At 39.4% G+C, this 144,179-nt stretch overlaps 4 protein-coding genes and 2 long non-coding RNA genes across 10 annotated transcripts; 1 reads left to right on the forward strand and 5 right to left on the reverse strand.

Moving 5' to 3' along the window:
• Positions 1-4,526: 4,526 nt before the first annotated feature.
• On the reverse strand, positions 4,527-16,885 carry LOC108437000. Its single transcript, XR_001858580.2, has 3 exons — positions 16,801-16,885; positions 5,776-5,862; positions 4,527-5,702 (listed from the first exon to the last, which is right to left on the reverse strand). It is a non-coding gene; the product is annotated as an uncharacterized LOC108437000 (long non-coding RNA).
• A 609-nt stretch (positions 16,886-17,494) lies between these two features.
• Positions 17,495-84,329, forward strand: fancm (FA complementation group M). 3 transcript variants are annotated; one of them, XM_037542092.1, is made up of 22 exons: positions 17,495-18,776; positions 19,057-19,229; positions 19,311-19,388; positions 19,619-19,777; positions 45,692-45,823; positions 45,989-46,121; positions 46,402-46,494; positions 46,611-46,703; positions 49,552-49,748; positions 53,907-54,113; positions 54,524-54,764; positions 57,224-57,378; positions 57,672-57,830; positions 65,861-67,505; positions 68,194-68,279; positions 69,184-69,291; positions 69,456-69,615; positions 75,834-75,940; positions 77,659-78,204; positions 78,718-79,063; positions 79,257-79,439; positions 83,955-84,329. In XM_037542092.1, exons 1-22 carry the CDS (start codon positions 18,125-18,127, stop codon positions 83,987-83,989), a joined length of 5,688 nt encoding a protein of 1,895 aa, XP_037397989.1. In that variant the 5' UTR covers positions 17,495-18,124; the 3' UTR covers positions 83,990-84,329. The 3 variants fall into 3 exon arrangements, with proteins under 3 accessions (XP_037397989.1, XP_017569294.1, XP_017569293.1); XM_017713805.2 differs by having other exon boundaries at positions 69,184-69,246; positions 79,257-79,548; XM_017713804.2 differs by having other exon boundaries at positions 17,496-18,776; positions 79,257-79,548.
• On the reverse strand, positions 26,035-40,414 carry soul3 (heme-binding protein soul3). Its single transcript, XM_017713807.2, has 7 exons — positions 40,325-40,414; positions 40,098-40,142; positions 38,807-39,055; positions 33,248-33,342; positions 28,044-28,185; positions 27,731-27,914; positions 26,035-27,407 (listed from the first exon to the last, which is right to left on the reverse strand). Exons 2-7 carry the CDS (start codon positions 40,108-40,110, stop codon positions 27,236-27,238), a joined length of 855 nt encoding a protein of 284 aa, XP_017569296.1. The 5' UTR covers positions 40,111-40,142; positions 40,325-40,414; the 3' UTR covers positions 26,035-27,235.
• Positions 84,330-93,216: 8,887 nt separating the features above from the next.
• LOC108436984 lies at positions 93,217-99,949 on the reverse strand. The gene is made up of 7 exons (XM_017713777.2): positions 97,986-99,949; positions 97,766-97,859; positions 97,387-97,671; positions 97,123-97,302; positions 96,803-96,909; positions 96,477-96,606; positions 93,217-93,779 (listed from the first exon to the last, which is right to left on the reverse strand). The coding sequence occupies exons 3-7, from the start codon at positions 97,421-97,423 to the stop codon at positions 93,631-93,633; spliced, it is 603 nt and encodes a 200-aa protein (XP_017569266.1). The 5' UTR covers positions 97,424-97,671; positions 97,766-97,859; positions 97,986-99,949; the 3' UTR covers positions 93,217-93,630.
• An 11,194-nt stretch (positions 99,950-111,143) lies between these two features.
• On the reverse strand, positions 111,144-115,280 carry LOC108436989. The gene is made up of 5 exons (XR_001858576.2): positions 115,155-115,280; positions 114,205-114,454; positions 113,894-113,983; positions 112,279-112,431; positions 111,144-111,945 (listed from the first exon to the last, which is right to left on the reverse strand). It is a non-coding gene; the product is annotated as an uncharacterized LOC108436989 (long non-coding RNA).
• Positions 115,281-121,507: 6,227 nt separating this feature from the next.
• Positions 121,508-130,393, reverse strand: LOC108436981 (HEAT repeat-containing protein 5A-like). 3 transcript variants are annotated; one of them, XR_005130843.1, is made up of 6 exons: positions 130,250-130,393; positions 127,445-127,644; positions 126,942-127,050; positions 125,980-126,129; positions 124,107-124,156; positions 121,508-121,849 (listed from the first exon to the last, which is right to left on the reverse strand). XR_005130843.1 is itself a non-coding variant. In XM_037542224.1 (5 exons), the coding sequence occupies exons 3-5, from the start codon at positions 126,975-126,977 to the stop codon at positions 121,808-121,810; spliced, it is 228 nt and encodes a 75-aa protein (XP_037398121.1). In that variant the 5' UTR covers positions 126,978-127,050; positions 127,445-127,640; positions 130,250-130,393; the 3' UTR covers positions 121,508-121,807. The 3 variants fall into 3 exon arrangements, 2 of the variants coding, with proteins under 2 accessions (XP_037398121.1, XP_037398120.1); XM_037542224.1 differs by lacking the exon at positions 124,107-124,156 and having other exon boundaries at positions 127,445-127,640; XM_037542223.1 differs by lacking the exon at positions 124,107-124,156.
• Between the last annotated feature and the right edge of the window lie 13,786 nt (positions 130,394-144,179).

Here is a 144,179-nt window from a genome sequence, read left to right on the forward strand (position 1 = left end):
GGGCTGTGGAGCAGTGGGAATGTGAAGGAGATTCATCTAGTACCATTGTGATGAGTTGGAGTGCCATTTGTGACCAGGAATTAATTATCTGACATCAGTACCTGACCTCACTAATGCTCTTATGGCTGAATGCAATCAGATTCTCTCACTAATGTCAAGTGTAAAGCCTTACCATAACAGTAGAAACACTCACTGCAATAGAGGGGGGACAAACTTGTTCATACTTTTGGACAAAACGTTGGATATGCAGGTGTCTACAAACTTTTGACCAAATAGTGTAGTTTAACATTTGGCACTGCACTGCTGTAACTGTTGATACACTTAGTAGTGCTGTTAGGGTCTTTCCGTTTTTCAACTGAATGTAAATAAATGTTTCATACCATAAACTATATTGTCAATACAGGGCTTTAAGTTTTTGTGACACTGACTGTTTTCTTGACTTGCAAATATTGTAGTCCTGTAAATAAATATCAGGTTAATTTCATTTCTTTGGCTAATTATGCAACATTTTTCAATAGGCGTTACATAGGCAATTGTCCAGTGGTGCAAAGAAGTCAGCACGAATGTTCCTTTGGAGCCATCATAACAAGTGTATGAAGCTCCGGACCACACTTAGGCCTAGACTGCACAAATTTAGTACTGAACGGGTGCGTCTTTGATAACTTGACTGCTGCAGTTCACCATAAGTACATTTTCCTTTTTCACTCCTGTATATTTAATTGAACGTTTTCATATATTTTTGGTTACTTTTTAGATTGATGAGCTGTATGAAAAAATTCAGACAGCTTTGTGCTTGAACAAAAAAGACCTCAGAAGTGTTGACTTTATTCTAGATGTTATGCTGCCAGAGGTAGGAAGTTCAATAATTACAGTATGTCTCATTTACACAATCTAATTTTACACTGCTAAATATAATGTTAAACTGCTAATAATTTTATTTCTAATACCACTGCAGGTGACTCTAGAAATACTGTGCAAACATGAAGGCTTTCACCGATACCAAGGAGAGATGTCTCTTGCTACTTCAGGTGTCATTATTTGAAGAAGAAAGGGTAGCTTTATATATACAGGTTGAATCAAAAGACACAGGACACCATTTTATTTTATTTTTTATGCTGTATCAAGCCTCCACGGTGCAGTGCTGAAGGTAGTGTTTGTTGCAGATTTTCTCAGCATACACAATTTGTTTGAGATTACCCCAGAGATAAAAGTTGATAATAAAATAAATAAAAAAATAAATAAATAAAACTTGTCCTGTGACTTTTGACTCATCCTGTACAGTGTGCACATATGACTGTAATTATTCTTTGAGGCATTTTATTTTATTAAGCTGTAATGTGAAATAGTATTCACCTTTTGTTTGTTATATTTTAATATTTTTATTTATTGACTTTTTAAAAGTTGGCTTGTAAAATGTGTAATACATGCAATTGAACAATTTAATGTTAAATAAATAGCTCATAGTCCAAAGGTTGTTTGATACTTTAATGCTTAGCACACAACACTAATACTAAAAAGTCAATTTTACCTTTTAGAAGGCAAAATAAATGTCACTGTTTACCCAGCTCCAATCATGGGGAATAATAGGATTTCTCATTCAGCCAGATAATTTATGGTCAAAGTTCAACTGTACAAAAGGAATAGTTCTCAGCTCTTCTCAAATTATCAGGGTTAACACTGTGTACCGGCACAGAGACCGCTGTTCCGCTGTGTGTACCGGCACAGTAGCCGCTGTCCCGCTGTGTGTACCGGCACAGTTGCCGCTGTCCCGTACTTCCGGCATTGCTGTGACGGAACAAAGTGGGACGGCACAGCAACATCTCGGCTACAACCGGCTCTCTCAACCATAGCGATGGCTATAGTTTTTCCATTCGAGCTAACAGGCTAAAGCTAGCGGAGGCTACAGTTTCTCCTTTCGAGTTAACAGGTTAAAGCTAGTGGTTGTTAAAGCTAGCAGAGACTACAGTATGTCCATTTGAGCTAACATGTTAAAGCTAGCAGTGGTTAAAGCTTGCGGGGGATATAGTTCGTCTATTTGAGCTAACAAGCTAAAGCTAGCAGAGGATATAGTTTGTCTATTTGAGCTAACAGGCTAAAGCTAGTGGTAGGTAAAGCTAGCAGAGACTATAGTTTGTCCATTCAAGCTAACAAGCTAAAGCTAACGGAGGCTATAGTTTGTCCATTCGAGCTAACAGGCCAAAGCTAATGGTAGGTAAAGCTAGCAGATACTATAATTTGTCCATTCAAGCTAAAGCTAGCGGAGGCTATAGCTCATGACCAGCTCATTCACTGTGCTTTGATTAACCACACTCATTTTTAGGACAAATGTATTTTAACAGTTCATGTACATTTTCATTTTGTCAATTTATTTACACTGGCTAACAATTATAAACAGGTTCTTTTCATATGTTTCAGCTGAGCTTTTAATACAATGAATATCACCAAGCTCAAAAGTTAGTGTTTATCCCTTAGTACAGGTGTGCCTTAGGGTTCATTACTGTCTCTGTGGCTATTTTCTCTACACGAATCAGACTTTTCACAGTGAATGTTAAAACTGAAATATGCAAATGATATGATATATCATTTGCATATTGCATATACATATACATATGTAACCTAGCTATGTTTACTACAGATCACAGCATGTTAAATAATCTTTGGACCTTATTCCACACCCCAGCCTCATGCTCAGAAATGAGTACTGTGTCAGAGCTGTACTGTCTTGTTTATTGTGCCTAATGTCTGTTTTATTTATTGTATTCATTGTGTTTTGCACACTTATGTCTGCACTTGTTCTGTGTTGCACCGTGTTGTTCTTGGAGGAATGTAATTTCACTCCACTGTGTTCTTGTACATATATAGAACGACAATGAAAGCCTCTTGACTTGACTTGATCAAATGGTGCTGAACAGCTCTTATGATTTAGTTACCACTCATATTCAGTAGTAACATCTCTAGGACTTTCCAGACAGCCTACAGCGATGCTTTCTCCCCTAAAATTGGTGCATTAATTGTAAACAGTCTTAAGCATTCTGTCCAGCTCCTGATGTTCTTACCAATGGGAGAGGTTGTCTGTGTCTATCTAGATACTCCAGAGAAAACTATGCTGACAGAATAATTTTCTATTGAGCCTTTTGTTTCCACTCAAACCTCAACAATGAAATCTGGAGAAATCTCTGTATGTAAGGGACAAGGCCCAAAAACAGTTGCTGGCCATGATATTTCTTAAGATTATGATGTAAATTAAAGATTCTCAAAATTAAAATGCCATGTATTATGCAGGATAAACCATAAATAAAGGCCTAGCACATTGGAGTAAGTGCCCTAAAACAAGCTTCCTCAGTAGGGCGTAAGAGAGAAGACAAACACTTTATAGGGAGTGAGTGAACTTGTGAACCTTTCAAGGCCAAAAACCGAGATGGAGAAATGCCAGCAATTATGCTAGAATGTGTTAGAATGTGCTTGGCACAATGTTTTTTAAAAAAAGGATTCAAACTAGACTTGGAGATAATGGTTCACACAAGACCCCATTTGATAGACATGTGAAGGTCAATTTGGATATCATGGTGGTTTTGTGAAATCAGGAGATGACAAAAAAGAGGTGGGGTGATGTCACCCCCACCTTCACCTAGGGTATAAAACATGAATACAAACTCTGTATATTTGGGAGTGTCATCCAATGGGCTTTGGAATACATTCTCCATGCTCAAGAAATAAAGGACCTGCACTTCTGAATTCTGAAGAGTCTTCTCGTATTTTTTAGTTTTTCGATTCTTTTTATTTTCTTTCAACAAACAATTGAATTTGTTTTATTTCACAAACCATAGATAGTACTTAGGCTTGGTGGTCAAACAAGTGTTGAGCCACGACAATTTGAATGTTTTAAACAATCTGAATGTTTTAATGCTATTGTAAGGGGGAGTGAGGAGGCGGACACACACGCTGAGATGAGCAAGATTTATTACAGGCAAATCCAGGGTCATAGTCAAAACGGTCCAGGGTCAAAGAGCCAACACGGAGAAAACGAGGTTCAGACACGACAGACCAGAATACAATGAACAACACAGAGATTCAAGCGAAGCCAACAAACAGAACAATACATCGAACAAAGACTGGCAAACACAGGGCTTAAATACACAGGGATAATGAGGGTCAGGTGAAAACAATCAGGGGTGGAGTAACCAAACAGGGGGGAGGACTTAAACCAAAACAAATGCACGTGGACAAACCAAAAAGGCACATGGAGTGGGAGGAGCCAATCGTGACAGCTATGTGCTAAAGATGATGAGCAAAACTTTTCACAGTCTAGTGAACCCCTCCTCATCTTTACTTCTAAAAGACTCAGACCCTCTGAGATGCTCTTATTTAGAATCATTTTACTGACCTGTTGCCAATCAACCACCAGTGTGTTTTTTTTTTGCATTACACAACTTTACCAGCATTTCGTCCCTCCATACCAATTTTTTTGGAACGTGTTGTTGGCATCAAATTCAAAATAGGCAAATATTTTAAAAAACAAAATCTCTGTTTCAACATTCATATGTTGTCTTTGTAATATTTTCAATGAAATATTGGTGTGACAGAACAAACAAACTAGTTTCCCTAGTTAAATCTATTTCCCTTCATATTTACCTCTTCTTTCAGTCTCAATCCGTCCCTGCTCTAGTCTTGCAATAGTTCATACACTATCTCTCTCACCATTTTATGAGCTAATGCTGCTGTTTACTTCTCACTGCAATCCCAGCCCTTGCTGGCATGGTACATACTATCACCATTTACAGTTAAAGAATACTACTGGATTTCATATCATATTAGCAGCAGGTTTAGAACATACATAACTTACATGATTTGCAGTACTTCCAGGTCTGGGAAAAGACCCAAGCTCTTTTTGGGCTGTCCTTAAATGATGCCTGGGGAAAATACATTCTCAGTAAAAACCCTGTTGGAGTGATCCATTTGGAGGGGGGAGGGGGGTGTTCATCGGGTTCATATAGTTTGAAATGTTTTTTTTTCTCAATTGATCTTGTTCATTTTGTATGTTTTTGTGCTTATGGTTCAAGGATCCATTGTGAAGAAGCTTTTCTTTGATTTTGTATTTATTTTATAAGTTATTATTGCTGGTTATTATTGTTTCTCCTGCAGAGGTGAAGGAATGGTATGTGCTGGCTTGGGTAGACCAGTGAATGTCTATTTAAGGATTAAATTTTTATCAACTTTAATTTTTCTTAAAATTTTGGTATTTTCTTGACACTTTTCACTAGATAAGCACCCTTGCACTGAATGAATGTTGAATGTGCTATTGTGGTTTGCCATTGCTTTTTCTTACAACTCACAACCTTGTCCGAGCATATCTACCCTCACCTGCAAGCAAGAAAGTGAAGGTGTCAAAGAGAACTGGGCTACGATCACAATAGTTGTGTTCTGTACAGTCAAAGTCTTCAAATGTCAAACTTGTATCCAGACCTGAGGGCGGCACTGCTTGCAAAGTTGAACATATCCTCTGAAACCTATTGCCAGCGATTCAGGGGGAGGTTCATACCAGCAGGAGAGACACCAAAAGAGACTTATCGCCTGAAAGGCCTTTATCGATGCTAGGTGAAACCTGAATCGCATAGCAAGGACGAAATTGTGGAGCTAATCATCTTGGAGCAGTTGATGTAGGTGCTACCAACAAGGGTCAGTGACCTATGAAGTGCTTCATCCTGAAAAGAGAAAAAAAATCAGACATGCCATGTGAACCTCATGAGAGAATGAAAGGAGCAAAAAGAGCCAAACCTTGTTCTGTTGTTTCTGCAGCTGGAAGAGGATGGTGGAGATGTGATGGGCCAAATACCCTCTTGGAAGTCTTCATTTGATCCTAAACTGAACCAGCAACAAATCCATTTAACTCAGATTTAACTGTTATCCCTGTTTTTCAAACTAGACCTGGGTGCACAAACATGATATGGCATACCATACATCTTAAAGATGACACTCCTATCAGGCAAAGGCCTATTTTTTTTTTCAAGCAAGGTGTGACAATTGGGTTTCAATGATTTGCACATCATTGTATTTTGTTTTTATTTACATTTTTCACAACATCCCGACTTTTTTGGAAATGGGGTTGTATTATGTAGTCCGTGCTAATGCTTGTGACTCGGCAACTCTTGTTATTACACACGTTCTACACACAATTGAAGTCCTAACAGATTATAAAAAGACTGGACATTTTACTTTTTACCACTGCTATTTGACTAGTTTTTGGGTGCTAGACTGAATCCATTCAGATTCTTTGACCCAGAGCCATTTGTCAGTTTACACTGGATTATATTCTGTCAGTGTGAAAAAAGAGTTTTGATAAACTCTGATTGGTTTGAAACTTAATTATGAAGCAAAACATGTCCCTGCAGTGTGTCTAATGTTCAGAAGTCCATTGTGAGTGTGTCCAAACTGAGCATGAGAACAGCAAGGACACAAAGATGATAAAGCTGTAGTAGTCCTGATCCTGGACATCTACAGAAAGAGGTATCATAAAAATCCATCCAAATCACCAAAAACAGTAACCAGCTAGGTCCCCCCAAACATTTGTGCCCAGGGGCAGAAAACTTGATGTTTACATTTACAGTGTGGACAGTGCAGCATGTTCTCATTAGAGGTTTTTTAGATGTTTTATTTTCTGTTTCCACTGAAAATCACTGCTGAAGATTCTTTAATTTATGCACTATTATCTTCTAACCCTGTAAGGCCATGTTTGGGACACTGAATTTAGCAGCAGCTACAGCAGTTTTCTTTACTGGGTGCTTGTTGTAACTGTTGTAGCATCTAATCTGTACATTTACATATAGCTGACAATTTAAAAGTAGTGTTATGTGAGAGAATGCTCGTCATTGTTGATACAGGAAAATACATACACAATCTGGGTATTTAAACCACAAGTTTATAACACTTTGCAGAAATATTTAATTTAATGTTTCTAGAACAAGAGTTACCAGAGTATCCTACCTAAATGAGGGATGTCGCATGCAGGATCTAGTGCTACAGGATTGCTAACTGTCTCTGACAGTACAGTATAGTTTATAATCTAGAGCAGACAGTATGTCACAACATCTACAGATGTTTCATTTCACTGTCAGAACCAAAGCTGTTATCTCCAAAACGATGCCATGCCGGAGGATTTTTCTTTACTTTCAATGCAAGTTGTCTTAACAACTCGCCGCTGTCCAAAGAAATAGAATTTTTATGCATCATTTGAACATGATGGCGGTCCTTTACACTGTGTAAAAAGAAGGGTTTTTACCTTATAATGTCAAATTACTGTTTCGGAGATACCTGTTTTTCTTTTTGTTACAAGATGTTGATAACGAGTTATACTTTAGTACTCTGTATAAATGAGACCCCAAACTGTTTTCCATTTTCAATTTGCTGATGTTTTAATTATGAAGTTACTGTGCAGTTTTTACATGTTAGTTACATGTTTACAAGTTTTCCCTGCTTTAATACACTCTATGTCATGGAGGGTTTCTTAATGAGCTGATTTGATTAATGCCAGCAGTGTTTCTGAGGTAACGAGATGGTGCGCTGATCTGGAGCAAGGTTTCTTAACCACAAGTTGGCCTTGAAACACCCTCAGGTTCATACTGAGGGGGTGCCAGTGGTCCATACTGGGTCTGCAATGGCAGGTTGCTATAAAATAACTGACTTTACAATAAAGTATAAAATGTTTCCAAACAGAAAACTCTGAAAGGAGGTCTGTGAAAACAGCAGAAAATATTTGCCTCTTTACTTGAAACCAGATATTCTTTCCCTGCTGTTTCAGCAGCCCACCTGCGACATTATGGACAAACAGTTTTAGTAATGTTCCACATAATTTGCCACCGCTTTGTTGATATTTTAATGTCCACTGAGGCAGGATTGGACACACTGTGCTTAAAAAAAAAATTCCTAAAAATCAAGTACAAAGGTGAGTTTTACTTGTGGGCCTTCATGCTTACTAGAGACAATCAAGTGGGCCTGGAGGTGGAAAAGGTTGAGACCCACTGATCTGGAGTTTTCCTGCTGTAAGAACTTATGTTGATGTTCTGATGGAATTAAAGTGTTTTAGATGTTTGTTTTTATAACTGTAGAGCATTGTGGGTATAAAATGAACTGCTGTGCTGAGTTGAATGCTTCTGTTAATGTGTGATTTACTGGAGCCTATCCCAGCGGTCATCGGGCGGAAGGCAGGATACACCCTGGACAGGCCGCCAGTCCATCTCAGGGCAGACAGACAGACACAGACAGTCCATTTCATATAAATAATACTACTAATACTGCTTAATTTATGTTAATTGTTTTTATTGGATTTACGCAAAAAATGAAGATTAATCAAAGTACGCACAGTAAATCAGACAAGTTTTTTTTAACTTCTGGACAGATTGAAAGTTGGTAAACAAAGACAGAGTGAAGCTGCGACTACCACTGTTCCCCCATTTTAACCTCAATATGCTTTTAAGGGAAGATCAGACATGGTAATCCACCTTCACTCAGCAGTCAATAAGATAATAAATCTTATTACGAGTACCAACTGCTATTTTCCTGGAGTTTCCACGAGGGGTCATTTTTCAAGTAGCATGATCTGAACTGTAGCTTTGTGTCTTATTAGCTACACTGCATCTCTTTCGTTTCATTACATTACTGCAGAAAATGGCTTTGGCATCCCTCTTAAGCTGGACTGAGAGAAAAGCACCTTTTTTTTGCTCTTTATAGTGTAAAAATCAGGATTAAAATTAGACTTTTTCAGGCATAACGAGTTTGGTTTCTCATGGTTTTATGAACAGTAGAACAAGTGATTCCAGTAAACGTCAATTAACCTCAACTGAAGTGACCCACTGAGTCTTTCTGTGTGTCCTGATGTAGCTGCATAACTTTTTTTTTGAAGTAATGGCAGACAGAATTAAGACTGCATATGAAATGTGGTTGTGATCAAAGTCTGCAGGTCAGGCAGATGGCCTTTGGTGGAAGAAGGAAATTTGGAGTACTGGAGATTTGGACTGAATTTCTACAGCTCAATCTATGTTAAGACAGGTACTGTGACAAATTTCAAAATGCTGGAAAAAAATAATGTTGAAATTAAATTGATTAAATGGCAGTTTGTGTGTCGGGTTCAGTCAGAATTCAGACGCCTGCAGACAAAACTGAAGTAAAATAGGTTTATTGGCAAAAGGAGATTCAAAAATCAAGGCAGACCAGTCAAAAGCAAAACCAAGAAAACAGTAACCATAAGGGAAATCCAAAAAACAGTCCAAAAATCTTGTCTTTTGCCCTTTTTGTATGTTGGCATTTCTGTTCTGATCTTCACATGTTCTCTGACTTTGGTTGCTTTTTTGTTTGCACACTGTAGTGCAACGAACGAAATAAACAAGGCATCATTAATGAGAAACTTTACATTGTGCCTAAAGAAGACATTTGTTAGAACATTTTAAAAATAGTGAACACTGCTATTTAAATAAAGGTGCCAGAAAGGGTTACTTTTCTGCAATGCTATAGAACCATGTTCGAAAAGAGATAATGATTTTTAAAGGATTAAAAAAGACTCAATTTAAGGGTTCTTCCCACACATTTAAAAAAGATGGTTCTCCAAAGGGTTCAAAGGAACTGAACTATCAAGCTCTGCATCACTGTTATTTGTCTATCGCATAGCATTGTGTTGAATTTGCTGGATAACTTAGAAATGCTTAGTGAGCCCAGTATATTTACAACATTACAAACACCATCCTCTATAGCGTCATAACAGAGTGGCGGGATACTTTTAATGGCCGATACTGGAAGCCAGCCTCAACCAGTGGCTTTATGGTGTTGGGAGCCCTTGGGCTTGGTTGACCTGTGAGGCTAAACTAGGCTGGTCCAGGTCAGTGACTGGATAGCAGACCATGCTGTCTTGCCAGTATATTACATATTACACTAAACAGTGTCATGTTCTCTTGAGCAGAGGCATATTTTACACTAAAAAGTGGGGTATTCCATTCAGCAATAGCATATTACAGTAAACTGTGGCGTATTCTATTCAGCAGACGCATATTACACTAAACACGGGTGTATTCTATTCAGCAGTGGCATATTACACTAAACTGTGGCGTATTCTATTGAGCTGATGCATATTACATTAAACTTTGGCATATTCTATTCAGCAGAGGCATCTTATACTAAGCAGTAGCATATTTTACTCAGCACTGGCATAATACACTAAACAGTGGTGCATTCTATTCAGCAGAGGCATATTAAACTAAACTGCAATGTATTCTATTCAGCAGAGGCATTTTACACTAAACAGTGGTGTGCTCCATTCAGCAGAGGCATATTGCACTGAACAATGGCATATTCTATTCAGCAGAGGCATATTACACTAAACAATGGCATATTCTACTCAGCAGACGCAAATTACACTCAACATTGGCGTATTCAACTCAGGAGAGGAATATTAAACTAAAAAGTGACGTATTCAACTCAGGAGAAGAATATTACACTAAACAGTGGTGTATTCTATTCAACAGAGGCATATTACACTAAACAGTGGCGTATTCTACTCAGCAGAGGCATATTATACTAAATAGTGGCATATTCTACTCAGCAGAGTGATTTTACACTAAATCAAATCAAATCAAATTTAATTTATTTGTATAGCGCTTTTTACAATGGATGTTGTCACAAAGCAGCTTCACAGAATTCCAGAAAAGACAGAGTTTTAACAAGAATGTAAAAACCCCCTGGTGAGCAAGCCAGGGGCGACAGTGGCAAGGAAAAACTCCCTCAGAACTGAGGAAGAAACCTTGGGAGGAACCAGGCTCACCAGGGGGGGACCCATCCTCCTCTGGTCAAACTACCTACAAGTGATTATACTACTAATATTAATAGCAGTAGTATTAGTAGTAGTAATAGCTAGGAGTCTATGAAAACATTAGTGTAGGGTAGGCAGCTAGTCCAAGGTAGGTGACGGTAGCTGGGGCGTGGGCAGCTGGTCTGAGAGGGTAGCAGGAGGGCTCGACAGTCAGTCGTCCTTCAGTGTCCGGCCGGATTGTATACTCGGATGTATACTCGGCAGGGAGAGGGAATTAGTTTTATTCTGTCTGTTTGTACATAAAACAGGGAATGTGAACATTTCCAGAGTGTGGTTAATGACTCCGGCAGATCTGACTATGACAGCTTAACTAAAAGGAGAGAGCCAGTAGCGTATTCTACTTAGCACTGGCATATTACACTAAACAGTGGCATATTCTACTCAGCACTGGCATATTACACTAAACAGTAGCGTATTCTATTCAGATGAGTAATATTACGCTAAACAGCAGCATATTCTATTCTGCAAACGCATATAAAATTAAACTTTGGCATATTCTACTGAGCAGAGGCATATTACACTAAACATCGGTAAATTGTATTCAGCATAATGCACTAAAAAGTGGTGTATTCTACTGAGCAGTGGCATATTACACTAAGCTACCGCCACCTACCTTGGAGTAAACTTTTCAACAGAGGCATATTACACTAAAAAGTGGCATATTCTGTTCAGCAGAGGCATATTACACTAACTACTGGCATATTATAATCAGCACTGGCATATTACAGTAAACTGTGGCGTTTTCAATTCATCAGTGGCATATTACACTAAACAGTGGCGTATTCTATTCCGAAGAGGCATATTACAATAAACAGTGGAGTAATCTATTCAGCTGAGGCATATTACACTAAACACTGGCGTATTCTATTCAGCAGTGGCATAGTGCACTAAATATTAGAGTATTCTATTCAGCAGAGGCATAGTGCACTAAACAGTGGCGTATTCTATTGAGCAGACGTATATTACATTAAACTTCGGCATATTCTATTGTTGATTCAATTCAGGAGAGGAATATTACACTAAATAGTTGCGTATTCTATTCAGCAGTGGCATATTACTCTAAACAGTGGCGAATTCTATTCATCAGAGGCATATTACACGAAACAGCAATGTATTCTATTCAGCAGAGGCATAGCACACTAAATAATGGTGTATTCTATTCAGCAGAGGCATATTACACTTAAGATTGCTGTATTCTAATCAGCACTTGCACAGTACACTAAATAGTGGCATATAGAGGCAGTTGTGGGCTGGGGGTTATGGAACTGACCATGTAACCGGAAGGTTCGATCCCCAGTGCCGACAGTCCATGACTGAGGTGTCCTCAAGCAAGACACCTAACCCACAAATTGCTCCCCGTGTTCTATTCAGCAGCTGTATATTAGACTAAGCAGTGGCATATTCTACTCAACAGTGGCATATTACACTAAACAGTGGCATATTCTGTTCAGCAGTGGTATATTACACTAAGCAGTGATGTATTCTATTCAGCAGTTGTATATTACACTAAGCAATGGTGTATTCTATTCAGCAGTGGCATATTACTCTAAACAGTGGTGTATTCTATTTAGCAGTAGTATATTACACTAAACAGTGGCGTATTAAATTAAGAAGAGGCATAGCACACTAAACAGTGGCGTATTCAATTCAGCATTGGTATATTACACTAAAAATTGGCGTGACCTATTCAGCTGTGGTACATTACATTAAGCAGTGGCGTATTCCATTCAGCAGTGGCATATTACTCTAAACAGTGGCATATTTTATTCAGCAGTGGCATATTCCTCTAAACTGTGGCATATTCTATGCAGCAGTGGTATATTACACTAAAAAGTGGTGTATTCTATTCAGCTGCAGTATATTACACTAAGCAGTGGTGTATTAAATTCAGAAGAGGCATTTTACACTAAACAGTGGCATATTGTATTTAGCAGTGGTATATTACACTAAACAGTGGCATATTCTATTCAGCAGTGGTATATTACACTAAACAGTGGCGTATTTTATTCAGGAGAGGTATATTACACTAAATAGTGGCGTATTCTATTCAGCACTGGCATATTACAATAAACAGTGGCGCATTCTACTCAACAGTGGCACATTACTCTTAACAGCGGCGTATTCTATTCAGAAGAGGCATATTACACTAAACAGTGGCATATTCTATTCAGCAGTTGTATATTACACTAAGCAATGGCGTATTCTACTCAACAGTTGTATATTACACTAAGCAATGGCGTATTCTATTCAGCAGTGGCATATTACACTAAGCAATGGCGTATTCTATTCTGCAGTGGCATATTACTCTATACAGTGGCATATTCTATTCAGCAGTAGTATATTACACTAAACAGTGGCGTATTAAATTCAAAAGAGGCATAGCACACTAAACAGTGGCGTATTCTATTCAGCAGTGGTATATTACACTAAAAATTGGCGTGACCTATTCAGCTGTGGTACATTACATTAAGCAGTGGCGTATTCTATTCAGCAGTGGCATATTACTCTAAACAGTGGCGTATTCCATTCACCAGTGGCATATTACGCTAAACAGTGGCATATTCTATTCAGCTGCAGTATACTACTCTAAACAGTGGCGTATTCTATTCAGCAGTGGTATATTACACTAAAAATTGGCGTGACCTATTCAGCTGTGGTACATTACATTAAGCAGTGGCATATTCTATTCAGCAGTGGTATATTACACTAAACAGTGGCGTATTCTATTCAGCAGTGGTATATTACACTAAACAGTGGCATATTCTATTCAGCAGATGCATATTACACTAAACAGTGGCGTATTTTATTCAGGAGAGGCATATTACACTAAATAGTGGCGTATTCTATTCAGCACTGGCATATTACAATAAACAGTGGCGCATTCTTCTCAACAGTGGCACATTACTCTTAACAGCGGCGTATTCTATTCAGAAGAGGCATATTACACTAAACAGTGGCGTATGTTATTCAACAGTGACATATTACACTAAGCAGTGGTGTATTCTATTCAGCAGTTGTATATTACACTAAGCAATGGCGTATTCTATTCAGCAGTGGCGTATTACACTAAGCAATGGCGTATTCTATTCAACAGTGACATATTACTCTATACAGTGGCATATTCTATTCAGCAGTAGTATATTACACTAAACAGTGGCATATTAAATTCAGAAGAGGCATAGCACACTAAACAGTGGCGTATTCTATTCAGCAGCGGTATAGTACACTAAAAATTGGCGCAACCTATTCAGCTGTGGTACATTACATTAAGCAGTGGCGTATTCTATTCAGCAGTGGCATATTACTCTAAACAGTGGTGTATTCCATTCACCAGTGGCATATTACACTAAACAGTGGTGTATTCTATTCAGCAGAGGCATATTACTCTAAAGAGGCAGATTCTCTTCAGCAGTGGTATATTACACTAAACAGTGGTGTATTCTATTCAGCAATGGTATATTACACTAAGAAGTGGCATATTCTGTTCAGCAGAGGCATGTTACACTAAAAAGTGGCGTATTCTTTTCAGGAGTGGCATATTACACTAAAAAGTGGCGTGTTCTGTTCAGCAGTGGTATATTGCCCTAAACAATGGTATATTCTATTCAGAAGAGGCATATTACACTAAACAGTGATGCATTCTAATCAGCAGTGGTATATTACAATATGTAGTGGGGTATTGTATTCAGCAGAGGCATATTAAACTAAATTGTGGCATATTCTATTCAGCAGAGACATGTTACATTACACAGTGGCGCATGTTACTCAGCACAGGCATATTACACTAAGCAATGGCGTTCTATTTGGCAGAGCCATATTGCGTTACACAGTCGCGTATTCTATTCAGCAGAGAAATATTACACTAAACAGTGGCGTATTCTGTTCAGCAGTGGCATATTCCTCTAAGCAGTGGCGCATTCTATTCAACAGTGGTATATTACACTAAGCAGTGGCAAATTGTATTCAGCAGTGGTATATTACCCTAAGCAGTGGGGTCTTCTATTCAGCAGTGGCATATTACACTAAACAGTGGCGTATTCTACTCAGCAGAGGCATATTACACTAATCAGTCACATATTCTATTCAGCAGAGGCATATTACACTAAACAGACACAGAAAGAAACTACGTTTTTAGTTATAATGCTAGCTAACTCTTTTAGCCCAATTATCGTGCAGTTACGTTTCACATCCTAGTATACAGCTAATTAAATGCATTAGGAATTTAAACTATATATGGTACAATCTGCTAAAAATGGAATACGTTCCCACAGGACAGTATACCACTCGGGCCACTTGCATGGCATATACTATAAGACACCGGAAAGTGCGTGTGGTATGTAAATCCGCAGTCACGCCCACACCATCTATACTTTGGAGAAGTTCGGTCACCTGTCAACGCTTATAGTGTGTGTGTGCATAGCGCTTCATGGGAAGGCATTGTAAAAAAAAAGCTGCAAGGATTTTTGGTACAGATAGCTCTGTGACTAAAAGAATTGAATTCAAAATTTAAGTTCAGCAGAACCTACTGAGATGTAATGCGCCAAAGCAAACTTGAAAAATCAAAATTAAGCTTTGCTACAATTAAGCATTACTCCAAATTCGCACAGTAAAACCAAATTATATTCATACCTTGACTATGTGAGAAGGTGTTTTTCAAGACTGCAGTGGAGTATTATGGTGACAATTTGACAGAACTCTTTAATGGCATTTTAAAAAGTGGCATGCACGGATGTGAATGGCCATTTGTTAGGATCTTGAAATGAAATGATTCCAAATTCATACAGTACAATCTGACATATCATAGGAGGAGTACCTGAGAAGGTGTTGCTTCTAAGTGCAGTGAAACGTTGTGAAAACGATTTGACAAAACTTTTTAATGGCAGTTTTAATAGAGGCATTTGTCATGATTTTGCTCTGGCATTATTGCAAACCAGTCCATGAGAACACGAGAACGTGTTATTCAAGGCTGTAGTTGGATGTGTTGTTGACAACCTGTTTTACTCTGTTCGCATTATACATTTTTCTGGAATATTGTGGACTTTTCTGTCCTGTATAAAAGTTGCAACGCTTACTTTTGATTTTGCAGGTTTGCTTTGGCGCTTTACACCTGAATAAGAAATACTTACTGAATTTAGGATTCCCTCCTGGAAACGTTCTACCGTGAAGTGGGACACACACGCAAACACAAATATAAGTGTAGATGTAAAAGCATCAATTCTTTCTATACCAGAGGCAGAAAAACGTAACATGCTAGTCCGTTCAATGCCGCTACCGCAACTGCATTTTGGCGCTTTAATGATTCTCTGCCTAGTTAAAGGTTCTACAGATTACTAGAAACCTTTTCTATATGGTTCTAAAATAAGTTTTATATAGCACCAAAAATGGTTCCACTATCGATTCAAGCACTGTGGACAGTTTAATATTCGACATTCGTGAAAGATGCGTATTTCTGCTCTTCTTCACAAGCTATAATATAGATTAATCTGTGCAGTTGTCATTTAGTAGTGAAATGAAAAAAGACATGAAATTACCAGCACAACGCCAACTAAACTACAGTTTCTTTTGATAATATGTGACAAAGATTAAGTCAATTTTCCAGAAAACTGCAACTGTGCCGATGAATCTGCGTCGAATATTAAAGCCAGTAGTAGTTGCTGTCACATCATTTTATAAGTTTATCATACTAGGTTACGTACATATGAAGTGATTCTAACTTTACAGACTGCAGATATAACGGCTAAGATATAAGCTCGTCTTATCCCTTTCAGCTACCATTCACTTTCTGCGTAAAACTTACGCACATTGCCGCTCCTGAATACATGGTATTGTATGCACACTTTGACCTTCTTGAGCGCCACAGTGACTTTTTTTTGAAGGCGACTAGCGACAAATCTAGCGACTTTTTCTGGTTTTACTGGAGACTTTTGGAGAATCTGAGGTGAACACACATGTTCTTCAGTTACTGTCTTCAGCGAGCAGCGGGTCCCACAGCGCTCACAGTATTCAGTCTCAGTCAGAGCAGACCCACACCGCTTCACGTCCACACCGGAAATGAACTGCGCATGCCCAAAGCCGCCGCTGACCCCGCCCCCTATTTACAGAGCGGGATGTAAATATAAATAAAAAATATATTTAAAAAAATAAAGAATGAAAACAGAAAACTAAGTAACTCTGTCAAGGTGCCTCTATTAAGGTCACTTTGCCGGTTGGTCCCAAGGAGGAGGGTTGAACGTAGAGTAGCAGTTCCGCCCCACATAAGTCTTTTGATTAAATTTGATATGCTAACATTTAACAACACAGGACAAAATTTGATTTATGTAATTTATGTAAAAATGATTTATGTAATGTGGGTCTAGACAAAGCATTAAAGCCATGAAGTTAATTTGGGAATTGACGGCCTATTTCAAAGGCAAAAAATGAGAAAAGTATCAACAGAAGAGGTTCATTTAATCAAGAGGTTCATTTTAGAGTTCATTTGTAGTTCTAACATATTTAGGGTGTTTTTACTCACTGTTTTCTCTCCCACAACGCTATTCCTTTATTCTACAGCTTCAAATACACGCACATAGACTATTATGCAAGTTAAATGATGACGTCATTTAGCGAGTTCTAGCGACTTTTATGACAGCCAATAGCTACATTTCTTACTGAGGAGTTGGTAACACTGGCGCCACATTTCACAAAACAAAAACTGGCACAACTGAGATTCAAGCGGGGCTTTATATTGGAATGTACCCGTACGTTTAAATGTTGTTTCATTACTGCAGCAGCATGTTTTTTCCCCACGGAAACTTACTAACCTTAACTAGGCGACGAAGCGAACATTAACGTTAGAAGAGTCGAGCCAATCGATTATGTGTGGAGTCTGGAATTGAAAAACAACTCCGAAACGAGAGCCTTTAGTTACAGTGGTCGCTTCATTTACTCGAAAAGCAAGATCGATGTCAAATACGTAGCAGCGTTACTGAAGTTGCCTCATGTCGGTCTGTAGCTATAGCTCAATTACTGAGTATGTAGAAGCCGATAGCTTCAGAGAGCTGTCTAACTTGGTTCTCTCTATCTGCTGCAGCGCGCTATCTGGTTCGCTAACCTGGCTAGCTACCACTGTGCCTTTTGCGTTTTGTAATGTTGGCTAGCTAACTAGCTGGCTAAATACTGTGCCTCGTTCTAGACTTCTTTTCACTTAACTCGCAGGATAGAAATTATATGCCGAATTCAATACTGTATTGAACGGAATTACTCAGGACGACTTTCCAGGTTTCTCTAAACAAAATGAGCAGCGCCAATCAGAGAACTTTGTTTCAAACGTGGGGCGCAAGTGTTTGTGCAAGTGGGGCAAGTGAAATGACACACTCTTTTAAAAAAGCGCCACAACGACAAAAAGCCGGCACAAACGAAAATCAGGACAAAAGTCGGAAGAGGGAAAAGGAGAATGCCTATCCCAGTTGCTCTCTCTGGGCTGAGGTTGGTCGGGCTGTCGCTGAGAAACAATCAAAAGACCAGTCTCCGGAAGAGGTGAGGGAGCTGGACGATGACCTGATGCTCATAGCTGCGGATGAGGCCGAAAAGGCTCTGGAGAACAGCGTTGAGTCAGTGGCTGACGCCTTAAAAAGAGACATTCTGGCAGACCTTCCAGGCTACGACAGGTCCTCAGGAAAAGTGTGGATCTATCCGACCAATTTCCCAGTCAGGGACTACCAGCTGAAAAGTTCAGAAGCTGCCTTGTTCCAAAACACGCTAGTGTGCCTGCCCACCGGCCTTGGGAAGACCTTTATAGCCGCTGTGGTGATGTATAATTTCTACCGTTGGTATCCTTCAGGAAGGATAGTGTTTATGGCCCCCACTAAACCCCTTGTGGCTCAGCAAATTGAAGCATGTTACAAAGTGATGGGGATACCACAGCAGCATATGGCAGAGTTGACAGGTGTGCATTAGGATTGCCTTTCATTCCATTGCAGTAAAAAAGGTGTCCACTGCTTTGAACACATACTGCTTAAATGCGTGAAAGCTGTTTCTACTACCATGAGCCTTGTTTGAGGAACTGGTGGTAGCGAAGTAGTGTTGGCCAGGAATGCTGACAGGCAAATTAATGTAGTTGTTATTCTGTCAGCTTTGTCTGTATTTTTTTCTTTCTCAATTATCTGTTTGTAAGTGTAAACAGGCTTACCCACAAATTTGTTGTGTTTTAATCTTTTGTCCTTTAGGGAGCATTCCAGCGCTTCAGAGGAGGGAGCTGTGGAGATCAAGACGTGTTTTTTTCCTTACCCCACAGGTGATGATGAATGACTTGTCACGAAACACATGCCCTGGATCTCAAGTTAAGTGTGTGGTTATTGATGAAGCTCACAAGGCACTAGGAAATCATGCATATTGTCAGGTATCTATAACACTTTCTTTCTTCTATTAAATCTTTCGAAGTCCGTTTTTAAATTATCATGCATGCCTCTCTGTCTTTTAGGTGGTCCGGGAATTATGGAACCAGACAAAGCAGTTTCGTGTTCTGGCCCTCAGCGCTACACCTGGTGGAGACATTAAGGTATGTCTCATACACACTTACTAAAATTCTACTTTTACCTGGTCTAGTTGTCATTAAGTTTATCAGACATTACACAATGCATGAAATGCTCAGGCCTTACCTTTTTTACAATTTGCCAATGTGACACGTCTTGCAGGCAAAGTAGCAAGACAGTCATGCAGATTTCTAAGAGCAGGATTTGTGAAATACTCTGCAAATAAAAATGCTAAGTCGTCTGTTTTTCATTTCAGGCTGTGCAGCAGATCATCTCCAATCTGCTGATCTCTCATATAGAGCTGTGGTCAGAAGAGAGCCCGGACATTCAGGCCTACTCTCACCAACGCAGTTTGGAAAAGATTGTTGTCCCTTTAGGAGAGTCACTCACTGAGTACCAGACTCGCTACTTACAGGTAAGACATGTGACCATGGGTTTCTCAATGTGATGTTTGATAACAGTTGGTGAAAGTAGCTGTCTGGGCATGGCTGTGTTGAAGCTGCATACAATTCAAGGCTGCTTAAAGGATTTTAATGAGCTTTATATTTATGTACATGTATCTTAATTATTCAGCGTTGATTTTACTGATTTGGAATAGAGCATTAAGAATATGTAACATGCTAAAGGTAAAATCTTTTTGACTTTCAACAAAAAAAGCAGGGTTGAGGATGTTTCATTATGAATGAGTAATTTTATTATGAATTTATTGTATTTCTGAACTTCACATTAAAGATAAACATCTGTTCAGTCTTTAAAGCTTTTTTTGAAAGTTAATGTAAAGTGTCTGAATTCTGGAAAAGGAAAGAAAATTGAATTTCTTTAAACCAAGTGGTGTATCAGTTCATTTGTGTTCTCAGTGCATTGTTAAAAATTTCCCCTGATGCATTGTTTATAAAAATTCTGAATTGTTTTTGCTGGTCAAAATCTTTTTTAAATCTAATGTCTCGGGCATCAAGCAGCATATTCATAACTGATACTGAAGTCATAGTACAGATTTTAATAATGCCATCTCTGCTGTGTTTCATCCTGTTCAACCATATCTGTGATGGTTGGAAGAATCTGGAATGTTCCTGTCCGTTTATTCTGTTTCCTTTTTCTTAGGGTTAATATATTTGTGCAGAAATCTGGTCGTTTGCACACAAAGATTAGTGAATAACACCCAATGTGTGTTTCTGGCACACCTTTACCAACCTGCCTGTTTTTGTTTGAAATCTTCTGGAATTTAGTAGAATTCATGATCATAGTTCTTGTTTTGAAATGATGTTTACAGAAAATGGCCATGACCTTGTACTTTCATGTGTTCGCCAGGTCAGCAACCCAGATTCTATACTGAAATCCATGTTATATCTTACAGTGAAGTAAGAGGACCACACTGGTGCCTCTAACTTTGTGCTTAGTCTTTTTGTGACTTGATTTTTTTTCCGTGCTGTGGGCTTGTTCCTGCCAGTGAACAAGCTCATTCTGTGTGATCCGTCTATCACAGCACTGGAGCTCAGACCAGTTTCTCTTGTCTCACTGGAAGGCTGTAATGCTCTGGCTTTACCATGGACCCTTTTCACAAAGGCAATGACAAATAGTGAGAATAAGAAGTGGATTAATTGTAAACCGAACAAAAATGCTGTATGCGTGGTGTTGTACTGTTTACTGCTGCTGCAGCTGCCTCACATCAAGCAAGTCTCTCTGTCTTTGTACAGCATGCCAGCGATTTTTGTAATATTTTTGTTTTCAAAAGAAATTACTTTTATATGTAATATGAATTTGGTAGAAGTTGTTTAGATGTAGCTATCTAGCTATGCTAGAAGCAATTGCTAACTGTAGCTGTATTCCCAAACAAGGAAGCTAGTTTCATTAGCAGTTAGCACCATGCTGACGATTTCTGTAAGATTCACGCAACCCAAAAAGTCTACTTGACAGACCTCTTTTAAACTCTTTTTGGTTATGGTAGACTAGCAGACTAAAGGCACTGATTAGCTAGCCTACAATTAGCAGTTTAAGGAACACCAGCTTCATAGGAATAGAACTTTAAAGCTAGCTGGCTGGCTATGTTAGCAATCTGCCAAACTGCATCGCTTTTTTAGATTCATGGTCATTTTTGACTTTAGCTGACATCCACCTTTCACTGCTCAATCAAAAACACTGCTCCTAGCTAACTTGTATAATAGAATTACGGTTATACTGTGACATTTTGATTTCAATTTTCTGACATAGCTAGCTAGTTGTTTGTGATCTGAGAAGAGCCGTGTAAGGTCTCTGACATAATGTGCCAGCTAACGTTACCTGTGTGTACCAAGCTGACAGTGTAAGAATTATTTCGTTGACCGTTTATTGCCTGCATTAGCTTTTTAAAGACAAGTACAAAATCTGGTGGTGATGCAGAAAGCATTTTTGTTGGCTGGATAATCCAGTTTGGGATAATGGCTACTGTTGGCAATGGCTTCTAGCTAGTGCAGCTAGCTTAATATAAACTATCAATTTTATGCTGCATATATATATTTTTTTTATTTCTAAAACAGAAATATTACAGAGTTTGCTGACACGTTGTAGTCGTTAGCATTTTAGTTCTGTTAACAATGATTTAACTGTATCCATCCATTTCTTTTTCTCGCTGTTTGTCACGACAGTGCATGAAAACTAAAATATTTGTTGTAGCTCAATGTTGGAACTTTATAGTACACTACTATAACATTTTTTCATCACTTGTACAGTAGTTATATAGAACGGAAGTTAGTTTTACCCTGCTAAGACTAAAACCGGAAGTAATCGCAACTGTTTGTGAAAAGGGTCCATTGCAGACAGTATCCATTACCTTGTTCAAAGACAAAACAGGAACACGTCCTACATATTTAGAAAAATGAGGCCAAACAACAATGGATTTTCACAGGACCTCAAAGTGCAGGGAAACCACATGCTGTGAAAGTTGGGACTAAGTCAGAATTTGCTGCAGCTAGCAAAAAAAAATGAGTTCTAATGTAATGTCACACATACATCAGAGAATGCAACCAGTGTAAAACACACTAACAGGAGTCCTTAACATGAATAGCTGAGTCAGGCTTCTTTTAGTAATAACTCACTCTGCCACTAGGCAGATACAATCAGAGTTCATATTAGTCTAGGTTGTTATTGAGGATGCAAACTCTGGTGTGACATATGGAAGGAACCACCAGTTTCTTGTGGTAATCTTTATCAGTGGTTTAGCCTTTAGCATATCACTGTTTTGGGGGGGGGGGGGGGGAACTCATATCTCCAAAATGATAACATTACAGGAGAAAGAAAAAAAACGTACTTTACTTTTAGTGTAAAACAATGGAACTAGACTTTTTTTACAAAAGTCTTTTTCTTTTTTTTTCATTTAGGGCTGTTTCTTCTTGTCCACTCCAATGTAAAGGGCACCATTATGCCATATTAGCAATTATGTCAAAAACTAAAAAACACTGTGTGTCCACTAGCCCGCCTCCGGCTCTCTGTCAGCTGCATCACGCAGTGGCGTGGTCTCCTGGCCTTCTGCATAAACGAAGCCCAGAAAGCTGTTGCTCAGCTGCTGCTACTGACGGTGTGAGCGACTGTAATATTTCTTCCAGTACAGTCTCTGATATGTAAGCACAAGTGTACAGGACAAGTTGTTAAATTACTAATTTGCCAAGAATATATGTGAGGGATAGATCTGGATTTAATATTAATATAGACTTTGGATGTTAAGATTAAAATAAAGTTAAAAGAATGCAGTTTAATGAATTACTGATTAGCCAGGAATTGGATGGTAACTGTAAATCATGGGCTTCCTCAAGGAGAGATCTGGAAATAGTCAACACAGTAACAGACATAGAATCACAACGGGTTTTTAGGGTTCAAGCACGTAGTGCACTGAATCCTGTTGGAGTTGTCAACACGGAACGTGCAACACATTTGAAAGAAGTTGGGACAGGGGCATGTTTACCACTGTGTTACATAACGTTTCCTTTTAACAACACTCAATAAGCATTGTGGTGGAATTCTTTCCCATTCTTGCTTGATTTACAACTTCAGTTGCTCAACAGTCCGGGGTCTCCATTGTCGTGTTTTGCACTTCATAATGCACCACACATTTTCAATGGGAGACAGGTCTGGACTGCAGGCAGACCAGTCTAGTACCACACTCTTTTACTACAAAGCCACGCTGTTGTAACACGTGCAGAATGTGGCTTGGCATTGTCTTGCTGAAATAAGTAGGGACATCCCTGAATAAGACGTTGCTTGGATGGGAGTATATGTTGCTCCAAAACCTGTATGTACCTTTCAGCATTAATGGTGCCTTCATAGATGTGCAAGTTACCCATGCCATGGGCACTAACACACCCCCATAGCATCAGAGATGCTGGCTTTTGAACTTTGTGCTGATAACAATCCGGACAGTCCTTTTCCTCTTTGGCCCGGTGGACACGACGTCCATGATTTCCAAAAACAATGTGAAATGTGGACTCGTCAGATTACAGGACACTTTTCCACTTTGCGTCAGTCCATCTCAGATGAGCTCAGGGCCAGAGAAGCCGGCAGCGTTTCTGGGTGTTGTTGATATATGGCTTTCACTTTGCATGGCAGAGTTTTAACTTGCACTTGTAGATGGAGCGATGAACTGTGTTCACTGACAATGGTTTTCTGAAGTGTTCCTGAGCCCATGTGGTAATATCCATTACAGAATGATGTCTGTTTTTAATGCAGTGCCGCCTGAGGGATTCACGGGCATTCAATGTTGGTTTTCTGCCTTGCCGCTCACTTGCAGAGATTTCTCCAGGTTTTCTGAATCTTTTGATGATAATATGGACTGTAGATGATGAAATCCCTAAATTCCTTGCAATTGCACATTGAGAAACGTTGTTCTGAAACTGTTGGACTATTTGCTCACGCAGTTGTTCACAAATTGGTGAACCTTGCCCCATCCTTGCTTGTGAATGACTGAGCCTTTCACTGATGCTCCCTTTATACCCAATCATGACACTCACCTGTTTCCAATTAACCTTTTCACCTGTGGAATGTTCCAAACAGGTGTTTTTTGAGCATTCCTCAACTTTCCCAGTCTTTTGTTGCCCCTGTCCCAACTTCTTTGGAATGTGTTGCAGGCATCAAATTCAAAATGAATGAATATTTGCAAAAAACAAAGTTTATCAGTTTGAACATTAAATATCTTGTCTTTGTAGTGTATTCAGTTGAATATAGGTTGAAAAGGATTTGCAAATCATCGTTTTCTGTTATGTTTTACACAACGTCCCAACTTCATTGGAATTGGGGTTGTAGTAGTCCCTCCCGCTACTCGGGTGCATGACATCAGCCCAGTCAGCCTGAAGGGGGCACTGTAGTGCAGAAAAATGTTTTGCCTTATAACTTCTAAATCAAAATGTTTACAGACAAAATTAATTTTGTCTGTAATTCCTTGGGTCCAAACAAACCATTTTGCAATTTAGACCACTTAGCTCCGCCCCCAAATATTTTTTACTAATTTGCATAAGATGCGAAACCTATTTTTGCGAACTAGTTTTACAGTTTTTGCCTGATCCTCATGTATCTGGTGTCAGAAAATTCAGAAGAGCCAGAACCTCAAGAATTATCAAAAATATGTTGAATTTTCTAAACAGCATGGCTGCCATATATAATGAACCCTTCTAGATAAATTTCAAAATAATTCAGAATTAATTTAAAATTCTGTAACTCGACAATTCTTCAGCCAACAAATTTCAAACTTGGCGGACATATTTGGCAGGATATTCTGAAGTGGCCATTTGATTTTTATGCGCATATGTAATTAGGGGGCAAAGCTAATGCTACATGGCTGTTTCTCTGCATCCGTACATCCGATCAAGCTGAAACTTTGCATGCAGCATCTATTGCCTAGTATTTAATTGTTTTTGACTAAATTAATAGCCAGAAAGATATCTAGATTTTTTTCTTGGATGACTCACACTTGTATGCATTGTATGCATTGTGTACCTTTTATTAGGTACACCTGTGCACCTACACATTCATGCAGTTATCTAATAAGCCAGTAGTGTGCAGAATGTGATTTCAATGGAGAATGGCCAGACAAAATGACAGAAAGGCTATGATAACTCAGTGGTGAGCAGAAAAGCATCTTCAAATAAACATCACATCGAACCTTGGGGTTGGAAGGGCTACAACAGCTGAAGACCACATTGGGTCCCACTTATTTGCCAAGAACAAAAAGCTGAGGCTGCTGAGGGAACATTAATGCCAAAACTGGACAGTTGAAGAGCCGAAAAATTGATAATCTCCCATAGAATTGCCTCTTGTTTCAGCCATTGTGGTCGTCCTGTTGAGCAGTAGAATTAGTGCTACGCTTTCACACTGCAATCACACCCCAACTGCTAGTTCACATTAACCACAATTAAGAGACTGCTTTGGATTAGTGATGCAGTCATGCATATGACCTTATTATGACTTGGCAGAGGTGCAAGGGTGGGACTAACAAACAGCAATGGATCAAATAAGGATGAAAGATTAAATATTTCTAAATAAGTTCGATCCTTGGTGATCCGAGTCCAGGAGAGAAGAATTTACTTCACTCGTTGTGGGTGGCACTCCCTCTCCCCTCCTCACTCAGTGTAATGTTAGCTGATATACTGCTGTCATTTAGCATTATCCTTAGATTTTGTGGTAGCGGCAGTTTAAAATGATACACATATGGTGCTTCACATGATTTAATAGGAAGACTGTGCTCATTTAATTGGTGGAGACCTAGCAAGTGGGTGAAATTAGGCAGGACTAATTGGCAAAAAATTGTGGGAACAGTGCAGTCTAATGTAATAAGTTGAAAGTAACATTAACATGCAGATGTACTCAAGTAACAATATGAAGTACACTCAATGATTTGTATGAGTACTCAAGCAAGCAAATGTTGCACAATAAATGGTAATGCATCACTATGCACCTCTGGTTATAACTCTTGGTGTTATTTATACATTTCTCACTTCTAGAATCATTTACAGTTCAGTTTATCATTCTACAAACAGTTATGTTTTTTTATTATTAAAAACAGTGTATGTGTTTGTCTTTTCTGTAGAGTATACATTTAACATTTATTTTTTTCCCCACTTTCACAATGGCAGCAGTAGTGTTCCGTGGCTTGTATGTATACACTCAGTAATGCTGGCATAATGCAATGTAAGAGAAAGAACTGGAGAATTGGGAGGCATATAAGACTCTTGTGTGATCATGGCTTTAACAATAAGGAATGCTGACCTTCACAATGGAGATCGTACAGAATACACATAGCATGATTGTCATACAGCAGAAGGCTTTCAGTTTGTTTTTCTATTATGTTTTCATTTCTATTTTTCTCACAGACTGAATGTATCAGTGAGAGAGAGCGAGAGATGCGCACCCTGTACGATCTAGCTGTTCTTGTAGCATCTCTTGTAATGGTATATATTTTTTCTTTTTTTTTCTAGCTTTATATATGTAAAAGCAGCAATGCTCATAAACTACATAGGTATGCCCTTTAGCATGAATGGGTGTTATTTCCAAAGACGAGTGCTTGCTTGGTTTGAGTTCCAGTCCTGGGAAACTAACACAATTTTTGTGCACCTCAGAAAATCATTGGAAAAGTAAGGAACTTCTTTTTTTTGTGTGAGGAAAGATACTATTAGTTTGTTTGGGTGCACAAAGCCACAACTAACACATCGTTTGACAAAATTGTGTTCATTGACCCTTGAGAATTAGAAAGACCCTTCAAGTACTTTTAACTCTTTCTCTTCGTTCTCTCTTTCTGTCCTTCATTTAGTTGTCTGAGAGAAATGAAGTGACTGTTGAACTTTGTTGTGAAAATGGGATGGGAAGAGAAAGGGATGAAGAACAAGGTGCAGGGATAGAAATGGTAAGGGAAACTTCAGGGCCTTTCAAGGAACCAGATCTCATTCTGACGGTTGGCAGCTGCAGGGTTGGTATAGCCAGCCACAATGAATGAGTCACTGACGCAGACTACTGGAGAATCCAACATCTCTGCCATCGTGTTAATCTCACTGATGATAGTAACTTCATTTGTGGCACCAGTGAAGGGCCTGAAATTTGGAAAATTAGCAAGTGATTAAATCGCTGTAATTCCACTTTCATTTTTCAAAATGTCTGCACAGTTAAATCATTAAAATATTGAAAAGTGATTTAACATTAAATGTACCTTTGCAGAAAACTTAAATTATAACTGGTCACAGTGATTGGAACCAGATGTCCAAAATGTTAAATGCATCTAAAAGCTACCTTGCAGAAAATTATTACAAGAACTGGTAACGAATACATTGCATGGTTTTACGATTTACAAAATGTACCATTTCACATTAAACTACACTGAATGACAAGACAAAAATGTCTAAAACATGTAACTTACCTAGTGTAGACTATGGTGGCTGGCCACTGCTCAATGACTATCTCTGTGTCATAGGGTTGTGGTGGCTGATCTTGGTGGTTTATGGGCAAGTAGTATGCTACTGTGACTGTTCTTGACAGAGTTGTGTGCATCTCGTCTGTATTAACCACAGTCACAATAGGTATAGTCATGCCCAGATACCTGCCTAGAACATACAAGGTGGGGGGAGAAGAACCCGTTTGGTCATGTTACATGAATGTGCTGATATGAACAGTATTTTCCATTGCAAATCTATTAGACATTGCTGTCCAGGTTGCTATGAGAAGTCAGTCACCTAATGAATTCTGCTGGCAGATATATCTCATTATTTTCATGAAGCCATAACAGATGCTCTGTTCATATGTATCCTCCTTGACAGTGATGCAAGCCCAGTGTCCTTTCTCATATTGTCTCTTCTCATAAAGCACATCTCCAGACTATGAGACAAAAACAAAACAGGACAAATTATTTTGTGCATTTTAAAATATTAGAAGTATCCTAAAGTGGGAAATCAATACAATGGGGGCAAGGGGGGGGGGGGGGGGGTATTTAAGTCATTGTGCTTTGTTGGTATGTCTGCTGGGATGTTAATGTTCAGGACTACTAACTATTGACCAAGTTCCATGTCTCAACAAATAGTGGTCACACCAAATACCAATAAGAATTATGTTTCACAGACTGCCCTATTCTGTGGGGCTACCCTAAAATCATTTCAGGAATTTTCAGTAAAAAGTGTTCTGTTTACATATTTGTTCAGTATACTACAGTCATGGCCAAAAGTTTTGAGAATGACACAAATATTATATTTTCACATGATCTACTGCCGTCTGGTTTTTATGTGTGTTTGTCAGATGTTTTTATCACATACAGAAATATAATTGCAATCATATTATGAGTAACAAAAGCTTTTATTGACAGTTAGAATGAGTTAATGCAGCAAGTCAATATTTGCAGTGTTGACCCTTCTTATTCAGGACCTCTGAAATTCTCCCTGGCATGCTCTCAGTCAACTTCTGGACCAAATCCTGACTGATAGCAGTCCATTCTTGCACAATCAATGCTTGCATTTTGTCAGAATTTGTAGGTTTTTGTTTGTCCACCCGTCTCTTGATTGACCACAAGTTCTCAATGGGACTAAGATCTGGGGATTTTCCAGGCCATGGACCCAAAATCTCTATGTTTTGTTCCCTGAGCCATTTAGTTATCACCTTTGCTTTATGGTAAGGTGCTCCATCATGCTGGAAAAGGCATTGTTGATCACCAAACTGCTCTTGGACGGTTGGGAGAAGTTGCTCTCGGAGGACATTCTGGTACCATTCTTTAGTCATGGCTGTGTTTTTAGGCAAGACTGCGAGAGAGCCGATTCCCTTGGCTGAGAAGCAACCCCACACATGAATGGTTTCAGGATGCTTTACAGTTGGCATGAGACAAGACTGGTGGTAGCGCTCACCTCGTCTTCTCCGAACAAGCTGTTTTCCAGATGTCCCAAACAATCGGAAAGGGGATTCATCAGAGAAAATGACTTTACCCCAGTCCTCAGCAGTCCACTCCCTGTACCTTTTGCAGAATATCAGTCTGTCCCTGATGTTTTTTCTGGAGAGAAGTGGCTTCTTTTCTGCCCTCCTTGAGACCAGGCCTTGCTCCAAGAGTCTCCGCCTCACAGTGCGTGCAGATGCACTCACACCTGCCTGCTGCCATTCCTGAGCAAGCTCTGCACTGTTGGTAGCCCGATCCTGTAGCTGAAACACTTTTAAGAGACGGTCCTGGTGCTTGCTGGTCTTTCTTGGGCGCCCTGGAGCCTTTTTGGCAACAATGGAACCTCTCTCCTTGAAGTTCTTGATGATGCGATAGATTGTTGACTGAGGTGCAATCTTTCTAGCTGCGATACTCTTCCCTGTTAGGCCATTTTTGTGCAGTGCAATGATGACTGCACGTGTTTCTTTAGAGATAACCATGGATAACAGAAGAGAAACAATGATGCCAAGCACCAGCCTCCTTTTAAAGTGTCCAGTGGTGTCATTCTTACTTAATCATGACAGATTGATCTCCAGCCCTGTCCTCATCAACACCCACACCTGTGTTAATGGAGCAATCACTGAAACGATGTTAGCTGGTCCTTTTAAGGCAGGGCTGCAATGAAGTTGAAATGTGTTTTGGGGGATAAAGTTCATTTTCTAGGCAAATATTGACTTTGCAATTAATTGCTGTTAAGCTGATCACTATTTATAACATTCTGGAGTATATGCAAATTGCCATTATAAAAACTGAAGCAGTAGACTTTGTAAAAATTCATATTTGTATCATTCTCAAAACTTTTGGCCATGACTGTACATTTAAAGGCTTGAGGTCTGATTTCATTAAAATCAACTCTGGTGCTCTGTTAGTGTGAATTTCTGAGACTGTTTTTGACACGTGGATATTGGAATCTGAAATTATTTAGTATTTCTATTTAGGAGTGCTAGGATTGTTCAAGTTGGTTGACTAAAATCGACCAACCAAATTAGTTGGCAGCTAATCCAATAATTGATTATTTGGTGACATCATGCGTGTTTCTTGTGCTCACTAGGAATGTTTTGACCTTACCGCTTGCTAGAGACAGTTTCAGGGAAAAAAACGTCAAAAATCATTCAAATTTAACTGTTCATAGAGAGTTTTGCCACAACAATTCGCCCCTTTCCCATCTACTCCATGATGGTGCTTCTCTGCAGCAGGGAATATCTGCTAGAGATGCCGTCAAGCTGAAGAAGTCCTACCGGGCATGGTTGGCCTGTAGGACACCAGAGGCAGCTGGCAGGTATCGACAGGCCAAGCGATCTGCGGCTTCAGTCGTTGCCAAGGCAAAAACCCGGGTGTGGGAAGAGTTTGAGGACCTTCTCAATCCCACCAACACGTTCTCCAGTGAGGAGGCAGAGTCTGGGGACACGGCAATAGGCTTGTCCATTACTGAGGGCGAAGTTGCTAAGGTAGTTAAAAAGCTCCTTGGCGGCAGTGCTCCAGGGGTGGATGAGATCCGTCCCGAGTTCCTCAAGGCTCTGGATGTTGTGGGGCTGTCTTGGCTGACACGTCTTTTCAACATTGCGTGGACATCGGGGGTGGTGCCACTGGGGTAGCGGTGACTCTTTTTAAAAAGGGGGACCGGAGGGTGTGTTCCAACTACAGGGGAATCACACTCCTCAGCCTCCCTGGTAAGGTCTATGCAGGGGTACTGGAGAAGATAATCCGGCTTATAGTCGAACCTCGGATTCAGGAGGAGCAGTGCGGGTTCCGCCCTGGTCGTGGAGCACTGGACTAACTCTTTACCCTCTCCAGGATTCTGGAGGGTTAATGGGAGTTTATGCCCAACCAGTCCACATGTGCTTTGTGGATTTAGAGAAGGCATTTGACTGTGTTCCCAGGGGTATTCTGTGGGAGGTGCTTCGGGGTACCGGCTACATGGCTCTTTGTATAGGGCCTGAATGGCTCGTAGCAAACAAAGCAGGAGTTTGGTTCGCATGGCCGGCAGAAAGTCACACTCGTTCCCAGTGAGACTTGGACTCCGTCGGGGCTGCCCTTTGTCACCGATTCTATTCATAATTTTTATGGATAGAATTTCTAGGCGCAGCCAGGGGATGAAGGGTGTCCTGTTTGGTGACCTCAGGGTCACATCGCTGCTGTTTGCAGATGATGTGGTCCTATTGGGGACATCAGGACGTGAACTTCAGCTTTCACTGGATCGATTTGCAGCCGAGTGTGAAGCGGCCGGGATGAGGATCAGTACCTCCAAATCCGAGGCCATGGTTCACATGTGGGAAAGGGTGGAGAGCCCTCTCTGGGTCAGGGATGAGCTCTTGCCTCAAGTGGAGGAGTTTAAGTATCTCGGGGTCTTGTTCACGAGTGATGGTACAAGGGAGCGGGAGATTGACAGGCGGATTGGTGCTGGGTCAGCAGTGATGCGGGCTCTTTACCGGTCTGTTGTGGTAAAGAAAGAGCTGAGCCATAAGGCAAGGCTCTCGATTTACTGGTCGATCTACATTCCCACCCTCACCTATGGTCATGAGCTTTGGGTAATGACCGAAAGAACGAGATCGCGAATACAAGCGGCCGAAATGAGTTTCCTCCGCAGGGTGTCTGGACTCTCCCTGGGAGCTAGTGGAAGTGGCTGGGGAAAGGGAGGTCTGGGCCTCATTGCTCAGGATGCTGCCCCTGCGACCCGAACCCCGGGGAAGCGGAAGATGATGGATGGATGGAAGTCATGTCAAAGTTTATTTATATAGAGCATTTTACAGCAGGCATTGTGGCAAAGCAGCTTTACAGAAAAAATCCAGGTCTGAGCCCCCATGAGCGTTGCCAATGGTAACAAGGAGAAACTCCTTAAAAGCAAGAGGAAGCAACCTTGAGAGGAACCAAGACTCAAAAGGAGAATCCATCCACCTTTGGTCAACACCAGATAGCAAACAAAAACAAAAGAGCAGTATGAACAGAAAATAAAGTTTTAATGTTGGTACAAATTATTAGATTAGATGCTGTCTGTCTACATAGGACACAAAGCACAGAATGCATTGTGTAAATTTAAAAATTTTAATTCAGAACCTCAAATTAAATTTAAAAACCAATAGCTACATGAGTTGTTTGTTAATTGATTCATAATCTTAATAACTGATTACTTGTTTCAATAATCGATGGATTATTCTACTTTCAAATTAGTCAGCCTTATTTCTATTGAATATTTGTTGTAACGATAAAGTATATACATAAACAGATGCAATTAGTCAACTGTCAGATTCTTTACTAATCAAGAATTCTGACTACACACAGTTATACTAACAGTATATATAATATCAGTGTGATTTAGAGGAAATAACCCTAGCCTGAATGCATGAAATGTTGCCACCTTCACCATGACAAACTTTTCCTGAGGTAAGCTTATTATTCTTTTATTTTATTCTTTTATGTATAGCTCATCAGCTTTGTAAGACAAACTGTGTTGTTCTCCCAGAAGGGCAGGTGCACACTTGTATGCTCATGAATGCAAGTAGGGTAATTACTGTTATTTTAAATGATTGCAAATGAGAACTGTGATTTTATAATCCTATACAAGGTGAGTTATTAGTCCAACTGCAGTTGTTACCGTAGAGCAGTTTTAAAAGTTACTCAAGATTACAGTCCTAAAATAAAATAAGATAATCCTTTATTAGTCCCACAGCGGGGAAATTCACAATGTTATGCATTCAAACCATACTGGGCTTAATTAAAAGAAAGTGCTGATTGCTGAATAAAATGTTTGCTTTTCTAGTGAAACTGAACTTGAAAACACTGTTTGCGCATCTTCTGTGTGCTCTTGTATTTTTCATACTGACCAGTACACCAGAAAATAAGCTTACCTTAGAACCATAAATTGTCTGTCTGTGACCAGTTATCTGTTTTTTTCCTTCTTGTTATTCACTTGTCAAGGTGCCTTTGTAGACGCTCATTCTACAGTAATTGTTGCGGCCCTAGTCAGATGTGCATGTGCAGACATACCTTCTCCTTTCGGGACATTAATATGTAGGGAACTGCCTCTCTGGGATGTGTGCCATTATTATTGGTTGTTATCTGCTGAATAGGTTCTGCCATGTCTGTGAAGGCAAGACGAGCAAATGTTAAGCCATGTGACAACCTGAAATCAAAATGGTTTTAACCATTTAACTTTGTTAATGTTCTTGGTTACATTTTAAGCACAATCTAACTAAAGAAGTTGAGGGACATTGGGAGTCTTCTTGTTGGATGAAAAATGAAACGGAGGCTACTTCCTGTGGGCTAAATGCTTAACACACTGGCTGCTGATGTGGACATCACAAGATATTTCTCCTTAGAGGATGATATGTGAAGGATGTGTTATTTTTATAGATGTTCAGTATTTCTGCACCTAGTTTCCTAGTTTACATCAGCTAAAGTAGCTAGCCTAGTTAGCATTAAAGCTGTGTTATCTATCTATCTATCTATCTATCTATAATATGTATGTATATTATACATACACACATACGTATTTTTATATATATATATATATATATATATATATATATATATATATATATATATATATATATACACACACACATACACACACACACATATATATATATATATATATATATATATATATATATAATATAGACACACACACACACACATGCTATAAAACACACACACACACACATATATATACATAGACACACACACACATACACACACACACACACACACACACACCAACTTCCGGCTGCTCCCTTTAAGGGTCGGCACAGTGGATCCACTATTCCTCCTCAACACATGTCCAAACCATCTCAACCTGGCCTCTCTGGCTTTATCTCCAAACGTCTCCACCTTCACTGTCCCTCTGATCTGCTCATTTCTAATCTTGTCCATTCTTGTCACTCCCAACGAAAATCTCAGCATCTTCATCTTTGCCACCTCCAGCTCAGCCTCCTGTCTTTTAGACAGAGCCACAGTCTCCAAACCATACATCATAGCAGGATTTCCCTTTCACTCTTGCTGCTATCCTTCTGTCACACATCAGCCCTGACACCCGTCTCCACCCACTCAATCCTGCCTGCACCCTCTTCTTCACCTCTTTTCTACACTGTCCATTGCTCTGGATGGTTGACCCAAGATATTTGAAGTCATCCACCTTTACGACCTCTACTCCTTGCATCTTCACTTTTCCACCTGCCTCGCTCTCATTCACACACATGTATTCTGTCTTGTCTCTACTGACCTTCATTCCTCTCCTGTTCCAGTGCAAACCTCCACCTCTCCAGATTCTCTTCCACCTGCTCTCTACTCTCACCACAGATTACAATGTCATCTGCAAACATCACGGTCCATGGAGCCTCCTGCCTGACCTCATCTGTCAACCTTTCCATCACCATTGCAAACAAGAAGGGGCTCACAGCTGATTCCTGATGTAACCCTACCTTCACCTTGAAACCATTAGTCACTCCAACTGCACACCTCACCACTGTCTTACTATCCTCATACATGTCCTGCACCACCCTAAAATACTTTTCAGCTACACCTGAGTTCCAACTGCCTTTCCATTCTTCGTCCTTTTTAAAGCTGCCCTCACTTCCACCTTACTAATTCTCTGCACTTCCTGATCCACTATCTCTCCCCCCGTTGTCCTCCTCTCTCTCGTTTTCCTCATTCATTAGTTCTTCACAAGTACTCCTTCCATCTACTCAACACTCTCTGTTCACTCACTAGTACATTTCCCTCTCTATCCTTTATCAGCCTAACCTGCTGTACATCCTTTCCAGCTCTATCTCTCTGTTTAGCCAAACGATACAAGTCTTTTACTCCTTCTTTACTGTCCAGCCTCTCATACAGCTCATCATAGACCTGAGCCTTTGCCACCATTCTTTTCGCTATGCGACTAGCCTCACAGTACTTCTACCTACTTCCTTCATCTCTCTGGTTATCCCACTTTTTCCTAGCTGCCGCCTTCTTCTGAATACTCTCTTGGACTTCCTCCTTCCACCCCCAACTTTCCTTGTCTTCTTTCCTCTGACCAGACGAAACACCCAACACATTCTTGCCAGTTTCTCTCACCACCTTAGCTGTAGTTTCCCAGTCCTCAGGTAACACACACACACACACACACACACACACTTTTATATATATATATATATATATATATATATATATATATATAAAAGTGTGTGTGTGTGTGTGTATGTGTATGTATACCGTGCTGCATCAACACAGAAACCAAGCTCAGTCAACCTTGTGTAGTTTTAGGGTTAGTGTAGTGGGATAGAATTGCTTTGCATGTGGAGAGATAAATTAAATCACCTTATTACAGTACGCCTCAGTGCCTTTTCAAGGAACCCAAAGGTGATCATTAACTAAACATTAAAAGGGATGGGGAACTAAGGGCCAGGGTCCAGAACACTTTGGTGATTTCCCTGGTCATGCACACCAACTCAACCTGTCATTTAGTTTGATGAGTTGAATCAGGTGTGCTTAAGCAGGAAAATCACCAAATTGTGCAGGAATCTGGGTCCCAGGCGCAGAGCTCCCCATCATGGGTATAAAGTATTTCAGAAAGTCATTCATGTTTGTAATTCTTTTACCTCATTTATGAAATCATAAGTCTGACACTCAAATTTCACCAACCTTTTACTTTAGAACTGAACTGCCTGTCAAAATTAAGATTCATGTGTCACTGTGACTACTAGCACATCTTTCAATGGAAGATTGATTTCAGTTTTAATTTAGCCCAATCCGGATTTGATGACGATGTGTTCACTGTGAAGCACAATGTTCTGGATGCTGATTTCTCATTAATTATATAATTTATTGTACAGATCATCAGTGGTCTTTGCTGACAACTGTACAGGTGAACCAGAATGTTAGGGTTTTTTTCCCCCACAAAAAAAGTCAACTTGTACTCCACTAGAGAACTAGAGTCTCTGAGATGTTTGTAGTGGAATGACTTGTGGGTTAGGAAATCCACACAGGAACACAGAGTTCTCATAACTCTGGAACATAGACACAAGTACTCTTGATGTTACTTGCAGACACACTGCAAGAGCGGTGTATTTACTGTCACCCATAATTTTCAGTATGGGATTCAAAGCTTCTCCAGTTCAAGCAGGATTGCCAGCTAATCCCTGTGGGCCACAAAGCATTCTGTCCCTAAGCCCATGATTAACTACCAGGCCTTGACAAATGTACTGATCTAAATGTAAAACCTTCTAATAATTGCCATCTATGTCCCTAGCTTTGAATAATGAAGTTTTACTATTATAGCTCAAAAGGAACAATGACCAGTCCTGTGCTTGACATTTTTTCTTTTGCTTTTCCTTCAGAAATGTTAATTCTGTGAAAGCTTTCTAAAGCACTTTGGTGCTCAGAACCTGACAGGTCAAACAGACCCAGAAAAAAGTACATTGTATGGCAGTCACTACCTGGTACTTGTGTAAAGTTTCAAGTTATAGCTTAATTCAAAGACAAAACCTGATAAATAGCAAAATAAATTCTTTAAAGCTTCCTCCACACAGGCAAAAATAAAAAAACAGGTTTGCATTTAAACCATGGCAACATCTGTGCATTGAGCTCTGATTTAAACTTAATGCCACCTTACATTGAACAGCAGGCATTTAATGAGATTGTCTTGAACTGTCTTATTTTCTAGATTTAAGCTGTTTGCTTTCTGACTGCTCAAAAAATAGAACTAATTGAAAACTAGATTATCTACCTTGATCCAAGGGGCTGTGCTCTCATTAAATGAGGGGCATGATCTTAAACCTTCTGTGAAAAGCTGGGCAGGGTATTCTGGTGTTCCTTTTCCACACTGTGATGGGTTCTACCTCTAGAGTACATTCCACAGGCTCTAGAAGTAGGTCAGCACAACATGCCTTCACCCTAGTGGCTGGAGCAGGGGTTTAGGGTAAGTGCTATTATTAGGTTAAATTAAGGCTGAGGCAACTAATCGACGTAATCAATTATGGAAATATGGCAATTTGCATAGCATGCTTTGCTATAAAGTGCGATGGCTGCATCTGGGTCAAAGCATAGATTACCCCCAGAGAACAAGCTGCAGCTGAAAAAACCTCATAACATGAGCTGAGCTATCTTACCATTGGCATTTGTCTATTTACCTCTAAGACTGACTGGCTTTCTGTGGCCTCAATATGGCTTTAATTTAATGTAATGACCAATGCTGAGAAGAGCGCTGTGATGCTCTGAGTAACTGAAAAGTTCTCACAGTCGTGCCATATTACTTTAGTGATGAAATAAATTTTTAAAACATTTCAAGTCATAACCATTTTAAACTTTCTTAAATAACACTCAGAAAGTGTTCTTATGACATACAGTGATTAATTACAGCAATACTTTTAAATTTAAGGTCCAGTATTTTTTTTTGATCAGACATCTGACAAATAATTGACAGGTTAGTTGCTGGATTAGTCAATTTATAGAAAGAAAAATTATTAGATTAATTCATAATACATAATTATCAATAATAATTGATTATTTAAAATAATTAAGTGCAGCCCTAGTGTAAATCTGGATCCAGATCTCAGGCCTGTTGGAGTTTGAAAAGTCTCCCATGTTTAACCAATCTAGACTACAGCTAAACTTATTTGCTTTATTTATTTGCCTTTTATTGATTTTTTTTTTTAAAATAATGTTTACTTCTGTCTAAAATGAATACATCTATGTATAAAATATTTGCCAAGTTACACAAAATATAAAGATGTATGACAATAGTCTGATAGTACTGAAGTGCGCTGCAACTAGCAATATCAGTAGGAGTGCTCTTCATTACTTACCAATTTTTTTTTTTTTTGCCAAATCACCCTTAAAGCTGATATCAACAATAAGCTGCGTTGATGTTGTTATGACTACAGCTTGCCTTTTTTCTTTCACAAAAATCTGTCTAGCTTTAAGTAAAGTTCTGGATTGATTTGAATGACAGTATGTGGGACCTTATTAACATAATCTGTAATTTCAGTTAAACCCTGGGCAGATACATTAGTGCTAGTTGACTGGACATCATACAGACCAAACCACAACTTGTACATCACAAAAAGCTCCCTACTACTGACCAGACAGACCATTTACAACTCTCCCAGCTCTTCTTAAGCTACCTCAAATAAAATACAGTCTCAGCACTGCCTCTGAATTGATGAGATATGATAAGTTTATAAACACACACTTTGTGACCGTATAATGAGGAATAAGGTGAGGTATATGTGTACAGGCTACGCACAACTCCCACACATCCAAGTCAATTGCTGCCCCACATTTGATTTTTTTTTTTAAACTTGCATCACAAATTATTTTAAAATAAGCTGATTACAAAATAAGAATCTGGCCTGGCCTTACAGCAAAAGTAAACAATGCTAGAGGTTTTAATGTAACATGCTGTTAACTAGGTAGCTCATGAAGATGATACACAAACTCTATAGCAGGTGCTATGTTTTGTTAACCTTCGTTAATGTCTGCATCGTTTTCTGTGGAAATGGTTGCTAGATGTTAAAAAAAATTACATTAATTTTTAAAAAATGCTTGCTAGCTATATAACACTTTTACCTCTCGGCACTTCCACTCGATGTCCTCTCCCGACGTCTTGCCAATAGTGGAGGAGTCGGTCTTGCTGTTCCTCTTCAATCGTCTCTCCCTCTTCCAAACTGCCGTTGCCGGAGTCTGAGAGCTGGTCCTCGGAGAAGGCCTCCAGGTCCTCCAGCGTGATCATCCCGTAGTTAGTCCCTACAGACCCCTGGCTTTCTGCGGCCTGGCCCTCGTCTCCACCAACCCCATTTAAACGACACCCTCCGCGATCCATAAGAATAATATCAAGACAGCTTTGTTAAGTCAAAATTAATGAAACTAAAAACTTAAGTTAAACCGGCGACTTGTTTCTGAACGTTTGAACGGTCGACGCGCGGTGCCTTTGCTTATAGCTCCACAGGCTAAAACAGGAACTTCAGGTTTACTCTGACGACATGGCGCTTGGTGCTAACCGCTCGGCCATGTCAACACCCAGAATCATTTTTTTCCGACACAGAGAAACGAGAAGACGCACAAAATACGCCAAATCTTGACGCCTCTTTTAGCTGTATTTGGTAGCTTCGTATCTTCGTGCACAGCTTTTCGTACGTGCCGTATCATGTGGAAGCTCAATGTTTATAGGAGCACAGCAGCGAGTTGACGTAATAGACGAAAACTCCGCCTCTCCCACTGCCAGTGGAGAGAGCTATGTTCGTAAACTCGCTTTCAGAAAAACGTGCAGTGCGTTCGCCTAGTGGGACGGTTTGGGATTAGTTCCCTTGAAAATAATGCTAGATTTGAATACTTGTTTAAAAAAGAACAGTGCGAAAAATCACTGGGTTAAAAGCAAAAATGGCATATGCTAGGGTCTTAAAGCTTCTTGTCAGGAAGGTTTTAAACTGGTTTTGAACTGTGCGGTCGTCATGAGTTGTGTGGTTTTAGGACAAATGCTCAGTATCAACCAGTCTGATCAGTTTTCACAAACTTTACATTTTTGTTGAACACACAGCACTCTACTAGATGTAAATACTAGGGGTTGGAATTATTTAAGGCACACTAATGATCCAGGGCAGTAGATAAACTGTAGTTTTAGTTTAAAATATAGTTTAAGTGGCTAGGAGTAATTAAAATATTTTTGTCCTAAATCTACCACAAGTCAGCATGATTAACTTTTGTAGTTTGATTGGCTATTTATGTATTTATTTATTGATCGATAGCTCCTGATTATTATTTGGGCATTCATATTAAGAATGTTTCAGATGTCAATGATTCACATAAAAAGCTTATAACTCACAATGGATATATAAAGAAACTAGGCTTTCCTGTTGCTTACCATTGTAATGCATGTTAAAGCAGAACCACTGGTTAACAGCAGCAGCTGCAGATGTGCAAAAGACAAGTATTATAACAGTATATGTATTATGTTTGAATCTGAATTAATTGTAACCATGTCAACTGTATGATCTACATTTTGCTTTGAATTTTGTCATAAAATGAGAGATGATAAAAGAGAAATTAAATGGATGCAAGCAGAGAGGAAAGATGATCATATACACTTACCCACTCTTAGGGATTTGTCTTTAAGAGATAATACATATTAGATGGATAAGTGTAAGCTGTGAGCAGCCTGCCACCATACTGTGATCCCCTGTTGGACACGTAGCGGGGAGGCTGTTATGTAACCTGTTCTCCATGTGGCCTGACAGACTACTCCTTCTGACACACAGCCTAGCACGAGGCTGTGTTTCACAAAACCTTACAGGAGTGCTCTCTCTCTCTCTCTCTCTCTCTCTCTCTCTCTCTCTCTCTCTCTCTCTCTCTCTCTCTCTCTCTCTCTCTCTCTCTCTCTTTCTCTTTCTCTTTCTCTTTCTCTTTCTCTCTCTTTCTCTTTCTCTTTCTCTCTCTTTCTCTTTCTCTTTCTCTCTTTCTTTCTCTTTCTCTCTTTCTTTCTCTCTTTCTCTTTCTCTTTCTCTCTTTCTTTCTCTCTTTCTTTCTCTCTTTCTCTCTTTTCTCTCTTCCTCTCTCTTCCTCTCTCTTCCTCTCTCTCTCTCTCTCTCTCTCTCTCTCTCTCTCTCTCTCTCTCTCTCTCTCTCTCTCTCTCTCTCTCTCCTAGCAAATTCACCCTGAAGTGAACTGAAGTCCCAGTTACTGACTTTGGGAACCAAAGAATGTAATCATTGAAAAACTTTTAGATGATTCCATATTTATTTGTAGAATTAGATGAAAGTTATGCTGTTGCAGAAATAGAATAGAAATCTAATTCCTATCATCTAATTTCCTAAAGTACCATGTAATTAATACTGTTATTATTGTATTAATTATGTCATTCTTTTGAAAAAAGGAGCAAAATTAAAATAATAACTTTAAAATTCCAAGGATTAAACTCTGTAATGCAGACACTGCCAGGCATGGGTTGCTCCTCAAAGAAAGTTAATGTAGCTGCTCATTTTCAGTTTAGGCTTTTATCAGGAAAAATGCTCTCCTGTTGCTAGCCTTGGTTTTCAGGTGAGTGTTTTGTCTTAATATGCCAATCAAAGCCATTTCATTTAATTAGTGGAGGTGTACTGGATGCACAGCTCACTGTTGAAGCCTGTTGATGACTGTGCTAGAAAAACATGTTAATATAATTAAATCTGTTGCTTTTATTTGTACATTTCACACTACTGTTCAAAGGTGTGGAAGTTTCCAACAATATAAAACTAGTTTGGTTTCAGGTTTTCATATAAAATGAACTGTTTACTAATTGTTGGGTAAAACAAGCCTGCATGCTGTTCATCACAGATGTGAACCACTGATGTGGCTGTAGTGTTGTTAATAGAAGCTGTGCAGACAGGAACTCATGGCTTGGCCTTCACATCATCTCATCAGTCTATTGATTCAGTCCCTCTCAGCCTTTTGTGTGAGCTGTGAGTGTATAGGTGGCTGCATATCTCCTGGTTCACCCAGACCCTTTTCTGAAATGCAAATAAGCTGTCTGTGAGTCGCTAATAGGTTATGGTTTTTGTAATTCTAAATGGGGAAAAACAAAACACTTAAACTTTTGGTGAGTGTTTCTGCATGTGTGAGAATGAGAGCAATGGAGCCATACTTGAAAAATCATCTCAGGCTTCTGTGTGATGTGTTTTTCAGGTCATTTAATTAACCTCATTCATGAAGGAGCTGTGTTACTTGCTGTGTTACTTGCTGTGTTACTTGCTGTGTTACTTGCTGTGTTACTTGCTGTGTTACTTGCTGTGTTACTTGTGGTGTTATGGTATTTTCAGCTTTTTAGAAATTGCAATTGTTTGTCAGCATATAAGCTATGAGGTGAATATCTAAAACATAAAACATCTAAAACATCTTTGTCTGAATTTTTATACAAAGGCTTTAATTGCTAAATCTAGGATAAGTCTTAGCCTCAGTAGTCACTACCTTAGTAACCTCTAAATTGTTTTGGTGGGTTTTGTTTTTTCTGAACTCTCTAACCTTTTAAATGACTGTAATAATGATTTGTTTTTCTAGGTCAAGTGATTTGGTTGAAGAAAAAAGCCATCCAGACTGACCATGTCACCTGATCCTTAGTGACCTTTTTGTTCTCAATATAATCATAAAATTAGTAGTCTAGGGTTATGGCTTATTGAATAGACCTCACCCATCCCCCTTCTAGAAGACTAGACAAGGTTTTGTGCAGGCGACCGCACTTATGGCTCCATTTCTATAGAACTAGATAAATGGATACGGCACCTCCAAGAACAGTTTGATGAAGAATGATATCCAAGATTTCCTCTAATGTTATCTAGTTAGCTAGATTAGCAAGAAAGCTTGCAAGCTAACAGTTGAAGATTGGGCTCAAAATTATGCTTAGTGTTTAGACTGACAAGAGTAGTAAAATTTTGTAATCGAGACTGGAACATGAACCATCATGGCTCAGTGCTTAGTATACTGCAGAAATGCTTTTGTAAATCCCTCGCTAGCCCTCCAAATCCCAAAATGTCACATGGGATTATGATTAACAAAAACACTCTTATTTTTCTATTCTTTTATTTTCTTTCTCTTCTCATATAAATTAGTTATGAGTGGGTGGACATGCTACAGTCCAAAAGAGTGTGTTGATGAGTCACACTAGACAGAATTAAATCTTCTCCTTAGTGATGTTTCTGAGTATGGTCAAAGTGGTGCAGAGGGGGATGTTTAATCTGCTTGTATAATGGTTTAATTTTTTTTTCTCAGCTGTGTCACGCTGACTTTTGTTCGCTTACACTTGACAGCACTTTTTCATGCCTCATTCATCTCTTTAGCACAGTTTTACATCAATCAAGGGGAGGCAAAAACCATGGTTCTTAACATTTTGTCAACTGGGAAACCATTTTGCAGAGTGTTGCGAAAAAGACACTTGCCTTTGAAGTCAGGCGGATTTGTTGTGCATTTGACAGCGAGTGGGAGTGTTTTTTCAGTAGGTGTTTGAGGTTGATTTGTACCAAGAACAAACCGTAAGGACAAATAGTTCATAGTACATTTTTAAAATGTATGTATGTTTTTGATATACAACCCCAATTCCAATGAAGTTGGGACGTTGTGTAAAACATAAATTAAAACAAAATACGATGATTTGCAAATCCTTTTCAACCTATATTCAGTTGAAAACACTACAAAGACAAGATATTTAAACAGATAAACTGTTGTTTTTTGCAAATATTCACTCATTTTGAATTTGATGCCTGCAACACGTTCGAAAGAAGTTGGGACAGGAGCATGTTTACCACTGTATTACATCACGTTTCCTTTTAACAACACTCAATAAGCATTGTGGTGGAATTCTTTCCAATTCTTGCTTGATGTACAACTTCAGTTGCTCAACAGTCTGGGTTCTCCATTGTCATATTTTGCGCTTCATAATGCGCCACACATTTTTAAAGAGAGACAGGTCTGGACTGCAGGCAGGCCAGTCTAGTACCCGCACTCTTTTACTACGAAGCCACGCTGTTGTAACACATGCAGAATGTGGCTTGGCATTGTCTTGCTGAAATAAGCAGGGACGTCCCTGAGAAAGACGTTGCTTGGATGGCAGCATATGTTGCTCCAAAACCTGTATGTACCTTTCAGCATTAATGGTGTCTTCACAGATGTGCAAGTTACCCATGCCATGGGCACTAACACATCCCAATACCATCAGAGATGCCGGCTTTTGAACTTTACGCTTATAACAATCCAGACAGTCCTTTTCCTCTTTGGCCCGGAGGACATGATGTCCATGATTTCCAGACCACAGGACACTTTTCCACTTTGCGTCAGTCCATCTCTGATGAGCTCGGGCCCAGAGAAGCCGGTGGCGTTTCTGGGTGTTGTTGATATATGGCTTTCACTTTGCATGGCAGAGATTTAACTTGAACTTGTAGATGGAGCGACAAACTGTGTTCACTGACAATGGCTTTCTGAAGTGTTACTGAGCCCATGTGGTAATATCTGTTACAGAATGATGTCAGGTTTTAAATGCAGTGCCGCCTGAGGGATCGAAGGTCACGGGCATTCAGTGTTGGTTTTCTGCCTTGCCGCTTACTTGCAAAGATTTCTCCAGATTCTCTGAATCTTTTGATGATATTATGGACTGTAGATAATGAAATCCCTAAATTCCTTGCAATTGCACATTGAGAAACGTTGTTCTGAAACTGTTGGACTATTTGCTCATGCAATTGTTCACAAAGTTGTTAACCTCGCCCCATCCTTGCTTGTGAACGACTGAGCCTTTCAGGGATGCTCCCTTTATCCCCAGTCATGACACTCACCTGTTTCCAGTTAACCTGTTCACCTGTGAAATGTTCCAAACAGGTGTTTTTTGAGCATTCCTCAACTTTCCAAGTCTTTTGTTGCCCCTTTCCCAACTTCTTTGGAACGTGTTGCAGGCATCAAATTCAAAATCAGTGAATATTTGCAAAAAACAGTGAGGTTTATCTCTTTGAACATTAAATATCTCATCTTTGTGGTGTATTCAATTGAATATAGGTTTAAAAAGATTTGCAAATCATCGTATTCTGTTTTTATTTATGTTTTACACAACGTCCCAACTTCATTGGAATTGGGGTTGTAGGTATGTAGGCATTTATGCTTCTTTATGTTCTATGGACAAAATCATTCTGTAAGTCTTATTTCTGTTCATTTTCTGATCATAAGCCAATTGGGTTAATGAGGACTGTTTTACTCGGAACATTTCCTCTGAGTAATGTTCTTGGTATGTTGGCCTTGATTACCCTTGTCACTGTGATTTTAAAACTGACTTTTAAATAAACTTTTCCTGAGATCAGTTTCTCTCAGTAAAGGATGTTAATCCACACCTGCTAAAAGTTACAAAAATAAACAGCTGTCATTCAGCCTGTATTCAGTCTTTACTGCATTTAGCATTCAGGCTTAACATAATGTCCATAGCTTTTTTGAATTTTAATCTGTAACAGTGCAGCATTGTTTTTCTTGAAACTCTCATTTGCACATTGCTGCATTATTTATCTGAGGATTTTGACAACTATTTCTTGATCTTGGTAATATGTGTACTCTTTTAAATGTTGTGGCTGGTCCTGAAACTTGTCATGAATGGAATGTCATTTTATTTTTACTGTAAAGTATCAACAAAACAGTAACTAATTATTTTAATGATGCCTTTATCCTTTTGTTTATAGAAAGATTTTATTTTTCAAAAATATTCAGTAACTGCAGTATAAAAATCCATGACTAAGTAGTGAAAAGGAAAACAAATACCTGAATGAATAAGAAAATGACTATTAAACTTTGATTTTTATTTTGACTATTGACTATTAAATGACTATTTAAACTTTATCTTCTTTACATCCTTTCTGTCTGAACCTGGGACATGGCAAAAATAGTACTCTCTGTTTTGTATTGTGTTGTTACAGTTCTGGCAAATTGTGTTATAACATCCCAATTTTTGCTTCTGAAAAGGTTCTAGAGAAGTTCACATCTCATCTGACCCAGATGAGGTTGCTTAATCATCATGACCTTCACACTCTCACCAAGTACCAGCTCATTCTGGCACGGGAGCAGTTCAGACGCAACCCACCACCTCACATCATGGTACAGCATGCTACTGCTAGTAACAGAGTTCAAATGGGCTAATTTGTTAGTCAAGTTGAAATGTTCAAAACTAGGAGACTGTTTGCACAAGTCTGTAAAATATGACTATGGTGGTGGTGATAAATAAGCTTGCATTGAAATGATGTTTGTCTCTTTGATGAACAGGGTGCACAGCATGGTGTGCTAGAGGGAGATTTTGCTATGTGCATTAGCCTCTACCATGGCTATGAACTTCTGCAGCAGATGGGCCTTAGATCTCTCTTTCTATTCACACAAAACATCATATTGGGCTTCAAAGGTACTGGTTACATTTGACTATTTAAAAAAATAATAATAAAAAAATGGGATTTTCATGACTCTGTGCCTGGAGTCTAGTCTGAGCCACAGATGTGCTGCCCACAAAGGAATGGAAATACTCTGATAGATGTGTTGCATGCTGAGATAGCCACTAGTATCAGATGTCCTATTCCTGCCAAAGTATGTGTTTTTGGCCACCTGAGTGTTAAATTAATTTTTTTTGTTTTGAGTTCTAGTTGTGAAAATTCATACAGTGACTGACATTTTGAATGTATTTTCAGAGTCCTCTCGAGCCAGAAATGAACTGCAGCGCAGCCCTGTCTTCATGGCACTTTACAAAGAAATGGAAGCCATGTTTCTGACACTGACCAAAGGTAGGTGCTGCCACCCATGATATTGTTTTATGTGAGAACCTTTCTTTTAACATTATTTAACATTACTTGCATTAACAAATGCAAGGGACTGATCAGACTTGTTTTTCCATTTGTAGGCCCTAATGAGCAATATTTTTACAGTCACCCAAAACTTCAGAAATTGGATGATGTTGTACTACAGCACTTCAAAACATGGTCTGAGAACTCAGGTGAACTGTATCACTTGTCATTGTGTTATAATCTTTCCATTTCTCATGGTCATAAATTCCATCATTTTATGTCACTTTTTTAATACTTGTTCTATTGTTGTATATTTCTTTGTGGACATTGCACTTTGTATGCATACTAGCACAGCTGATTTCTAATCTGATGTTGTTCCTTGTAATACATCACCTTCGGCACTCAAAGCACTTAAAAATATAGTGTTTTTGCTCTTTTTAACTTTCACAGAAGTTTCAAAAAAGGGACAGTATGTGAAATACTATGAAAGACAAAGTAGCATTCCCTTTGACCTGTATAAAACTAAACACAATACAAAAACCTGATATTTAAAATTTTATATGTTTTTATGCTCATTCTAAATTAGATGCCTGCATTTTAGTCATACTTAATTTTTGGGGAAAAATAATGTTTGGGGACACTTAATGTTTGGAGACCGAAGACTCCTGTTGATAATGTTCCGTAAGTAGAATTTTTGGCACTCTTCTATTACACAAGTCTTGATAAAGCAGCCATGCTAAGTTCCTGAAAAAGACCTTGTCTAGATGGCATTATATTTTGCTCTTAAATGTGTATATGTCTTTCACTGTTAAGTGTCTCTACAGATGCTCATGTCTTGAGTATTAATATACCTCTATACCATGACAGCTCCTTGCTTTTGAACTTTATGCTGGTAGCAATCTGGAGGGTCTCTTTCTTCATAATGTCTGTTCATTTTCACAGACAATCTGAAAGGTTGACTTGTCAGATCACAATACACATTCACTGTGCACCAGTCCATTTCTAATATGAACACCATAGTCTTAACTTGCATTTGGGGATGCATAGACTTCCAGAGAGTATTCCAGAACCCATGTGGTCACAGGCATTCAGTTAAGATTTTCAGCTTTGCTCTTTCTCCTTATACCGTGATACTTCTGATGAGGGTGAAATACCTTAAAGTCCTTGCAAACTTGTTGAGGAACATTGTTTTTGAACTGTTGGATTATTCACTGGTGCATTTTTTTTTTTTTTTTTGCAATATGGCGATCCTTACATTGCATGTTTAAAGATGTGTGTTTTTTTTTTTTTTTTTTTTTTATATAAATGTTCCTACAATGCTCCTAGTCTTAAATAGTGCATCAGTTCTATTCAAAAAGCAGTAACGTTTATATGGTTATATATCACTGACAAAAATCAATGCATGACATTGAATAATTATAAATCAGAGTTGGTATCTTGCTATCTTCAATTTTGGGTCCAGTCTTATTTAATATCTACATAAATGATATTGCTACCTCTGCTTCAACCTCAGACTGCAAAATTCACCTTTATGCAGATGATACGATTTTATATTGCTCAGCTGATTCTATTCATGCTGCAACAAGAAAATTACAGAGCTCATTTAATGCTCTGCAGGTGGCGTTATATAAGCACAAACTAGTTTTAAATGCCACGAAAACTTTTTGTTCATGCTGTTTTCCAGGTCTTTTAATACTGATTTTAGTACTGTAAATATTACTACCCCGGCAGGATCCACTATTGAGGGAGTCAAAGAATATAAATACCTTGGCATATGGCTGGATGATAAACTCAGTTTTAAACCACACATAAATAAACTAGTCAGTAAATGCCGACAGAAGCTGGGTTATTTTTATAGACATAAGACCTGTTTCCCCATGCACGCCAGAAAAAGACTAGTTGAAGCAACTTTACTATCAGTGCTGGACTATGGTGACGTTATCTATAAATATGCTCCCTCCAGCTCTCTCAAATTACTGGACCCAGTGTATCACTCTGCCCTGAGGTTAATGACTGGAGATCGGTACAGAACTCACCACTGTGAGCTGTATGCGAAAGTTGGGTGGCCCTCTTTAACGGTACGAAGGGAAACACATTGGTTGATTTTTATTTATAAGACACTCTCCGGTCATTTGCCAGAATATATCACTTCATTGATGAATACAAATAACAGTAATTATCAGACTCGCTCTAGTAATTGGATCAGCTGCCAGGTACCAAGAGTTTTTACTGAACTGGGAAAATCTGCTTTTAGTCACAGTGCACCAGTGAGCTGGAATTCACTACAGGAAACACTAAAGTACTCAGCTCACTGGTGTCACTCAGTCATTTTAACTTTTAATATTTTAACTTTTAATATCAAACCACCTACAGACAGCCTGTACCTGTTTTACTTAATCATATTTATTCGTAACTTTTATTTTTGTGTTAGTTCTCCTTAGTTCTTTATCTCTTTTTATTTATTTATTTATTTCCTCTCATTTTATTTTAAGTTTTTTTTATCATTACTTTTTAAATTTGTGATATTGTACTATTACCTTACTAATTTCTTATCTGCTTTTGATCTTAATTTCTTACCATTTAAATCTCAAGTTCTATTTTTTATCTACTTTTATTCATTATTATTTAAAATTTTCTTTTAATTTAAAATGATTAAATGTAGTTATTATTTTCTTTGTCATGTCAATCCCTGTTTTTGTAAATGCTCGGCTACATTGAAAATGAGGGTTGCCCTCAATGTACTTCCGAGTCAAAATAAAGGTTGGTTGATTGATTGATTGATTGATTGATGGTTAAACACAAAATATCTTGTTTTTGTGATGTTTTCATATAAGTACAGACCAAAGAGGATTTACAAATGACACCTTTTCTTTAATTTATGTTTCACATAAGTGTTAAAACTTCTCTGGAACTTACTGTTCTTTGGGGCTACAACGTAGTGTTTGGCTTCACACTGTCTTTAATAATAAATGTTTTGTAGGCATGCCCTATCTGAATGAACTCAGAAGTGAAATTAAATAATAGGTTTTATTAATTTATTTGTTTGTTTTGGCTTAGGCAGTTGTCCAGACTCTGGGAACATCTCAGGAGGAATTAACACAAGAGTGATTATTTTCTCTTCGTTCCGTGAGAGTGTTCAGGAGATCGCAGAGATGCTTAACCGCCACCAGCCTCTTATCAGAGTTATGACCTTTATGGGCCAAGCGTCGGCAGGGAAGGGGATCAGAGGGTTCACTCAGAAGGAACAACTTGAGGTAATTATTAGAGGCAGACACCTATATGCATTTCAAAATTCATAATAAAAGCATTAGGCAAATCATGTTATCCTAATTATGCTTTGAATATAATTAGCACAACATGACATGAAAAAAGCATACAACATGAAACGCATACATAACTTCAAAAATTAATTACTAACTGGTTATTCAAAAAATAAAAAACAATAACAATAATTATACGGTCATCCACATTTGCATTGAATGTAAGACATGTCCTAAAGATGAATTAGCCAAGTTTGATAGGTCAAATGACAATGATGGGTCAGGCTGGTGGGAGACAAAGAGAAAACGGGACATTACTAGTTAGTAGGTTTAGAGGTGGGCAAAAATCACTACACTTTAAACCTTCAATATTTTAAACATTAAGATAACAGCAAACAACCAATTTCTATATAAAGATGTTGTGGAGTAATGGCATCCTCAGCAGTGAGTAACTGCCCAGATAAAATTCATTAGTAAAAAAACATTTATTTTTTTACCTGGAAGGGAGGTCAGAGATTGTGTTTAATACTTATATTAGGTTTTAGTAAAATGATAATGATATAAGATGATATTGATATAATCCTAAAATTTCTCTATAATATTGTTACTGATTAATTTTCTACCTCTGTTAGTCAACATATTATAAATCAATCTAGCCTTAATGAATGCCACATATTCTTAAAACATCCACTTTTCCACGTAATACACACAGGTTTTCATACAGCAAAAGGTAGATACATGTTTTAAAATATATTTATTCAATTCAAGTTTATTTGCATAGCACTTTTTACAGCAATGTTGTCACAAAGCAGCTTTACAGAAGTTTGAAAACATACAGTTATAACATATCCCCCAGTGAGCAAGCCAGAGGCGACGGTGGCAAGGAAAAACTCAGTCTGGAGGATGAAGGTTTGGTGATGGTGAGGAGGCCCTGATGGTCAGTCTTCAGCAGGATCTGAGGGTAGTCATTATCTCAGGAAGAGTAAAGAGACAAAATTATTCTGCTCAGGAGTATGATTGTAATAAATATGATTTCCCCCAGAGTGTGGCTGGTGACTGGCAGATCTAACTATAACACCATAAACTAAAAGGAGAAAACCAGAAGGTAACATAGATATGAGAGTACCATGAGACACTGGGATCCCCCCTACTCCACAGTCAACAAACCTGTGTGATCACGTGAAGTGGTGGGTCAAAAGCATCAACATCTCAGTTTACCATAAGCCTCTATGCCCATGAACCCCTGAATCTCCTGCCTTTATCTAAAGGGGAAGGCTAATTATCAAAAGCTAAACTAAACAAATATATTTTCAATCTAGATTTAAAGGTTGAGACTGTGTCAGAATCCCGAACATTAACTGGGAGATTATTCCACAATTGTGGGATCTGAGTAAGTGAGGCGGTTCATAATGGGAAATAAGATCTTGCAGGTACTCCGGTGAGAGACCATGCAGGGCTTTATATGTCAATAAGAGAATTTTATAGTCAATACGGAATTTGATAGGAAGCCAGTGTAATGCTGATAAAACTGGGCTGATGTAATCAAATTTTCTGGTTTTAGTTAGTACTCTAGCTGCAGCATTCTGAACTTATTGAAGTTTATTTAGGTTCCTATTGGAGCATCCTGACAACAATGCATTACAGTAGTCTAGCCTTGAAGTTACAAAGGCATGTACCAAGTTTTCAGCGTCATGTAGGGATAACACATTTTTTTAACTTTAAAATTTTTCGGAGGTTAAGAAACGCTGTCCTTGTAATATTACCTAAGTGTTGATTTACGTTAGAAGATTTTTAGCTACTGAACCAGGTGTTACAGAGAAGTCAGCAAGATTTAACATTAAATCTGAGCATTTATTCCAAGCAGCCTTTGGATCAAGAAAGAGAACTTCTGTTTTATCTGGGTTTAAAAGAAGGAAATTCTGCAGCATGCAGTTTCTTATCTTTTACACAATCTTCTATTTTTATTTAATCTGAATTTATCATCTGGTTTGGCTGATATATGCAGATATGTATCATCAGCATAGCAGTGGAAACTAATTCCATATACAGCCCCAATTCCAATGAAGTTGGCAGGGGCAGGTTTACTACTGTGTTACATCACCTTTCCTTTCAACAACACTCAATAAGTATTTGGGAACTAATTGTTGAAGCTTTGTAGGTGGGTTTCCCATTCTTGCTTCATGTACAACTTCAGTTTCTCAGCAGTGTGGGTCTCCGTTGTCGTATTTTGCGGTTCATAATGCGCCGCACATTTTCAATGGGAGACAGGTCTGGACTGCAGGCAGGCCAGTCTAGTACCCGCACTCTTTAACTGTGAAGCCACGCTGTTGTAACACGTGCAGGATGTGGCTTGGCATTGTCTTGCTGAAATAAGCAGGGATGTCCCTGAAAAATACGTTGCTTGGATGGCAGCATATGTTGCTCCAAAACCTGTATGTACCTTTCAGCATTAATGCTGTCTTTACAAATGTGCAAGGTATCCATGCCATGGGTACTAACATACCCCCATTGTACACTAACATACCCTCGCTTTGCATGGCAGAGTTTTAACTTGCACTTGTAGATGGAGAGACAAACTGTGTTCACTGACGATGGTTTTCTGAAGTGTTCCTGAGCCCATGTGGTAATATCCATTTACAGAATGATGTCAGGTTTTAATGCAGTGGCACCTGAGGGATCAAAGGTCACAGGCATTCAATGTTGGTTTTCTGCCTTGCTGCTTACTTGCAGAGATTTCTCCAGATACTCTGAATCTTTTGATAATATTATGCACTGTAGATGATGAAATCCCTAAATTCCTTGCAATTGTACATTGAGAAATGTTGTTCTTAAACTGTTGGACTATTTGCTCACGTAGTTGTTCACAAAGTGGTGAACCTCGCCCCATCCTTGCTTGTGAACGACTGAGCCTTTCAGGGATGCTCCCTTTATACCCAATCATGACACTCACCTGTTTCCAATTAATCTGTTCACCTGTGAAATGTTCCAAACAGGTGTTTTTTGAGCATTCCTCAACTTTCCAAGCCTTTTGTTGCCCCTGTCCCAACTTCTTTGGAACGTGTTGCAGGCATCAAATTCAAAATCAGTGAATATTTGCAAAAAACAATAAAGTTTATCCATTTGAACATTAAATATCTTGTCTTTGTAGTGTATTCAATTGAATATAGGTTGAAAAAGATTTGCAAATCATTGTATTCAGTTTTTATTTGCATGTTGCTACATACACAAACTAGTCTTGTTCCTTCATAGAATTTTTATGGGAATTGTAAGCTAAATTAGAATACATTTATGCTGACTCCAAAAACTGGACAAATTGAAGCACCTCAGCAGGCATCATTATTTGCCAAGATTTGATTTGGGCATGACTAGGTTGTCTTGCATAAAAATGGTGCCTGAGTAGAGTACTCTATAATGGTCTTTTTGACTAGTGTAGGACAGGTACATTATTCAAAGCCCATTAAAATTTTGTTGCACATGCTCCTTTATCTGGCTATAGATGAAATTCAGTCATTGAAAATCAAAGGTATTTTGGTTTTAATTTGTATATCATCTAGGCAGAAAGATAGAAGGAAAGTGTAGAGCATGTCCTTATCATGCATTGTGGCAGACACTTGACTATGTTTTAATGCTCCTTAAATTTCAAGTTAAACTGGTGGAGAAAACCACTGAAACACAATGTTTACACAGAGATCAAAATTTGTCTTTCATTTTAGAACATAAGGATAAAACTATATGTTGCATGCAAAATAAAATAAGAGCAAAAAATGGCTTTGAGGGTCTTATTGCTTTGGGGCTCATGAAATTGTCATGTGAAATGAACAGCTTTATTTGATCACATGACATGTCTGCAGCAGATATATTTCATAGAATAAGTCTACAGTAGATCTTTTCAAGAAATGAAAGAAGAAATGTCTGCTGCACATGATGATATATAACAACCACATACTGTTTCTGAACTTTAGGATGAGCTATACTTTTTTTTTTCTTTCTCCAAGTGCATTATTCTAATTCTTAACATGAATTGTACTGCGAATTTACATATGTAGGTAATCTAGTTATCTAGTCTAAGATATAACATGTCCTAAGATTTAACATGTACAACAGCAAATTCCTTTGGTTTCTATTTACACTAGCATGCACATCTACCCATAGGTGGTCCATCGGTTCCGAAATGGTGGCTTTAATGTACTGGTGTCAACCTGTGTGGGTGAGGAGGGTCTTGACATTGGTGAAGTAGACCTCATTGTCTGCTTTGATGCACAGAAGAGTCCTATCCGTCTCATCCAGCGCATGGGCCGTACTGGGCGTCATAGGCAGGGACGTATAGTGATGATACTGGCCGAGGGGCGAGAAGAGAGAGTGAGTAGTACTTATTTTGGCACAGTATTGATCCTCATCATTTTATATTGATTTTATTGGATTTGTAATACCATAGTGACAATCATGCTTTGTTGTGACTTATTGAATTACAGTTGTGTGCTAGGCTAGTGCCTGTACCTATGCTGTATGTTATCCATGGGCTAACGTATAACGACAGTTATGAGAACAATCTAACATTTAGCATTTTAGATGTAGTTTAGGAGTTCCTGTCTTTTGGCTCATCCTGTATAATTTTTAATAGAAATATACAGGCCTATTTCTCCTCAGCTGCTATGTTCATAGGTTTGACCATTGTTTTGTTTTTAGGTGTTTAGGAGAATGTTAGAGCTTTTGCATCTTTTTGTGAACATTTTGTTTTTTTCTTTACAATCACTGTATCTGCTCTACAGACCTATAACCAAAGCCAAAGTAACCGGCGTAAAGTGAATAAATGCATCATAGGAAACAAGCACAGCTTCCAAATGTTTCCCAACAGCCCCAGGATGGTACCAGTTGGTTTCACCCCCACCTTGCACAAAATGCACATTACCTGTGGCAATTTTGAATCTAAACACACTAACCATGGCTCCATCAAGGGTAGGCAATCACTCCCCAGGGACACATTATCACTGCTCAACTCTCCTGCCCAAGGTAAGAGTCTCAGAGTCACCAAACGGTCTCAGGGGACATTTTTTGTAAGCACACATTTATGACATATTTTTATGAAGGTAGTTTTTAATTTGCTTTTGGCTTTTGTTTCTTTTTTGTTTGGTGTCTGTGTGTGCTTGTGTGTGCATATGTGTGTAATTATGTGTGAGATTTATATATAAACCATAGTTACTTTCAGTCAAATGACAGTGTAATTTGCTGGTTTACTCACTGTACTGACTCAATTAAGTTGATGCTCTCACAGCATACATTAGACTCAATTTGAAAGTGGTCATCATGGATGAGATGCATTATGATTAATAGATGGCAGGGCTGTCCATGTAAAAGTGATGGAAGCTAACTTGTTTGTTATATTGTTAAGAAATTGCTCCCCTACGCTTGGGTTGCAATAAGCTTTTAATGTTCAGTTAGCATATTGGCCTAGAAATTTAATTGTGGTGCATTCCTAATGCTTTTGTTTTGTTAAATTGTTGTTGAACTGTTGAACATTCTTAAAAGGAGATTGATTGAAGGTAACTACATCTGTTTTAAAACATAAAGCCAAGCAAAATAAAATGGGTCAAGTGGACATTAACAAAGCTATTTAGCTTGCCAACTTCAGGTAACAGAAGTTAGCTAACATTACTTTTGTTGGACAGAATTCCTCAGAAATGGTGAACACTGAATACAGTAACCAATTTTATGTTATGTGATGCTATATTGGTAGAGACTGTAGTGATTAATTCACTAACAAGTGCCTTCTCAGTCACATCCTTAGCAACATGCTTACACTTAGCAAAACATCTTTGGCAACGTGTTCATGTTGAGCCACATGTCTTTCAGCATAGACACATTTATTTCAGCAGAGACTCTATATATATATATATATATATATATATATATATATATATATATATATATATATATATATATATATATATATATATAATTTGTATTTTTTTTTTTTTAAGGAAAATTGTACCTGTTTAGTGTTCAGCCCTCCCTGGCCCTATGAGAAAAAGTAATTGCCCCCTAGCTACTAAATCAACCAGTTAACCACAACCAGTTGACTATTGGATTCATTTTTCTTCTCGGGTGTATTCTTGGCAGTGTGCAGTACATCTTTTGGCTATGCGCTCATGTTGAGCTGCTTGTGTTCCAGGCATGATTACTGCCACACCTGTTGTATCTAAACAGCTCTTAAATAGAACCTGTCTAGCAATGTGAAGCAGGCTAGACATTCTAGTAGCACATGATGCCATGTTCTAAAGAGATTCAAATACAGATGTGAAACAAAGCGATTGAAATCTACTATTCCAAAAAAAAACGTTCACAAAGCAATTGCTAAGGCTCTGGGGCTCCAGCAAACTACAGCAAGAACCATTATCCACAAATACAGAAAATTTGGTACAATGGTGAACCTTCCAAGGGGTGGCTGGCCTACCAAAATTTCACCAAGAGCGCATCAGTGACTCATCCAGGAGGTCACAAAAGAACCTAGATATCTAAAGAACTGCTGGCCTCACTTGCCTCAATTAAGGCTAATTTACACAATTCCACAATAAGAAAGACACTGGTCAAAAGTGGCATCCATGGGAGAGGTGTGAGGTGCAAACCACTTCTATATGACCCCCATACTTTTGGGAAGATACTCTGTGGCCTGATGAATCAAACGTGGAACTTTTTGGAAGACGTGGCTCCCATTACATCTGGCATAAAGCTAACACTGCAACAGAATGAAGGTTTTGGAGTGGCCAGGTCTAAGTCCTGACTTGAACCTGTGGTAAGACGTTAAACGGACAGTTCATGCTTGAAAACCCTCCAATATAGCTGAATTAAAACAAATTTGCAAAGAAGAGTGGGTGGAAATTCCTCCACAGCAAATCTTGACAAGTTCTGGCAAGTTATGACATTTTATTGTGTTATTGCCAAGTGTGGCAAAATCAGATATTTGGTTTTGGGGGGTAATTACTTTTTCACATGGGTGATGTGATTTTGAGTAAATCCTTACCTTAAATAAAAGGAATTATCTATATTTGTATTCATACATACACACACACACAGACATATATATATATATATATATATATATATATATATATATATATATATATATATATATATATATATATATATATATATATATGTGTATATAATATTTTTTTTTTCCCCACATTTTACAGTATTGTTAAAGCATGAAAATGCCGTTTCACAGACCTATATATATTGTTTCTGTCTTCCTGTGAATAGAGATTCAGAATGGACATTTCAGTTTATAATTACTGGCATTAACTAAGCCAGTTAATCAAGTGCTCAAGTACTCATGACATCTTGTGTAGTTACTGGCTATTTTTTTCTTGTATATTGCAATCCAGTAAGTTAACTTTAGTATTATATTTTTTTTCAGAAAGGCACTGAGACAAATATTTGTACTGTGTATTTTTTTTGTCCTCTTTCTACAGAAAGTGGTGAACAGAAGTGTGTGAAAGAGGACAGTTTTCTCAACCTTGCTGAACAAGCTTTGTGGACCTCCACTATGAAGTTGCAAGAGAATGAACCCCAGCCCATCCTCAGGCAGTCGTCTTTCCTGTCCCTCCATGCAGACTCCCAACATCATGTATGTTTGCATTTATTTATAAATATATACTGACTTTGGAGCAGAATTTTCTGCGACTAAAATTACTAAATCACTGAAAATGTGTAACAAATGTACCTTTTCATAGTCCAATTTATTGATGGTTAAAGGAAAAAATGCATGTCTGCATCCGCATGTCTCCAAGTCTAAGAGTACAGACTTGTAGCTCTTCTTTTATTGAGCATTACAGAAATGATAAATGATCAATGGTTTGTTATGCAAAGCATCCTTTATGCATTTATGTTAATTTTTGTGTTGTGTCATTGTTTTTACAGGAAGTATGTGTACAGAGCCTAGTGAGAGATTTGTCTCTTTGGGAATGGAGACATTGGCAGAATCGGCCACTTCCCACACACAGAGTGGAGCACTCCAGCCGTTGCCTCCATTTCACTAACATCATGGACCTCATTGACAGGATGAAACTCAGGGAAGAGGTGAGACATAAAAGGTGCAAGAAAATAAAAACAAACTGATATGAGGGGAACATGGTTTTGCCATTGTAGGCCAAACCCAATTATCCAAAAAATTGACTTAACCAGTTCAGTTTTAAAGCAATGGTAGTAGCAGTAAATTGCCTTCTCGCAGTAGAAGGCAATTTACACTGTTTTTTTCTTTAACCCAGTTTTTTTTTTAGCCCAAGCACATGTGGTGTTTGAAATTTGTTTATTCATTTCTCTTGCCCAGGAGCTAATGTAGCTTAGTAAAGGATTCCAGCTTGGATGGATGGCTTGATGGATGGATGGGTGGCTGGATGGGTGGCTGGATGGGTGGCTGGATGGGTGAGTGGATGGATGGGTGGATGGGTGGATAGATTTGTTTTTTTTTTAAAGCGGTATCTCCTTTATCATATGACAGCCTCTTCTGTGAAGCCAACCGCTGCCTATCTTACAGCAGTTTCTCAGCAAGCAGTGCAGTACAGCGCAGTGCACTATGATTATAAATCTGTAATCTTCTATTAATGTTATTTCAGTGACATATGTTTCAAGTAAGAAATTATGCAGTCATTTTAAATGCACTCACAAAATAGTTTGAAATCTTTCGCTTTCATTGGTCCCATGATGTGTTGGGGAAACCGCACATATACTTGACCAGGGTACTGTTAGGATTCACAACAATACTGTGATGCTCTCTGGTGTAAATATGCTGTTAAGATTGTCATGTGTCATGTGGGTAAAGCTCAAGTGTTTATGTCGGTCTCCATATCCTAGCAGTAGAGGTGCAACAATATGCATATTCCACATATGGTAAGTGTCATGAATTGTTACTGTTTTTGTGTCCCAATGCATTACGTTTTCCAAATTAAAATTAGAATAGAAATGCTAACATAACATTCACATTCATTTTTCTTTCTTCTCTGGTTTATTTACACAAATTTAAAATGCCATAGCTTGATTTTTAACTGGTACAATAGAAAAGAAATCACAACAATACAATATAAGGTGGTTTTAATTGCTTTTAAGGCATTTTGTGGCTATGCACCTGTATATAAATGTTGGACATGCTCTGTCTAAAGGCTTCTTCAGGATCTCTAAGGTTAATTGCTCAATAATATTTGACTGTTCCATGGCCTTGGCTTTGGAGAAAATTTGGAAAATCCCAGTTACACAAAGACACACTGATAACACCACTTGTTAGTCAGCATACACCAACATGCACAGAATTTTATTTTAGAAAGAAAAAAATGAGCACATATTTTAGAATCAGTTATAGCTGATTATAACATTTCAAGATACAGCTAAACTTTAGATCAACACTGCATCATGCATTAGCAAATTTTTAGACCCCTACACACTTACTGTTGTAATTTCAATGCAATTGATTAAGCCTTGATTAAGTAGGGCTTTGCATAACTACTGTTGGGATGAAATCCTAACTAGTGCAGTACTATCTGTTCTCAGAGCAGGTGATGCCATGGAGAATTAAGTGGTGTGCAAATAATTTTTTTCCCCAGTAATTTTAAATTAAATCCAACTGTAAAACATAAGGTTATCCATATCGGTGCTGAAAAAAAAATATTTGGGGCTATAATGATCTTTAAACTAAGTAATAAGTCATTTTAAATTAAGTAATATAGATTGTATAATACATGGCAGGGATTATATACTGAGCACATGCTGTGCTAGCATTGGTGGACTGGATTTAGTCTTTTTAGTTTAGCATAGTTTGATTTGTCTGTATTTTATACTCATCATGTTGTTAAGCTGTAAAAAAATGCATCATCATTACCATAAGTTATGGTAATTACCATACCTCCTTTCATTTATGTAATATGTCAATTTTATTCAGATATTTCATTTATTGTAAAAGGAATTCGGATTATTTAACTTCATTTATACTGCATTTTTGCCTCTGGGATAATGTTGCATTTTGTTAGAAACATGTTCGTAATGATCAAAATAAAAATCGAATTTAATAAATAAAATACAAACCTCAATTCTAAGAAAGTTGGCTTAGTATGTCAAATGCATATAAAATAGAACAGTGATTTGTAAGATGTTTTATCTCATCTTCATTGTTTTTCGAAAAATTCTGAAATTGATACCTGCAGTACATTCCAAAAAAGTTGAGTCCAGGCAATTGAAGACTAGGAATGTTGTGAAAATATCTATGATAAAATCATGCTTGGGTTTAAGTGGAGCATCTAAAAAGAGCTTAGTCCTTTATAAGGATGGGTAGACCTCAATCCCTCAGATAACACTGCATTAAAAGTCAGCATGCTTCTGTCATGGGTATCACCACACAAGCTTTAAAATACTTTGACAAACTGGTCAGTAAACAGTTAGTTGCTTTATTGCACAAATTTTAAGACTAGACAATATCCAGAAACACAGCTGACTTCTCTGGGATAAAACTCATCTGAAATGGACTGATGTGCAAAATATGTCAACAAAGACCATGTGTAGTTGAAAGATGTAATTAACAAAATAATTCTTCTTTCAAAATGGGATCAGTTGTTGTCTTCAGCTCCCAAGACAAAGTGTCTTATGTGTTGTTAAAAAGAAATGTGATGTAACACAATAGTAAACATTGCTATTGTCGTAAGAAAACCTATCCAGTTTGTAAGGGAGTGGGAAGAGCCACCAACCACAGCAACAAGAAGAGCCAGTCTGCTACAAATGGCCCAATCATGGGAAATGAAGGTCGACCTGGGAGGAAGGCTGCAGTTCCCTCAGACTGTCCAGACAACCTTGAGGCTGGATGTGGTACTGTGGTCTGAAGAGGCAAAAAAGATCATCCTCATAGAGCTTACAGTCCCATGGGAAGAGGCGTGTGAACAGGCCTTTGAAAGGAAGAGCGCCAAATACCAAAACCTTCTGCATGACTGTAGGGGAAAAGGATGGCAGACATGGCTGTTCCCGGTTGTGGTCAGCTGTAGAGGATTTCCAGCCCAGTCAGTTTGGAGAATGCTCACAGCCACTGGAATGATGGGAAGGAGGGAAAGGCAGCAGCTTGCAGGATGGGGGAAGCAGCAGAAAGAGCCTCTTGTTGGTTATGGAGCAGGAGAGAGGAATTAAGCTGGAAGCCAGGAGGAGGTGATGGGCAGCGACTTGGCCACCACTGCTGACCCACCCATTGAACTGGAAAATGGAGGTTTTCTTCTGACAACAGTGACATGCTCCCACCCCAGCTTTTTTTGGAAAGTGAAAATTTATCAATTTATCATTTAAAAAGTATCATATATTAATATTGTATACATATTATGTTTATCACAAATCACTGTGCCTCTTTATGCTGTAAATGGGGAATGTTAGAATAATAGAAATTATCATCAAAAATGAAAGATCGTTCTCAGTAAAATGCATTGTCCCAAACAAGCAGTGTCTATCAATAAAAACATCAGAGAAGGCAAAGTCAACTGTATGGTGCTAAAGTGACAGAAAGCCAAAATCTGCTATGTAGGGTCTTAAGCTGTTATCTTGCCTGCTGGAGTTGCTCATGTAAACGAGTGGTGCCTCCCACCTCAGTACAGGCTCAGTTCCAGCAAACTGATGGATAAAAAACTTGTTTAGAGAATAAAGATTCATTTTTGAGAAAGGTATAAAAAGAAATAATAGGTGCCACCCACCACAGTACAGGCTCTTGACATTGCAATGACAGCCGGAATCAAGCTTGTTTTGTCAGACGTGTGTGTGCGCACATTTCCTGGGTTTGAAAAAACAGTCTCATGAGCCCGCTACTTTGCAGAACAGCATACTATGGCCCTGGGAACCATTTGAGGTTACGGTGACTTAATTTACAACAACCAAGTGTCTAATTATTGGTTTTCAGGCTGAAATAAATATATTAGCTAGCATTGGCAGCGTTAGTGATAAGGCTAGGGAAGCAAGACAGCCCTGTGCATCTTACTATGCTCTGGCATTAAACAAAATGAATATGTAATGCACTGATCTCAAAATGATGAGCACAAAACAGCTGCTTGAAGTACCTATAATGAGGAAAAAGAAAACATGAATTACATTGAGTTGACTAAAGATGCAGCTTACCGATAATGAACACTAGATGATTGATATTATGCAACAGTTAGTTCCGGCCATGCAAGCTGAATGGTTGAGAAGTGTTTTAACCATACTGTTATTTTGGCATAACATCATCTTTTTTCACAAACCCTGGATCACTCTGCTAAGATGGCATTACTAAGCAATGACTGCTGTAGGAGACGCTCAAGTCATTTGAACATTTTTTACTTCTTACGTTATGCAAAAACAGAAAATTGATACTTTTTTAAGATTACATTTAACCGACAGCTGTTTTGGTCAGACTGTGAAGATGAGACTACACTAAATTCCCAAACTGTCATAACCACTGAACAAGCTTTTCAGTCGGCAGCTGTGACAGAAGAACACCTAAACAACCTGGAATTAGCCAGAAATTAATTAAATACCATTCACCAAATGTGTGTTCTCGTTTTGAGTCTGACCGAATTGGACAGAGCCATAAAATTACCACAATATAAGAAAACAAACAAAAAAAAAACACTTGCACAGTGGTGAGGACCATTTCAGAATTTGGTGTTTAGGAGCTGGAGAGCGAACTGCTGGCTGTGCATCAAGTGAGCGGAGTTTGTTACTCTTTATTTATTTATTTATTTATTTAACTGATCACTTGAGGTCATGTATTATCGCAAATATCAGTGATGTTATTTCACGATAACAGCCTCCTTCTCGTGTTCAGTTTCTTTAATAAATAAAATTCTAAAGAAATCTTCCCAGGGGAATTCAGGCAGAGATGGGGGAGTAGTTAAGTAGCGTGTTACTTTTTGTAGTTAACAAAAAAAATTGTAGCTAATAGCTGTAGCATCTACAAATGTTTGTGTAGCTTTAAATATATCTTTGCTACAATTTCGCTACATGTTTCAGGCAATCTGCTCAGAGTCTGAACCACAGAACATGGTTGTTAACTGGGCTAATGCCAATTATGCAATCCTGACTAAGTCATGGACAGTTTGAGTGAACAGGCATGCGTGGGTCACCCCTTAACAGCAGGTTTAAGCGCCGTTTAAGGTTGAATGGGGAAAATTCAAACAATAAGCTGAAGAATGAGAAGTGACTTTAGCTCACGAGTTGTTGCAGATTAAATGTATGAGGAAACTAGCAGAATGCTTATAAATGCAAATAAGTCATTTTATCTCCAATTGATCGATGTTCATCTTAAATCTGTCTCTTTGCCTTTTTGTTATCATCATTGCTGTGTGTACAGCAGTCTGCATGCTGATCTTCAGCGTTAAAGTTTGGTGAATTAGCAGTTATGCATTAACTCCAGCGTTTAAGACCATTAGTTGTGAAAAACATGTTAGAACTGCTTGTTATGACGATTTACAGCAAAGGAATTTTGCCTAAAAATCTAGTTCTGGAGCCACAACAGCTCTGCAGCAGTGGAGAGACTATTTAGGCCTGATTCTCACCCAAAAGAGGTCACTGATGAGAATTTTGAGGCTAAAGTGTTACTGAAGTTTAAAAAAGGACTCTGAATGTAATGTCTGTACAGATCTTGCTGAAATGTTTGAATTGGAGCAGTTTTATTTCAACAGTTGACGATGCTTTGCACAAAGTTATTTGGTTTGTATTTGGTTGTTTTTGTTCGAATAACCTGGAAATATTGACTTTCTTTACTTAGTTTTTGTTGGATAAGTTCATCTGTTGGTTACACTTAAAAACTAACTTTTTGGTGAACTTTTTGTATATTTGCAGCTTTTTAATTAATTGATTTAATTGCAGTGTCTTGTTCACACTGTTAGTCAGGCTTGTATTAGGCAGCACATGTTTGAAAGTATGTCGCTGCTGTCTAAAATCTTTTTACAGAATTTGAAAATGCCTGGAGCCCTTTACCACTTACTAAAATTGTGATAATCCTCTGCAATTACTTTTTTAGAAACGAAATTTAGAATTCAAGGTTAAGAATGTTTGTTTTTCCTCCTGTAAATTTACGATTTTGAAGGCACAAGGTTTTGTTCCAGCAAGAGCAGTATGCACTTATTTATTGAGTTTTTTTTCTTTGTCACTTGTCTATACATGGCAAACTAGTTCAACTTGCAGTGAAAATTATTCCTAGCAGGGGTGGTGCCAACACCTCAAAGTGATCAGCATCAGTTCGTAGGCCATGTAGGTTACACTTTTTGGGCACCGCCAAGTTGAAATGAAGATTTAATTTAGTGCCGCCATTGACTGTGACTACATCAGTAGTCCGTGTGGATAGAGAGTGATAGTGTGAGAGTGAGGTGCATAGTGCACAGAGGTCGCCAACTTTCTGCAGAGTTTACTGCTACAGACCTCCAAACTTCATGTGGCCTTCAGATTAGCTAAAGAACAGTGCATAGAGAGCTTCATGAAATGGGTTTCCATGGCTGAGCAGCTACATCCAAGCCTTACATCACCGACCTCAATGCAAAGCATAGAATGCAGTAGTTTAAAGCACACTGCCACTGGACTCTAGAGATGTGGAGACGTAGTCTGTGGAGTGACGAATCACGCTTCTCCATCTGGCAATCTGATGGACACATCTGGGTTTGGTGGTTGCCAGGAGAACAGTAATTGTCTGACTACATTGTGCCAAGTGTAAAGTTTGGTGGAGGGGGGATTATGGTGTGTGGGGCTGTTTTTCAGGAGATAGGCTTGGCCCCTTAGTTTCAGTGAAAGGAACTTTTAATGCTTCAGCAGACCAAGAGATTTTGGACAATTTCATGCATTTGGGCATGGGGCCCCTTCCTGTTCCAACATGACTGCACCAGTGCACAAAGCAAGGTCCATAATTAAAGTCCTGACCATAACCCGATAGAACGCCTTTGGGATGAATTAGAGCGGAGACTGCGAGCCAGGCTTTCTTATCCAACATCAGTGTCTGACCTCACAAATGCGCTTCTTTTTGAATGGTCAAAAATTCCCATAAACGCAGTCCTAACCCTTGTGGAAAGCCTTCCCAGAAGAGTTGAAGCTGTTATAGCTGCAAAGAAAAAAAATTAAACTTTATGGATTAAGATGGGTTGTCAAGTTCATATGTATGTGAAGGCAGACAAGCAAATACTTTTGGAAATATAGTGTATGTGCTATAGAAGAGTATGGGACATTTATGCTCAGTGCTAATCTCCTTTTTTATATGGAGTTACTTGTATCTAGTAATCTCTAAAGAGCTCTAAGTCCCTATTTATTGTTTTTGTTTTATCAGCCCTCATTCGTGGTTGCTTCAGATGGATTAATCTTATCTTATAATTTCATAAGCTGTTGCCTCAGGGAAAAGAGGAAAGATTCAAGCTTAGAATAATATTGTTATTTTTATTTAATCTAAAACTTTGTTTTGTCTGTGCATCTAGCTTTATTTAGTTTACTGTACTTCTCACTGCTTCCCCTCCCCCTTTAGAAAAGAAGCAAAGGGCAAACTGGCTCTTCTCAATCTTACATAACTCTTCTTAGAACAATTATATAAGTGTAGGAAGCTGTAAGTAGGCCAGGCCTAAGTGGCCTATTTGTCCATGAATGGGCAATGAAGAGGTTAGTTGGAGATTCTCTCAAACAAACTGCCTTTTTTTCCCCCCAAAACAAAGACTGATTTATTTGCTATGCATACTTTTTGAACAATTAAGTGCTGTTGATGCATCATAATAATAATTCATAAGGGTTTTCAGTCCCTGTTTGTCTGCATTTACCCTCAGTTCCCTGCTTATTTGCAAAGCAACAAGGAGACATTGCCACAAAAGTCCAATGTATGTGAACTATGTCTGATTTCTAATGGTGCATTTATACAAGTCAGTGCTTTAAATATTTGTCCCTTTAAACTTTTACCCTTTAAATATTGCATTTTTGACCTCTCTCTCTCTCTCTCTCTCTCTCTCTCTCTCTCTCTCTCTCTCTCTCTCTCTCTCTCTCATACATACATAAATGTGTGTGTATACATTGTGTGGTGGATGTGTGTATGTATGTGTGTGTAATCCCCACCATTTTATCACATTCATCAAAGTTTGCTTATCCAACAGGCCGGCGACAAACATGACATAGAGTTCATAGCACATCTACAAAAGGCAGACAATGACGACAGAGGAGTACAAAAAAAAACAAGAGAAAAAGCTCCTCAGCAAAGATCTAAACCCAACATTGTTGGTCAAGACTTTAGGGCTAATATTTCAACAGCTAAGATGGAAACAAAAGAAGTAACAGATGAAGAGAAGAGTAAAACGGCCACTACATTGTCTGCTTTATTGGCTTCAATAAAACACAAAGTCTCTTCTGGCAATGGCTTTGACATCATTCAAGGCAAAGAAGGTCTCAATGCTTTCCAGTGCTCCTACGACAGCTCTGTGGCTGAAATGAATGTTGCAAATGGTATATGTAATCATTCAAAGGTTAAACTGCCAGCACAAGGAGAGCAGCTAAAGAATTGCTCTGGAGATTCACAGGATAAAAGTATTGAAACAAACCCTGATCCGCCCTGTAATGTGCATTCAGAATGCACAACTCTTGAAGACATGTTCTATCTACCAAAGTGGAATGTCTACCCAGCACTGCACCATCTGAAACAATATTCAGCAGCCTTAAGAATAATTCTATCCAGTGTCAAACATTTCCTCTCTAGACCTCCACCAGGGATCTTTGGCCTAACTTGTTCATTGAACAATCAACCTGCTGGCCTTGGTGAACCAAAGGGGATTTGCTATGGTCCACCAGAAGGGAGTGATCAATTCCAGGACTTCAGTATTGAAGGAGATCAGAATCATGTGCATAGTGACTTCTTGAAGTCTAACATGGCAGCTGACCTACCTGAATCACGTGATGCTCCAGAAATTAATCTAAAACTGGCACTGTTGCCTGGTAACAGGCTTTCTTCCTTTTCCAACAGCCCTAGCTGGGAGGTGCTTTTTGATGATGGTCTGGATGGCAAAGAGGCAGATAAGGAGACTGATCTGCTTTTAGAATCTAAAAAGCTTACTGAATCTAAAGAGTTTACTGACTTAGATGTGAGTGTCAGCCTGTTTGGGGATGATGAGGCTTTCCTACAAGTGCCATTACCTGAAATTGATACGCCAAAAAAAACATTAATAATCTCTAACAGACAGGATGTTCCACAGTGTGGACAGACCACACCTGGTATACAGCATAGTTTTAATGCATCTGACTCTTCTGATAGTTTAGTGTTGTCCCAACCTATAGAGAAACTGCAGCAGAATTCTGAGGCTTTTGATTTGTCTCAGGACATTTTTTCAGTGAACTTTGACCTTGGATTTTATTTGGACTCGGACGAGGAAGAAACCACAGAACAAGGTCTTGGCATGGCCGCAAGACCAATGGCTGACAGAGAATTTCCCTCATTGCCCCTGATCCAAACCAATGAACCTACCAACTTTAATCTTGGAATTGCTTCAACTCCCAAGGTGTGCTCAAAGGCAGGTTCATCCCTTATGGCCAAAACTAACCTGTCGCCCATAGTAACTGAGAGGAAGAATTTGGTGAAGTCAAGTGCTTCCACCCCAACTCCTGCATTTGCCTCATCAAATTGCACAAGTCTAAAAATTTTCCCCAAAGAATGGAGTTCTCAAGCACAGCCCTGTGGAACCAACAATACATCATTCCGACAGTCTCTGCTTCAGACCAAGAAGACTCTTAATCAAGATCCTGCTTGTTCAGGTAATTTCTGACACAATTGTCTGGTAAAACAAAATGCTATAGCATTTTCTTTGTAAAATAGTCTGTCCCTCTCTCAAGAAGTATGAGTTATTTAAGTCAGCACACATTCAGCTTTATATTGTCTGCCCATTAGTTCACATCACCGGTTATATTAAGTATTGTATCATTTAAAAGACAAAATTTGTGTTTTCCTGTAATTTTTCATCAAAATGTAATAACCCACTTCTAAAACATCATCTGATTTTTGATGATGTCACTGTACAGCGGCAGACAGGGAAAAATAATTTTAATGTTATGTTTCACTCTCCCCTCCCACATTCGCCACTTATCATCAAGCAAATGATCCACCCAAATATAGTGTCTCACTCAGAAATACATCATGGTATGAAAGGAAAATATGTTATGTTTCTCAGACTGAGGAACATAACATATTTTCCTTTCATACCATGATGTATTTCTGAGTGAGACACTATATTTGGGTGGATCATTTGCTTGATGATAAGTGGCAAATGTCTCAGTCTGAGAAACATAACATAAAAAAAACATAACATAAAAAAAAAAGAAATACAGCTTCTTGACTTTATTCACATATGATCTACTTGATACCTGAATAACATTTCCATGTAGTCATTTGTGTGCGGCAGTTTGTGTTTATTTTTTGTATAGTTCTTTTTCCTTCTTCTTTAAGGAACACCAAGCAGCGATAGTGAGGACGAAGTGGTTATAAGGAAACGAAGGTTTCAAGGAAAGGTCAATCCTCTGGCCTCTCCAGAGGTGAGAAGCACAGTCCTCACTATATGTTTAAAGCATAAGCTATGAATTAGATCAGTTCCATTATAAAGAAACTTTGTCAACATAAAGGTTTATATCTCATTCCATTCTGTTTTACATGAATGAGAGTCAAAAAATTTACAAGCCATATCAGGTATATAGTATTAGTGGCTAGTCACTTTTTTTTTGTTGTTGTTGCATAGTAATATAAACTGAATTATTTGGCTTTTTTGAGTTATGTGAACTTGTATTTATTTGGAACATGTATGCAATGCATGTCTTGAAAACATTAGGCAAGCCAAAATTGTTTTATGATATTTGGGTAAAATAGCTAATGTATAAGCAGCCTATGCACCAGTCTGATAACAGTTTCTTTCTCAGTGCAGTATATTCTTTAAGCAGAATTTAAATTTTGTTGGCTTACTAACAGCACTTGATTCCAAATAGCCTGCATCAAAGTAAGATCATAAACCAAATATTAATTCAGTGTAATTGTTTAGTTTGCTTTTATTTCCAATCAATGTGTCTTCTCAGAGATATCATATGAGCCCACTCTGTAGACTCTGTTTACGCCCATAAAAAATTATCGTGAAGAAAAGAGCCCACCAAAGCATTGGCATGAATCAGTTCTTTTAGTTGTGGTGATGTATATGGATAATTCTATAAAAAATTGGTTCAAAGTCAGAGTTGAAAACCCATTTCAGACTGGTAACTGACTTCAGACTAAAATCATTTTGCTTTGAGTAACCATACAACTTATTTTTGTTTAATAAAGCACTAACAAATGGATGTGCATCACTCTGCTAAATACGCTACTTCAGTTTTCTACATAGATTAATCTAGTCTTGCTTGTAGTACTTACTGCTTTGTGTTATCATATTTAATTAAAGTTGGCTTTACTTTCCAGACAGAGGAGAGTGAAGCAGAGTCAGATTACGACTTTAAGCAGACCTCCGTTGCTCAGCACAAGGTATCCAGGCCTTGTAAACGCTCACATGCTATGAGGAAATCTATGGTAAAGACAACAACCATACAGATGCAGTGGCACACACTATCTGCATGTGAACAGTACTCCATTATTAATTCCATGGTCATAATTTAAATAAAAAAAAACATGTTAATCTTGCATTCACATTTTGATCTTTTGTCTTTTTGTATTTGACCTCTTACTTCTCCCAGAAGGCAATTCACAGAGAGGGGAGGCAGTTCCTGGATGAAGAGGCAGAGCTCTCTGAAGAAGGAGGCTCTGCCTCATCGGATGAGTACGATGGCGAAGAACTGGACCAGTCTTTACAAGGCTTTGTAGTAGACACCACCCAATTCTCCCAAAGCCTTAATGGTAAGGAAAAGACCTAGAATAGCCATTGTAGTGTCATTATCAGCTATCAATTTGAATAGATCATTCAGTTGATACACAGGTAGTTTAAAATGGTCTGGATCTTCATAAAAGCCTGATTTTGTATATCCTTGCAGACTGAGAGGGGCTTGAATAATTTTGGGTGCAATTATAATTGAGATGCGAACAAGACCTTCTATGTCAAGAATCACAATCACGGAAATCACAGACACTCAGATACATCCTATCACTATTAGTGATCACGCACCTGTATCTATGTCTCTGACACAGAAACGAGTTACAACACCAACTAGGAACTGGAGATTTAATACATCATTACTTAAAGAACAAGATTTCATTAATTATTTTAAACGAGAGTGGGCTATATACTTAGAACAAAATAATCTGCCGGAAATATCGCCATGTGTTCTATGGGAAGCAGGAAAGGCAGTAATGCGGGGTAAAATAATTTCTTACTGCGCACATAAGAAAAATAAAGAAAAAACACTTATATTAGAATTGGAACAAAAAATTAAATCTTTAGAAAATGCCTATGCTGCATCACCACAAGAAAATATAATTAACAGCCTGAGGAAACTTAAATTGGAATTAAATGAAATACTTGATAAGAAGACACAATTTATGTTGCAGAGGTTGCGTCTGGAAAACTTTGAACATGGAAATAAATCTGGAAAATTCCTGGCCAATCAGTTAAAACTGAATAAAGAAAAAACAGCTATTCACTCTATTAAAGACTCGGTCGGTAATATTACTCATGACCCACAACAAATAAATAACTCCTTTAAAGACTTTTATGAAGCCTTATACTCATCACAGATTAATCCATCTGATGCTGAAATTGAAGAATTTCTTAATGACATAAATCTTCCTAAATTAAATGAGGATCAGATTACAACTCTTGATTCACCATTTTCATCATCTGAATTCTATAAAGCAATACAGCACCTTCCAAATAATAAAGCCCCAGGCCCAGACGGTTTCCCAGCAGAATTCTATAAAGAATTTTGGCCTGTGTTAGAACCTACTTTTTTCAGGATGGTGACTCAAATCAAGAATAACCACACAATCTCTCCAAACATGAACTCGGCCAACATTAGCCTGCTTCTTAAACCAGGCAAAGACCCAACACTTCCATCTAGCTATCGCCCAATCTCTCTTATTAATATAGACCTTAAAATTATTTGCAAAGTTCTCGCAAGAAGATTAGAAAAAATCACTCCATATATTATACATTCGGACCAAACAGGTTTTATCAAGGGCCGGCACTCGGCCAATAACACACGCCGACTAATAAATATAATAGATTACTGTTCCATTAACAAATTAGAAAAAATAGTAGTCTCTTTAGATGCAGAGAAAGCATTCGACAGGGTAAATTGGAAATTTTTGTTAGCAGTTCTACATAAATTTGGATTTGGCCCATCCTTTATAAACTGGATCGAAACATTATACAGCTCTCCAAATGCACAGGTTAGGACAAATGATCTTATTTCACAAAGCTTCAGTCTGCAGAGGGGAACTAGACAAGGTTGCCCACTCTCTCCCTCAATGTTTATCATCTTCATTGAGCCACTAGCAGCAAAAATCCGACAGAATGTAAACATCAAAGGAATCCAAACAGAAAATACAGACCGTAAAATAAGCCTTTATGCTGATGATGTATTACTTTTCCTCGGGAACTCACAAACCGCTAAAGACAATCACACTTATAGATAAGTTCTCATCTGTATCAGATTACTCCATTAATTGGAGTAAATCAACAGTTTTGCCTCTGAATTGTAAATTTCAGAACATCATAACTACATCACTACAGTCGGGCAACATTAGATATCTAGGTATAAATTTTTCTCCCAGGCTGTTAGATCTGGTACGACTGAACCATATTCCTCTACTAAAAAAAATAGAGGACGATCTCACACATTGGAACTCTCTACCTATATCTCTCATGGGGAGAGTTGCCACAATAAAAATGATGATTCTGCCTAAAGTAAATTATCTGTTCTTAATGATCCCTAATAAACCTTCTATTGCTTGGTTTAAGTCGCTAGACTCAAATATATCTAAATTTTTATGGAAAAGTAAAACATCTAGAATAAGCTTGAAGACTTTACAAAAGCTAAAATGCAGTGGTGGTCTAGAACTACCAAATTTGTATCACTATTTTTTAGCCAATAGACTACAGTATGTTTCAAGGTGGATGAAATCAAACCTCTCAGACAGTCCATGGCTGGATCTGGAACAAACACTCTGTGGGAAATTGAAAATATCTGACTTACCTCTCATTAGCTCCAGCATTAAACATTACAATTGCTTTAAAAGCCTTACAATAAGCACCACCCTGATAGCCTGGTGGGAATTCTTAAAGATGGCTAAGTCTTCACTAATCCCTTGTAAATTAACACCCATTTGGAACAATCCCGATATATGTCGGAAAAAGACAGTACTGAATTTTTCAGAATGGCAAGAAAAAGGAATAAATAATTTAGAACATGTTATTCATGATGGGACCTTTATTTCATTTGAAGATCTTATTTTAAAATATGAAATTAGCAGTAGCAAATTTCTGGAATATCACCAATTGAGGTCCATCATACAGGCAAGATTTAATCTAAGTAATCTAAATCTAGAAATCCCTGTGTGGATAACAGACTTTCTAAACCTCTATACCCCTAAACTGTTATCAAAAATATACAAATTATTATTAAAAATTAATGATTCAATATCCCTTCCAATTACAAAATGGGAGAGAGATCTTTCCATCATCCCGGATGAAAACTTCTGGACACAGATATGTCTAAATACTTTTAAAATGACTAAAAATCCAAATTTACAACTTATACAATACAAAACTCTCCATAGAATACATTATACAGGGCACAGAATGTTCCAAATGGGCCTCAGAGAAACAAATATATGCACTAACTGTACAGGTAATTATATTGAAAATTATATGCATGCTATATGGTCTTGCATGCCTGTTCAGAGATTTTGGCAGACAATATGTGAAGACTTATCCACATGGTTCCATTGTGATATCCAAGTCTCACCAAAACTGTGCATTTTAGGTGATATAAGTGAATTAAACATAGAAACGAATATATCACATATAGTTCTTACTGCCTTATGCATCGCCAAGAAAACTATCCTCATGAAGTGGAAATCAAAAAATGATTTATGTATCACTCACTACAGAAACCTACTTCTAGACCACATTAGTCTGGAAAGAATGTCTGCTACCACTAAAAATCAATTGACTACATTTGAATCCCTCTGGTCCCCACTGATCAGCTCCATCACGTGATGGGGGTAACCGGCTGTAGTATATATAAATATACAAGTTATTATTAAAAATTAATGATTCAATATCCCTTCCAATTACAAAATTTGGGTGTCTGATGGCTCTTGGACTGGAGATGGGGGCTGCCGCTCTCCGGTTTCTGTGTGCGGGCCCTGTTGTTGATGGTGGGGGGCCTGGATGTGTGCGCTCACGGTCTTGGGGTGGGGACCTGGGGACCCGTGGGGGTGGGTGCTGGCCCCGTCCGGGGGGCTGGCCTCCTCTGTGTGGGCCGGGGTGCGGGGTCTGGGGCCTTGGCGCCTGGGGTCGCCCGTCCCCCGTTTGGGCTCCTCCCTGCGCTGGAGGGGTCTGTGCCCCCCTGGGCGCATCGCCGGGTGGTGGGGGGTCTGGGGCGTGCCGGGGTGTCTGTCTGGCATTCCAGGATTCTGGATGCCTCCCGGGAGGAGGGGTGGGGCACTCAAGTAGGGGGACAACCACATAGGGCCGGTTCGTTCTGGACCCAGGACCACTGTGTTTGCGTGTATATGGGTGTGTGTGAAGTTTGTGCGGGTGAGTGTGTTTGTGTTGGTATGTGTTTGTATTGTAATTGTGAGTATGTGTATTGTAATTGTGAGTATGTGTATGTGTGATAATTGTTGTCTTTTGTGTGCGTGTGGGTGTGTATGTTTTGTGCTGTGTCAGCTGTGTGGGCGGGCGCCGGCCTGGAGCACGGTGGTGTCCTGGGGTCGTGGCCGCTTCAGGCCCAGGGCCGGCCTTCCCTGCGCCGCGGCCGGGTGTAGGAAACCGGGGTGCCTAGTGAGCTAGCGCCAGCTGGCTCTCTTCCTCCGAGGGGTAGTTCTCTGCCTCTCGGTCTTTCTTATCCTGACCCTTCCCCTCCTCCCACTCAGTCAAACATCACACTACACATGGGGGTTCTGGTGGAGGGGGGCCCATGCTACAGTGAGTAGGGCCACCTACCTGGCTCTGCTCGCTGTGATGCGTGATGTCCCACTCCTCCCCTTTTTTCCCCCCTTACAATGACACATTTCATGACACAGTACAGTACACACAGGGCTTTGGGGGGCAGGTGTCACTCAGTGGATGGTGGGTGGCGCTGCTGATGTGACCTCACTTATCTGCTCACTGCTACCTGCCCCTCAATTTTATTTACACATTAGACATCGAGGGCCTTGGGGGGCAGTGTGGCAGTGTGCTGTTATTCAGTACTACATTGCCTCTGTCCCTCCAATTTTAATTGCACTGTAGCTCACACACATTCTTTTCATTTCACACACATATTGAGTGTGTGGGGGGGGTGGGCGGGTCCTCTCACACCCCGGTTTGGTGCACCCTGCCTGGTGGGGGGACCGGCCGGTCATTCGGGGCCGGGGTGGCTGCCTCCCTGGGTTACCGCTGACCCGTGCTGGTGTCCGCCCGCCGATACTGTGAGTCCATGTATGTTCCGTGTGTATGCATGAGTGGGTGACTGGTGTGTGTGAGTGTGGGTGTGGGTGTGTGTGGGTGCATGTGAACATGTGTGTGTGGACAGCTGGGCCTGGGTCTATGACTTGCTGAGCCTGGACATCTGTGGTACATGGTGGTGGGCAGGAGTTACCCCTCCCCACCGCTCCCCGCTGCTTGCCGACTCCGCCCCCCCCCCGGGGTATGGGTGTCCTGTGGGTCCCTGGGTGCATGGCTGGACATCTTGGCGTGGTCCCTGCCCTGCTCCCTTGGCGGTTGTGTCCTGAGGGTGGTTTGGGCCTCTCTGGCATGGGGGGGGGGTCCTGCCGGGGTTCGGCCGGTCTCGGGCGCCTGGGCCCTCGGGGGCCGCATGCTCGGCTCATGCTGAGGATGTTGGCCTGCCGGGGGGGTGGGCTGCTCATTGCCTCTGGCTCTCCGGTCACTTGCCCTTTGTCTGTGGGCGCTCTGTCTGGGGCCTCCATTCTTCGTCCTCTGGGGCGTGCACGCGGTGGCCGTCGGAGCATGTGGCCTCAGGTCTCCTGAGTTCCTAATGGGCTGTGGATGGTCCGGGTCCCCCGGGTCCTTCCCTATCTGTCTCTGGACCACGGGGGCATGGTTGCGGCTTCTTGCCCTCATTGCTGAGCACATTCCATGACACATGACACGTGAACGCATATACACATTGCTGCAAACAGTAGAATTGTGTGTGGTGGTTGGGTGTATATGTATAGAGGCATATGTATAGATATGTAAACATGTGTATGTATGTAGCAGCAAATAGTAGAATTATGTCTGGGTGTATATATGTATATGTATATGTGAATATGTATATGTATGTATATCTGTATAATTGTTTTTTTTCCCCTCCCTTTTTTCTATATTTTTTATTTATTTATTTATTTATTTTTTATTTACTTACTTATTTATTTTTATTTAGTTGTCTGTTTATTTACTTATTTTATTTGTTTTTTCTCTTTTTTTATTTATTTATTTTTTCATTATTATTTTTTTCTATTTATTTATTTACTTACTTAATTATCATTATTATTATTATTATTATTATTATTATTATTTTTTTTTTTTTTTTTTTTTTTTTTCTCTCTCCTCCCTTCTTCTCTTTCTTTCCTGTCCTCTTTTTTATTTGCCTGTCAGGCCTGGCCAAACAAATAAAATAAAAACTTTAACAAGAATAGGCTTTAGTAACCTATAGAGCTTTTTCTTGTGAAAACAAATATGTTTGGTACATCAGTACATTCGGATTACCTTTCCGATTGCAAAAATGGCCAGACATGACAGGTTAAAAAAAAAAAAAAAAGAATCACATTCAACGCATTTTGGCCTAAGCATTTTAACTAAAAATCCAAACTATATACAGGAATTGAGATACTGTTTAGGAATGACAGAGATGAACAAAGTTGTGAAATACATAAATATGCTTTTGAGTCATAACTTTCTCCTTTTTTAGATTCTGAGATGCATGGATTTTATCTGAAGTCTGTAAAGAGCCCTGCGATTGGAAACAAATTTAGAATGGTGTATAAGTCTAGATGCAGCATGGACATCTTCTCACAGGTTAGTATGATGAATTTGACTTGGAAAAATACTGTATGTTAATTAAATTTTATAAACAAAAGAAGAAATAATCAAGTTATAATAGTTTTTTATTTGCCAAGTAAGATGTTACAAGGAATTTGTTTGGCAGTAGCGCTGTAACTTTAGGACAGCAAAATAGCAACTAACTGATGTGTGTGATAGATACTGTATCAGAAACTCTGATAAAAAAATAAATGATGTGCAGTACATAAAACAGAGAAAAGCAAAAAGAAATGATCCTGCATCCAGCCAATTTGTCTGAATGTGTCAGCTTCTGATTCAAAGGGCAAAGTAACACACAAGCAACATTTAGGCTAAAATATATACAAATTATTAATATAATTATGCAAAAAAATGCAATTCAGGAGTTGATCCTTGCCGTCCAGGCCTATTTTAAGTTTTAGGAAGCTTCTGATCATAAAAACCATAATGTTCTATATATATATATATATATATATATATATATATATATCTTTGGGGTGGTAAGGATTTTAAAGGTTACACAGTTGTCTCCTTGTGACTTTAACAAGGTATTTTTTTTTGCACATTAGTTTGTGTATGTATGTGTGGAGAGAGAAGAAACATTCTTTACTTTTTAAAGTCAATGGAACCAGACTTTTTTCCAAGTCACAATTTATACATAATGTAAATTTCAATAGACATTTTCAAATCATGTCAAAAACTGAAAAATGAAAGAAAAATGGAGATGTGAAGTTTTGTTCTGACTGCAGCTATAGATAGATAGATGGATGGATGGAGATACAGTATATAGATAGATTTAGAGGTGTGTGTGTGTGTGTGAGAGAGAGAGAGAGAGAGAGAGAGATAATAATAAAGTATAAACTATAGTAATAGTTAATTGTTCCTGTCAGAAAAAAAACAAATTAGAAGCAATCATTCCAAATATTAAATGGCTTTTTGTTTATATTACAGTCACATTTATTTCTCAGTTGAAATTCTTTTGCTGCTATACCATGGAAATCCTATAAAAATGACAAATATCATAGTACTTATCTGGTATCTGCTGAATTAAAAGCATGATCGATTGCAATAAACTATAGAGTAAAATAAAATATTTTAATTGATTATTAAAGTATCAAAACAGTTGAAAATCGTAATAAATATAATGTGTGTGATTTAATTATGTATTGGCAATTTTTATTTTTGGACTTATCACCTTTCTTGCTTTTATCTATTTCCCATCTGATGCATCATTGGCTAAAGATTTCTGTATTAAAAATTTTGGCCAGCATGAATGACTGGCACATGCTTATGTTTTAACACGCACAAATTCAATGTCCTGAAAGCCTGGAAAAGACAGGAATGTTCTGCTTCTCTTAATATTACACAGCAGATAGGACCCACATTGCCAAAAGTGAAACTTGTATATTTTTATTTTTTATGTAATTTGAACTTTTTTTCTCAAAACAATTTGAAGCACCCAACAAAATTAGGCACATTGTTTAAAGCATGTTCTCAACTGCAAAAAATGTGATTTTGAAGATAACGTTACTGTTTTACCTTTCTACAAAACTTCTTATGATGATAAAAGCTTATAATAATATGAAAATCAATTGAATATCACCTGATGTTGATCTTAGAAAATGACTCATGATGTTATATGGGTATTTGCTAGAGGTTCTTAATACCTCAGATTTACATAAGCAAATCAAAATTACTCTCACCTATATACTTAGGCCCCTGAGCAAGATGAGACATACGCAGAGGACAGCTTTGTGGTCAGTAACAGTGAACTTGAAGAGGTTGGTAGTGCTGCTGCTGATGAGGAAGAAGAGGAGGCTGCAGCAGAGATCATGCCTGAAGACTCCTACATAGATGGGAGGAGACTGTATGCCACGCGGCACAGAATTCGACTCGGACAGACTAGGACTACAGGAGAGATGGCACGGCTCCAGACTAAGGTACCCTGGAAAACCAAACGCTCCAGGATTGTCCAAATGGAGGATTCCAGTGACGGTGAGGAAGAGGAAGAAGAAAAAAAGAGGAAGAGGCTACATGCAGAAGTGACATGTATTTCCGAGAGACCAGATGAGAGAGTTTTTAAAGCTATGCAGCTGCATTCTTTGCCTGGTTTTGAACATTCTCAAAATGTAGAGAAGTTCACAAAGCAGATTATGAAGCAGCAAGAGGAGATGACTAGACAAAAGTTCAGGAACCAGACACTGCTGTCTCAAAAGCTGGATTTTAAGGAGTCTCTCAACACTTCTTTAGTTACAACTCAGGTAAGATTACAGTAACTTCTGTTGTGTAAAAAAATAATAATAACAACTGTATAATTAGAGTCCCATACCTTAATGGGTCCCCTGAGAAAGAACCATGGAATATGAAGAAATAACCCCAAAACATTATTACATTAGTCAATCCAACAGATCACCTCCATATATTTATTTTTTGCTGGCAAAAGAAACAAAGTATCAATTAGTCTCATGTCTAAACCTAAAACTTTTTCTTTCAAATTAGGTTGTGACTGTACAAGTATGCCCTATAAATTATATCTCTATCATCAAAATTCTCCTTTTTTTATTTAAACTAGGTACTTGTAATCTTGTAAGCTTGCGTAAGCATTAACCTCACTAGTCACAAGGTTGATGCGGCTTGTCCTAACCACACAGTTTTACACACGGACATAGTGGTACTCGACTACCTGTATATGCAAAAACTGTTTGTTTCTTGCTTACGCTGCTGTATTTACTTTGTACCCAAACATCCCTTGGTGTTTTAATTCATGGTTTCAGGCAACTGGGGCTTCTTTCTCTGCTGGCGGTGGTCCTGTAGATTTTGGTGTCTCAATCATCCGAGCCCCTGCTTCTCCTTGTGTAAGCATACTAGTCGACAGCCATTGTATCAGCAGTGGTGCAGAGATTGTGTCCTCCCTCCGCCTTAAGCATGGGGCAGCAGTGCAGGTCTGCTCTTTAGTCAACTGTGATTTCATTGTGAGCAACCGCATGGCAGTGGAGTGGCAGAGTGAGTCTGACATGGCCAACCCTCAAAATCGAAAAAGGCTACAGGACAGGATACAGAGCCTTCAGGCTTTGTTTGACCGGGTGTGCTTCATTGTGGAGAAAGACCGCACTAAACCTGGTAAGCTATCTTTTATTGCAGTTAAAGATAAGGAATAACGGTTTTGAGAGATGTTTGGAAAAATCCTCTTTGATTAATGAAGAATTGCTTCATAAACCCTGCTTATATGATTAATTTCGAAAAGAATTGTATATTAAACACCATTCATTTGTTACATTTATTTAGGTCTTTGATTCTTTATGTTTATGTGCAGGAGAGCCACTGCAATCCTTCCAGCGCAGCCGTTACTATGACAGCACTGTAGCTGCACTGGTGAGAGCAGGAATACGACTGTTGGTCAGCCAGGGTCCAGAGGACACTGCTGCACTCTTGGCAGAATTGGCCCATGTGGAACTGAGAAAAGGGCAGGCCATCTGTGTGCCCTTGGAGGTCAAAGGTCCTCAACTCCAGGCATTACAGTTTTACCTCACATTGCCCTGTGTCACCTACATTAGTGCCCTGTGCATGTGTCATCGCTTCAATTCTGTCAATCATCTGGTCAGCAGGTATACAGTATTTCTACACCTATTTTAAAGCAGCACTATGTAAGATTTTATTAATTTCTTTATTAAAATTGAAAGAAGTAGCATTACTATGTCAGAAAAAAATAGATCCAGACACCTGCAAATCTCAAGCCTGAAAGAGCACTTTAAAAGTCAGATGTCTGGATGGGTTTATTTGGCCAAGCAGCTGCATCCAAGCCTTAAAGCACCAAGTGCAATGCAAAGTGTCGAATGCAGTGGTGTAAAGCACGCCGCCACTGAACTCTAGAGCACTGGAGACGTGTTCTCTGGAGTGATGAATCACGATTCTCCATCTGGCAATCTGATGAATGAGTCTGAGTTTGGCAGTTGCCAGGAGAACAGTACTTGTCAGACTGCATTGTGCCAAGTGTAAAGTTTGGTGGAGGGGGGGGTGGTGTGGGGTGGTTTTTCAAGAGTTGGGCTCAGCCCCTTAGTTCCAGTAAAAGGAACTCTTAATGCTTCAGCAGACCAAGAGATTTTGGACAATTTCATGCTCCCAACTTTGTGGGAACAGGTTGGTAATGGCCCCTTCCTGTTCCAACATCACTGCGCACCAGTGCGCAAAGCAAGGTCCGTAAAGACATGGATGAGCGATTTGGTGTGGAAGAACTTGACTGGCCTGCACAGAGTCCTGACCTCAACGCAAAAGAACACCTTTTGGATGAATTGGAGCAGAGACTGCAAGTCAGGCCCTCTTGTCCAACATCAGTGTTTGACCTCACAAATGCACTTCTGGAAGAATGGTCAAAAATTCCCATAAACACACTCCTTAACACTAACACACTAAACTTTGTGGAAAGCCTTCCTAGAAGAGCTGAAGCTGTTATAGCTGCAAAGGGTTGGCCGATATCATATGAAACCCTATGGATTAAGAATGGGATGTCACTCAAGTTCATATGCATGTGAAGGCAGATGAGTGAATACTTTATGTATTAACGTCACATGCGCAGGTACAAAAGTAGGCCCGGCTTGATGTCTAGATGCTTTTGACAAATGCAAAATCAACAATACTGATGAAGACAAGATGACAATAGTACATTATTCACTGACATCCTCAGAAGACACATCCTTCATCAATTTCAGACAGAGTTCTCTCAGTATGATCACAATCAAATTCATTTGCTCAGGAGAGTCCAAAGCACATCCGACACCTCAATTTGTTCTTTTGCACGTTGCAAGCCATTACACATTTCCACCAGACAACTCTCCTAATCCCCAAATTTTACATAGTGCAGCTTTAAATACAACATCATTTATATTACTGTCTGAATAAGCCAAACTCTGTGCCTTGTGCTTTCTGAGTGTTCATTTTAATGTGTCAGTTCTAGTCTAATTATAGTCTGTTTGGAGTAGGGCTGGGCAATATAACAATAACGATAATTATTGCGACATACCTTTCCTCGGTAGAAATATAAATGTTTGATAAATGTTCGACATAATAGACCGTTCTCATACTACTTTCTACTGCAAGGAAAGAGACACTACTCTGCGCTCACCACAGGAGGGAACACTTCCCAATTTTTCAATGTGATATGGGGGGAGTGTATATTTGCTAAAATATACTTTAGCAATGTCTGAAACAAGGAGTTATATATTCCCTTTTTGAGTGGAACAATCAGCAATCTGTTCTCCTCTGACCAAGTGTGAGTGATAAGTGGCGTAACTGTACTGTCCTACAGCAAACTCGATTCTTTCCTAACATCCTAACAAGCTTTAGCAGGATTAAATTAGTTCTGTTCCACACATCTACAGTGCTGTAAGACAGCTCTCAAACAGTCATATTTTAGTATTAGTACATTCCCAACAAATGTGAAAGAAAGAAGTGGGTTGATGCTAGTTACTGCACTTATTCAAACGAAAGTAAACTGAGGATTCTGTGTGTGGGGCTTTCAAGAGTGAGAGAACAATAGCTTTCCAGGCTAGCTGTTTTTAAAAACTAGCCAACTTGAAGCAGCATTTAGTCACTCGCGCACTGAATTGTTACTGTAGATCAAACACGACAAAAAAAGCACCGATTTCAATTTAAACATACCTAAAAAGAGGATTCTAGTTTTTCTAGTGCAGTTCCCACTGCAGTTAATGCTTTTACACAGCGAGCATTAGATATATTGCAGTTCACCCCTCAAACTTTCAAACTGCTATGATAGAATAGAGAAATCCAGATGTCTGCTAGCTTGTGTTTGAATAATGTGATGCACTCTGATGTGCATGTGGTAGGAGTGATGGCAGTAAGGCGGGTGTGATCCATCACTGACCTACTGAGCCAGTTTGCTGTACGGTAAGCTGAAGTTGTTTAGATACTAAACAGTTGAACATAGTTTAGCGCTCTTCACCAGACAGCTTAAAATCAGAAACCAGAAACTTTTTCCAACTGTCCCATGACAGATTTGTGAAATGTTCCACTGTTTGGCAAGTGCTTGCTATGTTCTGATAGAATAGATTAAAACAGCGACTGACCACTCAGGAGCAAAAATCCACCTTCAAACTTGCAAGAAATAATGATTTGATATTTCTGATGTAATGATATCAACTGTTTTGTTGTTGTTGTTTTTTTTTTATCGTAATAACATTTTTGGCTATACATTGGATATAAAAAGTCTACACACCCCTGTTCAAATGCCAGGTTTTTGTGATATAAAAAAATGAAAGCAAGACAAATCATTTCACAACTTTTTCCACCTTTAGTGAGACCTATAGCCTGTACAATGCAATTGAAAAACAAACAGAAACCTTTACGTTGGAAAAATATGAAATAAAAAACTTAAAATAACCTGGTTGCATAAATATGCACACCCTTAAACTAATACTTTGTTGCAGCACCTTTTGGCTTTTATTACAACTCTCAGTCTTTTTGGGTAGGAGCCTATCAGTATGGCACATCTTGATGTGGCAATATTTGCCCACTCTTCTTTGCAAAACCGCTCCAAATCTGACAGATTGCGAGGGCATCTGCTGTGCACAGCCCTCTTCAGATCACAGATGTTTGATGGGATTCAGGTCTGGATTGAGGTCCGGTGAAGCCATTCTTTTGTTGATTTTAGATGTATGCTTTGGGTCATTGTCATGCTGAAAGATGAATTTCCTCTTCATCTTCAGCTTTCTAACAGAAGGCCGAAGGTATTGTGCCAACACCGACTGGTGTTTGGAACTGTTCATAATTCCGTCCACCCTGACTAAGGCCCCAGTTCCAGCTGAAGAAAAACAGCCCCAAAGCATGATGCTGCCACCACCATGCTTCACTGTAGGTATGGTGTTCTTTTGGTGATGAGCAGTGTTGTTTTTGCGCCAAATACACCTTTTGGAATTATGTCCAAAAAGATCAACCTTGATTTCATCAGACCATAACACATTTTCCCACATGCATTTGGGAGATTTCAGATGTCTTTTTGCAAAATTAAGCCGGGCTTGGATGGATGTTTTTTCTTTGAGAGCCTCTTGCCACCCTACCCCATAGCCCAGACATATGAAGAAGACGGGAGACTGTTGTCACATGTACTGCACAGCCAGTACTTGCCAGAAATTCTTGCAGCTCCTTCAGTGTTGCTTTCGGCCTCTTGGCAGCCTCCCTGACCAGTTTTTTTCTTGTCATCAATTTTGGACCGACGTCCTGTTCTAGGTAATGTCACTGTTGTGTCATGTTTTCTCCACTTGATGATGACAGTCTTCACTGTGTTCCATGGTATATTTAATGACTTGGAAATTCTTTTGTAGCCTTCACCTGACTGATATCTTTGAATATTGAGATGCTCTGGCAGCTCTTTGCGGACCATAGCTTGTGCTGGAAGATGTGGCTACAAAAATGTCAGGACAAGCCTACTAGAACAGCTGAACTTTATTTGGGATTGATCAGAGGCACTTTAATTGGTGACAGGTGTGTACTGACTCCAATTTAACATGAGTTTGAATGTAATTGGTTAAATCTGAACACAGCCACACCCCCAGTTATAAAAGGGTGTGCACACTTATGCAACCACATTATCTCAGTTTATTTTTATTTCACCTCCCTGAAAGATTTCTGTTTGTTTTTCAATTGCATTGTACAGGTTATAGGTCACATTAAAGGTGGAAAAAGTTGTGAAGTGATTTGTCTTGCTGTCATTTTTTTACATCACAAAAACCTGGCATTTGAACAGGGGTGTGTAGACTTTTTATATCCACTGTATCACCCAGCCCTACTGGAGTGCCATCCTTCTCCAGAGAGTTGTGTTGGTAGCATGATTTGTTACTGCATAACCACTTAGCATTATACCTTGTTATAAATTTGTGTTTTTGCATTAGATTTGCCTTTTGATCTTTTTTTTTTAAACCAAATTGTATTTTTTTACACTATTTTCAGACTGTTTGTTGTAGGAGATTAAATACAAAATCATATTTCTCTTCTTTTTCAGTTCATTGGATGCACTGCAGGCAGGTGTGTTCATAAGCCGCTCTAGAGCTGAGGAGATTTACCGCTGTCTGCACTACTCATGTGACACCACACTAATCTAACTAAGACATCACTTCAAAGAGCAGCCTCTGAGCATCTGATGGTTCAAGAAGCTACATGATGTAAACTACATATTAGTTTCTCATTGCCCTATTTTTTAAAACTATTGTGGGCACAGGAAATGTTTGTCCTACAGTGAGCTGCTTTAATATCTTAGTTTTAGGAGGTACTGTGTAAATGTGAGCTTACTAAGAACAGCTTGTTAGATCGGTAATTAAACAATTGTGGTTTACGAGAATATGTGCAGGTAGCTGAGCAATAAAAACAGATTTTCTAACCATGTTTTATTTTAAAAATCTCTACCTCTTTTGACTGAGCTTTTGATGTAACAAATTTCCATAAACTATATATATATATATATATATATATATATATATATATATATATATATATATATAGTTTATGGAAATTTGTGGAAATATACTATATATATTATATATTATATAATATATTATAATGTATATTATATATATATATATGTATATATAATATTTTATATATATATATATATATATATATATATATATATATATATATAATATTTTATATATATATATATATATATATATATATATATATATATATATATATATATAGTATTCAGTCTGTTTCCTTTCACAGTGGAAACAGACTGGATATAATATAATCCTTTCATATATATATATATATATATATATATATATATATATATATATATATATATAGTTTATGGAAATTTGTGGAAATATACTATATATATTATATATTATATAATATATTATAATGTATATTATATATATATATATGTATATATAATATTTTATATATATATATATATATAGTATTCAGTCTGTTTCCTTTCACAGTGGAAACAGACTGGATATAATATAATCCTTTCATATATATATATATATATATATATATATATATATATATATATATATATATAAAATATTATATTATATATTTTGTTTTTTTTATATAACTGTAAAGTTATCATTTTCGAGAGATGAGGTTTTGTTCCGAGAGCAGAGATATCCTTATTGAATATTGCCATAGGCTTGTCAATTTCCTCATTTCATATCATTTAAAGAAATGTGAATAAACACAGGAAGATTAATGAACGTTTCTGTTCGTTTTGTATACTGGGCTAACTTCTGAAAGTAGACTGTGTTGCTAAAGTCAAGAAATATAAATCCAGCTTCTTCTAATAAGATATAGAAGTCTGCACTGTAGACATTCAGAGCACCAAAGTCATTCTGGTCAACTCAGGTTTGTCCCACTGTGAAAGGAAACAGACTGGATCACTGAACACATCTGCACTTGGTGTCATGCTCATATAAGGAGCTTCAGGTCAAAGTTGGTTTTCTCTGTGGGAAAAAAATGAATGAAGCTGTCTCGCTCTGTGTTAAACAGAAATGTCCCAAAGCCATTAACACCAATGACTGAAGTTTAGTTTAACCACCAGAGGATAGCAAAGCTACTGTTTCTTACTGACCACAGTGTACACGGCTTTGAGATTACGAAGTACCAAAAGCAGGAGAACCTACAAAGCTTTTAATCAGGTTCTACAGTGGAGAAACGTTTTTTTATATTTAAGCCATTTCTCAGTTTACTTAGTGTTGTTGCTTCTTCTTTTTTTTTTTTTTTTTAAACCTGTCATGTCTGGGAATTTTTGCAATCGGAATGGTAATCCGAATGCACTGATGTACCAAACATATTTGAACATATGTTTTCACAAGAACAGCTCTATAGATTACTAAAGCCTATTCTTGTTAATGTTTGTATTTTATTTGTTTGGCCAGGCCTGACAGGCAATAAAGGAGAGAAAAAAGAGGACAGGAAAGAAAGAGAAGAAGGGAGGGAAAAAAAATCATAATAATAATCATAATAATAATAATTAAAAAAAATAATAAAAATAAAAGAAACAAAAAAGAAAGAAAAAAATAAATAAAATAAGTAAATAAAGACAACTAAATAAACAAACAAAAAAATATATAGATATACATACATACACACATTCACATATCTATACATATGCATATACATGTATACACCCAGACACAATTCTACTATTTGCGGCTACATACATACACATGTTCACATATCTATACATATGCATATACACATATACACCGACACACACACAATTCTACTGTTTGCAGCAATGTGTATATGTGTGTATACGCGTCCACGTGTCATGTGTCATGGAATGTACTCAATAATGAGGGCAAGAAGCCGCAACCATGCCCCCGTGGTCCAGAGACAGATAGGGAAGGACCTGGGGGACCCGGACCATCCACAGCCCATTAGGAACTCAGGAGACCTGAGGCCACACGCTCCGACGGCCACCGCGCGCACACCCCAGAGGACGAAGAATGGAGGCCCCAGACGGAGCGCCCACAGACAAAGGGCAAGAGACCAGAGAGCCAGCGGCAACCCAGGGAGGCAGCCACCCCGGCCCCGAACGACCGGCCATGTGAAATGAAAAGAATGTGTGTGAGCTACAGTGCAATTAAAATTGGAGGGACAGAGGCAATGTAGTACTGAATAACAGCACACAGCCACACTGCCCCCCCAAGGCCCTCAATGTCTAATGTGTAAATAAAATTGATGGGCAGGTAGCAGTGAGCAGATAGGTGAGGTCACCTCAGCAGCGCCACCCACCATCCACTGAGTGTCACACTTGCCCCCCAAAGCCCTGTGTGTACTGTAATGTGTCATGAAATGTGTCATTGGGAGGGAAAAAAAAAAAAAGTGGGGGGGGGGGGGGGGGGGGGGGGAAGACAGAGGAGGAGTGGGACATCACGCAGCACAGCGAGCAGAGCCAGGTAGGTGGCCCTACTCACTGCAGCATGAGCCCCCCTTCCCCAGAACCCCCATGTGTAGTGTGATGTTTGACTGAGTGGGAGGAGGGGAAGGGTCAGAATAAGAAAAACCAAGAGGCAGAGGACTACCCCTCGGAGGAAGAGAGCCAGCTGGCGCTAGCTCACTAGGCACCCCGGTTTCCTACACCCGGCCACGGGCCCCCAGATCCCCACCCCAAGACCATGAGCGCACACATCCAGGCCCCCCACCATCAACAACCAGGGCCCGCACACAGAAACCGCAGAGCAGCAGCCCCTGTCTCCAGTCCAAGAGCCATCAGGCACCCAAATTTTGTAATTGGAAGGGATATTGAATCATTAATTTTTAATAATAACTTGTATATTTTTGATAACAGTTTAGGGGTATAGAGATTTAGAAAGTCTGTTATCCACACAGGGATTTCTAGATTTAGGTTATTTAAATAAAATCTTGCCTGTATGATGGACCTCAATTGGTGATTCAAGAAATTCAAGAAATTTGCTACTGCTAATTTCATATTTTAAAATAAGATCTTCAAATGAAATAAAGGTCCCATCATGAATAACATGTTCTAAATTATTTATTCCTTTTTCTTGCCATTCTGAAAAATTCAGTACTGTCTTTTTCCGACATATATCAGGATTGTTCCAAATGGGTGTCAATTTACAAGGGATTAGTGAAGACATAGCCATCTTTAAAAATTCCCACCAGGCTGTCAGGGTGGTGCTTATTGTAAGGCTTTTAAAGCAATTGTAATGTTTAATGCTGGAGCTAATGAAAGGTAAGTCAGATATTTTCAAATTCCCACAGAGTGTTTGTTCCATATCCAGCCATGGGCTGTCTGAACGGTTTGATTTCATCCACCTTGAAACATACTATAGTCTATTGGCTAAAAAATAGTGATAAAAATTTGGTAGTTGTAGACCACTGCTGCATTTTAGCTTTTGTAAAGTCTTCAAACTTATTCTCGATGTTTTACTTTTCCATAAAAATTTAGAAATGTTTGAGTCTAGCGATTTAAACCAAGCAATAGAAGGTTTATTAGGGATCATTAAGAACAGATAATTTACTTTAGGCAGAATCATAATTTTTATTGTGGCAACTCTCCCCATGAGAGATATAGGTAGAGAGTTCCAACGTGTGAGATCGTCCTCTATTGTTTTTAGTAGAGGAATATGGTTCAGTCGTACCAGATCTAACAGCCTGGGAGAAAAATTTATACCTAGATAGCTAATGTTGCCCGACTGTAGTGATGTAGTGATGATGTTCTGAAATTTACAATTCAGAGGCAAAACTGTTGATTTACTCCAATTAATGGAGTAATCTGATACAGATGAGAACTTATCTATAAGTGTGATTGTCTTTAGCGGTTTGTGAGTTCCCGAGGAAAAGTAATACATCATCAGCATAAAGGCTTATTTTACGGTCTGTATTTTCTGTTTGGATTCCTTTGATGTTTACATTCTGTCGGATTTTTGCTGCTAGTGGCTCAATGAAGATGATAAACATTGAGGGAGAGAGTGGGCAACCTTGTCTAGTTCCCCTCTGCAGACTGAAGCTTTGTGAAATAAGATCATTTGTCCTAACCTGTGCATTTGGAGAGCTGTATAATGTTTCGATCCAGTTTATAAAGGATGGGCCAAATCCAAATTTATGTAGAACTGCTAACAAAAATTTCCAATTTACCCTGTCGAATGCTTTCTCTGCATCTAAAGAGACTACTATTTTTTCTAATTTGTTAATGGAACAGTAATCTATTATATTTATTAGTCGGCGTGTGTTATTGGCCGAGTGCCGGCCCTTGATAAAACCTGTTTGGTCTGAATGTATAATATATGGAGTGATTTTTTCTAATCTTCTTGCGAGAACTTTGCAAATAATTTTAAGGTCTACATTAATAAGAGAGATTGGGCGATAGCTAGATGGAAGTGTTGGGTCTTTGCCTGGTTTAAGAAGCAGGCTAATGTTGGCAGAGTTCATGTTTGGAGAGATTGTGTGGTTATTCTTGATTTGAGTCACCATCGTGAAAAAAGTAGGTTCTAACACAGGCCAAAATTCTTTATAGAATTCTGCTGGGAAACCGTCTGGGCCTGGGGCTTTATTATTTGGAAGGTGCTGTATTGCTTTATAGAATTCAGATGATGAAAATGGTGAATCAAGAGTCGTAACCTGATCCTCATTTAATTTAGGTAGATTTATATCATTAAGAAATTCTTCAATTTCAGCATCAGATGGATTAATCTGTGATGAGTATAAGGCTTCATAAAAGTCTTTAAAGGAGTTATTTATTTGTTGTGGGTCATGAGTAATATTACCGACCGAGTCTTTAATAGAGTGAATAGCTGTTTTTTCTTTATTCAGTTCTAACTGATTGGCCAGGAATTTTCCAGATTTATTTCCATGTTCAAAGTTTTCTAGACGCAACCTCTGCAACATAAATTGTGTCTTCTTATCAAGTATTTCATTTTATTCCAATTTAAGTTTCCTCAGGCTGTTAATTATATTTTCTTGTGGTGATGCAGCATAGGCATTTTCTAAAGATTTAATTTTCTGTTCCAATTCTAATATAAGTGTTTTTTCTTTATTTTTCTCATGTGCGCATTAAGATATTATTTTACCCCGCATTACTGCCTTTCCTGCTTCCCAAAGAACACATAGCGATATTTCCGGCAGATTATTTTGTTCTAAGTATATAGCCCACTCTCGTTTAAAATAATTAATGAAAGATGATAGGATGTATCTGAGTGTCTGTGATTTCCGTCATCATGGAGCTACTGACTAAAAAGTAATCCAAGCGGGAGTGAGAGTGATGTAGTTGTGAGAAAAAACTATAATCTCTCAGAGTGGGGTGATGTGAGCGCCAAGCATCGCAAAGACCAAAATCCTTCATGTACTGTTTAAGAATGTCTGCAGACTGCCAGTTCCTTTGACTCACTGCTGTACTGAGCCTGTCAATCTCTGCATTAAGTACCAAGTTGAAGTCCCCTCCTATTACAAGTGTGGTGTCAGAGTGATCAGCAAGTGAGGTGAAAAAGGTATGAAAGAAGGAGGGATCATCAACATTTGGTCCATATATACTAGCAATACATAAATCTATATTCTGAATAGATAGATTAAGTATTATAAATCTGCCTTCGGGGTCTGATATTGTGTTTCTAATAGAGAAGTTTATCCTTTTGTTAATCAATATAGCTACACCTCTTTGTTTAGAGTTATAACAGGCTGAGTACATATGAGGAAACTATGAAGAGGAGAGTGTGTGTGCAGATGTTCTGGACACTTGTGTCTCCTGTAGGAACACAATGTCAGCCTGTAAATCTGTTGTTGCTTCTTTTAACACAGATGAAAATGTATTTGTGTTCAAGTAACAACCAACGCTTCATAACAACCTGTTCAGGAAGTACTAAAACTAACCAGGCTATTTTGGTACTGCATAGAGACAAATTACATTCAACTTTAATTCAAATGTTCTGAAATGGAAACTAAATGACTGATCAAAAACAGTTTACTCTTCAATGTTCACTAGACTGACAGTTGAAGTTCAGGACTACCACTGAACTTCAGAGCACTTCCCCTTTAAGGCAACATCGTCCCATAAAATAATTTTCAGTCTTGCGATCCAATTTATCAGTGTTTTCTCATTTGTCTCACTGAACTGTTGTAGTTCATAAAAATGTCAAAGGGGCACCTTCTCCATACATTTTCAGATGGGTCATGTAGGGATTTGACTGAGCCAATGACATTTTGTACTTTACCCAGTGCTTTGTTGGCATTGATTAAGATTAAGATTAAGTGAACCTTATTAGTCCCACAATGGGGAAATTTCACCTCTGCATTTAACCCATCCGTGAAGTGAAACACCACATACACACTAATGAGCACACACACTAGGGGGCAGTGAACACACTTGCCCGGAGCGGTGGGCAGCCCAATCTGCAGCGCCCGGGGAGCAGTTAGGGGTTAGGTGTCTTGCTCAAGGACACCTCAGTCATGTGCTGAACCGGCGACCTTCCGGTCACGAGGCTGGATCCCTAACCTCCTGCCCACGACTGCCCCACAAGACATTTCTGCTGTCAGTAGCAGAAATTCCTGTTCAAAAATCCAACTGCATTTTCCCCTAGTTGACTTAACTAAGGCATGACGGACTCTTTGGACACATCATTGACAGTATATACACTGATACGGCCAATATTTATTGAGCTATACATACAGTGGTACAAGTAGTGTCTCTCAGTAAGGCATCGGGCCACCATGCAACGTGCCAGACACCAGGCCTTCTGAACGTGTCACATGTTTCCCGTTCCATAGTTTTACATTTCTCTTCATATGAAAATTGTGCAGTCATTCAGAAGACATTAGTTTACTTTTTTTGCTGAGTCATCCAGCAAATGCTCCATGGTTAGCTGATCATATCAATGACCAAATGTATTACATGATTTGAATTTTTACCTTCAGTTGCTGTCCTTCAAAGAATACACCCTCTTATACAGTGTGACTAAAGGTTAGCAAAGGCAAAACAGTCAAATCTGAAAACAAGGCACTGTTATTACCTTGGTGTTAACTCATGATGATGGCACTAACCATATGATTTTGTAGGTGACCAAGAGAGCAACTTAGGCAATTATTTAATACATTTTTTTTATTTCTTTCCAAGTAATTAGCATGAAATCATTGGAGCAATTCATTTTCTTCACAATTGGAAATACAGTGTCTATAAAATCAGTATTTCTGTACTACCAGCTGACAACCCAAATCAAATGAATAAAGATCCCAGGCCCTTTGGCGAATGCTACCAACTGCTTCTACAATATTTAAAGGCCTCATACAACTTATGCCTGAAGGAATTAAAAGACTGATGTCACACTCTCCTGATGCTTTTCTTTTTTTTTGCAACTAGGGGTGGGGGGGGGGATACATTTTATATGCATCGCATGTGGACGTGGATGATCCTGAATCGATTCACAAATGCCAAAAATAAATTTTCATTAAAAACATCACTTCACTACATTAAAAGCTATTGCAGGGGTCGGCAACCAAATGTTAGTAAGAGTCATTTTGTCTTTTCAACAAATCAATTCACCTTGGGAGCCACAACATTGAGTCCATTTTACCATCTTGCCTGCACATGTGTCTCAGTACATGCAAATTTTCCTGTGTAGAGTAAAAATATACCACATAATAAACCACAATGCAGACTTCCTGCTTTAAGCTTTAGTTCAGCTGTAGCCACTTTTCTTGCATCACCAACTGGAAACTTGCACAAAAGTACAACAGTTTCTTATAAAATGTCTCTGAATGGTCTACTTTTTACAAGGCTGAAGTCTGGTTCTTGTTCTCCAGCTTCTCGTCCGACTTTTCCTGTTCCACCTTAAATGGTGCCTGAGGTGCCAGAATGTAATGCAGCGCCATTTAAGGAGGAACACGAAAATTGAATCAAGAAGCCGACTTCAGTTTCACGTTTTTAGTGTTTCAGTTTCTCGTTGCAGATTAAATGTATCAGGAAACCAGCTGACTGTTTATATAAATCATTTATTGTTAAAACTGTGTTTGAACAACCAGCAGAGCTTTATTTTACTGTAAAGGAGGATGATTTTACCTAGAAATCTAATTCTGATGTGGAGACGCAACCGGCCAGTAAAAGAGATGCAGGTTACCGACCAGCTATAGTTGCTGAGGACCATTGATCAAGCCATGTCAAAATTTACACCCAACTCAGAAAGGATGACGCAAACTACAAACTCTATCACAACTTTTATTGCCAAGGATTTGCATCTGTACTCAGTCTCTGAAAACCGAGGCTTTTGCATTATGCCTATGCACTATTCGCACTATGAGATTTACTATGAGATCCTGTCTCAAAGACATTTTGCTTACACAGTGACCCCTACTCTGTACAACGAGACCAAAACTGAAGTTATAGAATCACTGAAGATAATGGGTAGGATAGCTGTAATATGCTGCATGGACATCCATTGCCACAAGATCTTATTTCATCGTAACTGGGCATTTTATTGTAGATGAGTGGCAGCCTGTGTCTCATGTGCTCCAAACAAGAGCAGTGAAAGAGAGCCTTCCAGTTGACTTGCCACATGACTTCCATTTAATTTATTAATAAAAGATGTTAGAAGTAAATTCATTGTGGATCATTACAAATACTGTGCTTTAAAATGTCCAAGTTGTCACACAGTGACAAAAAAAGAAATCCAGTATTTAAAAAAGATGCATCGATAATTGTTTTATAATCACATTGCAGCCCTCAATCAATCAAAATGTGAGGTGCCCAGAGATTCCCACCCCTATCTGCAACCACAGTAAAATACTACAAACCAGACATTTGGTCAGTGAATAATTAAGAATTCATTGTCCAAGTTACAGGGCAGTACAGGCCCAATTTCATTAGTGATTATGCACAAAAGCAAACATTTCAATCCTTCGTTCTGAGGAATGAATCACATGGACTCTATTGTTAGTCTGGATGTGCAGTATGTGAGCCAGATCCATTAGAGCTGAATTGGGGCTCAAATTGTGAGCATCTAAAACCATTATGCGCTTTAGATGGGACATCTGTGCAGCCTGAAGAAACTCTGTTTCAGGAACATTGTGGTGTCTAAAAGAACAAAAGCATAAAAAGATGCAACAATTATATAACATACAAGACAGCTTTGAATTCTATTACTGAAGATGAAGCTCTGACCTCATTTTCAGGCTCTGAAGCTTAGGGAAAATAAGGCAATAAAGCTTTGCCTTTCATGTCAGCACAGGTCCAAGTAAAGGCACAAGAGATCAGGCACCTGTTGTGCCATTTCCCTCAAAGCCTTCAGCTCCCCCACCACTCCTTTAAGCGACAAGCTCTGCACTGGTCCAGGCACCAAGTTAGCATAGGCACCAAGCTGATACCCCACTGGAAAACACAAACAACCTTGTAAAAATGCAAAAGAAATATTAATGTTGCAAAACAAGATGTACCATAGACATAACAAATGAGTACATTTCCCCTCTAATGGTACTTTCTGAAAATGAAAAAAATTAAGTCGTACATTTACTCATACTTGAGTTTATTTATAATAAAATTTTACTGCATTACTAATTTTTAACGTTACAGAATATAAATACATATCACTTATAAACCAATTTGAAGAAAACATGGTTAAATTTAAAAGTTTCAACTCCAGCGTGAGGGACCAAATGCCTAGCTAGGTAATCCTAGCTAAGCAGGTACAGTGTTTTCTATTTTATTCTTACTTTTATTATGTATCTATTTATTAAACATAAAATCTGTGTATATTTTATGTTATTTTATATTTTATGACAAGCACCAGTCAACTATCTACTAGTTGAATTGTGTCACCTCATACTTTTACAGTTTACCCACTTAAAATATAACCTGGTTTAATCGCTGTTTTGGAGATAGAACGGCCATGTACAGTAAATCCAGTTTAATGCAGATGTTAATTCCATTGGACTACCATTTATGAGTTTAAAGGACTAATCTGATCAGGCTGTGAGGGCTTTGTCATGTGCAAGCTGTACACAGGCTAAACACAGCTCACTTGACATTAATAAAGAACCTTCAGAATCACCAGGGTACAGCCAACTCTGGCAACTCTGCACAGCCTTTCAGGGGTCCTAAACTACTTTGTCAGAAACAGATAAACTAGGAAGCCATATGGAGTCAACTAACTGAAATTCATGTACATTATTGTAAACTTTGTTCCTGGCACAGTTCACAGAATGATGTATAAATGTGCGTACTGTGATCTCTCAGGACTTTTTTTTCGCTTAATACCATTATTTACCTTAGTTTTGTCTGTACAGATTTGTTACACTGATGTAGCTGATGTAGAAACATTTGCAGATTTTTACTGCAGACATACAAAAAAGTAACTTAATTAATCAAGTAGTTTTCTAATACACTAGACATATACTCTTACTTGAGTAATTTTCCACCTCTGCCCACAGACCTCTCTAAGCTCTTTCTGTTTTCTAAATCTTATTTGAGTATATCAATACTTATACCTTATAACTGTGTAGATTTTGTTTACTGTTGAAGACTACTGGAAAGGTTATTCTAAAAATCCAATTTGAGTATATTTTCTCTTAACCCAAATGAAGTTGATCAGCTGAGACATGAAATTTAGAAGCTACGCTCACTATATGCTTTATTTGGTACACTTTCTTTGTAGCTACACTCACTGTCCATTTTATCAGGTCCAAATACCATGGAGCTACACACTTAAAACATGTTTTTTCAAGGATTCTTTAGTTAAGGCAATGGGTCTATTTAGAACCATGAGTTTTATATGGTTCTATGGAGTTGCACGGTGCTTCAAATTGATGTGTTGTATATGGTACTATTTAGAACCTTGTTGAAAATGGTTCTATACAGCACCAAAAAGGGTTCTTCTACTGTTACAAGCTTGACACTGTAACAACAGAATAACCCTTTTTTGCTGCTACTGTAATATGTTATAAATGCAAGTTAGGTGTATCTAATAGAGGGGACGATATGTACGCAGTTTTTAAAACCCCAGCAACACCGCTGTGTGTGATGTACTTGTAGTAGTGCAACACGCACTAAGGCCCGAAAAACATACTTTACACAAGGACGTGAATGCGAATGACGGTGCTTGGCCAATGCATGGCAAACGCTTGGTCCTTCTGTACAAACTCATGCGTTATTATATTGCTGTGGAGGTGAAAACACTCAGTGCTGAAGGGGGAATAGAGTACAAATCAGAGCAGGATCAACAACTAAACATGGACAGTAGAGGAGAGTGAGCTGCTTTACAACTTCTCTTGGATTGGAAATGCGATAGTTAATCATATTTTTATGATTGCATGAGACTCAACTGCTCGTCTGCTATGGCAGCTGAGAAAGCATGCTGGGGGTACAAGACCGCGTGGTCAGGCTTGGCTGTTGTTTAGCGCTCCTTGCTATAACGCTCAGAATGCAGCTTGCACTTGCATCGCGTTATGAAATGCATCTTGACAAATTTTTAAATGCAACTATGCATGAAATCCCATCTGCGTAGTTTGAAGTGTCTGCGTTTGTCCTTGCGTCCCTGCATGAAGTAGGTTTTTCAGGCCTAACATAAAACTACTATGTCAGTGTTACTGCAGTGCAGGGAGTAATCCACCACCCAAATAATACCTGTTCTGTGGCAGTCCCGGTAGGGTCCTGAACATTGAACAGGGGCTGACAAATTATGCAGAGAAAAAGACAGACTACAGTCTGTAACTGCAGCACTACAAAGTGCACCTATACAGTAAAATTGAAAGTGTTAAAAGAGTCTCAAATAACATATGGTCCCACTCACTTCACTTGAAGTGTCTAACAAGCAAATTGGCATCAGAGTGGTGCAACCGGCATATGAAACAAATCATCTTAGCAGTCCTTTAAAGCACTGCCTTTACTGTCCAAATCTAGCCCTTAACTCAGCCACCCTTTGGCTCTCCTTTACTTTCCCAATGTCTATCTTGTAGACTGTCATCTGAATAAACGTGTACATGTTACGCAGACTCTCACAGTAAGCAGTACCAAAAACAAAATGTGCTTTAAACAACTCATCAAAGGCACAAAGAGAACCAGCTGCCTTACAGGGGGTTGCCACCTTGTCCACTACAATGTAGAATGCATGAATGTGACTTCTTGCTGTACCAACTGCAAGAAGGTAGGGCTGACGTCTTTCTTCAATGGAGTCGAGATGTTCCTGAATGCTGGTTCCTGCCTTAAAATAAACAAACACAAACACCAAGAACCTCAATTACTGCTCAAGGTATTTATCCTTGACACAAATATATGTGTATAAAGCAATACACAAATATGTAGATAAAAAATGTCCAGTATTTCATAAGCGCCCCATTAGATACAATTATTTAAAAGGGAAAAAATGAACACAGAGCTTTCTAAATACAACAAGATACCCTGTGGCCTGGGTCACAGACATCTTGCCTGGGTTTTTGCAGCCTTGTGCAGAAGGTGGGTGTAAATGAAGCAGCAGTAATGAGTGAAGAAAGGTTGCTGTCCAATCCTAATAGAAGCAACATAACACAATAGATGACCGATAAAGTCAAAACTGAGGAGGATAACAGAAAATCAACAAAACACGTTTTGTGCCAGTAGTACTATATATCAGAATTAGATCTTACAGCACAATTAGCAAAACATTTTATTCAATTTCAACTAGATGTTTCTTTTCTAAATGTACGTTATTGTAAAAAGAGTATATAAATCTGAAGTCTACCTAACAAATCCACTTCATCCTGGTTTTCTTCCACAGTCAACTCTGTAGCTTCAATCAGTTCTTGAACTTCATATGAATGACACAGACCTTTGCTCTGATGGATGACTTTATCTTTGAATGCGGTTGGCCATTTCTCAAGGAACTTTGCAGAAGTACTCTCACCAAACAGCAACACAAAGTCTTGCTAAAAAAAAATACTTAAAAAGCCAAAAATTGCCACCTTATAAACACTGTTTTACCAGCCATTATGACAGGAATACCTACCGGGCCCTGGTAGGTATTCCTGGTATTGCTGGGTCATGGACAATCTTCTGGCGGTAGCTGAACATGAGTCTCATCTTCTGTTTGACTAGGGCTTCATCAGAGATACTGCCTCTCTGATATGATCTTCATTCAGTTGTGAGTCTACTTTGAGTGAAGGTGGTCGTTTTGAAGTCCCAAACATGAACTGCTTGATGGTTTTGCGTTCTCAGCGGATGCTTTTCTTTGGATTGTCTTGAGACACCGAGCCAAGTAACCAGATCCACTTTCTGAGGCATAGTAAGGCTCCTTTTACAGAGGAATATTTATATTTAAAAAAAAGTCAATTCTACAGATCCAAAGTAGCTGAAGTAAATGAAAGTGCAGCTCTATTGATACTTACATAGCAATTCTTGGAATAAGGGTCCTTTAAGTATAGGAACAGAGAAATAATTCCCTTGGCATAGAGCTCTCTCACGTGTCTTGGTGGCAATGTCCTTAAAACAATCCAACAAATACAGGGTAAGCAAACTGAAAACCTTACAACTTAATTTACACAAGTTCCAAGTTTAAAACTTTTAAATCAGGATATGTCAGTTTAATACAGTTTGCATTTTTCTTACCAAATAAAATCCATAAGAACAGCCTATTCATGAGTCTCGGTCATTTCTGGAGTCAATATGTTGACCACTTGTCTTCTGGTTGTGTCAGTCAACGTCTTGGTTTGTGTGTATTCTTTAATTACCCTATCCCCTCCAGATTTCTTCAAAAGTATGTTTTCAATCACCTACAAATGAAGCAAAATTTAAGCAAATTACATCTGTAAAATGTCACACAAACTGTCAACATTAAATCATATTTAAAAATGCATTTAACTAGCATAATCAATAAATCTCAAATCACACAGAAACCGATTTGTAACAGGTAATCTTTAAAGTACAGGTACAATGATATGTATATAAACAGCCATTTTTTCCTGCAGCCTGGTAATCCTTTCATATTCTGGCCAATAGCCAGATAGAATAGAATACACCAATCACAAAACACTAGTCTGTGACCATTCTGAAGACAGCTTCTATCTGACTGAACCAGCTAGGTAACCATGTAAATAAATAGAAAAATAAGTCTGGATTTGATTGCATTTTACATTGGAAAGATTAAGTACATTCTGTTCTTGTATATTTGCACTTTGTTTACATCAGATTTGTCAGTAAAGCATATAAACACCTCACCCTTAAATCTAATGTACAATCCACAGCACAATCTGAATTCATTCAGACTGGTGAAAATCTTTGCATTTAAATCATATCTAGGAAGTAGAAAGGAGTTTCTCTCAAAAATGTTATCCAATTTTTATACAGGACACTACATCAAATGGAAGAAACATGTGGACCTCTCTCAGTACATTAAGCACTTCTTTGAATCCAGATTAAAATACTTAGGTGTTCAGCTTCGCAATCTTCTCTCTGACGTTTATTTGGAGGCAGGATGACTGTGTCATCAGAATCACAAGATGACAGATCAGCAGAGTTGAATGATTCATCTGGAGAGACCTCTGGTGACAGAACATATCATTAAAACTTTGTACAGAACATAAGTAAAATTAGCTTTAACAAGAAAAAGACATTAAATCCTATATGGTTTTACAGTAACATTTACACTTCATGTAATCTTCATTTTATTCCCTTAGCTAGTTGCACAATTACACAGATACTTCTCTGCAGCTTGGAAAAAAATCCTGATACACTGAGCGGATGTCTGAATACTGAGTTTTAATCTAATGCAATGTTGTTAGTAGGGCTGCACAATAAATATTTATCAATATCATGATATGAGATTGCTCAAAAAACATATCTTCAGAGCAGCGATGACAGATCAGACAAAATTACCTCACACACAGTGTCAGAAAGACAGCACAAACCTTTAAAGACTAATGAACCCTGGCAGCCAGAAACAACATTTTAATAATAATTTATCATTTCTCATATCAATATGCAGATGTGTATGTAGGCATCAAAGTCCAACGGTTATCCAGCAGGTGGTCAAATGTGCGAAGGGGTATGGGACCGTAAAGTGGGAGAGCAGTGAGAAAAAGGAAAAGAAACGTACGTATTTTTGCCACCGGCTTTAATATGCCACAATTTGAATCCTTTAGCAAATCCTCAAAAACATCATCTTCAATTACTGTTCCAGACTCATCATAAACTTTGAGGTTCTTCTGGAGATCTTCCTTTATGTTGAACTTGGAAAAATCTATCCCACAAAAAACCCCATTATACAAATTATCAGTAGCGGTTCTCAAACCAGTCATTAAAGATTCCCACATCGTCTACACTTCTGCACCATTCAGAAGTGTTGCATTAGACTATTCTGAGGATTGAGAACCACTGATCTAAGGATATTGTTTATCCTTTGAGTGGCAGCATATAAATCAACCTGGTTGAACATTCTTTCTTATACTGAATAAATAAATAATTTAAAAATCATACCTAACTTCAGAAAATTTTGTAACGTCACATTGGTGATCTTGACATACTTCTGTTCCATTTTGTACTTGACTCTCACCAACATCCTACGTGTCAATAACATTCACTCACCATAAAACTACATATATATGACATATATATGTCATATATATATGTAAGAGCGACCGAGAGAGCACGTCAGAGCGAGCGACCGAGAGAGCACGAGGCTGACTAGCCTGTTAACTTTTAAACACATTTTATTTATTTTAATTTTAGTTATTTATGTTTAATTTGTTATTTATTTATTTATTTTTAACCTACCGGACTGTCTAAAGACATGGCCCCACTCAGCTCTCCAGCTGGTTGTAGTAGCTGTCTGTGGCTGAGCCAGAAGGTCGCGGAACTCGAGGGAAGAATCTCGGTGCTCCACCAGATTAAAGACGATGAGGATCTCCTTGACTCTATGATGGCAACATCTCAGGCGATCAGCGCTGGATTAGACGGCAGTCTACCTCAAGCGGCTGCTTCGGCTGCGGGGGATGAGGAGCATTGGCCTCGACTCGGAGCTAAGCCTAAGGCCGCGAAGGTGTACTGCTCCACGCCAAGCCAGGCCGAGCCATGGTCCGTTGCAGGTGGACGCTCGCGTCATGGTAGGCGCTCCGCCTGCCACCCGACAACTAGGAAGATCTGTATAAACAACAGATTCTCCGGACTGGAAAAGCTGGATGATGCCACTCCAACAACACCCATCAAAGTGAGCTCTCCAGCCATCAACTTCACCCCCGCTCCATCCAAAAACTCCACCGGGCAGCGGGCCGCACCTGACCTTCAGAACTGTGGTTTAGCTCCGAGGGACATCCCCACCTCCAGAAGACCATCCGGCCAAGCTCCCTCCCAGACCCACACCCTGAGCGATCAGCCTGAACCCCCACAAGAAACTGCCGATCAAACACCACTGATCACCGAGCCGCGACCTCATCGTTTACCCCCGCGACAGGCCCGCAGGCCTCAACAAACCACCCTCATAGTTGGCGACTCAATCGTCAGGAACATTCAGCATCGCTCAGCTGCTGTCCACTCAGTCTCTGGTGCAAAGGTCTCTGACATTACGCTGCAGCTTCCCAGTCTTTTAAGAAAACACCATTCAGTGGAGAGGATAATAATCCACGTGGGATGTAACGACATCAGAAACCAGAGCACAGAACTGTTAAAAAAGGACTTCACGTGCCTGCTGTCCTCCATACAAGACTGTGGTAAATCTGTTTTTATTTCTGGACCAATTCCTTCACTAGGAAGAGGCTCAGGTCATTTTAGTAGACTTTTAAACCTTCATACCTGGCTTCAGAATACCTGCCTTTCCAAAGGTTTGACTTTTATAGACAATTTTAACCTCTTCTGGAACCGCCCCTCCTTCTATAGATCTGATGGGATTCATCCCAATAGGCTGGGTGCTCAGATTTTAGGACATAATATGTTTTACTCTGTTTTTAATTTGAAATGACAACTCAAGACCTACAATGCAAGTTCAATTATACCAGTAGTCATTAATAGTAGGAGACCTAGGACCAGCATTTTTACAAGAAATACCAAGAATCCGCATAATTTTAATGTTTTTATTAATCGCGATAATCTTATCAGCATTAAGCCATCCCTAATTTCCATAAACCCCCAAGAAAATTGTACTGATAACCCAATGAGTAGTCTTGAGAGTTTTAAGAAAAGAAAAGGTTTAGGTATAATCCATCTGAATATTAGAAGCCTACTACAAAAAGATAGAATGGATCATCTTAAAATCCTGGCTGCACAGTCTGATCCTGATATAATCGTTTTAACAGAGACCTGGCTTAGACACTGTACCACTGATGAAGATATAGCTTTAAATGATTTTATCCTCCATAGAAAAGACAGAGTTTCAAGGGGAGGGGGAGTTGCTATTTATACCAGAGTAAATTTACAAGCTAATGTTTTATGTGCAGTATCCAAAGAAAAATGTTATGAGTTTTTAGCCTTCCAGGTTTTACTCGGAAAAAATAACTCTTTTGTTTTAATTGGGATATACAGGCCTCCCTCTGCCCCACACTCTGCAGTCGAGGAATTAGCGGATCTTTTATCCAAATTTAGTGCTTCTGAATTGCTGGTCCTTGGTGATTTTAACCTCAACTGGCTTTCTAATGCATCCGATCACTTAAAGGAAATATGTGGCAATCTTAACCTAACACAGTTAATCAGTGAACCGACTCGTCCAAATCTGAAAGAACCCACCAAGTCAACCCTGATAGATCTAATACTCTCCAATAAAGCTGACAAAATTACTGCCTCAGGAGTTTTTGAACTTGGCATAAGTGATCATTGTCCCATCGGATGCATTAGAAACAGTTGCACAAACAAAACAGGCTCTCGGTTTGTGGTTAGAAGAAATTTTAATCATTTTAATGAGCAAGTTTTCCTTTCTGACTTAGCAATGAGTGAAATCCACCTTACACTAGAAATCTCAGATGTTGATGGGGCACTAAACCACTTCAGTAAAACTTTTCTAACAGTGGTAAACAAACATGCCCCATTCAAAAAGTCAAGAGTCAGAGACAGATCAAGTCCCTGGTTTACGGGTGAGATTTCCTCATTGTTTAAGGCCAGAAATAAAGCTTGGTCAAATGCTAGATGCTCAGGGGAGAGAGACCACTGGCTTACCTTTAGACAGCTGAGAAATAAATGTACCTCTGCTGTTAGAAAAGCTAAATCAGAATATTACCTCAGCTTAATCACCAGCACTAGAAACCCTCAAAACTTCTGGAAAATAGTAAATTCTCTAAAAAATAATTCCCCCCTTTTTCCAACAAGCATTTTAGTTGACGATCAGCTGATTTCTGCCCAGAAGGAAATATGTCAAGCCTTTAACTCACATTTTGCTGCAGCCGGCCACATATTTGATAATAGCACAAACCGATTGAATAAAACTGATCTCAGCTCTACTGTTTCTAAAACTCATGGTCTTTTCTCACTCCAGCCATTTTCTCCATATTTAGTTGCTAATGCCCTGGCTAAAATTAATCCACGAAAAGCCACTGGAGAAGATGGGCTGGACCCCTTTTTATTGCGTCTCGCAGCCCCGATTATTTTAGAATTCATTTTATAAATTTTTAATCTTTCAGTTTTATCTTGCAGAATTCCCAGGGTCTGGAAAACAGCTCATGTAATTCCTCTGCATAAAGGTGGTGAGACAACAGATCTGAATAATTATAGGCCAATCTCAAAACTGTCGTGTTTAGCAAAAATGTTAGAATCTCTAGTGAACCAGCAATTGAAATCATTTCTTCATGAAAATTCTGTTTTATCTAAATATCAGTCTGGTTTCAGAGAAGGTCACAGCACTATCTCTGCTACGACACTGGTTTTAAACAATCTTTATTCAGACATAGACAAGAAGAAACATTGTGCAGCTATTTTTATTGACTTATCAAAAGCATTCGACACAGTTGATCACACTCTTCTTTTACGGAACTTAGAAAAGATTGGCTTTGATGCAACTGCGCTGGACTGGACCCAAAACTACCTCACTGACAGAAATCAATGCATGGCATTGAATAATTATAAATCAGAGTTGGTATCTGTATCTAAAGGTGTACCACAAGGTTCAATTTTGTGTCCAGTCTCATTTAATATCTACATAAATGATATAGCTACCTCTGCTTCAACCTCAGACTGCAAAATTCACCTTTATGCAGATGATACAATTTTATATTGCTCAGCTGATTCTATTCATGCTGCAACAAGAAAATTACAGAGCTCATTTAATGCTCTGCAGTTGGCGTTATATAAGCACAAACTAGTTTTAAATGCCACGAAAACTAAGTTCATGCTGTTTTCCAGATCTTTTAATACTGATTTTAGTACTGTAAATATTACTACCCTGGCAGGATCCACTATTGAGAGAGTCACGGAATATAAATACCTTGGCATATGGCTGGATGATAAACTCAGTTTTAAACCACACATAAATAAACTAGTCAGTAAATGCAGACAGAAGCTGGGTTATTTTTATAGACATAAGTCCTGTTTCCCCATGCATGCCAGAAAAAGACTAGTTGAAGCAACTTTACTATCAGTGCTGGACTATGGTGACGTTATTTATAAATATGCTCCCTCCAGCTCTCTCAAATTACTGGACCCCGTGTATCACTCTGCCCTGAGGTTCATCACTGGAGATGCGTACAGAACTCACCACTGTGAGCTGTATGCAAAAGTTGGGTGGCCCTCTTTAACGGTACGACACATTGGTTGATTTTTATTTATAAGACACTTTCCGGTCATTTGCCAGAATACATCACTTCATTGATGATTACAAATAACAGTAATTATCAGACTCGCTCTAGTAATTGGATCAGCTGCCAGGTACCAAGAGTTTTTACAGAACTTGGAAAATCTGCTTTTAGTTACAGTGCACCAGTGAGCTGGAAGTCACTACAGGAAACACTAAAACTCAGGTCACTGGTGTCACTCAGTCATTTTAAACTTTTAATATCAAACCACCTACAGACAGCCTGTACCTGTTTTACTTAATTATATTCATTCGTAACTTTTATTTTTGTATTAGTTCTCCTTAGTTTTTTTATCTCTTTTTATTTATTTCCTCTCATTTTATTTTAAGTTTTTATGATTACTTTTTAATTTGTGATATTGTACTATTACTTTACTAATTTCTTATCTATTTCGATCTTAATTTCTTACCATTTAAAATCTCAAGTTCTATTTTTATCTACTTTTATCTTTTATTCACTGTTATTTAAAATTTTCTTTTAATTTAAAATAATTAAATGTAGTTATTATTTTCTTTGTCATGTCAATCCCTGTTTTTGTAAATGCTTGGCTACATTGAAAATGAGGGTTGCCCACAATGTACTTCCAAGTCAAAATAAAGGTTGATTGATTATATATATATATATATATATATATATATATATATATATATATAAGTGATGGGACTTGATTAAAAAATTTAATCGAGTTAATTACAGGGTCTGTAATGAATTAATCGCAATTAATTACAAAAATTATTTTGCTACTAAAATTTTGAATGAACACACGTATATTCTTAACAACAAACATGTTTATTGCTTCCACCTTGTGGAAACATCCTGATTAGGGGTTCATTTTCCTGGTCAAGTGCCCTTTGCTCTTTATTCAGTTCCGTTGTGTTGGCTGGACTGTGTCTGAAATGACCCACAATCTTGCTGCACTTTGCTAGTACATCATTAAATCCTGTCCAGACACACAGTGATGGATCTCTGCAAAATATGCGCAACACATGACATGTGCTGAAATGGGAGCTGTCTTGCTGCTGCCATCATGTTTCTGGCACAATCGGTGCCAATTGTCGTAACCTTTTGCTCAATTTTCCAGGACTCAGCTACAGAAAAAAAAATGGTCTGCGCAGTTTACTGCTTAATGTCTGTTGTTGACATTTTCTACAGTGAGGGCGAAAGATGCCGATTGCCATACTTTGTTAACAACACATGCTGTGTGTGCGGTCACGCCAAGGTAGTCCAATGGTCCCCTGTCAATGCAACACAATCAACTGCATTTAATAAGTTAAATAATTTAAAAGTCTTGTTTTGACTGCTTTTCGTCATCATAAAGCTGCCTAATCTTACTATCTATCTAACGCTATCTAACACAGACTGTAGCCCCCTATCCTTTACCACCGAAACCGGTCTGCAGTCCGTTGCGATCCATTTAGCCAGGGAATTGCTTAATTTTTCAGACTCAGACTTACTTATATTGGCCCTGAAACCTGTCACCTGGTCCAACGTGGGCTGGCTGGAGCGGTTATTTGAACCGCTGCTAAGATCGCTGAAATTAGCTGTGGGGTCGGCTGTGCTTGCCGCAACATGTTTTGCATTGAGATGGTATTTTAGGCTTGAGTAGCTTCGGTGATAAGCAAACGCCTTTTTGCACAACTTGCATACAACAGTAATCTTTTCGAAAGTCCCATCAGGACATTTTTTAAAGCTAAAATTGTCCCTCAGTGGACCAAGAGAAGCGGCTTCGTCGTCCATCGTTGTTGTTTGCGGATGTCGCTTGTGCATCAGATTTACAGGCGCGCTAGAACACACGAATACAAAGGTTCCGGCTATAAAACTTTTTTAAAAAATGTGATTAATTCCGATAAAAGTTTTAACGCGTTAAAATCTTTGTAATTAATTAATCTAAATTAACGCGTTAAAGTCCCGGCCCTTCTTACATTGACAAACCAATCAGGTTGCTGAAAGTTGGCCACAAGTATGTGCCACAATCCATGTACTAAAATAAAACATGTCTTTGCTATTACTTTATTGTTTGTCTAACAAAAAAGATATGAATGTCTGGCAAGAACTGTGGTGTGCTGCCAGAAAAAAAAGAACACATGCTCTAATGTTGATTTGGTTCAGACCATTGTAAAGGTGTATTCCCACCATCAGCAAACTGAACCAAGTGTCACTAGGAAGTGGAGCCAGACATAAATTTTTGACAGACTGCCATTCAGTTGTTCAAAGAAAACAATCAATAGGTCTGAACAAGTTGTGAAAGCACCCTAAAAATAAACATGCAACTACCTCATGGAAGAAATACACTGATAGCATCACATCACGCAGACTAAGTGTATACTCTTTAAGGCTAGATTTCAGTGACTTGGTGGATTTTTTTTTTCCCCTTCAAAATCTGATCTGGCATTTTCTGCTGACATCCAACCCATACCGATATTGTCAAGACTGCTACTCCCTGAATAAAAGAATCCTAATCAAACCTTGTTTCTCTGTTATTCATTCTTTCTTCCATTGTTTCACTTATTTTTCCTAATGCCTTTTCCTTTTTTATTGCTTATCCTTATTCTTTCTGCGTTTCAGTTTCTTGCTTCCTCCTCCAGCCCCCAGGCCAGGCTCCTGATGGAGCTGTCTGGAAGAGGTGATGGAGCTGATGTCCAGGTCAACATTGTCAACATTGAGGTATTAATTTGTTATTGTTAATTTGGCCACAAAATTATAATTAATCTAACAGATTTTACCATACCATGCTGTGGTGCCACTTAGTGTGAGGATGTCCTAAGATGTACACTGTACAATAGGTGGCTGTTTGTACAGGCATGACGTCTGCTGCATTTTAATCACTGACCAATACTGCGCTGTAACTTTGTCCCTCTTGAGAAATCAAAGTGTTCCTCCTGACCATGAGTGTACACATCCATTAATTCTCTCTGCCTGTTCTTTGTAAAGCCAGTATCTGAGCTAAAGTTTCCTTCTTTTTCAAGCAGTGCATCCTAAAAAACGAATAATTTTCTTCTAGCAGGTCAACCACTGATGCCTCTGTCGTGACTGATGTGTATAGTTGTTTCCTGATGACACTGCTAAACCTATGAGGGGTGTCTTGGCTGTTAATGGCAGCGCATAGAATATATACATCAGAATATATGATATAATTGCAACTGAAATGGGGAAAATGCCACAACAGTTTTAGTTCAGTTGTCTTTAGGAAATATGTGCATTAGTTTGTGTTGCTACTGTTGAAGTCTGCATACACATGGTATTTTTCTGCCCATGATGAGACAACAGATTAAAGTTCTTGTATAGCATAAGCTTAAACTTCAGTATAACCTGTTACACATCTTTGCCTAGCACCTTATTAGATTTGACCTCACTTTACAAGGATGTTCTGCATTGAAAATGTAGGTGATGAGAGCTGAAGATCCATCATTTGAAAGGCCTGAATAAGTCTGTCATAATTTAAGACAGTTGTGATCATGGCTACAATAGACTGTCTACCATGTTTTTTTTGTTTGTTTTTTTTTAGCTTAATATAAAAAATTTCTGCAATCTGCACACTTACTGCCTCTTATAAAACTATGTAAAAGTGTATAATACATTAGGAGCAATGCTGCATATGAATGAAGCAAGCTACAAATCTCTAGCAAGTTATAAAAAGTGTACAATACTGCACAATGAAACACTGCACATGGATGAATCTGCAGTAAGTCTCCTCCAGCAAGTTATAAATTGCTTAAGTGAGGAGAATGTTTGGCAGAGTGCTCATTTATGAAGGAAATACAAATTCATATGAACTAACAATTGGCCATATCTTAATTTATAGTGTTAAGCAAAGTCTCACATGACCAGTTTTCCAGTGTGTGGGATTCCTTACCTAGTAGCTCTGTGTCTCATGATCCAGCTGCATCTCACCCATCATTTGATTACTCATCATTTAAGGAAATAAAACGTCATTACATCCACTCCCTTCCACATACAGCAGTTTTTGCCATCTGCCAACTGGCAAACAGAACTGGAGTCCCTGTCCCACTAGACTCTGAACACACATCTGCCTCCCACAGATTCTCATTTACTGACTGGACAGTGAATTGTTTAATTTCTGGACTCACTGTCTGCCTTGCTGTTTCCTCGTAATTGTTACCTGTTTATTCATTTTGAACCACTTTTGGTGTCTCTGTTCTGTGCGATTCTCTTGTTCTTCTTTTGTAGTACTTGTTAAACATATTTATCTTTTTATTCAACACAATATGTTGCAGTCTTTGTTCCACCACTGGATTAGTTAAACAATAGTTTTGATATTGTACAAACTGTATGAGAATGGGCTGAAGTTGGAATAAAAAAGAAAATTAACTCGTGCTCTGTTACAAAAAATGTCACACATTTATGCGCCCTGAGACATTTCTAGGCCAAATCACACAATTAATGACTTAAATCTTGATCTGACGTTGTAATCTGATAATGCATTGCTGAGGCCTGAACCACAGGTCCTGTTCAGGTCCGTCTCTGTTTTTGAAAACAGGATGGGAAAAGTACAATTTGTGAAGAACTTAAATGACGTATCACTTTCCAGCCGTCCACCAGTTCAACAGGTCTACATTTTGGCACTGTAGGATGTAAAACACAGGGTGATGCTAACAGTGTGATTCAAAATTTGTATGAACTACAAAATGATAAACCAGCATTTTGGGTTTGCAGAAGACGATGAGGTTTGGGGGATTCCAGAGGATTCCCGTCACGCACAGCTCGAAGAATGAATCCTCTCTGGCAGATTTCCACCTGGCGGTCATGCTGGAACTGAGAGGCTTTCTTTGCTTGTTGTCTCTCACCTCTCTTAGTTTGAAACACACTTGGACACCCTGGACATATGCTGTCTTCATTGGTCGTGTTTGATGGGATTAGGAATGCAAAGAGAATCGTCTTGAATGCAGAAGTTCTGTCGATTTCTCGTCCCTCAACAGAAGTAGTCATATAGTGTTTCCTCCTTTTCCCTCCCTCTATTCCTATATCTTCATTCTGAGGAATTACATCAAATGATCTCGTAGCAAAGAGCCATGTACGCTGTACTCCCGAAGCACCTCCCACAGAATACCCTGGGGAACACAGTCAAATACCTTCTCCAAATCCACAAAGCATATGTGGACTGGTTGGGCAAACTCCCATGAACCCTCCAGAATCCCAGAGAGGGTGAAGAGTTGGTCCAGTGTTCTACGACCAGGACGGAACCCGCACTGCTCCTCCTGAATCTGAGGTTCGACTATAAGCTGGATTCTCTTCTCCAGTACCCCTGCATAGAGGCTGAGGAGTGTGATTCCTCTGTAGTTGGAACTAAACATTATAAACATTATTATCCGGTCCCCCTTTTTAAAAAGAGGCACTACCACCCCAGTCTGCCAATCCAGTGGCAAAGCCCCCGATGTCCACGCAATGTTGAAAAGGCGTGTCAGCCAAGACAGCCCCACAACATCCAGAGCCTTGAGGAACTCCGGACGGATCTCATCCACCCCTGGATCCCTGCTACCAAGGAGCTTTTTAACTACCTTAGCGACTTCGGCCTCAGTAATGGACAAGCCTATTCCCGTGTCCCCAGACTCCTCACTGGAGAACGTGTCGGTGGGATTGAGAAGGTCCTCAAAGTATTCCTTCCCCTGCCCAATGACGTCTTCAGTCAAAGTCAGCAGCAAACCATCTCCAATATATACAGTGCTAGTGGCACACTGCTTTCCCCTTCTGAGTAACCTGATGGTTTGCCAGAATCTTTTCGGAGCCGACTTAAAGTCACTTTCCAAGGCCTCACCAAACTCCTGCCACACCCGGGTTTTTGCCTTGGCGACAACTGAAGCCACAGATCGCTTGGCCTGTCGATACCTGCCAGCTGCCTCTGGTGTCCCACAGGCCAACCATGCCCGGTAGGACTCCTTCTTCAGCTTGACGGCAATGGAGGAGCGGAACATGGCCCATTCTGAGTCAATGTCCCTCACCTCCCCTGATATCTGGTCAAAGTTCTGACGGAGGTGTGAGTTCAATCTGATAGGTTCTTCTGCCAGACATTCCCAGCAAACCTTCACTATACATTTGGGTTTGCCTGATCTGACCGGCATCTTCCCCCACCACCTGAACCAACTCACCACCAGGTGGTCATCAGTTGACAGCTCAGCTCCTCTCTTTACTCGAGTGTCCAAAACACATGACCGCAAGTCCGATGACACGACTACAAAGTCAATCATTGAACTGCGGCCTAGGGTGTCCTGATGCCATGTGCACTTATGGACATCCTTGTGTTCAAACATGGTGTTCGTGATGGACAGACAAAAACTGAACACCACTCAGGTTCAGATCAGAGAGGCCATTCCTCCCAATCACACCCCTCCAGGCCTCACTGTCATTGCCCACATGAGCGTTGAAGTCCCCCAGTAGGACAATAGAGTCTCCAGGAGGAGCACTTTCAAGCACTCTTCCCAAGGACTCTAAGAAGGCTGGGTACTCTGAACTGCTGTTCGGTGCATAAGCACAGACAGCAGTCAGGACCCGTTCCCCAACCCGAAGGCGTAGGGAAGCTACCCTCTCGTCCACCGGAGAAAACCCCAACATACAGGCACCGAGTCGAGGGGCTATGAGAAAGCCCACACCTGCCCGCCTGCCTGCCTGCCCGAAAATATTATTTTCACAAGTTGAAATTTACCCCCTCCCATCGGTGGTAGGTTGCTGGGAGGGGGTAAATTTCAACTTGTGAAAATAATATTTTTGTATTTTTCTCAATGTTTAAAAAGATATTTTTGAGGTCTTTTAAAATTGCAGTTGATTTACCATGAGTTTAATTTTTAAATAACAAGGGGAAAAAATTAACACTGTCCCACAGTTTTCATGCCATCCCTAAAAAACAGTGTTTTGCATCATAGGACTAAATCAGAGAGTAACATTGAATTGTCACTATCGAAACACACATTTCTGCAATACTGCATTTATACAAAAAATGTTCCATGGCTACAAACATTCAAAGCTGTTTTTGCTAGTCATGTATTAGCTAACATTTTTGCATTACACTTAAAATTAGCTTAAATTGTCACTACTGAAACATGTTATAATTTCCTAGTGAGTAGTGACAAAATGAAAGGTTCAATCATTTGTTTTAATAAAATAAAAATAATTAAGGTATAGAGTCACTCAAACAGATTTTAGTCTTAAGAAAAATTCAGTAAAAAGTCAGGTTCGTACTTTCAACTGCTACTTTGGACCCTTTCCATATAAATTAACTGACTACAAATGAACTCCTACAATCAATCACAATAACATTTCTTGAAAAATGTGTACAGGATGTGTAGCATATTGTATTTACATGTATATTTCAAAAATTACTCTGAGCAATGACACTACACCGACCTCTGTGTGTTTCATGAAACCATGTGTGCTTGACAACACTGGTACCTGTGATGGGTTTACCACCGTGCCTAAAAATATTCCAGGGGAAACGCTGCATGCTCTTGCATACCTAAGCTCCAAGTGCCCAGCAGCTTGGCCACTGAACATCCTTCCTTAGTCACTACATTTGCTGACTGTGGGCATAGTTTTCTGCTAAGGAACCTAAAGCTGCTGTCGCCTTTCTTCACATGCTCTGATGCCTCTGGTATTAGCCTTGGATCCCAAGAAGTGGGCTGAGCAAATCATTTGGCAGACATTCCAGGCCACCTCCAGCTGTTCCTTCTGGGTTTGCTTGTGCTGCAGTTCATAAAATCTGCTCCCCCTCCCAGTCTAACCTTGCCTTGACAAACAAATCACTTCAGTGCCTCCTTCATGACTGGAAACTTCTACAGCTTGAGAGAATTTATCTATTAAGACGATGCACAAACAAATGCACAAATAAAAAATCAAATGTGTCATTTTTAAGTATCACCCAAAAAAGATGTATGTGTGTGTAATTTTCAAATATCACATTCCTTACAACAAAATGGTCTTGCTATCTCATGGTCTGGGGAGTGTGATGCCTGTTCTTTAGCAACACATACATTGTAATGGTGAAGTACAGCACTACTGTACTAGATAATATACTCCATTACAGATTCTGATTTATGTGGAGGCTTAGACTTAGAAAAAGTGTCAGGGCATTATGCACGAAGGCTCAAAAACAGTCCCAGTATGTCATACACACATGACACACTCACCACACAGTGCTCCTGAGCATCCCTCAAGGGTCACCTGCCAGGTGAAAGAGTCTCCACGCCTCAGTTCACTGTCCAGCTCCTTAACAGACTGAGGGAAGGCACATTTCCATAACAACAGCATTCTGGGGAGATGATGCTCCACTACAGTGGGCCCTAAAGAAATGTTTGCAACATTGGGCAGTTATCCACAATTAAAATATAATACAAACAAAATACAATTAAATACAATACAATGTTCATAAATTGCAAATCAATACCAGTTTATTCTATTATTTATGTTCAGCTAATATGGTGTATTCTATCTTTTCTGGAAAAAAAAGCACAAAAGTCTTTATGGAAGCCAATCTACTGTATATGTATCACACACTTCACTGTGGATTTGGAAAATGTAATATCACAGTACTTCAAAAAAGTCAAGTACTAAAACACAATATTTTTTCTGACATATGATAAGATGAAATGGACAAAGTAGTGCCCCCTTTTAAAAAAATATTATTGAAAACTATGACTCTAATGATTTGCATCAGAGACAGTATAAAGGCAGAGACAGGTCACTGATTGGAAAGCAAATGGGAAAGTCTGCAACGCTCTGCATGTCCTCATGTTCATGAGGGAACTCCAGCCCTTCACTAAAAAGAGCCAGTCGACGTGTTGGTTAAGCTGTGAGCGGGGGAAAACCCTCAGTTGTGGAGATCTGCACAAGTGCAGTAGCCAGAACAACCTGAAAAATGCTTTTTGTTTATTATTTGAGCCAAATGTAACAAACTGAGATTTTACCAGTGATTTCAAGTATGTTTTCTGATACTCAGATTTGGTACTCAGTTGTACGTTTTTATGTCTCTCCACATTCAAAGTGTTAGATGTCTAATCTTGTATGACTGTAAATAACTGGCAAGATGGCTGCCATGTAAACAGATTTTCTTTTAAGGACTTTGTATTCGACATACTACGCTAATTCACATACCATGCTACAATAAATCCAATTAAAAAGGACTAATTACTCACTTTTAATTAAACACTCAGTTGGGAAGTTTTTTTTAGTACTTACGATATCCATATCATCATCAGGAAAGCATATTGTGATGTAAACACATTAACAATAATTTGTCAAAGAGCCCAACCCTAATCACTCTGCACTATGTTTCTTTCCCCAGATCTAGTTAATACCACAGATATATTGCTTTACTTTAGCTTTAACTCCCGAGCTGAGTATATCAAAAAACATAAGTACTTGCTGAAGTCATACATAATCATACAGGGATGTGCAGAAGCAAAAGAGGGACTGGTTTTGGTTTTAGCGCTGTGCAAAATGTGAAAAGTTTAACAAAACTAATTTGGCCTCATTCACCAGTTTCTTATTAAATGTGTTCTTGAGAAAGGTCCTAAGAAAATAAGTCTACATCAGATTCATGACATGTTCTTAAAACACATATTCGCTCCTTTGTGCTCTTGAGTGTGTGTAGATTGTGTTCTTACCTAAGAAAAAACCCCAAATAAGAAAACATTGATGAATGCCACAAGTAATTTCTTCTTTAAGATTGTTTGGTCAATGGGGCCCACTACTTTCATAAACTCATATGCCCTAATCATGGATGTGCAGTTAGTGCCCGTTTACCTAAGGTCATCGGGGCGCTGAGTGGTAGCCAGCCTCCCCGAGTTCTCTGGAAGGAAATCCAAGCAGATCTTCAGCCAAGCCCATCACCACCTGTTACAAGGTACACTCCTGTGCTTAAGTAGGGTGAATGAGATAATCTCTAAAACTATGACAGCAACACAAATTCAATGAAGAGGACAAAAAACTATGAACTTCAGACTTTCAGGTGGTATTGCTGGGTTTCCATGACCATGAAAGACGTCTTAAACGAAAAGTTCTATTAATTTTCATTATATTTAATCACATACATACAGTTTAGGAAGATTTCGTACCTTGCCTTTGATGTGTGGTATTCCCAGTGGGCAGTGTTGTACAGTTCCCAGGGGGCAGCAATAGCAGCACCGTACCCATCCACAGCCTTGGGGCAGGACTTTAGGGCATTGAGCCTTTCTGAACAGCGGTCCAGTAATACAGCCACCTGAGCGGGTATTGCTATAGCCACACAGTGCAAGCACCAAGCTGCTGCCAGTCGGGCAGATACGCTAGGCTGAAGAAGCACAGAATTCACAGTGTCCAGCATACCTGGAGAAGGGAGAAGAGAAAAAGAACTGGTATTGAATGATACAATTAATTAACATGCTACTGTGTTTTTGTTCATGAAAAGAACAACTTCAAAGACCAAAAAAAAACTAAAAAGTGGGAGCAAGAAATGTCACAGTGACATAAAAAATATTAACCTTTAAAGATATAAAAACAAACTACTGCTGTGAGCAGATGTGGATATAACATTTTATTATCAATCTCTGGCTCACATTAGCGCGCGGATGAAGTGTTAGATTAATGTTCCATTAAAGAATTAACAAACTGGACTTCCGGTATGGCGCCACTGGAGTAAGTGTCACTCCGTGACTTTTTTTTATTATTCTCGGTCTTTCGGCGCATTTCACTATTTTCTTTTACCGCATGTTTATTATTTCGGGTGTACAAACACTATTGGTGTCTCCGCAATGCCAAGATCCAAGCGAAACGTTACAGATTCGTCGGATATGGAAGACGCTAACACTCAAAGTGAGACTAGTGCTACCTGCCCTCAACTCAAAAGTCCGAGACGTTGAAATTGCTGCCACGGATATGGACAGGCGAATCGCAGAACTCGAAACAACGTGCAAAACTCTGAAAACAGGCGGATTAGAGAGAAAATGGACGACCTGGAAAATCTCTCTCGGAGGAACAATCTCCGTATTATCGGCATTCCTGAAGGGGCAGAGGGCTAGCAACCTACCCTTTTCATGGGGACCTTCTTCGCGGAGCTGCTCGGCGCCTCGAAGTTCCCCTCTTCACCGGAGATTGAACGAGCCCACCGAGCTCCAGTTCCGAAGCCTCAACCAGGTGCTTCGTTTTCTCCGCTTTCAGGTTAAAGAGGAGATTCTTCGCCTGTCCCGTCATCTTCTACAAGGACTCCAGAGTCGATATTTTCCCGGATCTTTCAGCGGAGTTACGTAATATTCGTAACGAGTTTAAATCAGTTAAACTCAAACTACATGAGGCAGGTCTGAAGTTTCGCATGCAGTATCCAGCACGCCTGATCTTCTCCGTTGACGGGACTGCGCACAAATTCGATTCTGCAGCCGAGGCATCTTCGTTTCTCAACTCTAGTCCTTCCTGCATTGAAGGCAGTACCTGGCACGGCTTCTGAACTACAGGTTTGATTTTAGTCTCATCTGGAGGTACGAGACTCTCGTCTGTTTTATTTGATATAGTTAAATGCAGCTACAGCAGCTAGTACTGTAACTCTGCTGTCCCTTATGTGGACTCGGTACAGCGTTTGGACCTCGGAAATGACTGTTGTCTTTAGATCTGACTTTTTTTGGCTCTATTACATTTTCCTATATTGAAATCCTAGCGGACTTATTTATTTTCATATATTCTATAAATGTCTGATGCGCCCTACAATGTGCGTGATATTTCCACTCAAGGAAAAAAAAAATTGTCGTTTGGCCGGGTTGTTGTTTGTTTTTGTTTAACAGTCAATGTGTGCATATGAATGTGTTCTAAGATACATGTTAGTGCTTTTGTACATGTATAAATCTATGCACGCACGATGTGTCACGGAGTTCCCTCTCCATAGTTAAGGAGAGTAATGTTAAGGTTATTGAAGTGTTCTAAGTCACTTAGTAAGGTGGCCCTGTTTATTTTGTTCTTAGTTTGCACTCAGTTTATTATTTTTCCCTCTTTTTTCTTTGCCCTGTTTTGTTTTCTTTCTTTTTGTTTTGATCGTATCCACCTTGTCATTTCTCTATATATTTCTTTCGTTTTCTTTATAATATGGCTGGTATAATTAATTTCGTTAGCTGGAATGTTAGAGGGTTAAATTTACTATGTAAAAGACATAAGGTTCTCTCTCATCTCGAAGATTTACATACCCATATTGCATTTCTACAAGAGACGCATTTGCGTCCTTCTGAACATAAAAAAAATTCAGAGGAGATGGGTGGGGCAACTATTTCACTCAAAATTTTCGTGCAGATCTCGAGGAGTAGCAGTTTTAATAAGCAAAAGTGTTCAGTTCACACCTGGTTCAATTCACTCAGACATAGCAGGTAGATATGTTATCATTGTAGGCCATCTCTATCAGACTCCTGTTGCTTTAGTTAATATCTATGCACCAAATTGGGATGATTCAAAATTTATCAAAAAAATTATTTCTCTTCTTCCAGACTTAAATTCTTATTGTCTTGGGGGGCGATTTTAACTGTGTCATGGACCCTGATCTTGACAGATCATCCAAAAAATCTCTCAGAATAATCTTAGGCAAGCACTAAAGTCCTTTCTTGTTTCACATGGTCATTCAGATGTCTGGCGATTTCTCAATCCGAACACTAGACAATACTTTTTTTTCATCAGTTCACTTGTCCTATTCTCGCATTGATTATTTTTTTATAGACGCGCTATTACCTAGTGTAACAGCCTGCTCTTATAGCAGTATTGTTATTTCTGACCACGCCACTTTATTAATGACATTACGTTTTCCAGATAGACCATGCACCCCAAAATTGTGGCGCTTTAACTCCCTCTTGCTATCGGATAGCAATTTTATGCAGTATCTCGCTACTAATATTCAGGTATTTTTTCGCATCAACAACACTAAAGGCAGTGATTCGAGGCTGCACTATTTCCCCTGTCTCATTTCATAATAAGCAAAGGAAAGAAAAATTACTGAAGTTGGCTAATGACATTCAGCAGTTGGATTCACTCTGTGCCCTTTCCCCTGATCCAGACAGTTTTAAGAAAAGAACAGCCCTGCAGTCTGAATTTAATTTACTATCCTCTCATCTTGCAGAACAAATGCTTCTACGTTCACGACAATCCTTTTTTGAACATGGCGACAAACCTAGCAAGATTTTGGCCTCTCAGCTTAAGCAACGATCTGCCCAAAATTTTATACGCCAGATTCGTATGCAGGACGGTACCCTCACTACAGACCCATTAGAGATTAACGCTTGCTTTAAGCACTTTTATTCCTTATTGTATGAATCCAACTCAAGGTCTAACTTAAACCAAATGGAACATTTTTTTAAGGATCTCCCAATTAACACAATTAGTGTATCAGATACAGCGCAATTAGATTTACCTATAACCACGGATAAAATTATTTCAGCCATTCAAGCTGTTTTAGGAGGTATAATACATACTGATCAAACAGGATTCGTAAGCCATAAACTATCCTTCTTTAATATAAGGAGAGTCATGAATATTCTCTATACTTCAGCTCCTTCCCCACCCTCAGAAATGTTACTTTTGTTAGATGCTGAAAAAGCCTTTGATCGTGTGGAATGGAATTATATATTTTACACACTGCATAAATTTGGTTTCGGTCCTATATATATATCATGGATTAAACTTTTATACACTTCTCCTTTAGCGTCGTTGCGCACTAATGGGCTCTCCTCGGATTTCTCTTCCTCTGTCCTTAATCGGCCGGGTCAATTCAGTTAAAATGAATGTACTTCCCAAATTCTTATATCTCTTTCAGTCAATCCCTTTATTTTTGCCTAAATCGTTCTTTAAAACTATCGATCAATGTATAGTTAATTTTATCTGGAACAAGAAACCCCCCAAAGTTCTACATGTGGTAATTCAAAGTCCTAAGCATTTAGGTGGCCTTGCATCTCCAAATTTTCTGTTTCATTACTGGGCGGCAAATATTCAAGGTATCCTGTTTTGGTGTGAGGGTCATTATGGGTTAAGAGATTGGGTGCCTGCATGGACAGCAGTGGAAATCGATGCAGCCAGACCCGTATCCCTCATGGCTTTATTATGTGCTCCTCTAGCATCCAGTGTTCGCATACCTACTACTAACCCAATTTTAAATGCTTCTTTACATATCTGGCGCCAATTTCGGCATCATTTTGGTCTTCAGTCCCCACCTACCAACATGCCAATTACTGCCAATCCTCTATTCCCACCTTCGACTATAGATTTTGCCTTTCTTAATTGGCATAAAGCTCGTATCAAGAAGATTCAGGACCTATTTCTTGATGACACATTCTGCAATTTCACACAGCTCTGCACCAAATTCCCTCTTCTCAAATCTAATTTTTTTAGATTCTTACAGATTCGTAATTATGTTAGAAATGCTTTTGCGGACTTTCCTAACAATCCCCCAAAGTCACCCCTTGATGATATTCTGGAAATTGATGCTAATGCTAGAAGTATTATCTCTAAAGTATATAACATGCTATTTGCTTTAGTCCCCGCCCATAGATCCCTTCTTAAACAACAGTGGGAACAGGAACTACAATTAACTTTTGAGGATGAAGAATGGGACAAGATAATCCGACGCATAAATTTTTCCTCAATCTGTGCTAGACACAACCTTATTCAGCTTAAGCTGGTTCATAGAGTATACTGGACAAAGGTTAGACTTTCTAAGATTAACCCAAATATAGATAATCTTTGTGACCGATGTTCTCAAGCTCCTGCCACGTTATTACATATGTTCTGGCTCTGCCCTGCTCTGAAACCTTTCTGGCATTCTATATTTGACTGCTTCTCCTTTATATTGGAATCGAAAATTGAACCTTGTCCCTTGATTGCAACGTTTGGTGTATCACCTAAAGACTCTAATGTTCCAGCTGTTTACTCTGATGTCTTTGCTTTTTGTGCTCTTTTAGCTAGACGTCTTATTCTGATGCAGTGGAAAAGCTCCACTCCACCTTCATTTATCTATTTGGAAAAAATTAGACACACTCTTAAAGGTAAAACACGTAAATTCACTCATATCTGGGCCCCCTTTTTTTCTTTTTTCTCAGAGTTCAGGCAATCTGATGTCCCAGGTGGATCACAGTAATTTTGTTTATTTAATTATTTTAGTTATTATTTTATTTATTTATTTTACCATTTTAAAATTTATTTTGTATTTATTTATTTATTTCCCCCCCTTCTTCTATAGTAACGTTTTGTTATGAATGTGGGCGATAAGTGACAGGGTGGGTGAGGGCTGGTGTGGGTGGGTGAGAGATAGTGGGTGGGATAGGTGGTTAATGGGAAAAAGAAAAAAAGTACTGTAATCAATCTCTGCCCTGTATTGTTTTTCTATCCTGTCAACCCAATAAAGAGAATGATTAAAAAAAAAAGAATTAACAAACTGGCAACTCTCTCTCTATTTAGCAACCTGGTAATGGGAGCACAGCTGATGGTGTGAATCAGTGCTGTAGGCTCCCTTTCTTTTCCTAATCCATCACCCTGACCACACTTAGACACCTCCATTAAAAAGCAGACAGATGCTTTTAGGCAAAGAATTACATCAGTAGTCAGAAGTGCTCTAGCTGCAGGTCCTCACACCCAAACAATTTCTTCATATTCACATAATACAGGAAACATGCAGAGAAAAACTAAGAATATTTGGTCTCCTTTTTAGGAATTCTCTCAGGAAATTGGCACTCTTTTCTGTCACCCAGAATCTCATTATCAAATAATTTTCAAGGTACACAATTAAAATTTCTGGATGAAGATTTTCCAAGAGTGAATCCGATCTTATGCGCAAAGGACTGGTGTGGGTGCAGATTTTCAATCCACACAAGAAAGGCACACCAGATTCCATTCGTTTAATCAGTCAGTCTCAGTCATTAAACAACTGACCATGTGTGCTCCTGCTTTACTACTATGAAAACCTGCAGCCACACTGGCTGCTTGCAGATAAGACTGGACACACTTGTTATAGGCTATTTCATTCTCAAAATCCAACAAAATTTCAGGTTTATAGATGCTTACAGATTTATATATTCTATCGACAATGTTCCAATAAAAAACAAAACCTCACAAAAGGTGAGAGGTCACTGAGATGCAGCATCAGAAGAAGAGAGAGAAATATTTTCATGTAAAAAATGTCCCAAAATGTCACAGATATTTTATATATTGTTATCTACCTTACAATGAACATTTAAAGAAGCATTACATAGGCAAACGTGCATTTGGCAAGTCTAGTATGTTAGAAACAAACGTGTCCAGATGAATAAAGATGTGCAACTAGAGTATCTGCAAAAATCACCAACTTTGCTCAAAGTAATAAAAAAAAAAAAAACAAATAAAACAAAGCAAAAACACTGATGTCAGCACAATAGTCACACATGTATAGTATCACACATGTATAAAACACCTCCTTGTATCTACACTCACTAACCATTTTATCAGCTCCACTTACTATATAGGAGCACTGTGAAGTTCTAACATTTGAGACTGTAGTCCATCTGTTTCTCTGTATACTTTGCTAGCTCCCTTTTACCCCGTTAATTAGGACCCCCACAGGACCACCACAGAGCAGGTATTATTTGGGTGGTGCATCATTCTCAGCACTGCAGTGTGTTGTGTTGGTATGAGTGGGTCAGACAGTGCTGCAGGAATTTTTAAACACCTCAGTGTCACTGCTGGACAGAGAATAGTTCACCAACCAAAATATTCAGCCAACAGTGTCCTGATGAAGGATTAGAGGATGACATAAATGTGTTAGCAACAGTTGAGCTACTATGTCTGACTACAAGGTGGACCAACAAGGAGGGACTGTCTAAGAGTGTGAGAGAGTGGACAGTGAGTGAACACAACATTTAAAACATCCAGCAACACTGGTGTTTCTTTCACTGCTTGGTAAACATGGCTGAACATACTTACTGCTGCTGGCAGACATCATGCCTGTACAAACAGCCACCTATTGTACAGTGTACATCTTAGGACATCCTCACACTACACTGCCAGGTTTCAGACATCAGACAAGACATCTTTAGGTCTTCGGAAAAACACCGATGCCTCATACAATCAGGCTAAGTGGCACCACAGCATGGTATGGTAAAGTTTGTTAGATTAATTACAGTTTTGTGGCCAAATTAAAACCTCAATATTTACTGAACTGTGTGATTAGGGACCACTTTGTTTGCTCTGAGTTAGGCACAATCTCAAAACTGCCAGAAGAAAAAGTGCCGCTTTTTTTTTTTTTTTAAACCATCACCACAAGCAGCAGTATCTCAGTAAGACCTGCTGATGCTTCTGAACATGTCATCGCATAGTCTCTCAACACTTCACGCTCCCAAATTCTTAAATGATTGGGGGAACCAAGGGAACAGCAAAGCATGAGGCTTAGTCTTTGTCAAATGAAAAAATTTTATTTATGTTTTACACAACGTCCCAACTTCGTTGGAATTGGGGTTGTACAATTAACATGACATGACACTCTTTAGACATTTTACTATCATGCTACTAACAGTGTCTTGCTGTCATATATTCCTCTGACTGAATATGAGGTTCAAGGTCAGAGATAGAAAGCAACCTGTGTGATGCCCACGCGCACATCTCGGCTCACGGAGTTCGTGCCTTTCAGTAGATCCCCACTGGCATGCAGGAAGCCTGCACACCCTCGTAAGAAGCCACTGGACACCAGATTCATCACCTCTTCCAGACAGCTCCGCCTGGAGCCTGGCCTGGGGGCTGGAGGAGGAGACAAGAAACAGAAATGCAGAAAGAATGAGGATAAGCAATAAAAAAAAAAAAGGAAGTCATATTTTCATATTACACTTCATATTTTGAAGGGGGAAAAAAAAATTCCACCCAGTCACTGTAAGAAATCTAGCCTTAAAGAGTATACGCTTAGTCTGTGTGATGTGATGCTATCAGTGTATTTCTTCCATGAGGTAGTTGCATGTTTACTTTTAGGGTGCTTTCACACCTTGTTCAGACCTATTGATTGTTTTCTTTAGCTCAGTCTGTTTTGACAGGTATGAACAACTCCACTCAGGTCAACACTGAACAACTGAAAATTTATGTCTGGGTCCACTTCCAAGTAAACCTTGGTTCAGTTTGCTGATGGTGGGAATACACCTTTACAATGGTCTGAACCAAATCAACATTAGAGCATGTGTTCCTTTTTTTCTGACAGCACACCACAGCTCTTGACAGACATTCATATCTTTTTTGTTAGACAAGCAATAAAGTAATAACAAAGACATGTTTTATTTTAGCACATGGATTGTGGCACATACTTGTGACCAACTTTCAGCAACCTGATTAGTTTGTCAATGTAAATTTAGTCTATCATAAGAAGAGAATTTCAAGTAATGCTTATTATTGTTTGACTATGACACTCAGATGTTAAGCATCTCCAGTTTGTACTTTCAAGGTGCCAAATGTTAGAATAACAATTATTCAAAAATTGCACATGTAAAATTTAGTGTACTTTAGCCATTGCAATGTCACAAAAAGACCAACTGTGATGTGGACGTCGGCAAAGAGAAGTGCTTAAACCTTAGTGGTTTTTAAAAACAAGTATCTGATTGGTATCAGACAATATTCAAGGTTTCAATGTCAGTATCACTTTTGGAAAAGAAAAAGTGGAATCACCCCATCCCTAATCCTGGCAGTGGCCTTAAGCTCACCAATGAGACCTGGATAGGTATAGTGAAGCTACAAAGAGCCAGTCTAACAGGTTGTAGGTAGAGATGCACCGATACCACTTTTTCCCCTTCTGATACTGATACCTGATCCTTCAGTATCAGCCATTAGAGTACTGATACTGATACTAACTCTATCCTAGAAGTCCTATAGAATGCACAAGTCCTGATATTTATACAATTATATGTGTAAAAAATTTATTCTGGTAAAAGCTATGTTCTGCATCACAAATAAAACACTTTTGGCTTGGCTAGATGGCATTTTCTTGTTGGCTTATATTTAAAACATTCTTATGTTCATTTACTGTACATATTTAGCATTTACTAGAATATAATAAACAAGGTTCTTATTACTAATTAACAATTTTATGTTAATAAACATTAAATATCTTTATTGCACAAAACAGTTGAAAACAGACCTGAACAGCATACAGATAAAACTGTGTTTACAAATCAGCACACAGCAGCTTCTGTGGCTCAAAAACGGAGCTGATTCCTGTTTCACATCCAAATTTCTCAAGTCACTTGTCTTATCTGTGCGTCTTGTTTACTTATGCTGCATCTCTGAGTGTCAATTCAGTAAACACCACCATTGTTCATGCTGTTAATATCAGCAACTCTAACTGTTCTTTCTGGCTTTGTTAAGAGCGACGGGCTGTGAGATCACGTTGCTGAGTGATGGCCAATGGAGGCGCAATGCAAGCAGAGCTAGTGGACACATAGGACCGATTAGCGGGCTGCTATGCTAATGGGTAAATTGAGACTAAAGGTCTAAATCATTATGCTGTGAGTCTGGTGGTTCCTTCTGCTCTGTCAGTAGCATTAACTCAGACCTCAGACGGCAAGCGACAACACAGAGGGAGACGAGTAATTATTGAAAGAAGCAGCTCAGCTGTTCAAGAAAGTGTGCTCTTCATGTCTAAAACTGCCGTTAATCTTCCATTAGCATTTTTACTGGCGCTTGTTTTCCCACACTGCCTATCTACTGGCTCACATGCACACATCAGAAATTGCTTTGTGGTGTTAGTAGATATCATAGATATCGGTATCGGCATCACCGATACCAATACAGTGATACCAATACAGCAGGTGTAAAAATGGTGAATAAGTTCTATGACAACTTTACATGGTTATTTGGTTTGCTAGAATATTTGCGTTTGGTTTTTTGGCTGCGTTTTTGGCTATTTGAAACATAACGAGAGAGCACTTAACATAACAAAGGCTCTGTTTGCCCAAACTATAATTGCTTGAAAATCAAAAGACAACTAGGTAAGGCGTTACTAATAAACTCAACCTACCTATGGCTTGTTTAGGCTCGAGCGAAGAGAGTAACAAGGTGCCCAGCAGTCTGGAAACAGCAATGCATACATCATAATCAGAGCCCTCAAAGGTCCTATAACAGAGCGAGGCTACATGCTCCAGCTCAGTGGACGACAGGAATACACTGTGTGCACCATTATTAGGCAAGTGAGTATTTAGACCATATTATCATTTTTAGGCATATTTTCTAACTCCAAGCTGGATAAACTTGAATGCTTAATGGATTTAAGCATAGCAGGTGATGTGTACCTGTGTAATGAGGGAGGGTGTGGCCTAAGGAGGTCAACACCCTATATCAAGGTGTGCATAATTATAAGGCAAAATGGGCCAAAAAAAGAGATTTAACTGACTCTGAAAAGTAAAAAATTACTAAGTCTCTCAGAGGGATGCAGCATTCTTGAAATTCCTAAGATATTGGGGCGTGATCACAGAACCAACAAATGTTTTGTTGCAGATTGTTGAAGAAACGTGTTGAGAAAAAAAAAGACACAAATTAACTGCCAAGGATTTGAGAAGAATATAGCGTGAAGCTACCAGGAACCCATTATCTTCCAGTTCTATCATATTCCAGAACTGCAACCTACCTGGAGTACCAAGTAGTACAAGATGTTCAGTGCTCAGAGACATCACCAGGGTAAGGAAGGCTGAAACCCGACCACCACTGAACAAGACACATAAGCTGAAGAGTCTAGACTGGTCCAAGAAATATCTGAAGAAAGATTTTTCAAAAGGTTTTATGGACTGATGAAATGAGAGTGACTCTTGACCCAGATGGATGGGCCGTGGCTGGATCAGTAACGGGCACAGAGCTCCACTTTGAGTTGAGGTGAAGGTGGGGTACTGGTGTGGGCTGGTATTATTAAAGATGAGCTGGTTGGATCTTTTCGGGTTGAAGATGGGCTCAAAATCAACTCCCAAATCTACTGCAAGCTTTTAGAAGACACTTTCTTTAAGCAGTGGTACAAGAAGAATCTGCATCTTTCAAAAAGAGAATGATTTTTATGCAGGACAATGCTCACATGCATCCAAGTACTCCTCTGCATGGCCAGCCAGTAAAGACGTTAAAGATGAAAAACTTATGACATGCCCCCTTCCTCACCTGACCTGAACCCAATTGAGAACTTGTGGGCAATTCTTAAACGGGAGATTTACAGTGAAGGAAAACCATACACCTCTCTGAACAGTGTCTGGGAGGCTGTGGTTGCTGCTGCACAAACAGTTGATCGTTAACAGATCAAGAAACTGATAGACGAAACTGGAAGGCTTATCGCTGTTACTGAAAAGAAGGGTGGCTATATTGGTCACTGATTTTTTTTTTATGTCAGAAATGTTTATTGGAAAGTTTTGAGTTGTTTGTTTATAATTCTCACTTGAACAGATGAAAATAAAAAAGTAAGATGGGAAAATGTGTTTTTCATTTAGCTGCGTAATAATTCTGCACAATAATAGTTGCCCAATAATTGTGTACATTTAGATATTCTCCTAAGAAAGCCAATACCTCAGTTTTACTTTCTTAAACATTCATGTTTGAGGTTTATTAACATTTTGGATTAACCAGGAGCACTGTATTTGGTGATTAAAAAAATAATCCTCAAAAATAAGACTTGCCTAATAATTGTGCACACAGTGTACATCTTCTCTCTGGAGCTCCAATAGGCACTGACAACACAGAGACAACATATATCGCTCTAATCCAGTTTACATGGAAAATGACAAAGAAACTGCACTCACCAGGAATACTTTAATTATTATCCATACAGTACATGAAATAGAAATGTCATGCAATGACAATATCAATGTGAACGGATGTACATATTTAAGGATACTGGAGATGACGAGCTGGTAAAATACCTTGGCGGCAGCACAGCGAACAGCCATAGAACGGTCAGTGAGGCAGGTGCGGGTGGCTTTGAAGATGTCTCTGTGACAGGGCACTGCGCTCACCCCCAAACCTTTCAGAATCTTCTCTATACATAGCATGATCTCATAGCGCCCTTGAGACTAGAAACACATATAGAAAAAATATGACTTTCTGAAATTTTTTTATCTATACACGAAGAGATTTTATTTACGTTTTATTACTTAAAACTCAGTGTGTGTTAAAAGTTATATTCCACTCCCTCTTGTTCTAGATACTTTCAACAAATGTTGGGGATCAGGTTTTGCATAACACTACATCATTTTAAATTTTAAATAATTTAATTTTGACCACTTATTTTTTGCATCATCAAATGGTTAAGATATAAACTGAGTTTGATGTGAAATAGGAAATCTGATAGGAAACAGATGTTCAAAGTATTTAATGCTTCTCTCACAGAAAGCTATAAATACGCTGCCTGTGACACTGCTTCACAATAGTTTGGGCCTGTGATTTCATAGCGAACAGACACATGCAGCATGTTGAAAGGCAAAAGGTACCTAGAGCAAACTTACAGTGGTAAAATTGCTGTTTTACTATTATTAACATTATAAATAAAATCTCAGAAAAGGCATACCTGTGGCAACTCAAAGTCCTTAATAGACAGGTGACTTAAAAGTAACTGAAAAAAGCCATGAGTATTAATTTAAAGTTATATCTGGCAATGACATAAAAAAGACAGCTACCAAAAGCAGCTTAATAAAGTTTTTATTAAAAGAAAGAGTTGATAAGTTTCTCTACAATCCATTTCGCAACAAAACGCACTCTAAATGACTGTGGTTTCAACTTTTATGCAGAACTTCTACGCATAAGTATTTAATGCCATTCACTTTAGGGCTGAAACAAATCTGCAAACTGTCCCAGGCACTATAACTGGAACCTTTTATATTCTTACCTCTGCTCCCTTCAAGGCTTTCAGAAGATTCGCCATGGTCTCTTTAAAGGAGTCGATGAGCAGGCGGCCCAACTATTCATACATTGCACCCAGTCAGGCCACAGCCGCCCTGCAAGCATGAATAGGTTTCATTTGTTAATGCTACTGAATTAAATAGGTGTCATTAAGATGATGTTTACATCCAGGAAGCCCTTGTGGTTGAATGCTAATATAGCTACAGTAACCAGCTTTTAATCCTGAGCAATGTTTCATGATTCACTGCTTTAAATACAGTACGTCCTCTTGTCTGTTCTTCTACTCTGAAATTCATGTGAGGCGCAATGGTGACCAATTATAGAATAAGACACACAGATGACAACAAATCAGGGCAAGGCAGTGAAAGTGTCACAGAAACCCATTTTCAGTGCAGGCCAGATGTGTGGGAGAATGCCTGAGAGAGTTTGTGTGTGTGTGCATATGGGATAATGAGGACTGGGTGGGAAGAGGCGACAGATTGTACTTACAGTCGAGAGGGCAGGAAGCTGGGTGAGTCGTCCTTGCTGTGGATGATGTCATTGCAATGGTCCACAGTGAGGCTGGAGGTGAAGGAGTCACCTACCCGGTAGAGCAGAGCCAACAACCAGCGTGTGGAGGGGCCTGGAGAGCCCATCAGAATGGTCGTCAGCTGCTCCACCAGCCGCTTCTGATTCTGCTTCACATCTGCCTTACACCCACACACACAAACACAACGCTGTTACTGAAGAGTAGAGCTTAACTGATAAATCAGCGAGCGGATATCACCGGAATGCCTGGAAACAAATAGCTTTGGCCCGGTCCCACCCGCACGCATCCATCCAATATTTGAGAGTCTAATCACAAATACATTATTCTGTACTGAAATAACATGGGTCATGGTCATCTGGGTCACTGTGAAGTAACTTTACCATACACCATTTATTTACACTAAACACAAAACAAGAATGGTTATTTTTGGCATTTTGGTTGGCTAGGGTGGCCATCAGGCTGAAGACTCCACTATCCATGTAAGCTACAGAGTCAGTTCAAAGCACTAGAACTAACATGTTCTTAAAGACGCACTCCTATTAAAATGAAAGAATGTGCATGTTGTCCATGTGATCGCTGCTTCACAACTCTTTAGACTTCATTAATTTTAAATTTTTTATTGTTATTTTGTATTGTTTATATAAGCTCTAGTGATCATTCTACTTTATTTAACCTATTAATTAATTTGTGGAATTTCTCTTCATGCATTCTTCATCCCACTCCTGCTTGCAGTGGGCTGGTTGGCTGGTTATCTGCCCGCTCCTGCACATGAAACTGAAAATTAGTTCTGTGGGTCCAGCATGAATCATGAGAAAGTGCAGACCTCTACCTTACAGAAGCTTACAACACTTTTTACTGTTAAATTAGATTATCCACAAGGCTATTTACTGCTATTTGATCAGTGGAAAGTTAATGAGTGGTTAAACTATAGAGTTTAACTTATTCTGCATAAATGGAAATATATATTAAATATTCTATTAAATATACATATCAGCTTTTTTTTAAATCCTCAAATGTCAAAATCGCTATCGGTCTTAAAAATTCTGTATTGGTCAGGCTCTACTGAGGAGACTGCAAAATAAATGTCTATTACTGTGTTGTGGTTGTTTTAAAGTAAATTCTTAAGTATGTGTCATACATTTACCCATGTGCACCATTTGTATCATCCCACTGATTGTGACAAACAGAAATTTAAATGCATTTCCTTGTATATAGAAAAGAACAGAAAACCTGTGTTGGAATTTACTTGTAATTGTTGTCACTGGGTTGTTGCTGAAGTCAGTGAATAAACAAATGCAACTGTACAACAGAATCTGAATCTACAACCATTACACTCTAACACTACAGGTTTTAAGATGAGATATCTATGCCTATAATAAATGTATTTCAAGTCTCACATCCGTCAGGTCCTGGCCCTAATTGCATCAGACATAAAAAAGGCTAGAAATTATGTTGCAATGAAAAGGGAAATGAATATGCATTACAAAAGATATAATTCAAGTAAACTCATTCCCCATCTCAAACAAACAAATAAACACACACACACACACACACACACACACACACACACACACAGCCAAATTGAGAGACAACTGTCTTCGTGATGAGCAGAAGGTCCTGAAGCAAAAAGAAGCTTGAAGAAAGAGAAAAACAGACAACAAAACAGGCTGTTCTCTCTCGTCTCTGGGTGTTTGAGGGAGACCGAGAGACTCTGCAACTCTGTCTAACAGCAAGCTCATTGTTCAGGCAAGCCTGATTGTCTATTCACCCTGTCTGCAACAGGGAGCAGCTTCTTCAGAAAATGTAGCCACTCAAAGACAAACTCAGCCCTCTGGTGCTCTCCCAGGCGGCTACAGGCATCCTCATTCAGCAGCAGACTGTGGCCCTGCTCTGTCCTCCTTCCCTGTACAGCTCACCAACTGACCTCAGACCTGCTGAGTCAAAGCTTCTGGCCCTCAGTGCATCCCTGTAAGAGACCCATAGATACATAGATCTTGATTTAGATGAAACCATGATCAGAACAGACCAGTATTTCTGCCATAAATGGTTTTCTCTGTAAACATCAGGGAGTTGAGCTGTCAAAGACACTGCCTAGGGCATAAAGCTGCAGTCATACTCATGGGTCTAAAATCCTCTTGATCTCTGGTTTCACATACAAAGCAAAACCCTGACCCACCTCTGAAAGCATGAAGTACAGTCTGTAAGGGGACCTAAAACATTGGCCGTCTGAGCAATCAAAATGTAAACTTATCTGATGCAGCTATGAATAATGCAGTCTGCCGAGCTCACTACCACAGCTTCAGCACTACTGTATTAGCGCTAGCTAACACACGAAACCCACTGGGAAGGACTGAATGAAAGAAAACAACCCTCTACAAACGCCAGGATTACAGCAGCATTACAGGCAGTCAAGAGAAAAGAAAGATCTCTAGTTAGCTGCCCGGGACTGTAAAGACACTGGTGTGTTAGTTAACTAGCCAACTTAAGTTACTACACTCTTTCACCAACCAGTTCAACCAAGAATTCGTCTGTCTGGAGAATTTTATAACATTAACAAGCTACACTAGTAAGTTAAAAGTTAAAGCATAACCTATTTACGCCACGTATGAACCAGCAAACGAAGGAAAATTTTCAAATTTAGTAAGAACAGTTCGTGTTTTCATGCAAGTGTCTAACACTATGGCTGCGTCCTCAGACGCCCACATAGCAGCGAGCTAGCACGCTAAGAAAAAAATTGCTTTTATCTAACGAAAATTCATACATACCAGTGGAAGATTACAGTAAATAAGCCAGCTAAACAAGTTTGTTTACATATTAAGTCAGTTGCGATTAGCACTGACCATACATTCAACACCCGCTGTGCTGCGTCAAGAGAGCTGAGAAAGCGAGCAGAGAAAGCGAGCAGAGAAAGCCTCTCGCTCCCAGCATGACCGCCAGGGGGAAATCTGCCGGAGAGGATTCATTCCTCGAGCTGTGCGTGACGGGAATCCTCTGGAATCCCCCAAACCTCATCGTCTTCTGAGAAAAGTCTCAGGGCGAATAAATGTGCGACTTTTTTTGTAACAGAGCAGGACTTCATTTTCTTTTTTATTCCAACTTCAGCCCATTCTCATACAGTTTGTACAATATAAAAACTATCGTTTAACTGTTCCAGTGCTGGAACAAAGACTGCAACATTTTGTGTCAGCAGTGACAATAAACTGAATAAAAAGATAAATATGGTTAACAAGTACAAAAGAAGATCGAGAGAGTCGCTCAGAACAGAGACACCACCAGTGGGTGGTTCAAAATTAATAAACAGGTAACAGTTAGGAGGAAACAACGAGGCAGACAGTGAGTCCGGAGACAGGAGTGGATGTAATGACGTTTCTTTCTCTTACATGATGAGTAATCAAATGATGGGTGAGATGCAGCTGGATCATAAGACACAGAGCTACTAGGTAAGGAATCCCACACACTGGAAAACTGGTCATGTGAGACTTTGCTTAACACTATAAATTAGGATATGTCCAATTGTTAGTTCATATGAATTCGTATTTCCTTCATAAATGAGCACTCTGCCAAACATTCTCCTCACTTGAGCAATTTATAACTTGCTGGAGGAGACTTATTGCAGATTCATCCATGTGCAGTATTTCATTAATGTACTGTACACTTTTTATAACTTGCTAGAGATTTGTAGCTTGCTTCATTCATATGCAGCATTACTCCTAATGTATTGTACACTTTTACATAGTTTTATAAGAGGCAGTAAGTGTGCAGATGGCAGAATTTTTTTATATTGAGCACAAAAAAAACATGGTAGGCAGTCTGTTGTAGCCATGGTCATCACTGTCTTAAATTATGACAGACCTATTCAAAAGGCCTTTCAACTGATGGAGCTTCACCTCTCATCACCTACATTTTCCATGCAGAACATCGTTGGAAAGTGAGGTCAAATCTACTAAAGTTCTGGGCAAAGATGTGTAACAGGTGATACAAAGTTTAAGTTTATGCTATACAAGAACTTTAATCTGTTTTCTCATCATGGCAGAAAAATACCATGTGTATGCAGACTTCAACAGTAGCAACACAAACTAATGCACATATTTCCTAAAGGCAAATGAACTAAAACTGTTGTGGCACTTTCCCCATTTCAGTTGCAATTATGTCATATATTCTGATGTGTATATTCTATGTGCTGCCATTCACAGCCAAGACACCCTCATAGGTTTAGCAGTGTCATCAGGAAACAACTATACACATCGTTCACGACAGAGGTGTCGGTGGTTGACCTGCTAGAAGAAGATTAGTAGTTTTTTAGGATGCACTGCTTGAAATAGAAGGAAACTCAAGCTCAGATATTGGCTTTACAAAGAACAGGCAGAGAGAATTAATGGATGTGTACACTCATGGTCAGGAGGAACACTTCTTTGATTTCTCAAGAGGGACAAAGATACAGCACAGTATTGGTCAGTGATTAAACTGCAGCATGTCTACAGCTTACAAATTAAACATTCGACAACATGAAATCTACAACCCCAATTCCAATGAAGTTGGGACGTTGTGTAAAATAGAAATAAAAACAAAATCAGTCGCTCAAACGTCCGGGATCATAGTGCGCCACACCCCGCGACCCTGATGGAGAAGCGGCTTAGAAAATTGATGGATGGATGGATAATGCACCACACATTTTCAGTGGGAGACAGGTCTGGACTGCAGGCAGGCCAGTCTAGTACCCACAGCCTTTTACTACGAAGCCACACTGTTTTAACACGTGCAGAATGTGGCTTGGCATTTCAATTGTGCTGGAGCTTTTACATTTACTGGTGTTACTTTTTTTTCCATGAAATTCCAAATTTACAGCACATTCTTATTTCTTAGATTGGAGAAGGTCTTGAAATCTGATTGAGAAATCTGATAAAGAGCTGGATTTCAGCTCAGTAATCAGATTTCTTAGTGCATGTAAACTCTTACTCTGATTTCTTTTGGATTTTTTAGTCTGTGCCTGTCCGTCATGCCATAGCAAACGTTTATAACATTTAACATGGCAGATAAACTGGACTGCAGAGGTGATGAAGTTTATGCTCTGATCTTTAAAAGACGGCAGTGGGACTGGTGTCCAGCTTGTCTTGCTGAAATAAGCAGGGACGTCCCTGAAAAAGACGCTGCTTGGCTGGCAGCATATGTTGCTCCAAAACCTGTATGTAACTTTCAGCATTAATGGGGCCTTCACAGATGTGCAAGTTACCCATGCCATGGGCACTAACACACCCCCATACCATCAGAGATGCTGGCTTTTGAACTTTGCGCTGATAACAATCCAGACTGTCCTTTTCCTCTTTGGCCCGGTGGACACAACATCCATGATTTCCAAAAATAATTTGAAATGTGGACTCATCAGACCACAGGACACTTTTCCACTTTGTGTCAGTCCATCTCAGATGAGCTCAGGCCCAGAGAAGCAGGCAGCGTTTCTGGGTGGTGTTGATATATGGCTTTCGCTTTGTATGGCAGAGTTTTAACTTGCATGTAGATGGAGCAACGAACTGTGTTTGCTGATAATGGTTTTCTGAAGTGTTCTTGAGCCCATGTGGTAATATCCGTTACAGAATGATGTCAATTTTTATACAGTGCCGCCTTAGGGATCGAAGGTCATGGGCATTCAATGTTGGTTTTCTGATTTGCCACTTACTTGCAGAGATTTCTCCAGATTCTCTGAATCTTTTGATGATATTATGGACTATAGATGATGAAATGCACATTGAGAAACATTGTTCTTAAACTGTTGGACTATTTGCTCACACAGTTGTTCACAAAGTGGTGAACCTCGCCCCATCCTTGTTGTGAATGACTGAGCCTTTCAGGGATGCTCCCTTTATACCCAATCATGACACTCAGCTGTTTCCAGTTAACCTGTTCACCTGTGGAATGTTCCAAAGAGGTGTTTTTTGAGCATTCCTCAACTTTCCAGTCTTTTGTATTCGTATTCTGTTTTTATTTATGTTTTACACAATGTCCCAACTTCATTGGAATTGGGGTTGTATGTGTGATGGCAAGTATATTCAGTATGTGCTCTGAAGTTCAATGGTAGGCCACCTAATCCCCATTTTTTTGGTATTATTGAGTCACTGGAAGTGTTCAGAAACCTAAATGAAATGTAATCCTGTTTAGTGGACACTGAAGAGCAAACTGTAGGTACTTCTTGATTAACTGCTTACAGTTTCCATGCCAGAACATTGTAATGTAATTTGTCTATGCAGTACCAAAGTAGCCTGGTTAGTTTCAGTACTTCCTGAGCAAGTTGTTATTAAGTGTAGGTTGTAACCCAAATACACTGCTCAAAAAAATAAAGGGAACACTCAAATAACATCCTAGATCTGAATGAATGAAATATTCTCATTGAATACTTTGTTCTGTACAAAGTTGAATGTGCTGACAACAAAATCACACAAAAATCAATGGAAATCAAATTTATTAACCGATGGAGGCCTGGATTTGGAGTCACACACAAAATTAAAGTGGAAAAACACACTACAGGCTGATCCAACTTTGATGTGATGTCCTTAAAACAAGTAAAAATGAGGCTAAGTATTATGTGTGTGGCCTCGACGTGCCTGTATGACCTCCCTATAACGCCTGGGCATGCTCCTGATGAGGTGGCGGATGGTCTCCTGAGGGATCTCCTTCCAGACCTGGACTAAAGCATCCACCAACTCCTGGACAGTCTGGGGTGCAACGTGGCGTTGGTGGATGGAGCGAGACATGAGGTCCCAGATGTGCTCAATCGGATTCAGGTCTGGGGAACGGGCGGGCCAGCCCATAGCTTCAATACCTTCATCTTGCAGGAACTGCTGACACACTCCAGCCACATGAGGTCTAGCATTGTCCTGCATTAGGAGGAACCCAAGGCCAACCGCACCAGCATATGGTCTCACAAGGTGTCTGAGGAGCTCATCTCAGTACTAATAGCAGTCAGGCTACCTCTGGTGAGCAGATGGAGGGCTGTGCAGCCCTCCAAAGAAATGCCACCCCCACACCATTACTGACCCACTGCCAAACCGGTCATGCTGAAGGACGTTGCAGGCAGCAGATCGCTCTCCACAACGTCTCCAGACTCGGTCACATCTCTCACATGTGCTCAGTGTGAACCTGCTTTCATCTGTGAAGAGCACAGGGCCCCAGTGGCGAATTTGCCAATCCTGGTGTTCTCTGGCAAATGCCAAGCGTCCTGCACAGTGTTGGGCTGTGAGCACAACCCCCATCTGTGGACGTCGGGCCCTCATACCATCCTCATGGAGTCGGTTTCTAACCATTTGTGCAGACACATGCACATTTGTGGCCTGCTGGAGGTCATTTTGCAGGGCTCTGGCAGTGCTCCTCCTGTTCCTCCTTGCACAAAGGTGGAGATAGTGGTCCCGTTGCTGGGTTGTTGCCCTCCTGTGGCCTCCTTCACGTCTCCTGGTGTACTGGCCTGTCTCCTGGCAGCGCCTCCAGCCTCTGGATACTACGCTGACAGACACAGCAAACTTCTTGCTACAGCTCACATTGATGTGCCATCCTGGATGAGCTGCACCACCTGAGCCACTTGTGTGGGTTGTAGAGTCCGTCTCATGCTACCACGAGTGTGAAAGCACGACCAACATTCAAAAGTGACCAAAACATCAGCCAGAAAGCATAGGTACTGAGAAGTGGTCTGTGGTCCCCACCTGCAGAACCACTCCTTTATTGAGTGTGTCTTGCTAATTGCCAATAATTTCCACCTGTTGTCTATTCCATTTGCACAACAGCATGTGAAATTGATAGTCAATCAGTGTTGCTTCCTAAGTGGACTGTTTGATTTCACAGAAGTTTGATTTACTTGGAGTTATATTGTGTTTTTTAAGTGTTCCCTTAATTTTTTTGAGCAGTGTACATTTTCAACTTCATGTTAAAAGAAGCAACAACACTAAGTAAACCTGAAAAATGGCTTAAACACCAAGGTTTCCAAGGTTTGGCAGAGCCTGTCCAAGAGCCCATGTCCTCAGGCTAGAAAACAGGGACTGGACCTGATGGAATAAGACGTAGATCCTTAGCCCTGAGGCCTAGGTACTGGGAAAATGTGCTTATGCTGGAGTGCTGGACCCTGGGGCCTGCCCTAAGGCTCAGTGTCTCTAGGCTCTAATTTTGACTAGCAACCACTATTTGTCTCTGTAATTTAGTTTGTTTCCATTTGGCCAGTCATGTTTTTTGGTACTTTTCTCCTTAAGGTCATTTATTATTTTGTTACTTTTACAGTGTCAAAGCCAATTAATAAAACAGTCAAAAGTTGTAACCTATATGAACATTTTACCTAAACATTTCTTTGTATTTGTTTGCTACAAATGATAAAACATTGAGGGAAAAAAACAGTGACAATTTGTTTACAGTTTAAATTTTTCATTTATTTAATTTTTATTAAATTTATTCACAATACCTCTCCATGGATCACCACCTTATCGTGGTGGAGAGGTTTGTGTGCTTGAAGGACCCTAGGAGCTATGTTGTCTGGAGCAAAAGCTTCTGGTAGGGTCTCCCATGGCAAACTGGTCCTAGGTGACAGGCCAGACAAAGTGTGATCCATAACCACCCCTATGAGGACAACAAAGCAGGACGTGTGTACCCTGCCCGGATCAGGGTTACCGGGGCCCCACCCTGGAGCCAGGCCTGGGGGAGGGGCTCGCCAGTGAGCGTCTGGTGGCCGGGCATTCACTCATGGTGCCCGGCCGGGCCCAGCCCGAAGGAGCTACATGAGTCCCCCCTCCCATCGACCCACCACCGATGGGAGGGGCAGTAGTAGGGGTGCGGTGCATTGTGGATCGGGCAGTGCCTGAAGGCATGGGCCTTGGCGTTCTGATCCTCGGTTGCTGAAACTGGCTTTTGGAACATGGAACGTTACCTCACTGGCGGGGAAGGAGCCTGATTGGTGCGCGAGGTTGAGAGATACCGGCTAGATATAGTCGGGCTCACCTCAACACACAGCTTGGGCTCTGGGTCCAATCTCCTTGAGAGGGGCTGGCCTTTTTTCTTTTCTGGAGTTGCCCATGGTGAGAGGCGTCGGGCAGGTGTGGGCTTTCTCATAGCCCCTCGACTCGGCGCCTGTATGTTGGGGTTTTCCCCGGTGGACGAGAGGGTAGCTTCCCTACGCCTTCGGGTTGGGGAACGGGTCCTGACTGTTGTCTGTGCTTATGCACCAAACAGCAGTTCAGAATACCCAGCCTTCATAGAGTCCTTGGAAGGGGTGCTTGAAAGTGCTCCTCCTGGAGACTCTATTGTCCTACTGGGGGACTTCAACGCTCACGTGGGCAATGACAGTGAGACCTGGAGGGGTGTGATTGGGAGGAATGGCCTCTCTGATCTGAACCCGAGTGGTGTTCAATTTTTGGACTTCTGTGCAAACCACAGTTTGTCCATAACGAACACCATGTTTGAACACAAGGATGTCCATAAGTGCACATGGCACCAGGACACCCTAGGCCGCAGTTCAATGATTGACTTTGTAGTCGTGTCAGCGGACTTGCGGCCATGTGTACTGGACACTCGGGTAAAGAGAGGAGCTGAGCTGTCAACTGATCACCACCTGGTGGTGAGTTGGATCAGGTGGTGGGGGAAGATGCCAGTCAGACCAGGCAAACCAAACGTATAGTGAGGGTTTGCTGGGAACGTCTGGCAGAAGAACCTGTCAGATTGATCTTCAACTCACACCTCCGTCAGAACTTTGACCAGATATCGGGGGAGGTGGGGGACATTGACTCAGAATGGGCCATGTTCCGCTCCTCCATTGTTGAAGCGGCTGACTGTAGCTGTGGTCGCAAGGTAGTTGGTGCCTGTCGGGGCGGTAATCCTCGAACCCGGTGGTGGACACCCCAGGTGAGAGATGCCGTCAAGCTGAAGAAGGAGTCCTACCGGACATGGTTGGCCTGTAGGACACCAGAGGCAGCTGGCAGGTATCGACAGGCCAAGCGATCTGCGGCTTCAGTCGTTGCCAAGGCAAAAACCCGGGTGTGGGAAGAGTTCGGTGAGGCCTTGGAAAGTGAATTTAAGTCGGCTCCGAAAAGATTCTGGCAAACCGTCAGGCGACTCAGAAGGGGAAAGCAGTGTGCCACTAGCACTGTATATAGTGGAGATGGTGTGCTGCTGACTTCGACTGAAGACGTCATTGGGCGGTGGAAGGAATACTTTGAGGACCTTCTCAATCCCACCAACACGTTCTCCAGTGCGGAGGCAGAGTCTGGGGACACGGGAATAGGCTTCTCCATTACTGAGGCCGAAGTTGCTAAGGTAGTTAAAAAGCTCCTTGGCGGCAGGGCTGCAGGGGTGGCTGACACGCCTTTTCAACATTGCGTGGACATCGGGGGTGGTGCCACTTGATTGGCAGACTGGGGTGGTGGTGCCTCTTTTTAAAAAGGGGGACCGGAGGGTGTGTTCCAACTACAGGGGAATCACACTCCTCAGCCTCCCTGGTAAGGTCTATGCAAGGGTACTGGAGAAGAGAGTCCGGCTTATAGTCGAACCTCGGATTCAGGAGGAGCAGTGCGGGTTCCGCCCTGGTCGTGGAACACTGGACCAACTCTTTACCCTCTCCAGGATTCTGGAGGGTTCATGGGAGTTTGCCCAACCAGTCCACATGTGCTTTGTGGATTTAGAGAAGGCATTCGACTGTGTTCCCCGGGGTATTCTGTGGGAGGTGCTTCGGGAGTACGGGGTACATGGCTCTTTGCTACGAGCCATTCAGGCCCTGTACAAACAAAGCAGGAGTTTGGTTCGCATGGCCGGCAGTAAGTCAGACTTTTTCCCAGTGAGAGTTGGACTCCGTCAGGGCTGCCCTTTGTCAATGATTCTATTCATAATTTTTATGGATAGAATTTCTAGGCGCAGTCAGGGGATGGAGGGTGTCCGGTTTGGTGACCTCAGGGTCACATCGCTGCTGTTTGCAGATGATGTGGTCCTATTGGGGACATCAGGCCGTGAACTTCAGCTTTCACTGGATCGGTTTGCAGCCGAGTGTGAAGCGGCCGGGATGAGGATCAGTACCTCCAAATCCGAGGCCATGGTTCTCACGCGGGAAAGGGTGGAGAGCCCTCTCTGGGTCGGGGATGAGCTCTTGCCTCAAGTGGAGGAGTTTAAGTATCTCGGGGTCTTGTTCACGAGTGATGGTACAAGGGAGCGGGAGGTTGACAGGCGGATTGGTGCTGGGTCAGCAGTGATGCGGGCTCTTTACTGGTCTGTTGTGGTAAAGAAAGAGCTGAGCCATAAGGCAAGGCTCTCGATTTACTGGTCGATCTACGTTCCCACCCTCACCTATGATCATGAGCTTTGGGTAATGACCGAAAGAACGAGATCGCGAATACAAGCGGCTGAAATGAGTTTCCTCCGCAGGGTGGCTGGACTCTCCCTTAGAGATAGGGTGAGAAGTTCGGTCATCCGGGAGGGACTCGGAGTAGAGCCGCTGCTTCTTCACGTCGAGATGAGCCAGTTGAGGTGGTTCGGGCATCTTGTTAGGATGCCTCCTGGACGCCTCCCTTGGGAGGTGTCACAGGCAAGTCCACCGGGGAGGAGACCCCGGGGAAGACCCAGGACACGCTGGCGTGACTATATCGCCCAGCTGGCCTGGGAGCGCCTCGGAATCCCTCCCAGGGAGCTAGTGGAAGTGGCTGGGGAAAGGGAGGTCTGGGCTTCATTGCTCAGGATGCTGCCCCCGCGACCCGAACCCCGGAGAAGCGGAAGATGATGGATGGATGGATGGATGGATTATTCACAATAAAGTTCAAATCTTTATGAACTCAAGTTTGAAATGTAGTCTAAAATTAAATTTAGTCTTAGTATGTGACTTGTCACGTAAACAATATTACTTTCTTAGTAAAAGACATAATCCTATAAAGGGATCAAGAACATTAAGTAAATATTACTCTAATGCGCACTAACACAGCGGCAATGGTGACACGGTTCCTTTTTACCCACCAGTTTCATATGAAATTATATTCCTTTCGTCCTAAACTTTGTAAAGAAAACAAAGCTGTATCTTTTGCGTTTTCATTTTATTCAAGTCCTTCTACTCAGAAACTGCACATTTTTTCTTTATTTTTTTTAAAACAAACTTAAGCCTCTTGGTGATGTTCTCTATAGCCTATAGGAAAACATTGATTTTGACGATGATGTAGGACAGCCTACCTATTAACAGACCCCAGCATTCCTGGAGTAATTTGCAGACATTTAGGAGTTTTCACTGTTGAGGAGATGCTCGAGCTGGGGGTCTGCGAATTCTGTAGCTGGCTGAAGTCTGGCTCATCTCCATTTGTAGATCATACAGGCAACTGCGTTCATGTAGATCAGAACAAAAACAAATCAGTACAACTCATCTTGTTAGTTTTTCTTCCAGTGTACCATTTACATATTTTCCACTTTCCCCTCAGCATAAACCAAGGAACTCAGCTAGTCCCAAGTAAGGGTCAAACAATATAGACTACACAGATAATATGTACAATTAATGGCTTTAAAAACAGCAGTGGGAGCAGCCGTGTGGAAGCCTGAATTTTGGCTGTACTTTTGTAGATGTTTGTAGGTATAACAGCATAACATTAAATTCCAGTAACCACATAAGTAAACACACTTGCTTAACAACTTGATGTGGTTTAAGGAAAGTATGCGTAATTTCAGCAGGCTGTTTGCATAATGCTAATTGGTGAGGCTTATCACTGTACTGGGGTAAAAAAAAAAAATGATAGAATGATAAAAATACAACTCTTCCAACACTGAAGATTAGATGTGTTTAGAGCCAGAAGAGCAGTTCAGCCATTAAGAGCAAACATCTTTTACTACTTTAGATGCAGTCTATACAGAACAGCAGAAAGAGAATCTTGATAATTAATCAAGAACCAGCATTAGCACAGCGTTAACAAAGGTGACTGAAAAAGGGAGGCTGAATATAAAACTGTCTGGCCAGAATATGCTCAGCTTGTCAAATGCTACTTATTAACACCTTGCAGTAACACAGCAACACACCTACTACTTCAGTTTCTGTTTACCATCACTCTTGTTTGTTTCTCTTCCGAGGAAGTCTAAAAATTCTAAACAGGCAGTTCCTGGAATTCACCACTAGATAATGGTACCAACATGAAGCAGCAAGAAGTGTCTTTATTAGCACAAATTGGGCAAGTTACTGTGTCTGTCTCCAGCTGTGCATCCTAATCTTTAACTTGCATGAACAGCACAGAGCTGTAGAAGCCCTACTTAATTAATTCCTTCAATGACAACTGCCTGATCTCACCTGTGATTTTAATTACGTAAACTTGCGTCTGTGCTTTAATTAGCCAGAATCAAACATGTTCTCTGACAAACAGATGTGTTTTTATGCTAGCTAATGCTAACCAGGCCCTCTCTCATAGTTTGCAGCACTGTTTAACTTTTAGCAACTGTTGACATTTATTGAATGATGTCTAGAAAATGATACACTGCATTCACATTTAGTGACCATGAAAGCCAACTATGCTCTTTGATTTTGAAGTAACGCATAAAGAAATGGCAAAAATGCATTACGAATGCTTTTAGGTCACTTACTACCCCACTCCCCCAGCCCCTCACTAGTATATGAAGAAGTTTGAAGACATTAAAACAGGCATTACTGCCTATCCTTAATGTGTGTTTGTTACACATCAGCTGTTATTCAAACCTTTTCTTGTTAAAAATCAATATAACATTTTGGAATGAAACTGAAAACCAGGAGAGCATGGTCTATTCACCTTGATTTGTTTACTGCACATTGGTGAGCCAGCAAAGACATCATCATGATCATCTTTGGGCATCTTATCCAAAAACTCCCACATCTGTTTCTTTCTCTTTAGTGTTCCAACCTTGGCAGTGATTTGAGCCGTTTCCTCTCCTGTAAACAAAGTGAGATACATTTATAACAGCATATACAATATTACACACAGGGCATTAGAAAGTCTAACAACCATGTATACTACTATGTAATTGAACATCAACAACAATGACAACAGTATTATTATTAATCAAATAATGACCTGGTTCATGTGGTTTAGGAGCCTTTTCCTTCTGTTTTCTTCTTGTTCTTGTTTGGTAAAGTTTGGTAATGTGCAGTGTACTGTTCCTGACACTCCTCAGCTGAGCGGGTGCCAACTACTAATGCAACATTTACCCAGTAGCCAATATTGTGCTTGGGTAAGGAATTTATAGCCCTGGAGAGAAAGATAAACACGCTTAGTTTCAAGCTTCTTAGATGTACAGTTCTACAGAAAAGTATTTGACTCTTCCCTATTTCTTCTGCTTTGGCATATTTGTCACATTTTAATGTATCAGATCATCAACTTACTTTTAATATTAGATCACCCAAATAAACAAAATATTTATTGAAGAACAAATTCCTGACGCTATAGGGAAAAAGTAATTGCACCCTTAGCTACTAAATCAATCAGTTCAACCAAATTGAATTTACCACTAGGTTCAATTTAACTAGCCATATCCAGGCATGACTACTGCCAGACCTGTTGAATCTAAACATCACTCAGACAGAACCTATCTGGCAATGTCAAGCAGGCTAGAAGGTCTCAAAAAGCAGCACATGATGCCACGTTCTAAAGAGATTCAAACACAGATGTGAAACCAAGTCATTAAAATCTACACGTCTGGAAAAGTTTACTAAAAGCCATTGTTAAGGCTCTGGGACTCCAGTGAACCACAGCGAGAGCCATTATTCACAAATGCAAACAACTTGGAACAGTGGTGAACCTTCTCAGGAGTGGCTAGTAAATACAGGAATGTTCAGTAAATGTAATGATCGTTTAAAATTTAATTGAATGACATGAAACATTTTAAATGTGACAAATATAGGAGAAATAGTGTGAGAGGCCAATACTTTTTCACAGCACTGAACTCCTGACCGATGAGTCTATTTATAAATTCTTTGATGTATAAAAGAATATATGTAATAGAATATATAAAATTCTGGCTGACTGAGCTTACATATAGCATACATTCTGAAACATTCCTTCATTTTAAGTGTGTGATTTCAACATGAGGGTCTGACCACTTCAGCCACTAAATCATAAATGCTTATTTCAGTTTCACTGGAAAGTGGATTCAAAAGTGGAAAGTGGCTCTGTACTGCATGGCACTCATTTTTATGCATTATGTGCATCTTCGGATAAATAAAACTTTGACAGCCTTATCTTTTCAATACAGTACTAAATGCCTGTACTGATCTATCATTATAAATATAGACAACAGCTTGAAGGCTTCTCTAATGGACATATTAGACAAAGGGAATGACATGTAACTAACCATAAAATGACTTACTCATGAAGTTCTTTCTCTGACCATTTTCCATCTGGCGCATCTTCCTCACTCTCACTGCGTTTTCTGGTTTGCCTGTTCTTTTTGTTTCCTGCTTTGCCTCTCACTGATGTCTTCTGTTTCTTACCAGAGTTAATTGGCACAGTTGGTTGAGTATCATCCACCTCCTTTGACTGCTCAGAACGTGTGCTGTCTGGTGATGTCAGTTCATTTGTGTACTTTTCAGAAGCTCCTGAAACTTTTCTCTGTCTTGTCATGGGTGGTCTCTTTTTTTTGTCTTGTCTTCCCAGTTCTGAAAGGACAGCGTCAATATCTGCATTCAAAATGTAAGAATCAAATTTCTTTGTAACTCTTCGTTTACGAGTACTTTTTTCAAAATTTCTTATTTTTTCTTGCTGTATTTGTAAGCCAGGACCCTCTGCCTCCGAAGTGGAAGGTTTGGGTGGAACCTGTTTGCATTTACGGCCTGCTTTTGGTGCTTTTTGAACATTAGGAGGAGTGAATGCATCATTTGAATCTGCGCTATTCCGGACTCTGGTACGTGTGCGAGATTTGCCATCATCAGAGTCAGAGAATGGAGCTGAGAGTAGCTCACTCTGAATTACTCTCTTGAGAGGCTTCCTTATAAGCCTGGTTTGCTGTCCGTTCTTAGAGCCTTGGAGTGAACCATCTTCGGTCGATGACTGAGTATGCAGACCAAGCACAGAACCCACCGCAGATGTTCCTGAGTCAACCTCAGCGACTTCACATTCTGAGCGAGTAGAATTTCTTCCTCTAGAATAGGACCGACCTCTCCTCAAATATATCTTGTTAGGCTGTGTCTGCTGAGTAGCGGGCTGTGTTACTGCATGGTCAGAATCAGAATCGGCATCCAAGGATCTCTCCTGTGAACCATTCTTCAAGGTTTTGTTTCCCTGAAGGGTCTTTTGACACTTAGATCGCCGTTTGACATGTCTCTTTGGTGCCAACATATCTTCTTCACTAGCATGTGCATCTGTAGGGAAGGGGAAAATGTTGTTTGACTCAATATTAAAACATTATAGAATGATGTGTGGCACTTTAAAGCATAGAGCTTATCTTCAGCTGAAGCTCTGGACTCACCTGGCTTGTCCATAGCCTTTGAAGGTTTGAATATCAATCCTTTTGAGGGCCATTTCTTTGGTTGTTCGCAAGGTGCCGAGTTGTTACTCTTTCGACTTTTTTCAGACCTGAAATGCATCATATATAATGTATTACTCAAGCAGTCATTTTGCAACAAACAAGGCTGCCAAAAACTTCATGAGAAAATGCAAAGAGAAAATAGAGACAACACAAAATTCATAATGAACATACCCTTCCCGGTCAGCCAGAAATGTATTCAAGTATTCCTTCCACATTTTCGGAAACCCA

Source organism: Pygocentrus nattereri, chromosome 10 (assembly GCF_015220715.1).
Source record: "Pygocentrus nattereri isolate fPygNat1 chromosome 10, fPygNat1.pri, whole genome shotgun sequence".
NCBI lineage: Eukaryota > Metazoa > Chordata > Actinopteri > Characiformes > Serrasalmidae > Pygocentrus > Pygocentrus nattereri.

What these genes read in the sequence shown, in the direction of transcription:
- fancm (XM_017713804.2), top strand. Translation starts at nt 18,125, where the DNA reads ATGAGCAGCGCCAATCAGAGAACTTTGTTTCAAACGTGGGGCGCAAGT. An exon ending in AACATGGTCTGAGAACTCAG is followed by an intron (nt 46,704 to 49,551) that starts GTGAACTGTATC and finishes GTTTTGGCTTAG; the next exon opens with GCAGTTGTCCAGACTCTGGG. An exon ending in ATTCTCCCAAAGCCTTAATG is followed by an intron (nt 69,616 to 75,833) that starts GTAAGGAAAAGA and finishes CTCCTTTTTTAG; the next exon opens with ATTCTGAGATGCATGGATTT.
- soul3 (XM_017713807.2), bottom strand. An exon ending in CTGCCAGCAGAATTCATTAG is followed by an intron (nt 27,915 to 28,043) that starts GTGACTGACTTC and finishes TGTATGTTCTAG; the next exon opens with GCAGGTATCTGGGCATGACT. An exon ending in GCCACCATAGTCTACACTAG is followed by an intron (nt 27,408 to 27,730) that starts GTAAGTTACATG and finishes TCCAAATTTCAG; the next exon opens with GCCCTTCACTGGTGCCACAA.
- LOC108436984 (XM_017713777.2), bottom strand. Translation starts at nt 97,423, where the DNA reads ATGACCCAGCAATACCAGGAATACCTACCAGGGCCCG. An exon ending in GGAATACCTACCAGGGCCCG is followed by an intron (nt 97,303 to 97,386) that starts GTAGGTATTCCT and finishes TTTTTTAGCAAG; the next exon opens with ACTTTGTGTTGCTGTTTGGT. An exon ending in GGATGAAGTGGATTTGTTAG is followed by an intron (nt 96,910 to 97,122) that starts GTAGACTTCAGA and finishes TGCTTCTATTAG; the next exon opens with GATTGGACAGCAACCTTTCT.
- LOC108436981 (XM_037542224.1), bottom strand. Translation starts at nt 126,977, where the DNA reads ATGGCGAATCTTCTGAAAGCCTTGAAGGGAGCAGAG. An exon ending in AAGCCTTGAAGGGAGCAGAG is followed by an intron (nt 126,130 to 126,941) that starts GTAAGAATATAA and finishes ATGTGTTTCTAG; the next exon opens with TCTCAAGGGCGCTATGAGAT. An exon ending in TTCGCTGTGCTGCCGCCAAG is followed by an intron (nt 121,850 to 125,979) that starts GTATTTTACCAG and finishes CTCCTCCTCCAG; the next exon opens with CCCCCAGGCCAGGCTCCAGG.